The 144,179-nt window shown below is 41.4% G+C and overlaps 1 protein-coding gene and 1 long non-coding RNA gene across 7 annotated transcripts; one reads left to right on the top strand and one right to left on the bottom strand.

Moving 5' to 3' along the window:
• Window positions 1–30,914: 30,914 nt before the first annotated feature.
• LOC132368905 (uncharacterized) lies at window positions 30,915–31,599 on the bottom strand. Its single transcript, XR_009504181.1, has 2 exons — window positions 31,422–31,599; window positions 30,915–31,339 (listed from the first exon to the last, which is right to left on the bottom strand). It is a non-coding gene; the product is annotated as an uncharacterized LOC132368905 (long non-coding RNA).
• Window positions 31,600–31,769: 170 nt separating this feature from the next.
• Window positions 31,770–103,900, top strand: SAP130 (Sin3A associated protein 130). Of its 6 annotated transcripts, none has more exons than XM_059927715.1 (21): window positions 31,770–31,901; window positions 33,534–33,651; window positions 40,613–40,848; window positions 41,565–41,723; window positions 42,941–43,052; window positions 44,070–44,194; window positions 45,845–45,969; window positions 51,807–51,954; window positions 52,121–52,211; window positions 52,421–52,525; window positions 56,159–56,300; window positions 58,263–58,384; window positions 62,762–63,064; window positions 63,888–64,062; window positions 70,506–70,610; window positions 78,795–79,153; window positions 83,224–83,472; window positions 83,656–83,781; window positions 100,952–101,055; window positions 102,622–102,735; window positions 102,961–103,900. In XM_059927715.1, exons 2-21 carry the CDS (start codon window positions 33,540–33,542, stop codon window positions 103,117–103,119), a joined length of 3,171 nt encoding a protein of 1,056 aa, XP_059783698.1. In that variant the 5' UTR covers window positions 31,770–31,901; window positions 33,534–33,539; the 3' UTR covers window positions 103,120–103,900. The 6 variants fall into 6 exon arrangements, with proteins under 6 accessions (XP_059783698.1, XP_059783696.1, XP_059783700.1 ...); XM_059927713.1 differs by having other exon boundaries at window positions 63,885–64,062; XM_059927718.1 differs by lacking the exon at window positions 31,770–31,901 and adding an exon at window positions 32,561–32,580.
• The last annotated feature ends 40,279 nt before the right edge of the window (window positions 103,901–144,179 follow it).

Below are 144,179 nucleotides of genomic sequence, written 5' to 3'. Positions count from 1 at the left end.
CTCTATAAAAAATGGACAAGCTGTTTTTCAGAGTGACACAAGATTTTAAAAGCATTCACTTTCTATAATTAGGAAGATCCTGAAAGTAAGTACCTCTTTATGTTTGGCACACTCACTTTGCCTCACTTGCCTCACCTAGCCCCAGCCCTGTCTCTAATACATATAGGACTATTCAGGTTATCTGTTTCTTCTTGTGTGAACATTGGTAACTTGTGTCTTTCGAAGAATTTGTCTATTTCATCTAAGGAATTAGGAAACTTTTTCTATAAGTGACCAGATAGTAAGTATTCATAGGCTTTGTAGGTCACATATATTCTTCGTCACATCTTTTCTCCTCCTTCTCCTTCTCCTCCTCCTCCTTTTTTTTTTTTTTTGCCAGCTTTTAAAAGTATAAAAATCATTCTAGGCTCATGGGCTCATTTGACTCAAGAACCATAATCTGCTCCTGTCCTAAGTTATCAGATTTAGGGGCATAAAATTCATAATATCCTTGCTTCTCCTTTTTTTTTTTTTTTTGTCATGCCACATGGCTTGTGGGATCTTAATTCTCGAACCAGGGATTGAACCTGGGCCATGGCAGTGAAAACACCAAGTCGTAACCACTGGACCACCAGAGAACTCCCCATTAGTTTCTCCTTTTAATAACTGTAGAATCTGTAAATATATTTCCTTTCTTATTTCTGGTATTGGTAATTTGTGTAGTCTTTTTCTTAATCAGTCTAATTAGAGATTTATTTATTTTAATTGCTCTTTTCAAAGAACCAGTGTTGCTTTCTTTGGCTTTTTTTCATTTATTTTTCTCTTTTCACTTTCAATGAAATTTGCTCTTTATTTACAGAATAGAACAAGCAATCCTAAAATTTGTATGGAACCACAAAAGACCCCAAATAGCCAAAATGATCTTCAGAAAGGAGTTCAAAGCAGGAGGTATCACACTTCCTGCTTTCAAACTATACCACAAATCTAAAAAAATCAAAACAGTATGGTACTGGCACAAAAACAGACATATAAATCAATGGAACAGGATAGAAAGCCTGGAAATAAACTCACATATTTATGGTCAATTAATCTATGACAAAGGAGGCAAGAATATACAATAGGGAAAAGACAGTCTCTTCAGCAAGTGGCTCTGGGAAAGCTGGACAGCTACATGTAAAAAAATGAAATTAGAACATTTTCTAACACCATATACAAAAAAAATAAACTCAAAATAGTTTAAAGACCTAAATACAAGACCAAAAGCCATAAAATTCCTGAAAGAAAACATAAGTGTAACACTCTTTGAGATAAACGTAGCAGTATTTTTTTTGGCTCTGTCTCCTAAGACAAAGGAAACAAAAGCAAAAATAAATAAATGAGACATAATTAACCTTAAAAGATTTTGCACAGCAAAGGAAACCATGGACAAAACGAACAGACAACCTACCAAATAAGAGAAAATATTTGCAAATGAAATGACTGATATCAGGTTAATATCCAAAATATATAAACAGCGCATACAATTCAATATCAAAGAAACAAACAACCTGGTTAAAAAATGGGCAGAAGACCTGAATAGACATTTTTCCAAAGTAAACATATAGATGGCCAACAAGCACATGAAAAATGTGCTCAACATTGCTAATCATCAGAGAAATGCAAATCAAAACCACAACAAGATATCACCTCACATCTGTCAGAATAACTAACTATCATCAAAAAGACCACAAATAACAAATGTTGGTGGGGGTGTGGAGAAAAGGGAACCCTTGAATACTGTAGGTGGGAACCTAAATGGGTGCAGCCACACTGTGGAAAACCAGTATGGAGGTTCCTCAAAAAACTAAAAATAGAACTACAGTATGATCCAGCAATTTAACTCCTGGGTATACATCTGAAAAAAACCACAAAAACACTAATTTGAAAAGATGCATGCACCCCAATGTTCATGGCAGCATTATTTACAATTGCCAAGATATGGAAGCAACCTAAGTGACTATCAATAGCTGAATGGATAAAGAAGATATGGTGTGTACATACAATGAAACATTAGTCAGCCATAAAAAGAATGAAATTTTGCCATTTGAAACAATGTGGATAGACCTGCAGGGTATTACCCTTACTGAAATAAGTCAGACAGAGAAATACAAATACTGTATGTTATCACTTATATGTGGAATCTAAAAAATAAAACAACCTAATGAATATAACAAAACAGAAACAGACTCACAGATACAGAAAACAGACTAGTGGTTACAAGTAGGGAGGGGCAAGATAGGAGTAGGGGATGAAGAGGTACAAATTACTATGTATAAAATAAATAAGCTACAAGGATATAGTGTACAGCACACAAAATATAGTGAATATTTTATAATAACTATAAATGGAGTATAATCTTTAAAAACTGTGAATCATTATGTTGTATACCTGAAATTTACATAATGTTGTAAATCAATTATACCTCAACAAAAAAGCAAAAGGAAAGAAAGAAAGATAGAAAGAAAGATTTCAAAAAAGGCATTCTATGGAATGGGAGAAAATATTTGCAAACCATAAATCTGATAAGGGGTTAATGTCTAAAATATATAAAGAACTCATACAACGTAATAGCAAAAAAACAATCTGATTTACAGAGATGATTTAAAGAAATGGAAAGATTTACCACACTCTTGGATTGGAAGAATTAATATTTGTTAAAATGGCCATGCGGGAGACACAAAAGACCCCGAATAGCCAAAGCAGTCATGAGGGAAAAAAACCAGAGCTGGAGGAATCAGACTCCCTGAATTCAGACTATACTACAAAGCTACAGTAATCAAGACAATATGGTACTGGCACAAAAAAATACATAAATCAATGGAACAGGATAGAAAGCCCAGAGATAAACCCACACACCTATGGTCAACTAATCTATGACAAAAGAGGCAAGGATATACAATGGAGAAAACACAGCCTCTTCAATAAGTGGTGCTGGGAAAACTGGACAGCTACATGTAAAAGAATGATATTAGAACACTCCCTAACACCATACACAAAAATAAACTCAAAATGGATTCGAGACCTAAATGTAAGACTGGACACTATAAAACATTTAGAGGAAAACATAGGAAGAAGACTCTTTGACATAAATCACAGCAAGATCTTTTTTGATCCACCTCCTAGAGTAATGGAAATAAAAACAAAAATAAACAAATGGGACCTAATGAAACTTAAAAGCTTTTGTAATGCAAAGGAACCATAAACAAGACAAAAAGACGACCCTCAGAATGGGAGAAAATATTTGCAAATGAATCAATGGACAAAGGATTAATCTACAAAATATATAAACAGCTCATGCAGCTCAATATTAAAAAAACAAACAACCCAATCCAAAAATGAGCAGAAGACCTAAATAGACATTTCTCCAAAGAAGACATACAGATGGCCAAGAAGCACATGAAAAGCTGCTCAACATCACTAATTATTAGAGAAATGCAAATCAAAACTACAGTGAGGTATCACCTCACACGAGTTAGAATGGGCATCATCAGAAAATCTACAAACAACAAATGCTGGAGAGGGTGTGGAGAAAAGGGAACCCTCTGGCACTGTTGGTGGGAATGTAAATTGATACAGCCACTATGGAGAACAGTATGGAGGTTCCTTAAAAAACTAAAAATAGAATTACCATATGACCCAGCAATCCCACTACTGGGCATATACCCAGAGAAAACCATAATTCAAAAAGACACATGCACCCGAATGTTCATTGCAGCACTATTTACAATAGCCAGGTCATGGAAGCAACCTAAATGCCCATCAATAGACGAATGGATAAAGAAGTTGTGGTACATATATACAATGGAATATTACTCTGCCATAAAAAGGAACAAAATTGGGTCATTTGTAGTGACGTGGATGGATCTAGAAAGTGTCATACAGAGTGAAGTAAGTCAGAAAGAGAAAAACAAATATCGTATATTAAGGCATATATGTGGAACCTAGAAAAATAGAACAGATGAACCAGTTTGCAGGGCAGAAATAGAGACACAGATGTAGAGAACAAACATATGGACACCAAAGGGGGAAAGTGACGGGGGTGTGTGTGATGAATTGGGAGATTGGGATTGACATATATACACTAACATGTATTGAATGGATAACCAATAAGAACCTGCTGTATAAAATAATAAATAAAATTAAATTTAAAAAAAATAGCCATACTACCCAAAGAAATCTACAGATTTAATGTGATCCCTATCTAATTACCCATGACATTTTTCACAGAACTAGAACAAATAATGCTAAAATTTATGTGGAACCATAAAAGACCCAGCACTGCCAAAACAATCCTGAGGAAGAAAAACAAAGCTGGAGGCATAACCCTCCCAGACAATACTGCAAAGCTACAGTAAACAAAATAGTGTAGTATTGGCACAAAAGCAGACATATGGATCAATGCAGCAGAATAGAGAACCCAGAAATAAACCCACACACCTATGGTCAACTAACTTTTGACAAAGGAGGCAAGAATATACAACGGAGGGGCTTCCCTGGTGGCGCAGTTGTTGAGAATCTGCCTGCCAAAGCAGGGGACACGGGTTCGAGCCCTGGTCTGGGAAGATCCCACATGCCGTGGAGCAACTAGGCCCGTGAGCCACAACTACTGAGCCTGCGCGTCTGGAGCCTGTGCTCCGCAACAAGAGAGGCCGCGATAGTGAGAGGCCCGCGCACCGAGATGAAGAGTGGCCCCCACTTGCCGCAACTAGAGAAAGCCCTCGCACAGAAACGAAGACCCAACACAGCCAAAAATAAATTAATTAATTAATTAATAGAATGTTTTTAAAAAAAAATAGAATATACAATGGAGAAAAGACAGTCTCTTCAGCAAGTGGTGCTGGGAAATCTGGACAGCCACATGTAAATCAATGAAGTCAGAACATTCCTCACACCATACACAAAAATAAATTCAAAATGGCATAAAGACTTACATATAAGACACCATAAAACTCCTAGAAGAGAACATAGGCAAAACATTCTCTGACATAAATCGTGGCAATGTTTTCTTAGGTCAGTCTCCCAAGGCAATAGAAATAAAAGCAAAAATAAACAAATTGGACCTAATCAAAAGTATAAGCTTTTGCACAGCAAAAGAAAGCATTAAAAAAAATAAAAATAAAAAGACAACCTACAGAATGGGAGAAGATATTTGCAAGCAATGCAACCAACAAGGCCTTAACTTCCAAAATACACAAACAGTTCATATAATTCAATAACAAAAAAATGAACAACCCAATCAAAAAATGGGCAGAAGATCTAAATAGATATTTCTCCAAAGAAGACATACAGATGGCCAATAGGCACATGAAAAGATGCTCATCATCACTAATTTTTAGAAAAATGCAAATCAAAACTGCAGTGAGGTACCACCTCGAGCCGGTCAGAATGGCCATCATTAAAAAATCTACGTACAGTAAATTCTGGAGAGGGTGTGGAGAAAAGGGAAACCTCCTACACTGTTGGTGGGAATGTAAATTGGTGCAGCCACTATGGAAAACAGCATGGAGGTTCCTCAAAAAACTAAAGAACAGTGAAATAATGACATTTGCAGCAACATGGATGGACCTAGAGATTATCATACTAAGTGAAGTAAGTCAGACAGAGAAAGAGAAATATCATATGATATCACTTATATGTGTAATCTAAAATATGATACAAATGAACTTATTTACAAAACAGAAACAGACTCACAGACATAGAAAACAAATATATGCTTACCAAAGGGGAAAGGGTGGAGGAGGGATAAATTAGGAGTTTGGGATTAGCAGATACAAACTATACTATAGATAAAATAGATAAACAACAAGGTCCTACTGTATAGCACAGGGGACTATTCAATATCTTATAATAATCTATAATGGAAAAGAACATGAAAAAGAATACACATATGTGTGTGTATATATATGTATATGTATACATGTGTATATATATGTATATGAATCACTCTGCTGTACACCACAAACTAACACAACATTGTAAATCAACTATACTTCAATTAAAAAAAAAACAACAGGCAGAGGATCTGAATAGACATTTTTCCAAAGATGATATATAGATGGCCAACAGGTACATGAAAACATGCTCAGTATCACTATCAGGGAAATGCAAATCAACCCACAATGACATATGACCTCACACCTGTTAGAATGGATATTATGAAAAAGACAGGACATGGTAAAAGATGTAAAAAAATGATGTAGAATAAAGGGAATGGTTGGTGGGAATGTAAATTGGTGCAGCTTCTATAGCAGATGATATGGAGATTCCTCAAAAAACTAATAGAACTACCCTATGATCTAGCAATCCACTTCCAGGTATTTATCTGAAGGAAATGAAAACACTAACTCAGGTAGATATCTGCACCCTCATGTTCATTGCAGCATTATTTACAATAGCCAAGACATGGGAACAACCTAAGTGTCCATCAAGGGATGAATGGATAAAGAAAATGTGATAGAGATAGAGGTAGAGATATATTTCAAGGACTAGTATTCTGCCAAAAATAAAAGGAAAGAGTGAAAGCCTGACACATGCAACAACATGGATGGACCTTGAGGGCATTATGCTAAGTGAAATAAGTCAGACAAAGCAAAAAAAATACCATGTGATCTCACTTATATATGGCTATAAATTAGAAAAACAAAAAACTAACTGATAGGTACAAGAGAACAGATTGGTGGATGCCAGAGGCAGGGGTGAGGGATGGGCAAAATGAGGGAAGGTGGTCAAAAGGTACAAACTTCCAGTTATAAAATAAATAAGTCCTAGAGAACAAATGTATGTATACCAAGGGGGAAGGAGGGGTGGGGTGGGAGGAATTGGGAGACTGGGATTGACACATATACACTATTGATACTACGTATAAAATAGACAACTAATGAGAACATACCGTATAGCACAGGGAACTCTGCTTAATGCACTGTGGTGACCTAAATGGGAAGGAAATACAAAAAAGAGGGGATGGGACTTCCCTGGTGGTCCAGCAGGTAAGACTCCATGTCCCCAATGCAGGGGGCCTGGTTCAATCCCTGGTCGGGGAATTAGATCCCACATGCATGCCACAACTAAGAGTTTGCATGCCACAACTAAAAGATCCCGCATGCCACAACTAAGACCCGGTGCAGCCTAAATAAATAAATAAATAATTTTTTTAAAAAGAGAGGATATATGTACAGGTTTAGCTGATTCATTTTGCTATACAGTAGAAACCAACACAACACTGTAAAGCAACTGTACTCCAATAAAAATTAATTTAAATAAATAAATAAATAAAATAAATAAGTCCTGGAAATGTAATGTTATAAAGTAATTGGGTTTCCTCTAGACAGCATATATTTGTCTCCACCTGCTCTTGCTAAGAATTTAAATTCCCTGAGTGCAAGGATTTTGTTGTTTTGTTTATAGCTATATTCCCTGTGCCCAGAAAACTGTTTGGCCTGAAGTAGATATAAAATTTTTACTGAATGAACATCCAGCTTAAATATACTTTACTAGAAAGATTTCTTCATTTAAAGGCATGGTATGGTTCTTCTTATCATTCCTCTGGTATTTATGTTGAGAGTCCTCATTTTTCTTTCTCTCCGATTTGAAAAATGTAATGTCTTCATTTACTTAGTCTTTTTTTTTCCCCTCTGTTCTTTTCTTATGAGAGTAACTTGCCAATTGAATCTTTGTCTTTTTGCCTTTCAAAGTGATGATTGTTTAGTTCAAATGAATTTCCCTGACTTTTATTTCCCTCTCCTTGAGTGTTTTGTGGTCACAGTATATTTTATTGTACTTCAGTGTAAATAAGAACCCTTACCTATAAAAATCTATTTGAACATTAAAAAAAAAAAAAAAAGAATTATCAGGCCTGGTGAGGGTTTCCCTAGATTTGCCCAATAGAAGGCAAATACATGGTATTTTTAATATGAATAAATTTCATTAACATTAGACTCTATTAACTTTTTTTTTTGGACTTCCAAAGGCATTTATTGAGCACCTACTATTTGGAGGTTCTGGGCTAGACACTTGGGACACAGCAGTGAATGAAACAGGTAATGTATTTACCCTCCTGGAGCGTAAAAACGGATAATAAATCAGTGAAGATGTAAATAAATAGAATATAGGAGGGTGGTAAGTATTTTTTTAATTTTACTGGAGTATGGTTGATTTACAATGTTGTGTTAGTTTCAGGTGTACAGCAAAATGATTCAGATATATAAATACATATATTCATTCATTTTAAGATTTTACCCATGGAGGTTATTACAGTGTATTGAGTAGAGTTCCCTGTGCTATACAGTAGGTACTTGTTGGTTATCTATATTATATACAGTAAAGTGTGTAGGTTAATCCCAAACTCCTAATTTATCCCTCCCCCATGTTTCCCCTTTGGTAATAACTTTGTTTTCAAAATCTGTGAGTTTGTTTCTGTTTTGTAAATAAGTTCATTTGTATCATTTTTTAAAATTAGATTCCACATATGAGTGATATCATATGATATTTGTCTTTCTCTGTCTGATTTACTTCACTTAGGATGATAATCTCTAGGTCCATCCATGTTGTTGCAAATGGCATTATTGTGTTCTTTTTATGGTGAGTAATGTTCCATAGTATATATGTACCACATCTTCTTTATCCATTCTGCTGTCAATGGACATTTAGGTTGCTTCCATGTCCTTGCTACTGTAGATAATGCTGCAATGAATATTAAGGTGCATGTATCTTTTCGAAGTACGGTTTTCTCTGGATATATCCCCAGGAGTGGGATTGCTGGATCACAAGATAGCTCTATTTTTAGTTTTTTAAGGAACCTCCATACTGTTTTCTATAGTGGCTGCACCAATTTACATTCCCACCAACAGTGTAGGCGGAGTCCATTTTCTCCACATCCTCTCTAGCATTTATTGTTTGTAGGCTTTTTGATGATGGCCATTCTGACAGGTGTGAGGTGATACCTCATTGTAGTTTTGAACAGCATTTCTCTGATAATCAGTGATGTTGAGCATCTTTTCATGTGTTCTTTTGGCCATCTGTATTCTTTTGAGAAATGTCTGTTTAGATCTTCTGCCCATTTTTTGATTGGGTTGTTTGTGGTTTTTTTGTTGTTGTTGTTTTGTTTTTGTTTGTTTTTTACATAGAGCTGCATGAGCTGTAGACTCTTAACTTCTAATTCAGTGGTCATTGTATGCAGTTGTCAGACTCTGTCTCTGAGCAGCCCATCTCTCTACTGAACTTCTTCCAGAGCAAAAGCTGAAACTGTGGGAGTGCCCCCATAAAGGTACCAGCCAGACCTCAGCAGCTGGCCTGCACTTGTGCGCGTGTCCCGCAGGTCCTGGGGCACCCACAGGCATCTATGTAAATTGTTAACCAGATGTGTGCTGACATCTCATAGCTCTGCGACCCCAAGTTCCCATGCAAAACACTTGTAGGTTTCACCAGGAATAAAAATATCTTTGTTCCTTCCTTACAGACAGCCAAATGGCACATAAAAAGATGCTCAACATCTCTAATTATTAGAGAAATGCAAATCAAAACCACAATGAGCTACCACCTCACACCAGTCAGAATGGCCATCATTAAAAAGTCTACAAATAACAAATATTTACATATTACTCAGTCATAAAAAAGAATGAAATAATGCCATTTGCAGCAACATGGATGGACCAAGAGATTATCAACTCTCATACTAAGTGAAGTAGGTCAGAAAGAGAAAGACAAATACCATATGATATCATTTATATGTGGAATCTAAAATATGACACAAATGAACTTATCTACAAAACAGAAACAGACTCACAGACATAGGGAACAGCCTTGTGGCTGCCAAGGGGGAGGGGGTGGGGAAGAATGGATTGGGAGTTTGGGATTAGCAGATGCAAACTAGTATATAGAGAATGGATAAACAACAAAGTCCTACTGTATAGCACAGGGAACTATATTCAATATCCTGTGATAAACCATAATGGAAAAGAATATGAAAAAGAATGTGTATATATGTACAACTGAATCCCTTTGCTATATGGCAGAAATTAACAAAACATTGTAAATCAACTATACTTCAATAAAATAAATTTAAAAAAATCTTTGTCCCTTCCTTTGCAGTCACTACTTTTCCTTTCCAATTTTTTTATTGTGGTAAAATACACATAACATAAAATTTACCATGCTAACCATTTTCAAGCAATTAAGCATTTTTCACTATTTAGCCAGTCTCTCACAAATCCTTATACATGAAGATATAGCGGAAGAGCTCCTCTAACCTGCACTCTGCTCATAGTGTCTGGTGTTGAAACTGGCTTCAGCAAACGCCTGAGTCTAACCTTCTAGCACCACTTAGAGTTGAATAATATCAGAGTGGAGAGCATGTCCAAACAGCCCGTTCTGTTGGCGAAGATTATTTGGGTGCATAGAGATGGGAGCCACAAGATTTTACAGTCTCTGTGGTTTTGATTCGGCCAGAGAGCAGTCACCTAAGTCACAGAAGGAATACAGATGCAATCCCGAGAGGATGGCTGGGTCGATCATGATTTCATCACAAAAACAGAAGCCACTTGAGACAGTCCAGAAAAAATTAGAGGTTTACACAACTGTGCTGGGAAGACTCTAAGATGGCCACAGTGATTCCTCTCTCCTGCTGGCTGTGCACACCCTCATGTAATCCCATTCCCATAAGTGTGGATGACCTAGCAACTTGCTTCTAACCAGCAGAATGCAACAAAGACGTTGTACTCTAAGGACATCAGAGGAAGTCACCTTGGTGAGTAGGTTACAAGAGATTGTGACATCATCTTGCTAGTGGACTCTTTCTACTGCTTTTTCTATTTGTGTTGATGACATAAGCAGCCTTGTTGGAAAGGTTCACATGGCACAGAACTGAGGGTGGCCTTCAGGCAGCATCCAGTTGGGAACCTTCACAGCAACAGACCACAAGAAGCTGAATTCTGCCAACAATCACTTGAACCTGGAAATGGATCTTTTCCCACTCAAGCCTTCAGATGAAGCTCCTGCCCTGACCAACACCTTGATTTCAGCCTTGTGAGAAACTCTGAAGCAGAGGACCCAGCTAGGCCATGAGCAGACTCCTGGTTCAAAGAAACTAAATAATACATGTGATATGTTTTAAGCTGTGAGTTTGTGGTAATTTGTTTTGTAGTAATAGAGAGCTTATACAATAATTATTGGAAGGCTCAAGGAATGACTGTCCAGGAGGCTGTTACTGTCTCAGCTGTCCACAGCACATGGCAAAGAACTTAACTTCTACTCTGCATCTGAAATTGCCACCATAGATTCTCTTCTGCCTTCAAAATCTTGAGCAAGGGGACTAGCGGTTAAGTCCAGTGGTTAAGAATCCACCTTCCAACGCAGGGGACACGAGTTCGATTCCTGGTGGGGGAGCTAAGATCCCACATGACATGGGGCAACTAAGCCCACGCACCGCAACTACTGAGCCCACATGCACTAGAGCCCCTGTGCCACCACTAGAAAAAGGCCCATGAGCCACAACTAGAGAAACCTGAGCACCACAGCGAAGATCCCACAAGCCCCAACGAAAATCCCGGGTGCCACAACTAAGACCCGATGCAGCCAAATAAATAAAGAAAGAAATAGTTTTTAAAAACCTTGTGCAAAGGAAAATATGAGTCTGGAATATCTTGGATGCCATAAAATAAGGAAGTGCTTGAATAAATATGGGGGAATGCCGAAAGGACACAGAGCCAACCAGAAGTTCTCAATGGCCAAAACTCAAGCAATTTGGGAAATAAACTAAATAATAATAGTAATGGACAATAATTCATAGAATAAAATAAATATCCATGATTCCTTGTTGATATAAATTAATTAATTAATTGGAGAGAAGGGACAACCTTTCCTTATGGAAGAAAACCAGTTACAAAAGTATTTGGGGGACTTCCTGGTGGCGCAGTGATTAAGAATCCGCAGTCCCAATGCAGGGGTCCCCGGTTTGATCCCTGGTCAGGGAACTAGATCCCACATGCATGACGCAACTAAGAGTTCACATGCCACAACTAAGGAGCCCTCAAGCTGCAACTAAGGAGCCCACGAGCCACAACTAAGACCCGGCACAACTAAATTAAATAAATAAGTATTTGGGTTGGCCAAAAAGTTCGTTCATGTTTCCATAACATCTTACAGAAGGAATATGAGAAATGTAAAATAACCACCAGGCAAATAGCATAGCAACAATTGTTGGAGGCAAGTTTCACCAAGGGATGCTAAAATCAGTGGGCAAAATAGGATATTAGCATAATCTCAGAGTAAATGTAAGATAGTTATAAATTACAAAGGGGAAAAATTAGTCATTTTACATTGGAGAAACCCAGCAAATAACACCTTAGCCAAGTGATCAAGATTCACCTTCTGATATGATGCACAAAGTACACAACATCCCATGCATAGCTTCAGTCTAATCATGAGAAAATATCAAACTCACACTAAGAGATATTCCACAAAATACCTCACCGATACTCATCAAAAATGTCCGGGTCGGGCTTCCCTGGTGGCGCAGTGGTTGAGAATCTGCCTGCCGGTGCGGGGGACACGGGTTCGAGCCCTGGTCTGGGAAGATCCCACATGCCGCGGAGCGGCTGGGCCCGTGAGCCGCAACTACTGAGCCTGAGCGTCTGGAGCCTGTGCTCTGCGACAGGAGAGGCCGCGATAGTGAGAGGCCCGCGCACCGCGATGAGGAGTGGCCCATGCTCGCCGCGGCTGGAGAAAGCCCGCGCGCAGAGACGGGGACCCAACACAGTCAAAAATAAATAAAGTGTAAAAAAAAAAAAAAAAATGTCCGGGTCATGAAAGGCAAGGAAATGAACTGGAGTAGAATAAGGAAACACAAGTTGGAGGAGACAAGGCTGTACAAAAACTACATGCAATGTGTGATTCTGGATTGGTTCCTGGGACATTAAAAGGACATTAGAATAAAATAGATAACCAACAAGGACCTACTCTATAGCACATGGGACTATACTTAATATTATGTAATAACTTATGAGGGAAAAGAAACTGAGAAAGAATATATATATATATATATATATATATATATATATATATATATAACTGAATCACTGTGCTCTACGCCTGAAACTTACACAATATGGTAAATCAACTTTACTTCAATAAAAAACTTCTTTTTAAAAAAAAAAAAGGACATTAGGGACTTCCCTGGTGGCGCAGTGGTTAAGAATCCGCCTGCCAATGCAGGGGACACGGGTTCGATCCCTGGTCCGGGAAGATCCCACATGCGGCAGAGCAACTAAACCCGTGAGCCACAACTGCTGAGCCTGTGCTCTAGAGCCTGCGAGCCACAACTACTGAAGCCCGCATACCTAGAGCCTGTGCTCTCCAACAAGAGAAACCACCGCAATGAGAAGCCCGCGCACCGCAACGAAGAGTAGCCCCTGCTCTCCACAACTAGAGAAAGCCTGCACGCAGCAATGAAGACCCAACGCAGCCAAAAATAAATAAGTTAAAAAAAAAAAAAAAGGACATTAGAGAAAAATCGGTGAAATTTCAAGACAGTTTGTGGTTTAGTTAATAGTATTGTACCATTATTCTTTTCCTGATTTTGATAATCATACACTTATATGATCCTACAAGTTGTTAATATTAGGGGAAGTTGGGTGAGGAACATGTGTGAACTCTTTATACTATTTTCACAAATTTCTGAGTCTACGTTTTTTCAAAACAAAAGACTTGGCATGCGTACATAATCTCCTACTCATATGTAAAATGCCAACAAGCAACAATAATTCCATCATCCCAGTTCTGCCTAGCATCCTGATACTGGCCCTCACACCATCAGAGAGGCTCTTGTGCTCTCGCCAAGAAGGGGAGACCCTGAGCCCTAAAAGTCTCTCTCTAGTAGATGTTCATTCCTTTTCTAGATCAATTACAGTCCAGTTTTGATACATTGTAATCTGAAGTCTAAATTATAAGGTTAATATAAACAAATAAGGTCAGTACTAGCATATCATACAGAACCATCTACAAACCAAGCCTGAGGGAAAAACTAGTCTGTCTCAGTGGATTGGTCATAGGGAACTCCCCACGAGGCCACGGTGTGAGAGAACAGAGTCAGTGCAGCAGGAAGGGCTACCATGGGATCTAAGCCATTTGCTCACACAAATCACTTGTGTTTTCAGGACAAGTTCATGCACAATCTTATACATACTGTTTCCGCTTGATGTAGAATTACTGGTATGCATGACCAACTTTATAGCTTCATAGATCCAATGACAAACACCTAGATCATGATAACCAACAGAGGTCAAATAATAACTTAGTTTCCCTTTGGTCTCTACTAGCACTGAGGAGTAAACCAGGGGCTGTTTCTCAAAAAGGGAATATCTGTCTTCAGAAAATGGCATTTCTTTGCTCCAAAATCCTAGAAGTCTGAGCTGAGATTCTCTATTGGGGTTTCCCAGAAGTCCCATCATAGCCATCAAAATATTAGAGATGCTTTGGAACCATTGAATCTACTGCAGTGCCTTCTCTTGCTCAGGCTTTCACTCAAAACTGAAACGTTAGGTATTACTCAGTAAATGTGTCAAATGTATATGTTGCCTCCAGAATCCAAAGTGACCCACCAAAAAGCTATGCCTCTTTATTAGTGGTAGGGGCACAAGCAGCAGTAACTCATTTCATTCGGGAGGGGACATCTCAAAATACCCCAGGCCAAAGAACCTCTAGAAACATCAACTAAGTGACAAACTTTTGGATTTTTATGAGGTTTATCTCCCATTCTCAGTCATGCAAGTGTATGAAAAAGAAATCTAGGGTATTTGAAGCATCTTCATTATCAGATCCAAACAGTGTCAGTGTAATAGACCAAGGTGATGACCTGATGAAAGATTGTTTCCTGCAGACTGGATTATGACATAGAGCCAAAGATTCAACATCTTTGAGGAAAGATGATGAAGGTATACTACTGCTATTGTTGTCAGGGGAAAACAAAGTCTGGTAGGTTTTTTTTTAATTGGTATTTAGAAAAAAAAAATTTGCCAGATCAATTACCAATTGATCTGATTGCTGAAAACCAGCCAGAAAGGTCAATTTGCTCTAAAGAGACATGAAATCAGATGCAAGTGGAATTAAATTTATGATAATCCTTTGTTCTCTGAAATCAGTCTTTTGCACAAAACTAATAGGCAGGATAAATGGGGAATCATTATCCCTGCATCTTTGTTTTCTTTACTGGTGATGTTGATCTCTGAAATTTCCCAGGGGATGTTATATTTCTTTTGTGATGTGTCCGGTAATTCCTGGGCTTCCACTTGGCCCTTCCTACCATAATAGCAGCCTTCGTTCTATGAGTCGGAGAGCCACTGTGGGGTTTTACCAATTAGTGTGTGTAGAGAAAAATATACAGAGTGAGTTCACAGACCACTAGACCTACTGTGAGACAGACTTGGACAAAAACTCCATGTACCATATGACTCCGTAAGTCACCCATTTGACTAGTAAAATGAAAAGTATTACAGTTTTAAGGGTCAAAATTTAAGATGGGCCAGCAGGGCTGCATTCCTTCTGTGGGCTCTAAGGAAGAATCAGTTTCTTTGCCTTTCTCAACCCCTAGAGGCCTCCGACTTTGCTTGGATCATGTCTCAGCACACTCTGACCTCCACTTTTCTCATCACATCTCCTCTCTCTCTGACCCTCCTGACTCCCTCTTATAAGGACCCTTAAGATTCCATTGGTCCCATCTGGATAATTCAGGATAATTTCCCCATCTTAAGATCTTTAAGGACATCTGCGAAGTCACCTATTCACAGGTTCCATTCCGGGGCTTAGGAAGTGAACTACTTCAGGAGAGGAACTATTCAGCCCATCCAGGAATCCTTGAAAATTCTGGGTATTTTCCTCCCCACAATACACAATCACTCTGGTAAATGGCCACAGATCCCGTGTGGGAGGTGAGGAAGAAGAGTGGCCAAGTTGCAGGGTCTTTCCTCAGGGAGTTTCCCCTTCCCTTCAATTTAAGGGGCCCTAGGGCTGTAAACTGGCTCAGGTGTGAGAGTCAGGTGACGGGCAATGACCCTACAATGTATAGCTCAAATCAGGTCTGTGGACGTCACAACTAGAACACTTTTACTTCTTAACATCGAGTAAAACTTTCGTGGAGTTCTCACATATTTTATTCCTTATTACATGTTCCCTAAGCCATCAGCAAGGATATCTTTTTTTTTTTAATTATTTGCTTTATTTTTTTTTTCTTTTTAAAATTTTATTTATTTATTTATTTATTTTTGGCTGTGTTGGGTCTTCGTTTCTGTGCGAGGGCTTTCTCTAGTTGCGGCGAGCGGGGGCCACTCTTCATCGCGGTGCGCGGGCCTCTCACTATCGCGGCCTCTCCTGTTGCGGAGCACAGGCTCCAGATGTGCAGGCTCAGCAATTGTGGCTCACGGGCCCAGTTGCTCCGCGGCATGTGGGATCTTCCCAGACCAGGGCTCGAACCCGTGTCCCCTGCATTGGCAGGCAGACTCTCAACCACTGTGCCACCAGGGAAGCCCAGCAAGGATATCTTGAGTGAAACCGTTCTGATTGCTGCCCCATCCATGCTCGCTGCGCACCGTGTAATTATGATTCCATTTCTAATGGTCTTTGGCCTGTACTTGGCCTCTGCCCCTTGGAAACTAGCAGCAGGGAGAACCACCGTTGCCATTAAGAAAGGTAATTTGGGGGAATTACTTGGCGGTCCAGTGCTTGGGATTCCACGTTTCCAACGCGGCAAGCCGCACAGCCAAAAAAAGGAAAAAAAGGTAATTTGGGTTTGTGAGCACAGACAGTCGTGAGAAGAAGAGCAGTCACAAGCCATGTGTCCCCGTCATCTTTCTGCGTGAGGGGTGAGCATCGGAGCACTCCCGGTATCTCTTCTGTTCTTTCTGTTCAGCCCGGGATCCTGGGTGACACGTGGCTGAGCCCCAGCCAGTTTACAAAGGCTGACCCAGGCTTGGCCGAAGTTTTTCTCACTTGTGTTCTTCTCACTTCAACTGTAAAGCGGTGCAACCTAGACCCAGCAGTGTAAGCTGCACCCCTGCCCACGCCCACCTGATTCCTCTGAGGGTCGCCCCCCCCCCCCCACGTCAGCGGTCTCAGCAAACTGTGTGGGATGAAGGACACGTGAGGCTGGAGGAACCCAGAATTGCCCCCTCACTGCCTTTAGCCTGCTTACATAGCAGTAATCATTGGGCCACTTTATCACTGTAAAAGGAATTTCTGACATGCCTACTACGATGATAGACAGGCAGGCTTGGAGGAAATCACTAATTGACCAGGATATAAGCCAAGTGCCTGATGTGGCACTACATAGTTAGACAATCAATGGTGTTGCAAAATCTTGGAAATTAGACAGTCATAACTCTATGAATATGTCCTGATGTCTTAATGCCTTTCTGGGGAGGGGAGGGAGTGATGCCTAAGGTCTCCAAAAATGACAGAAGCACCACATCCCTCCACCTTTATCACCAGAGCACGAGAGCAGACCACCTGTGAGCTGCAGGGAAATCGGAAGAGTCAATTTCTTGTCATTTACAGAGGTGTCCATAAAGGCAGATGTGTATTATTCCAAAGACAGGAAACTAAAGCAGACTGTTCAGAAGGATTTATAACTAGAGTGAGATCTTAGAATATCCGTGTAACATTTTCCGCTGGCCATGCTGTAGTGAGGAAGGCCCATCAGTTTGTTCTGAGTGACAACAGCTTGGTATAAGTCCCACTTAACCCTGGGATGCCCCACCAATGTCCTCCCATCTGCATGTCCCCAACATCCTCACTCTTTCACTGACACCCCAGCACCTCACATGTATTGAGCTAACATGTTCCCTTTTTGGCAGCATCTGTGAAAGCTTCTTAGGATCCAAATCCAACCAATCAGATAACACCTCGTACAAAATTTAACCCACCCTTAATTAATGCATAAATACTTTTGCTTCTGTAATCTGGCCACTTCTCCCATTACCCTGTCATCACCTACCTCCAGCTGATGAAGCCCCATCTACTTTGAGAGTCCCCACTGGTGTGAGCATTAATAAAGTTTTATCTTTTATGCTTGTTGTTGGTTGTCATTAGCACAGCTATACAGGAAGCTCCTAGATGGTGGATCGCCCAGGGGAGCCCTTTGGGGAGGTCAACACACGGTGAAATAGGAGAGGTGTGTTGGGAGAGACAGTTCTCCATGGGTCTCTCATTTCTTGCTGGGTATACCAAGAATGCAAGTCCCTGACCACCCTTTCCCCTGGCCATTTCTCAGGATTGTGTTTGCAACAAGCAGCCTTGAGAGATGTGGTAATGTTTCATCCTGGGGCAAAGAGCAGGCTTGCATACTGCTTGCCATAAAACAGAAGGTTCCCCAAGCTCAGTGTTTCCCAGCTGTGACGCAAACTCACTGTGTGCACAAAAACTGTCAGGCCCGCGTTGCATCACCCCCATGGGGCTTGTGGAGGCAGTGGCGAGAAAAACACCATGCATGTATAATGTTGATGCTGCTTCCTGTGCTGTGGGTAATAAAGTCCACGCAGTGAAATCTGACCCAGGAGTCTGGTAACTTCCGCCAGCACCCATGAAACAGGAACAGGCCAACGTACTAGCTTGGAGAGAGAATGAAATAAAATCTCAGAGCCCGGAAGGTACAGGAAAAGGGCAACGCAGAGCCACAGAAGAAAGCCCAGAAGAACGTGGTCAAGGACAAAGCTGTTGGTGTTTAGGCATCTCTCTCTCTCAGCAGTACAGCCTTTTTATAGATAAATACCTGACAGAAAAGTCCTAGACTCTTTGAAAGGGACTTGAGACTCACTACTATATTTGCTTCGTAAAAAGAGTGAGCACCAACACCACACACTGAAGGCAAACCCTGAGAAATGAAAAACTAAATAAAGAAGAGGGGCAACCAAGATCAGAAATTTAAAGAGGTATATCAAGTTCCCTGGAAGAAGTCTGCAGCAAATGTAGAGAAATTCAAGGACATTCTACATTTTAAATTTTATTTATTTATCTGGCTGCATAGGGTCTTAGTTGCGGCATGCAGTGTCTTTTGTTGTGGCTCGCAGGCTCTTTGTTGTGGCAGGCGGGCTTCTCTAGTTGTGGCACACAGGCTCTAGAGAGCACGGGCTCAGTAGTTGCGGCACAGGCTTAGTTGCCCTGCAGCATGTGGGATCTTAGTTCCCCGACCAGGGATCGAACCCAAGTCCCCTGCACTGGAAGGCGGATTCTTAACCACTGGACCACCAGCGAAGTCCCTCAAGGACATTCTAATAGCCAATATTCCTGTCTTAGACTTTCCTTCTCCAGAGCTTCCTCCTCCTATATCTCTCAGAAGATGGTTTAAATTTAGCATAGAAGACTGTAATAGAGTAAGACAGTTAATACAGACAAAAATGGGAAAACACCAAGCCAGTGATGATCCAGGGGAAGCAAACACGCATAATATTCTAAGTGAAGAGGCCTGCCTGAGGCTTGGGAGATGGTACCTGTGCTTTTGTTGCCTCTGTGTTGTAATGATTCGCTCTGATGGATTTGGACTAGGTAGACTCTAAGCTCTATGGGGTTCAATTTCTCTGGAAAAAACTAAATGGCTACTGGAAATAACTTTTTTCAAGCAACTCTAATTTTTATTTTCTCAACTACAGGATAATAAAGTAAAACAGTATGGTACATGTAATAATCTATTATGTCATAAAATATAATGCAAAATAATATGGAAGCCTAAAGGCTACCTTGAATTTGAAACATTCCTTCCATCATGCGATGGAAATCGTGCACCTTGGTGTGAATACACCATTCATGCATCTAAGTTAAGTCAGTTACACACTTTTAAAATAGCTTTATTGTGGCACAATTCATATAACATACAATTCACTAAGTGTACAGTTCATTGTTTTTAGAATCACTGCAGAGTTGTGCAACCATCACCCACAATCAATTTTTGAACATTTTCATCATCCCCAAAACAACTCTGTACCCGTGAGCAGTCACTTCCTATTTCCCACCAAACGCCACCCCGCTCACACTATCCCTCAGCTGCCACTAATCTACTTTCTGTCCCTATGGATTTGCCTCTTTTTGCCATTTCATATAAATGGAATCATACAACATGTGGCCTTTTGTGACTGGCTTCTTTCACTCATGATAATGTCTTTAAGGTTCATCCATCTGTAGTATGTATCAATACCTCCTTCCTTTTTATGACTGAATAAATATTCCATTATATGGTTGTACCACATTGGATGTATCCATTTATCAGTTGATGGACATTTAAGTTGTTGCTATTTTTTTTGGCTATTATGAATAATGCTGCTGTGAACATTCATGTACAAGTTTTTGTGTGGACATATGTTTTCATCTCTCTTGGTATATCTGTAAGAGTGGAATTTCTGTCCATATGATAACTCTATGTTTCAGGAACTGACAGACTTTTCACAAAGTGACTGCACGGTTTTACATTCCCGCCAGCAGTGCATGAGGTTTCCAATTACACTAACTGCTCACTAACATTTATTATTGTCCCTTTTACTATAGCCATCCTACTGGGTGTGAATTGGTATCTCATTGTGCTTTTGATTTGTATTTCTCTAATGACAAATGAAACTGAGCATCTTTTCAAATGCTTATTGGTCATTTGTATATCTTCAGAGAAATATCTGTTCATATCCTTTGCCTATTTTTATTTTATTTTATTTTTTATACATCTTTATTGTAGTATAATTGCTTTACAATGTTGTGTTAGTTTCCGCTATACAACAAAGAGAATCAGCCATATGCATACATATATCCCCATATCCCCTCCCTCTTGAGCCTCCCTCCTACCCTCCCTATCCCACCCCTCTAGGTCGTCACAAAGCACCGAGCTGATCTCCCTGTGCTATGCAGCTGCTTCCCACCAGCTATCTATTTTACATCTGGTAGTGTATATATGTCCATGCCACTCTTTCACTTCGTCCCAGCTGCCGCTTCCCCCTCCCTGTATCCAGTTAATTAGTACCATTTTTCTAGATTCCATATATATGCGTTAGCATACGGTATTTGTTTTTCTCTCTCTGACTTACTTCACTCTGTATGACAGGCTCTAGTTCCATCCACCTCACTACAAATAACTCAGTTTCGTTCCTCTTTATGTTCTTTGCCTATTTTTAAATTGCTATTTGTCTTTTTGTCGTTGAGTTATAAGATGCTTTGTATATTTTGGATATAAGTTGCTTAAGAGCTACATGATTTGAAAATATCTTCTCCCTTTCTGTGGATTTGTCTTTTCACTTTTTTGATGGACACCTAAGAAGACTTTGCCTAATGCAATGTTATGAAGACCTACTCCTACGTTTCTTAGACTCCTTCTTCTAAAAGTTTTATAGTTTTAGCTCTCTTTTTAGGTATACAATCCATTTGGAGTTAATTTTTGTGTATGATGTAAGCAAAGGGTCCAACTTTATTCTTTAGCATGAGGATATCCAGTGTTGTAGCACCATTCATTGAAAAAATTATTCTTTCCCCCATTGAATTATCTTGGCACCCTTTCTGAAGATCAGTTGATCATAAATGTGAGGGTTTATTTTTAGATTCTCAATTCTTTTTCATTGATCAATATGTATATTTTTATGCCAGTACCACACTATTTGATTACTGTAGCTTTGTAGCAAGTTTTGAAATCAGGAAGTGCAAGTCCTCCTACTTCTTTCTTTTTAAGATAGCTTTGGCTATTCTGAGTCCCTTTCATTTCCGTATAAATTTTAGTTTGTCAGTTTTGGGGGGTGGGGGAGCCAGCTGGGATTTTTGATACAGATTATGTTGAATCTGTAAGTGACACACATTTCTGGATGGAAATAGATGCCATGCTCTGTACTGCTCTTTTTTTTTTTAATTAATTATTTTTGGCTGCTCTGGGTCTTTGTTGCTGCGTGCAGTCTTTCTCTAGTTGTGGCGAGCGGGGGCTACTCTTCCTTGCCGCGCGCGGGCTTCTCACTGCGGTGGCTTCCCTTGTAGTGGAGCATGGGCTGTAGGCGCGCAGGTTTCAGTAGTTGTGGCACACAGGCTCACTAGTTGTGGCACATGGGCTTAGTTGCCCTGCGGCATGTGGGATCTTCCCAGACCAGGGCTCGAACCCATGTCCCCTGCATTGGCAGGCGGATTCTTAACCACTGCGCCACCAGGGAAGTCCCTGTACTGCTCTTAAAAGAAGGAAAATCTGAAGACTGCTGGGGAAATAGTCAAATGTCCCTTTTACAGGTAAAGAAATCAAATGATTAGTTCTGCTTTTTCTCTTTTAAATGATCTCTTTACGTGATAAATCAGCATGTATTATAGTCATTGACTTTGAATCTCATTTTGCCATTTAGTCTTGGGAGGAATTTAACTTAATTTAATCTAGTACTGGACAGGCCATTGCAATTCTCCCTTGATTCACCTACACAGATATGCAACTTCTAGGTTTAACATTCATTTGAGATGTTACCATACCTTCCCTTAACTGTAAACTGCATAATTGTTTTCAGATGTAGGTTTAAATATTATTCAGGTATGGTGAGGCCAACAGATCAGGAAACAATTGCCATTGAAAAGACGGTTTCTCACAATTCCCAGAGGAGGGGGCATGCCTCACCATGCAGGGCCACATGGGAAGCAGGAGGGTTAGCCAGGAGGCAGAGAGAACAAGGGTATAATATGGGCAAGAGCTTTTATTGTGCTTCCCAGGGGAAGGAATGGGCGAGGCAGGGTCAGCAGGCTAAGCACGTTTAGGATTGCAAGTGTGAATAATTTCAGCAGGCTCTGGGGTATAGGGGCTGCCTATTACTTCTAATATTAGAAGGGGTACTTTTCAATATGATGCACATTGTGCTGGGTAGAGACAGTGTCAATACTGTATTGTTAGGAATATGTTTGGTACTAGAAAGGATTGTCGTTCATATTAGACAGAATTGATGGTACTTGTCAGGAGTCTCCATGGAAACCCCTTTGTAAGAACAGAGGCTCCCTGGGCTTCCCTGGTGGCGCAGTGGTTAAGAATCCGCCTGCCAATGCAGGGGACACGGGTTCGAGCCCTGGCCCAGGAAGATCCCACATGCTGCGGAGCAACTAAGCCTGTGTGCCACAACTACTGAGCCAGTGCTCTAGAGCCTGCGAGCCACAACTACTGAGCCTGTGTGCCGCAACTACTGAAGCCCGTACACCTAGAGCCTGTGCTCCACAACAAGAGAAGCCACCGTAATAAGAAGCCCACGCACTGCAACGAAGAGGAGCCCCCACTCGCCGCAACTAGAGAAAGCCCGCGTGCAGCAACGAAGACCCAACACACCCAAAAATAAAAATAAAATAAAATAAATAAATTTATAAAAAAAAAAAAAAGGGCTTCCCTGGTGGCGCAGTGGTTAAGAGTCTGCCTGCCAATGCAGGGGACACGGGTTCGAGCCCTGGTCTGGGAAGATCCCACATGCCACGGAGCAACTAAGCCCGTGAGCCACAACTACTGAGCCTGCGCGTCTGGAGTCTGTGCTCCGCAACAGGAGAGGCCGCAACGGGAGCGGCCGCGACAGTGAGAGGCCCATGCACCGCGATGAAGAGTGGCCCCCGCTCGCTGCAACTGGAGAAAGCCCTCGCACAGAAACGAAGACCCAACACAGCCAAAAATAAATATAAATAAATAAATTAATTAAATGGAATCATATAGTATTTGTCTTTAAAAAAAAAAAAAAAAGAACAGAGGCTCCCTCATTTGCAGAGACGTGGATGGACCTAGAGACTGTCATACAGAGTGAAGTAAGTCAGGAAGAGAAAAACGAATAACGTATATTAACGCTTATATGTGGAATCTAGAAAAATAGTACAGATGAACCTATTAGCAAAGCAGAAATAGCGACACAGACATAGAGAACGAACATACGGACACCAGGGGGGAAAGGGGGGTGTGAGAAGAATTGGGAGAATGCGATCGACATATACACACTACTATATGTAAAATATTTTTTCTCACTTGGGGTATTAAAATTTTGTAGGAGAAAGTTCTTATTCTTAGGAAATTCATACTGAAGCATTTTAAGGTGAAGCATCTTGATGCCTGAACTTATTTTCCAATGGTCTAGGAGGAAAAAAGTGGGTGTCGACAAACAGAATCACACATGAGAGAATGGGGGAGAGCATAAAGAAAGCAGATGTTAAAAATTGTGGTGCAAAATGTTGCAAATTGTTAAATCTAGGTGGGTGGCATCTAGCTGTTCATTATGCAATACTGTCAACTCTTCTATGTGTTTGAAATATTCCTAAATAAAAAAGTGAGAAAAGAAAAATAACATAGTGGTGAAGTGCTTCCAACAATCAGCTTAAAGGGAAAAACTAAAGCTAACCATGATGCAGAGCATTGTTTATTCCTAGACAGAAGCCTGGATGCGATTAGATATATACATTTGTCCCAGACTGGTTGCTTTCTAGATACACCCTCTGCACCCGTTTGCTAAAATCCAGAGTCTCCTTTAAGGGAGTGCTTGGGTCCTGATGGTGAGGCCAGGCTAGCCTGAGCAGTCAAGAATCTACCCAAACACCACTGCGAATGTACTTAATGCCACTGAATTGTATACTTTAAAACAGTTAAAATGGTAAATTTTGTTATATATATTTTACCACAACAAAAAAAAATTTTTAGAATCAGCTTGTTATAGTCACACACACACAGGGGGGAAAAAAACCTGCTGGGATTTTGACCAGGATGGTAGTGAGCCTCTAACACTTTGGAGAGAATAGAGGTTTTCAGGTTGAATCTTCCAGTGCATGGAGATGGCATGCACCTCCTTTAAGTCTTCCTTAATTCTCTCAACGTCATATTATAATATTTGGAGTATAAATCTTGCCATCTAATCACATTTGATTTTAAAATGTTGTTGTAAAACATGATACCTTCTTATTTTATTTTCTTCCTTTTTTATGATTTATTTATTTTACACTAGGTCCTTGTTGGTTATCTATCTTAAATATAGCAGTGTGTACATGTCAGTCCCAAACTCCCAATCTATACCTCCCCCCACCCCCAGTAACCATAAGTTCATTCTCTAAGTCTGTAAGTCTGTTTCTGTTTTGTAAATAAGCTCATCTGTATCATTTTTTAAAAGATTCCACATATAAGCAATACCATATGATATTTGTCTTTGTCTGACTTGTTTTACTTAGTATGATAATCTCCAGGTCCATCCATCTTGCTGCAAGTGGCGTTATTTCATTCTTTTTAATGGCTGAGTAATATTCCATTGTGTATATGTACCACATCTTCTTTATCCATTCCTCTGTCGATGGACATTTAGGTTGCTGATGTGTCTTAGCTATTGTAAATAGTGCTGCAATGAATATTGGGGTGCGTGTATCCTTTCAAACCATGTTTTTCTTGGAATATATGCCCAGGAGTGGGATTGCTGATTCATATGGTAGTTCTATTTTTAGTTTTTTAAGGAACCTCCATACTGTTCTCCATAGTGGCTGTATCAATTTACATTCCCACTGACAGTGTAGGAGGGTTCCCTTTTCTCCACACACTCTCCAGCATTTATTTTTGTAAACTTCCCACTTTAATTTCTAATTGTTTTCTGATTATAAATAAAAATGAAAATGATTTTAAAAAAAAAAGAATCATGACCCCCAAATAGATAAATGTTGGCAGTGGGCAGAGATTGGGTGGGGAGCCAGAACAGACAAAGTAAATTAAGTAGGGCATTCCTGCCCAAAGGACACTAAAGGTCATCAGTGAACTTAGGCTATGTGGCCCAGACATGAGCCCCATTCCCCAGGACAGCTGGGGATTCAAGGTTCCAGTCCCCCCAGTTCCCTGAAGTCTCAGAGCTGCTCCTCCTCCTCTTCGTCATTCACGGGGCTCCCTCTAGAGGCCAGAGTGTGCTACTGACACGATGGCCAAGTAGGGGCCCGCAGCACAAGGCGGATGATCTGTCCCATAAAGGGGCGGGAGGGAAGGAGATTTAGTATGGCCCTTGCCCACGCCTGGAAGGTATCATTCTTTTCTTTGCGGGAGTGTGGAATTCCCCCAGTGTTGGTCAGGTGGGTGAACCAAAATGGGAGTGCTGTGTGCTCATGGAAGACAAAGCGAGTGAAGATTCCAATTACTGTAAACTGGCACGCTCCACGCTGTGGGGAATGGACATGCTCCATATGGCCACTGACGGTGGGCAACGGAAATGTGGACCTCTTGGGTCTGGAGGGCCTTGTATGGGGCTACAAATTCAGGTCATGGGCTGGAAGTCTAAATAAGAAATGAAGCGGTGAGGGAAGTCACAAAAGTAAGCCAAACATCCTCAGGAGGTAGGAACAGGTCCACAGGGCCTGGGACTGAAGGTTTCCCATTCTGTGCTGCTGATGTTATTAGCTGGTTTTCTAATGGCCACAGGCTCCTCGGGTGGCCTTGGGTGGCCAAGACACCTTCTTCCCACTGGTCCTCAGCAGTCCAGAAGTTGTAACCCTGTGGGTCAGTTTCCTGGGCCGAGTGTCAGGGTAGGGCCACTGTCCTTGGGCTGCACTGCAAGAGCAGAGGTGTAAACACAGAGGCGGCCTTTGGGCAGGTGTCAGGTCAAAGTTAGAACCAAAGAAGTCCTCAGTGAAAAGAAACTGGTCAGAAGGAGAGTCTTGGTCATAACCAAAACAGTGGAAGTGGAAAGAAACAGATAAGAAAGGACTCAGATGAAATGTAGCAGAGGCAGGACCTGAGTCTAGAAAAATATACCTGTAGAGATTTTCTTAACCCGTTATCTGTCACAGACCCCCTTTGACAGTCTTGTGAAGCCTATGGACCCTTCTCAGAAAAATGTTCTTAAATGCATAAATACCTAGGGATCCTGGGGAAAGAAATTATATACAAACATGGTTATTATAAAAATATATTTAAAAAAACACATTTGTGCATCGTAATACATGTGCTCCTTTATTAATATATTAACTAACAAACTAATATACTTTCAATATAGGAATGGTTGCAATTTGTGTTTTGAGATAGAGTTTGTGTAATGTGATATGAAAATATACGTGATTTTAATTGGTGACAAAGTTACAAGTACTGCTAATATTACCAAAATCTGTTACTTCTATTTACAGTGGAAGGAAATGGTAATTTTCAGGTAGACATTAGTGAAAATAAACATGTACCTTCTTCCTATCCAAGTTCACACCCCTGTAAATTCTGTACACAGACTCCACTCCAGAACACTGTTCTAGAGTCATTTTCATAAGGAACCCATTTCTTTTCCTTAGCGCTCTACCCAGGAAAAGTGGAGCTATGGTTTCTCCAGGTTTGCCTAGTATAAGGTTTTAGTTCAATTGGCTTATATCAGAACTGGGAGGCAAAATCCTTCATTTCTTCCAGCTCAATGTTTTTCAAACATTTTGACCTACAACCCATAATAAGAAATGCATCTTGCTTTGAGACCCAGTGCACATACACACAAATGAAACTAAAATTTCACAAAACAATACTCTATTATATGTAGTATACGTATAGTACATAGTTTGCTAGGGCTGCCATAACAAAATATCACAGACTGTAGGGCTTAAGCAGTGGAAATTTATTTTCCCACAGTTCTGGAGAATGGAAGTCCAAGGTGAAAATGTCAGCAGGTTAGCTTACCCTTCCCCCTCCCCATATCCTCAAGTCCATTCTCTAGTAGGTCTGCGTCTTTATTCCCGTCTTGCCCCTAGGTTCTTCATGACCATTTTGTTGTTGTTGTTTTTATATTCCATATATATGTGTTAGCATACGGTATTTGTTTTTCTCTTTCTGACTTACTTCACTCTGTATGACAGACTCTAGGTCCATCCACCTCACTACAAATGACTCAATTTCGTTTCTTTTTATGGCTGAGTAATATTCCATTGTATATATGTGCCACATCTTCTTTATCCATTCATCTGTCGATGGACACTTAGGTTGCTTCCATGTCCTGGCTATTGTAAATAGAGCTGCAATGAACATTGTGGTACATGACTCTTTTTGAATTATGGTTTTCTCAGGGTATATGCCCAGTAGTGGGATTGCTGGGTCGTATGACAATCACTATTTTTTTTAACTTGCTGTAACAAGTTTAAAAAACTTGGCTCGTTAAATATCCTGAATGTGTCGAAATCATGTTTCTCTATTGTTTAAAATTTAGCTAAAAACTAAACATAACATAATACAGTCAAGGAAGTGACATCTCCTCACCTTTGCCATATTCTATTGATTAGAAGAATGTCACAGGTCCTGCCACATTCAAGGGAAAGAGATTACACAAGGTCATGAACACCAAGAGGGGGATCATGAGGGGTCATCCTAGAGTCTGTCCACCATACATACTCTGGAGGAGACAGAGTCTGAGTTTGGCCTAGGTAATAAACCAGATGAAGGTAATAAAAACAATGAATGTGAGTGAGCTCAAAAGCTTCACGTTCTTTACGCGTGTAGCTTTTAACCTATACAATAAGATTGAGATAAGTAATGGTGCTCTCATTTTACAGATGAGTTACCTGAAGGGGACTATATTTCCCTGGCTGGGGAGTTGGGCCAAGGGGAGTATCTGGACTTAGAGGAACCAAAGAGTCAGTATCATTAGACAACCCAGGCTCAGGCTGAGAACCATCCGGGTTCAGTGGCAGAGACCAAACAGAGCTTCACCCACACTTGCAGACCATCCACTGACGTTTGACTGACCACCACAGGACACTTGCATCGAGAACTTACTCTCTTTGTTGGCAGAGGGCAGTAGTTATTTGTTCTCTTGGTAACCACCCAGCAGATGTTGTGCCTGATGGTGTCTTTGTTCAATCCATCCAAACTCTCTTCTGTGCACACTATCTCCAAGAACCCAAGATACTAATAAGCCCCCGCAACTGGCAGAGGGGGCTTGAAGACCTGAGAAGTGTGGAAGGTTCACCCTGGTTGGGGTACAAGAAGGCTGTCTTCAACATGCCAAGCTCAGGGGATGGGAATCCTAAATCCTAGCAACACAACCATGGATGAAACATCTATTTTCCTTGAAGTATCCACTACATGAGGGACTAGAGACATAAGTGAATAAAGCAGAGACTGTCTCTAGTAACTAAGGAAAATTCAGATTTCATTCATGTACTACGGATGTGTTTGTGATTATACCCAGCAAACATTTATTGAATCCTTCCTGTTGATGGGAGATATAAAGATGAATAATTTTTCTCTCCGCCTAATCCAGGAAGAATACAGCGTAGATAGATTAGTGCTATAATAGAGGGACCGAAGAAGTATCCACAGAAGTATCCTGTAGGGCGGGGGGAAGGAGAGGAATTTCACGGAAGGCTTCTCGGAGAAGATAAATCATTTCCTTTGCAGTTAGGCGTTGGAGAATTGGCAGCACTCTGCTACATGTCTGCTGAAGAGTGAGGCCTATATAAGGCAAAGCTTGAGCAAAACCCTGGAAGCCAAGCTGTGTGGAGAATTGGTGGAAACTATGGTTGAGAGAGTACTCAACCATACTTGAGAGGTACGAGGGACTGAATTATTAAGGCCTTTGAACTGGGTTTAGGGGTTTGGAATAGATCTTGAAGTCATTGGAACATCATGGATGGAAAGAACAGATTCAGAGGAATGCTTTAGAAAAAGAACTCTGCGGAGGACAGGTTCAGGGTAGGAAGAGATTTGAGTGAGGCAGTGTTAGTATAATCCAGACAGGAATTAATGAAAGGTTGAGCCGAGGCTATGGAAGCAACTGGAAAGGAGGTGCAGAGGTCCATAGGGTGACTCTGGGGGATGGAAGAGTGGAAACCAACAAGAATTAAACCAAAGGCAGGGCTTCCCTGGTGGCGCAGTGGTTGAGAATCTGCCTGCCAATGCAGGGGACACGGGTTCGAGCCCTGGTCTGGGAAGATCCCACATGCCGCGGAGCAACTGGGCCCGTGAGCCACAACTACTGAGCCTGCGCGTTTGGAGCCTGTGCTCCGCAACAAGAGGCCGCGACAGTGAGAGGCCCGCGCACCGCGATGAAGAGTGGCCCCCGCTTGCCGCAACTAGAGAAAGCCCTCGCGCAGAAACGAAGACCCAACACAGCCAAAAATAAATAAATAAATGGATAAATTGAGAAAAGAAAAAAAAAAAGTTTTCTGTAAAAAAAAAAAAAAAAAAAACAAAGACAGAGAAGATGGTGATGCCATTAACCAAACCCAGAAACCAGGGGGAGGAGTACACAGGTGAGGCAAATCAATGAAGGTGTCCGATATGTTAAGTCTCAGGGGCTTGTAAGACATATTTGTGGGACTGTAGGTATACAATTCGAGAGAGAGTTATCTTGAGTTATCTTTATCACCACGCAGACAAAATACTGAGTCATTTTCGAGAACAGTATTTGAAACTGTGAGAGTGCATTAAACTAGTTAGGAAGATAGTAGAGCGCTGAGAGAGGGCTGGAGAGTGCTGTACACGTGAGAAAGAAGAAGTAGAAAGCAACTTAATAGGGACAGAAGTAGAATCAGGAGAGAGTGTGGTTCTGGTGACCAAGGGAAGAATTTTTTTTCTGAGGATAGCTGATTTACGATGTTGTGTTAGTTTCAGGTGTACAGCAAAGTGCTTCAGTTATAGACATACATATATCTATTCTTTTCCAGATTCTTTTCCCATAGGGAAGAACATTTTAAGGAGGAATTACTGTTGGTAAACTAGACAAGATGAGACCTAAGCAAGGACCACCGGGTGAGGTGAGTAGGTCACTGGCAACTTTGGGGAGCAGTTTGAGAAGAGTGGCAGAAGCAGAATGTTCTGCCTAAGGAGAAAGGAGGCTAAGGTATATCACATCAGTTACTTTTAGGGGAAATTTGAGAAGGGAAGAGTGTGAGAAAGGAAAGTGCCTGGAGGAAGGAGAGGGGGTATTTGAGACATTCTTGTAGCCACAAGCTACTCTTTTCCTAGCAAGAACACAGCACGATAGGAAGAAGGGATGCGAGCCCCATTTATTTCTTAACACAAAACTCCAGATCTAAATTACCATCAGGGAAGGGAGGAGGGGGACATCATCTCTATTGTCAGATTCAGATTTTGCTCCGGCAGCTTTGGCTAAGTCTACTGCAGCTGTACAAACTCCATCCCTCCACCCCAGACAAAACAACAAAACACCACCGCCTCCCTCCGCTTCTTCGTAATCTGGAAAAACCGAGCAGGTGCACCGTGCCGGAGTCCTGCGCCAAAGACCCCTCTCCGAGCCGGCTTTAACCCGAAGGTGCTCGGCTCCCGAGCGGGTCCGGCCTGGTGTGCAGCTCCCGACGCAGCGCGCCGGGCGCAAACCCGACAGGGTCGCTTCAGTTCCGCCCACCTGATCCTCCCACGATGCTCAGGCTTTGCGGGCCGTGGCCTCTGTGGGGACATCAAGAACAGTCAGGAAAACCCTCGGCCCAGCCTGCAGCCCCTTCGGCCCGCTGCAGTCGGCCTCCATTACCTTTTCCCGCGCCGCACCGCCCTCGGGAAAATGAAACCTTGTGCCGTCAGCTGAGGCAAAAGGGTATGAGCTTTTTACTAAGCAAAGAGAAAATGCAGAACCGACTCTACATAGCAAAGGGGTGTGTTGCCCCGGCCCGGTCGCCCGGACGCCCCGCCCAGGCCCGCCCTCTCGGCACCGGGGACTACATTTCCCAGAGGCCTCAGCGGCCCCGAGGGGCAGGCCCGTCCGCTCTCCGCTCACACTGAGCGGTGACTGGCTTCCCCGGAGGAGGGCGGGGCCTACCCCAGCCAATGGGTGAGAGGCTCGTTACGGCGGCGGAAGCAGTGGCGCTGGGCTGAGGGGTGGGGGGCAGAGTGCTAGCGCCTCGGCGGCGGCGGCGGCGGCGGGTCCGGGAGCCCGAGGACGCCGGCCCCACAGGCGGAGAGCGCACGAGAGCGAGCTCGAGGCGGCGCGGCGGCCACTCGGCGCAGCACTCAGGTAATGGCGGGACGGGCGCCTGGGAGCGGAGGGGAGGAGAGGGGAGGAGACGAGGGGGCGGGGCGGCCGAGCCGGGCTGCAGCGTCCTTCCCGCTGCGCGTCCCCGGGGAAGGGCAGCGGTCCCTCGTCTCCTGCTGCGCAAACCTGGGCTCTTTCCCGAGCTGAGCACGGAGGTTGGGCCGGCGGCAGAGGCCGGGTGTCCTGTGGCAAGGAAGGGAGAGGCGTCGGGAGGGCTGGGCTGATTCGGGCGTGGGGGCGTGGCGGGCGTGGGCCTTGGCGGGGAAGCTGAGAGGCCGGGGGAGCGCGGGCGGGCGGGCGGCCCAGGGAGTTTGGCTCCTGGAGCAGTTTAAAGTGACTCTCCACATCCGGGCCCTGCGCCCGCCGCTTTCAGACCCTGACCGAGGCGGGGCCTCCGAGCTCCCCGCCCCTTTCGCCTGCGGCGCTTGTCTGCCTCTGCCATTGGTTCAGCCTCGAGAGGTTTGGGCTGCCCCGGCGAGGCTCGCGCCTGATTGGCTGGCAGTCGGCGGGAGGGTGGGGCGGGATCTCAGCGCGCAGGCAGCGCTGGATTGGTGCGGGCCCCGCACTGACGCGCCCGGCGTGGGGCCAATGGGCGGGCGGGGGAGGTAGGGGCAGGTTCGGGGGAAGAGGACTGGAGCGCAGCGGCAGCCGGGCGGCGGGGGTGAGCGGGGCCGGCGGGGCTGGACAGCGGCGGGCCCGAGGCGCGCTGCGGCACGAGTCGTCCCCGCGACCTCGGAGCCCAGCGCTGCCACCGAGATGGGTCCTCCGCGGCACCCCCAGCCCGGCGAGGTGGAATCGGGAGGGGCGGGCGGCGGGCGGCGGCAGGTAAAGGGCACACTGGTCCCGGGGCTCCTCAGAACGCCTGCCCCCCTCCCCAGGGATGGAGTCTCAGAGACCCGGAGTGTCTGGAGACCTGTGTTCTCCGATCTCAGCGGGGGGCTTCAGGGTGGGGGCAGGATTGCGGGCGTATCGGGGATATCGGCTCCTGAGGGAAGAGTGGGGGTCGGTTTTAGGGAAAGTGGTGAAGATCTCGGTTCCCTTTGGCTCAGTGGGGCTCTGTGAAAGGGGCGGGGGAGAAATCCGTCAATGGAGGCCTGTGCAAAAAAGCGTTCGAGAATTCTTTTCGGATCAGGTCTTGATGGAAGGTTTCTGATCCCTTCTTAGGACAGGGCATCTGCCTCCGATTCCTCCTGTGACACACTGATGACAGTTCTGTTCACCTTGGTGTGAGGCTTAAGTCTTTCAAAGGCACATGCCATTTGTCATGAAACTTTACACAGAAGCATATATATTGTGTTAAGACCTGTCACGTGGATGTTATACACAATGTAGTGTCGACTTTTTCTTGTGGCAATCCACAGGTATTGGGGGGCGGTGTCATAATATCCCCCAGCACCACATAAACGATTTTACCATTAATTGAACCTGTGTACATCAAAAACTTAAACAGCTTACACCATTTCTGCACTGTATGTTGAATACAAGTATCATTTTAGATAGATGATGCTACATTTGCTTTTCTAAGGGAAGATGTAGGTACTAAAAATGCTTTACTTTCTCCTTATTGATTCTAATATCAGAATCCAGTAATGACCATATGCCTATGCACTGCAGGTGGAAATGAGTTCTCAACAGTTTCCTCGGTTAGGAACCCCCTCCACCGGGCTAAGCCAGGCTCCTTCACAGATAGCCAACAGTGGTTCTGCAGGATTGATAAACCCAGCTGCAACAGGTGAGATGTGTGATATTTTTCTATATTGCTTCCTGCTTTAAAAATATTGCCAGTTTTCTAATTTAAAAATAAGCAAATTCTTTGTGGGATTTTAGTAAATACTAGATTATCAAATTTGAAAAAAGGATATATTACAGTCCTAATTTAAATAGGGCTTTCTTTCTTCCTGTTTTAACCACTTGATTCACATGTTCAGAGTGTACATGAAACTTATAGTGAAGCACGCCTACAGGAACTATTTTTTTAAATGTATTAATGTGTTCTTATTTAATTAAGGCCCAGAGGTGTAATAATAATGCCATGAGGGAATGCAAAGGTGTGTAAGGCATAGGTCTTGCCTTTCAGGAGCTTACTGTATAGGAAAAGAGATTTTAAAAAGATGTGTATACGCACATATACGCAATTTGGTTTTTAGTTGTATACTTTTTGAATGCTGAAGATCAGTGGCCTCAGCTGGTGATGGTTTTGCCCCCCAGGGAATATTTAGCGATGTGTCCATACACTTTTAGGTGTCACAAGTAGGGGGTGCTCTTGGCATCGGATATTTAGAGGCCAGGGATGCTGCTACGTACGCACCGTTAAGCAGGACAGCCCCCAGCCCCACAGCAGAGTACCTAGTCCAGTCAGCAGTGCTGAAGTTGAGTTACTCCTTCAAGTAATTCTGTATTCTGTGTATCAAGTGGAAAGGTGGCGTTGCCAAGTGAAGTAAGGTACTCCTTTTTTTATTCCTTTCTTTACTGCCTGATTTCTATGTTCCTCATTATGGTAAATGGTACTACCATCTACTTATTGCTCAAACCAGAAACTCAGGCATGGTGTTTAATTGTTCTGTCTTTGTCTCTCACCTGTGAGCTGTGGCCTCCTTCCTATTGCTTCGCCTCCTTCCTGCCAACCTAGTTTTTGTTACAAATTTATTTTAGTTCTCTTTAGACTTGAAGTAACTTTAAGCTACTTTATTCCTCCTGCTTAATAGTAGCTGCTCATATTTTCTGAACAGATGATAAGTTCTCAATCTTCTTGACCTTGGGACTTTACACAGTCCTGTTTTGTTTTGTTTGCCACAGTCTTTCTTCTTCCTTTGCACACTTATTTATCTGGCTAACTCTTTGTTCTTCTTTGAGGTTTCCTCTCAGATGTCACTTTCTCTGGGAAGTCTTTACTGACTCCCATCATCCACTGCAACTCAAGGTCGGGCCTCCTCCTAGAATGAAGGCCAGGACTTTTCTGTCCATGCTCCTTTGTATGTGCTATCCTTGCTACAGGGTAGAGGTCAACAAATTCTTATAGAGCCACTTCAAGTTCCTGACCCCTTAACAAAGATTTTTGACAGTGTTTTATCTTTTGTATGAATTCACCGTGGAATTTTTTTTTTTTTTTTTTTTTTGGCCAAGCTGCATGGCTTGCGGGATCTTAGTTCCCCGACCAGGGATTGAATCCAGGACACAGCAGTGAAAGCGCCAAGTCCTAACCACTGGAGTGCCAGGGAATCCTCACAACAGAATAATTTAAAGGAGCATAGCTAAAGAGAATATTTTTGAACATCTATTTGCAAGAATTATACTGCTCATTAAACAGGGTATCAATTAGCAATAATTGCCCTCAGACTTTGTTGAGAAGGAAATCATTGACTTAGACCAAAATTGTCTATAATTTTACTTCTGAAATGTGTATGTTGTTTCCTTCAGTTGCTCTAAAAAGAAAATAAAAGTTTTCCTTAAGTAGTTAGATGTCTTTCTATATTTCCTGTTGCTCTTACCGGAAGAAGTAATTTGGGATTCTACGCATGTCAGGATTTCAAGTACATGTTCACCGTACAGAAGTATAGATTACAACCAGTTCTCTTAACTACTGCTTCAAGGTTCTTTACTGATAAAAATGAACAACTTCAAATACCTAGAAGGAAATGATACATAGTTGCAAAAAGAGCTTAGTGGAAAATGGTCAGTGCCTTATATCTTAAATGAAAATGTCAAAAATCAAAGTCTTCCTGGACAGATAGGTTTGGGGGAAAGTTATGAAATTGTCCAGTTCCTTTAAACTTTTAATTAGGGGAAAATCTGGGCAGTGGGGAAGGTTAACAATCAGTTGATAATGGAAAGACAGAAGTAAAACTCTTTATTCACAAGCATCACGTATACAGAAAATACTAAATGTTTTTTAAAAGCTGTTAGAACTAATAAGTGAAATTACTAAAGGTTGCAGGATAAAAGTTCAGTGTACAGAAATCAATTATATTTCTAAATACTAGTAATGAATAGTGAAATTTTAAAAATGTCATTTACAGTAGCATTAAAAAAAAAAAAACCCACAAAATACTTAGGAATAAGTTAACAAAATATGTGTATGACCTGGGATTAGAAAACTATGTAAAACATTGCCGAGAGAAGTTAAAGACCTAGATAAATGAAAAGATCTTTCACGTTCATGGATTGGAAAACTCAGTATTTTCCTTAACCCAAAGGGATCTGTAGATTCAAATGAATCTTAATCAAATTCACATCAGGTACTTTTCTAAAAATTGAATCTAAAATTGAATCTAAAATTTATGTGAAAACCAAAGGACCTAGAATAGCCAAAGCAATTTAGACAAAAAAGAAGAAGAAAGTTGGGGGACTCCACTGCCTTACTTCAAGACTTGGTATAAAGCTGCACTAATCAAGACAATGTGGTATTAGCATAAATCACTGGATCATTGGTACAAACTAGAGGATCCAGAAATAGACCCACACATAATGGTCAATTGATTTTTGATAGAAGTACATAGATAATTCAATAGGGGAATGATAGTCTTTTTAACAAAATAGTGCCAGAACACCAGAATATCCATATGAAAAAAATAAACCTTGACCTTTACTTCCACTATGCACATAAATTAACTCGAAATGTATAATTATGGACCTAAATATAAAACTTAAAATTTCTAAAAGAAAATATAGGAGAAACTGTTTGTTACCTTAGAGTAAGTAAAAATTGCTTAGGGCACAAAAAACACTGATTAAAAGGAAGCAACTAATACACTGTACTTCATCAACATTAAAAATGACTGCTCTGCAAAAGACACTGTTAGTAAAATAAAAAGGCAAGCCACCAAATGGGAGAAGACATTTGTGATAAATGTGTCAGCAAAGGACTTACATCTGGAATACATAAAAAACTTGTAACTCAATAGCAAAAAAGGCAAACAACTTGTTTTTTTGTTGTTAGTTTGTTTGTTTTTAAGGGACGAAATATGTGAATAGACACTTTACCAAAGATGCTATATAAAGGCCAGATAAACACAAAAGATATTCAACTGTATTACTCCTCAGGACAATGCAAATTAAAACCACAGTGAGGAACTACTATACACCCACTAGAATGACTAAAACAAAAAGACTGACAATACCGAGTTTTGACGTGTTTGTCGAGCAAGCAGAACCCATGCATTGGTGGGAATGCAAAGTAATCTAGCCACTTTGGTAAGCAGTTTGGCACAGTATGTTAAAACATTTAACGTAAGCTTACCGTACAACCCAGCTGTCTCGTTCCTAGGTATTTACCCAAGATAAATGAAAATGTGTGTCATACATACAGTGACTTCTCCTTCAGTGTTCATAGAAGCATTATTCATAATAGCCAAACCCTGGAAAGAACCCAGATTTTACCAACTGGTGACTGGATAAGCAAAGTTTGGTTTAATCCGTACAGTAGAATACTACTCAATGGTAAAAAGAAGCAAACTAGCATTATACACAGTAACGTGGATGAATGTCAAAAGCATTTTACTGAGAGAAAGAAGCCAGACCCAAAGGACCACATACTGTGTGGTTCTATTTCTATGAAATTCCAGAAAAGACAAAGCAGTGGTGGTAGAACCATCAATAGATCAGTGGTTTCTAAGGAGTAGGGGTGGGAGGGAGGGAAATGACTGCAAAGGGGCATTGAATGAACTTGTTAGAGTAAGGGAAATGTTCCATGTCATGATTGTGTTGTGATTACAGTACTGAATACATTTGTGAAAATTTAGTTTTATACAAAAAATTAGTAGACTTTATATGTAACTTTTACCTCAGTTAATAATAAAGCTGATTGATTAAAAAATGGATAAGATATGAACATATACTTCACAAAGGAAGATGTATATGAATGGCCTATGGTCACATAAAAAGAAGTTCAACATTACCAGTCAGCATGGAAATGTTAATTAAAACCACAATGAGATACCCAGTACACACCCACTAGAATATCTGTGTGTCAAGAATCCGTGAGGATGAGGAACAACTGGACCGCTAATGCACTGCCAGTGGGAACATGAGATAATACAACCACTTTGCAAAGTACTTTGGCAGTTTCATATAAAGTTTACCATTTGACCCAGCCATTCTGCTCCTAACTTGTTGGTGAGAATGTAAAAAAAAAAAAAATCATTGAACTCTCTTTAGAATAGCCATTTTATTGTACGCAAATTATACCTCGATAAAGTGGTTTTAAAAATCAAAATTTTTTAAAAATCTGAATGACCTAGGAGAAGGGTCAATGTATAGCAGAATATAAAATATATTAATCCTTTCTCCCAGCACTTTTTTCCTCCAAGAGAAAATTTCTGATTTTTTTTCCTGAGGAGATCATTGAACAAGGACTCAGAGTACATATGGATATTGATTCTAGAGTTGTAGACAATAGCAAAAATTTGGAAATAACCTAAAAGCTCATCAATGATATAATGGTTTAAAAAGGTATAGTACATCTATTCAATAGAATTTCATTTAGCACTTTTGAAATAATGCGGTGTATATTCTATATTACTTAGCAATTCCACTCTTAGGTGGAATCCAATAGAAATGGTAATGTTCACCAAAAGACATACACATGAATATTACTAGCATTCCTATTCATAATAGTAAAAAAAACTGAAAACTAACTGGGAGTAAAATGGATAATTTGTAATTTATTCACGCAATGGCATACTGTACTGAGAATGAAAGAGCTACGGCTACATGCAGTAACACGCACAGATCTCATACCTGTAAGTGAGAGAGACCAGAACCGGGTACATTTGTTACGAGTGTGTTTATATAAGTTCAAAAACAGACAACGGTAGCCTGTAGCTTTAGAGGTTAGCACAGTGAGTGTCACTGGGAGGGAGAGCGACTGGAATCAGGCTGAGCAGGGGCTTATGGGAACCAGTAGCGTTCTGCTTGTTGATCAGGGGCTGGTAACTCACGCGTTCTCCGTTTGTAAAAGCTCACTGAGCTATACACTTGTCTTTAGGAAGGTTATAGTTAAATAAAAAGTTAAGTAAATTAAAACCCACCTAAAATTACAGAGCTGAGAAGTGTCTGACATTTTACCAAAATAGTAACTTGGTGCCTTTAGGGGATAGACTTTGGGAGCAGCTTTACTTTCTTTATAGTTTTCCAAGTAATTAAAAATTTTCACGTAAGTATAATCTTTATGTTCAGAAAAATAATGTCAGTGTTGTTTTGGGAAAATGATAGTGCAAATTAATATTTTCACAGACTCTCCTCTTTCATTACATGAGTTCCTTGATTTTTAATAAATTTTTTTTATCAGTGTGTTCTGAATTCACAGCATTTTAAAATTTATTTTTTGTTTTATTTATTTTTGGCTGCGTTGGGTCTTCCTTGCTGCGCGTGGACTTTGTCTAGTTGCGGCGAGCGGGGGCTGCTCTTCGTTGCGGTGCGCAGTCTTCTCATTGCGGTGGCTTCTCTTGTGGCAGAGCATGGGCCCTAGGCGCACGGGCTCTAGAGCGCAGGCTCAGTAGTTGTGGCGCACGGGCTTAGTTGCTCCGTGGCATGTGGGGTCTTCCCGGACCAGGGATCAAACCCGTGTTCCCAGCATTGGCAGGCGGATTCTTAACCACTGTGCCACCAGGGAAGTCCCAGTTCCTTGATTTTTTTAACTTAATTTTTAAATACGTTACATGTTGTCATGGCCCAAAATTCCAAAAGAAAAAGAGTATACACTGAAAAATATCTCTGCTTCCTGTCCCCCACTCATCCACTTTCTTTCCTTTCAGGCAACCAAGATGCTTTGCAGATATGTTATCCATATACAAATACAAATGTATTTGTATTTGTGTGTATTTTATTTACTTTTTTTCTGTTCTGTACCTTGGTATTTTCATATATTTTTTTCATAATATATATATATTATACATTTTCCCATAAGAGTACCTAAAAAGCTTTCTTGTTTTATTTTTATAGTTGCATGGGTAGCCTATTGTGTGAGTATACCATAATTTATATAACCAGTCCCCTATTGATGGACATGTAGGTTTTTCGGTTCCTTTGCTAGTATAAAAATACTGAAACAAATAACTTGTACCTGAGTCATTTTATACACATGCTGTGTATCTATAGGGTACAGTCATGCAAGTGGAATTGTTAAGTCTCAAAGGGTGCATGCATTGTAATAATGATAGAGCTTTACTTGTTCACTCTGTAGGGATTTGGACTGAGAAATTGGTTACCTTTTTTTTTTTTGGGCCGCACCACACAGCATGCAGGACCTTAGTTCCCCGAACAGGGGTCAGACCCATGCCCCCTGCAGTGGAAGCATGGATTCTTAACCACTGGACCGCCTGGGAAGTCCCCAAGTCACCTTTTTAATATTAGGTTTTTATAACTTTTTAAATATTTTAAATGAAATTGTCTTATATCTTATATTACAATTTCAAGTATTTTAGGTCATTCTAGATAGTTTTCAGGCCCTTTGTTCATAGGAGTAGGAAATTGCAGTATTTAAAACAAGTCCCATGTTCCATAGGTGTGACTTTCCAGTTTGCTATCCATCAGGGGAATTTGGTGCCCAAATTTTCCTTGTTAAGAAAATCTCACAAGGAAATGGTCAGTTTATCAACCCTGAAACTTAACTGCAAGTGCCACTCTTATATGTGCTGTTCTATTATTTGATATTGGAAGGGCATGACACGCTGTTTCACCTTTCATGTCTTCACTAGTCAACGATGAATCTAGTCGAGATGCTGAAGTCACTGCCAGGGAGCACGTGGGTTCCAGCAGCTCCCTACAGCCCCGTGAAGAGAAGCAAGAGCCTGTCGTGGTAAGGCCCTATCCACAGGTGCAGATGTTGTCTACACACCATGCTGTTGCATCGGGCACACCTGTCACAGTGACAGCCCCACCAGCACATCTGACGCCAGCAGTGCCACTCTCATTTTCGGAGGGACTTATGAAGGTAATGGAGAGGTTTAAAATTTCACATTGAACGACAGCTAAAGACTGGCTAGTATTTCTGACAGTGCTCACAGAGTCTTAGGCTGTATCCTAGGATCATAGCTTTTTCTTTTTGACCTATCAGTTCAGCGCCTCTCTGTAACTCAGAGTGCCGCTGTTCTGCAGTGCCTAGTCTCGTGCCGCTGGGCAGTTGGCATCACAGGATCTTTTCTCGTACCCATTTTGACGTTGATTTTATTTCAAGTTATGGGCATGCTAGTGTAGCTTTTATCTTGGAGTGGCACTCTTCTCCAAGGTTTTGTTTTGATAGCTTGCTAATTTGGGTGTATCAGAATATCGCCTTGTGTATTAACCATATGGATATGTGTCAGTTACTGGGAGTTTTGTTTACTTCCACCCAAACTTGGGAGGCAGCACGGTATAGAAGAAAGAATGTGGGCTGTGAGCCATACAGATCTGGGCTTTATTCCCAGTTCTAGTTTTTACTGTCTGTGTGGCTTTAAGCAAGTGACTTAGCCTTGCTTTGTATGTTTCCACATCTGTAACATGGAAATGTTAGCACTTCAATGGAAAGGCTGTGATGCTAAGAGGTAAAATACATAAGGCTTCTGGCATCTTTCCTGGCACTCCCCAGGTTTGATTTGTGTACGTATATAGAATGAAATGCATCACTAGTAAAAAGCTGTTGATATGTTTCGTGTGGTTTTCTGTTTGCAGCCGCCCCCGAAGCCCACCATGCCTAGCCGTCCCATTGCTCCTGCTCCACCTTCTACCTTGTCACTTCCCCCCAAGGTTCCAGGGCAGGTTACCGTTACCATGGAGAGTAGCATCCCTCAAGCTTCAGCCATTCCTGTGGCAACAATCAGTGGACAACAGGTTTTTTTCCTCTTAATTTGCTGATTTTCAAACTGAGATGCCAAACTGTTGATCATTATTTATTGAATGCCAGCAGTACATTAGGCACTGGACTAAATAAAAAATTAACTGGTCACTGGTATCTGCAAGGGGACGAGAGTAGAGCGGACAGAGAAGGATGGCATCGGGAGTAGGACCAGTATGCACCGTGGTCTTGTCATTTAGCCCGTACGTAGTGAGTGTCTGCTGTGTACGAGGCACCACCTGCAGTGTGAGAAGCAGATCTAGATAAGGCAGCCCGTGACCTGGAGGAGCACAGGAGTCCGGTCGTGCTGGGTTACAGGTCCAGAACTCTCGTGGGCTGAGAGCAGCCTCGCAGCAGTAGTGCTTCTCTAAGCTTATTCTCTGAGGAGAGGGATGTGTACCTCTTGGGCGACTGGCAGGTTCCCTCAGCAGCCTGCCAGTTGTGAACATTTATTTTAAAGTCTCATGTTGTAACTTAATATTTTTTTTTTTGAAATTGCAGTCCTCCTCCATAATATGTATTTGATTTATTTAAATATTTTAAATTACTTACCAATGAAAACTGAATCTCACAACTCACTCCCTTCAAGGTTTTAGGAAAAAAATGGTATTCCAAAAAGATGCACTGTGGTTTTTTTCCTTTTGTAATACTGCTGAGTCCTCCCAGAAGTGCTGGAATGTCCACCTGAGAAGCACTGGCACCAGGGTTGGGCAGGTGTGAGGAAGGGACACTTAGGGGTGAGCTGAAGAACTGACGGGGGAGTGCCCGTTGGATGCTGACTGAATTTACTTAGAAATCCTGGCTAGCATAAAGAACGCATGAGTGCAGTGGCGTGTAAAGGAAGTAGTGAGAATAGGAAAAAATAAGCTATAGGCCAAGACAAAGAAAACAAGGGTAAAAGACTAATATTGAAGATGAGAGTGTCTGAAAGTGGACAGTCAAATGTGTCATCAGTGGCAGGAATCTTAACACCTAGCTAGACTCAAGGCAGTTGACGGGTCCTCCCTGTCCTGTACCACACGCCTGCTGGCACAGGGCATCGTGCAGTGCGCTGTGAAAAGAAAACTAAATGTCCTTTCCCTTGGGGTGCTCACTATCTAAGAGGAACAACGTGACCCACATTTGGAGGCAGCTGACTTCCTAGAAGCAATGGCTAAGCACCCGTGGCTAAGACCAGGCACTTGGAAATAACGTCGCATCCTGTTTCTTGCAGGGACATCCCAGTAACCTGCATCACATCATGACCACGAACGTACAGATGTCTATCATCCGCAGCAACGCACCTGGGCCCCCTCTTCACATTGGAGCTTCTCATTTACCTCGAGGTAAAGGCTGCATGTTTTCTTCAGACTATTGAAATGCAGTGACAGGTATACGTTTGGTAGAAGATACAGTAACACAAAGCATATCCAGAATGAGCTTTTTAAAGCTGCAGGACAGCAGAAATAAACTTAGATTAATGCACATTTTTAGTGTGGCCTAATGGGTGCTTATTATAGTTGTATTGCAACACATATGTGTATGTGTATAAACTCAGAGCAATTCAAATTTTCTGTATGGTCTAAAAATTGTCCTTTATACTAAGGAACTCCTGAAAGCTGTGGTAGTGTAAATATGGGCTTCATTTTTAATAAATAAGTCACAAATGTTAATACTGAGTATTTCTGAAGTTTAGTGAAAATGCTTAGTCAAATCTTTTTATTCACATGGCAATAAGATGAATTTATTCTTCCAATTAAGTTCTGATAGGTTGTAAGGTATTCAGTTTAATGAGTTTTTTCAATTACTTGATCAGAAATTGTTACCTTCTATTGGAGAGGATAAAATTATTGTCGGCAAAATCAGGCGAACGAATACTCTCTCTCAATGTAACTTAGTGGTTCTCAGAGTGAGGTTCACAGACTGCAGGGGGATCTGTGTGAGGATGAAACTAAGACATGTGCCCTTTTGTCAGTGCTGATATTGGCACTGATGGTGCAAAGGCAGTGGTGGTTCAAGTGAACTCTCACTGGTGGTTAAACTGCTGCAGCCTTGGCTTGAATGAGGGTAATAGCAGCACCGTGCTGTGCTTCACTGCTACATACTTGCAGTTTTTAAAAAGAAAAAAAAAAAAAGCCAGTTTCATTTAAGAACACCCTTGAAGAAGCAATACAGATTATCAGTCTTACGAAATCTCAGCCCTTGAGTGCACGTTCTCTTAATTTTCTATATGATGACATGGGAAGTATACATAAAGCACTTAAGCTGAATACTGACATACTGAGCTTATAGGGAATGTAATTGTAGCTATTTAAATCATGAGCCCGGAAGCCATACTAATAAAAAAAATACTGTTTTTCCAGGTGCAGCAGCTGCTGCTGTGATGTCCAGTTCTAAAGTAACGACGGTCCTGAGGCCGACCTCCCAGTTGCCAAATGCTGCTGCAGCTCAGCCGGCGGTGCAGCACATCATCCACCAACCCATCCAGGCACGCCAGGGTTGTGGGCAGCCAGCCGGCAAGCGTTAAGCGCCTACTCTGAGTTACTCACTGCTTGGCACTGTGCGAGTCCTTGAACCTCAAGCGACTTTGGATCTAGTTGCCAAGATGTAGAGAAGGCTGAATTATATACAGTGTCATGTGATCCGCTGTAGGAATTTAGGAGAGAGGTAGTAAGGGAAGGCTTTTGGTTGGGATGGGTGTGGCAGTGGGGATTCTGAGACGTGAAGGGCACGTGAAGGGGGGCAGCCCTCTGAACAAGGCAAGGAAGATAGTGGTGGTTGTACACAATGTGGAGTAAAGACTAGTTAGAACTAAGGGATTCTAGTTTGGATCGGGGTGTGTGAACCCCTAAACATTTTATGCACATATATATGCTTTTTGAGGAAGACGGTCCATGCCTTTCAACTTTTTTCAAAGAAATCTGTGGCCTCAGTACTACTGAAGTATATCGTGTTACTGCGTGATACCGTGTCTGTCTCTAAATTCGGGACTCTAAGATGAAGACTGTAAACTTGATTTTGTGCACAGCAGAGAGCTACTGCTTCTTTGGAATATACTGATATATGGTCAAAGAAATCTCTTTGAAAGATTAATCTAGCTGAATTGCGTACAGAAGGTAGAAGTTCAGTGCCTTTGGGGCCAGACTGGTAGCATGTATGAAATAGCTGGGTTTAAGGTACTACGGAAGAGTGCTGACTGGGACGCAGGGTAAGATATGTCTAGCCTGGAGCTTTCACATTAAACAAAATAGAAGACCTTGCTAGTAATAAAACACATGTGGAGAGTGATTAGGGCCCCAGGAGTATAATGGTAGGAAGGGTTGGAGAAGGAGGAGAACCAAGGTCAGGAGCTCAGTAGTGAGGAGGACAGCACAGCAGTCCTAGTGTGAGAGGACAGGCTGTGAGAGCAGCGCCAGGGGGACGAGGTCTGCAGGTGAGAAACAGATCAAGAATGGGCAGAGTTTGCTGAGTTAACCTGCATGTGGCAGGAGCAGGAAAGAAGGACTACTCAGGAGAGCTCAGATGACTGGAGAATCTGATAGTGGGCAAGCGGGTGAAGCCCAGTGTGGAACTCGTTTGTCAGGTGAAGATTTTAACACACAGATGTAGGGGTAAGGGAAGTGTATCCATATGGAAACATCTAGAAAGCATCTGGGCACCCTGCACCTTCCGCTCGTAAAGAATGCTGTTACCACGTGTTTGCCTTTTTTGCCCTCAGATGGCATGAGAGCCAGCATCCAGTTCTGAGTAGGCCCTCTGTGGGAAGCCCTAGGTTGTGTCGTCATGAAAAGTGTCTGCTCTAGGACCAGCGACAGCTCTGTGGGAACTAGAGCTGAAGGGCTAGATTCCAGTCTGTACTAATCGTAGGACAGAATTTTGAGTCCGGTCATATTCGAAAAGGAGGGGCTTGTGTGCTGTCCAACCAGAATTGGATTTTTGGGGATAATTCTGGCTCTTGGACTTCTAACAACCTATCTGGAAAGAGAACTCGGTAATGAGAATGGTGAGAATTTATTTTCATTTGGACATAAACGCCCTTATTTCTAGGCCCAGTTTTCAAATTATACTTGCAGTGTTTTTGGCATACTATATTTTGCTTTTGTTTTCAATGAAATATGTTTTTCTCTTCTCTTGGTAGTCTCGTCCACCTGTGACCACCTCTAATACCATCCCTCCTGCTGTGGTAGCAACTGTGTCGGCCACCAGAGCTCAGTCTCCAGTCATTACTACAACAGCAGCCCATGCCACTGATTCCGCACTTAGGTATATTCGGGGGTTTGAAGATCAGCCATCCTGCCATCCTCCCTTCTTCTCTCTCCTTTTCTTTTCCTTCCTTCATTCAACTCAATAAATATTTATTGAGTGCTTTTTTCTTTTTTTTAATGAGCTGTGTTGTGTTCTAGACACTGAGGGTAAAGCAGTGAACAAATAAAAAGAAATTCTTGCCCTCATAGAGTTTCTGTTTGTAGGAACTGTGGCTGGAGACATACAATAAAAAAATATATAGTTTTTTAGGTGGCAAAGAGTGCTTTGGGGAAAAATTAGGTAGGGCAAATGGGATTTGGAGTGACAGGGTAGGCAGTGCGGGGAGCTTACTGTGTCATATAAGGTGATCAGGAAGGGCTTCGTTGATAAGAATGCAGTTGAACAGAAAATGGAAAGATGTGAAATGAGCCATATGGCTGTCTGGGATAAGAGTGTTCTAGGCAGTGGGAACAGTAAGTGCAAAGGCCCTGAGACAGGAGTATGTTTACCACATAAAGGGGCAGCAAGAGGCTAATGGTAGGAGAGTGGCCAGAGATTATTTTAGGAGGTAGCAAGGTCCCCAGGTCATGCCGAGCCTTATGAACCACTCTGAGGATTTGGCCTGTGCTGGGGGGCAATGGGAAGCTTTAGCAGAGTTTGGAACAGAGCAGCGCCATGATCTGAAGTAGCTGCATCAGCCTGGTTGCTGGAGAGAGTAGGCTGTGGGGAGGCAAAGTTGGAAGCAGGTTGTTGGGAAGAGTATGGCAGGAATCCAGGAGAAATGGTCATTGGAGGTGGAAAGATGTGGTTAGATTCTGAATAGAACTTTGAAGATAGCGGAGGGGATTTCTGAGGAATCACGTACGGGGTTATTAGAGAATGAGAACAGTCAGGCTTATGCTAGGGCCGGTTGGCTGTGCAGCTGGGAGAGTGGAGTTGCCTAAACTTGGGATGGGGAAGAATGGGAGGAGTAGGTTTGGGGAGGAATTCCAGACTCTGGTTTGGGGCATGTTTAAGGTTGTGCTGACTTCTGAGCACCCAAGTGGAGATGTTGAGAAGGCTTAATATATGAGTCTGGAGTCCACAGAAGAGTTTGGGAGGAGGTGATTTAGGAAGGCAATGTAGATGGGGAGGAGGTTTATGAGAGAGAAGATGGCTCCCAGTTTAGAGGGCTGTCGAGGGAAGCAGCGTTCTCAGGGAGAACCAAGATTCATTAGGGCAGGAAGATAGTGGATATATTCACAGAAGAGGTTGAGGATACAGGAGATTTTGCTAAAGATGGATTGTGAGTCCAGAGGGTATAGTAGAAAGGTTGGGTGGTTGAGAAGTGAAGCCAGTACAGTTAAGAGATTTACAGAGCCATACAGGGAGAGAGTCTGGTCGATGAGGGATGGTCTCTGATGCTTCTTGCGAGTGACACAATCAGGGATGAAGACATCAAGGTATCTGTCCTCACGACCCCCAAGCGTATTGTGCTGGGGAAGCTGTGAAAGTTGGGGAAGGCAGTGGCGTGAGAGTCTTGCCGGGAGCATGCAGTGTTCCAGTGGTCTTTCTTGATGCTTGCCATCGATTATGTGGGTGCCGGGGAAAGAGCCTTCGGCAATATGAACAAGAAGTGATTCACTGGACAAAAGCAGGGGGATAGGGCATGGAGAACAGAGCTGTCGGGAACTAGAGACCCTCCGGAAGACTTGTCTACCAGTTGGAAGCAGTCTGAGATGCCTCCTTGGTTTCCTCCTTGCTTGACCAAGTAAATGAAAAAGAAACAAGGGAAAGAAAGCAGATTTATTTATTTATTTTTGGCTGCATTGGGTCGTTGCTGCACGCGGGCTTTCTCTAGTTGCAATGAGTCGGGGCTACTCTTCGTTGCGGTGTGCGGGCTTCTCGTTGCGGTGGCTTCTCGTTGCAGAGCACAGGCTCTAGGCATGTGGGTTTAGTAGTTGTGGCACACGGGCTCTAGAGCTCAGGCTCAGTAGTTGTGGATCATGGGCATAGTTGCTCCATGGCATGTGGAATCTTCCCGGACCAAGGATCGAACCCGTGTCCCCTGCATTGGCAGGCGGATTCTTAACCACTGCGCCACCAGGGAAGCCCCGAAAGCAGATTTTAAAGAGAAGGTTAAGTTTTGTGATACTGAGTGTGTCTGTGGCAACAGGTAGTTGAAGAGATGCCTGTGCTTGAGAAGTCATTAACGCAGGCTACAGTTAACGCTCTAGGTATCTGAGTCTACCCATCGGGAATAAATACAATGAGAAGAGGGCCCAGAACAGAGCTCTGAAGAAAATAACACTTAAGTGCAGAGTAGTGCCTAGGACTTAACTTTAACCACTAGCTCTGTCACTTACTAGCTGTGTGCCATTAGGCAAGTGTTTTTAACTTCCCTGATCCTTAGTTCCCTCTTCAATAAAATGAAGACACTTTACTTCTCGGTAATTGAAAGTATTGCCGGAGGTACAAAGAGACACAACAGCCCAACATAAAATAGACTGTGTTATTCATGTTAACTTTTATAGTACCTTCAAAAAATTAATATATTCAGATGGTATGATGAAATTCAAAAGGTATAAATGTGTTTACAGTGAAAACGAGGGTTATTTTTTTTTTTAAACCATGTTGTTGAATTATCTTTTCCAGTTTATTGTTTTTACTAAAAAATGGATATTGGATTTTGTCAGATATATTTTTAGCATATAACTGTATTTTCACTCCTGTGACAAATATTATTGTGTGCCTCGTCTGTGCCAGTCACTGCTCTAGGCACTGGAAATACACTAGGGAATTAAACAGGCAAAACCCTAATGATCAGATGATTTTCCTACTTAAATTATCTATAACTGTGACAAATTCCTAATGTCTGACTTCCTAGCTAATGGATGTACTGACGGGCATTTTGGCATATGTTGCATGTTTGTGATGGTGTGCCTTCAAGGTGTATTCCTGGAAGTGGGAGTGCTAGGTGAAAGAGTAAAGAGTAAATGTCTCAATTTCCTCACCTAGAAAATGGCAGTAATGTTACCTCCCTTGATATAGAAGTTAATATATAAATATTAATATGTAAATATGTATACATTAATATTAATATATAAAGTACTTACTACATGCCTGACATGTAATGGTCATTAACACTTGTTATGTATTAACACTTGTTATTTTTCATTAGAGTAAATGAAAATCAAAGACTAGTATAGTCTATGTTTTCAGAAACACTTAACATATCTAAATACTTAATAGAAATGCTCTTTTGGGGGTATATTTTTGTATGAGCTGGACCTCTTAAAATATGAGCACGTTTAAGTTTGAATTTAGGAGATCCTTTCTGGGTGATTCTGTTGGCATTCTTCTTTGTTACAGGTATCTTCAGAATTGTTCCCATAATTAGATTCCTCCATCCTAAAATTTGTGATTATTTTAATTATGTATTCACGTATCTCTCTGAATGCATTTCATTGTAAATGCTGGGAGTGAGCAGCTTTCACTGTACTCTGGTGACCTAAGTCATCAACTATTAAAAATCCAGTCTTCAATAGTAGGCTTTCTCCTCAATAAGTTCCACCAAGTGTCATAGTTGCACCTAGGATCAGGTCTGATCTTAAAGCATTTTGAGAGAGGATCCCTGTGATGAAACCATTGGTTAGTTTGGATACGTGAGGTCCCAATCACATTTCACCCTTACGGCTCAACTTTTCATGTTTTCTTCTTCCTGATTTATAATCACATGGTTCCAAAATACAAAAACATAAAAAGGTATTCAGTAGGGAGTATCACTCCCCTGTCGCACGTCTACCAAGTTCCTATGTTCCTTTCCCTTTGCCTTTGTAAAGTAACATGTTTATAGCTTTTGGGGTATCCTTCCAATGTTTTTTAAATACAGTCGAATTCACTGTAATTCATCTTAATTCACTGTTAAGATGCAATTCTTAACTTTTATCCTTTTTACCCCCAAAATTGTTTAATTCATAGATTCCTAAGCTGCCCTCTTATTGCAGCCAGCAGTGTGTCAGTCTCATGATTCGTATGTTCCTCTTTGGGTTTTTTTCATATAACAACATATGTTGAAAGCTTTCCATTTCAGTACGTGGAGTTTCGTTGTTCTTTTAGCAGTAGTATGATGACCCATCGTGTAAATGGATTTGAGGTTGTTTTCTATACTTTACTATCATAAATAATATTGCAGTGAATAACTTTGTACTCTTGTCATTATGCATGTGTGCAAGAATATCTGTAGGATAAATTCCCAAAAGTGATCAGAGGGTATATGTGATTGTAATTTTGATACCTATGTCTTATTGCCTTCCATGGGGTTTGTACCAATTTATACTCCCTCCAGAATATTTAGAAGTGCCTGTTCCCTTACAGCTTGAACAACAGAGTACCCTGTCAGTTTTTTGGATTTTTGCCAATGTGATAGGTGAACGATGATGTATCAGTGTCTTTTAAATTACATTTCTCTTCCTCTGATTAAGACTTAGTCTTTTCCCTTTGTTAAGGGGTCATCTGTGTTTTCTTTTTCGCAAACTGACTATTCATATCCTTGGGCTGTTTTTTTTTTTTTTTTTTTTTTGGCCTGTTTTTTTTTATTGGGCTGTTATTTTTCTCATGGATTTCTAGGAGCTCTTCGTATATTAAGATTACACTTTCACCTATGAGTCTTTTTTTTTTTTTTTTTTTTTTTATTTTATTTTTGGCTGTGTTGGGTCTTCATTTCTGTGCGAGGGCTTTCTCTAGTTGCGGCAAGTGGGGTCCACTCTTCATTGCGGTGCGCGGGCCTCTCTTGTTGCGGAGCACAAGCTCCAGATGCACAGGCTCAGTAATTGTGGCTCACGGGCCTAGTCGCTCCGCGGCATGTGGGATCTTCCCAGACCAGGGCTCGAACCCATGTCCCCTGCATTGGCAGGCAGATTCTCAACCGCTGCGCCACCAGGGAAGCCCCCTATGAGTCTTTTTACTTTGCTTGTAGTGTGTTTTACTGTGTTAGGAGGTTTGCTTATTGGTTTACAGAGTCAAATTTCTTGATTTTTTTATAGCTTTTGGATTTTGAGAGCTTTTAATTGTTAGGAAGCTCTCCCCCACTCCAAGGCTATTAAAGAATTCTATCTTTTCTTCATGTACTTCTTTATTTTCCATTAAACCTTTCATCATTTTCATATTTATCCTGGTGTACTGTGTGAAGTATGGGTCTAATTTTATTTTTTCCAAATGGCTATGTCATCTTCCTAGCATCATTTATTAAATAGCCCATTCTCTCCCCTCTGTTTGAGATGTCAACTTTGATACACTGTCAAGTTTTCTTACCATTTTTGCAATTTCAGTAGCATGCTTCCCGGTTAATTTGACATGCCATCTATGTTGATATCCCTTTCAATTATGAGGCAGTCATAACTGTAACTTTATCTTCTGGTAAAGGATGATATAAAATTGGGGGAAGGAAGTCAGTGCTTCAAGGTCACAGGTTAAGCTTCCGTTAATCAAGGTTTTCTGTAATATTACCTCATAACAGTTAGAACCTTAGTTCGTATCTTCAGCTTTGTTCACAGAGTGAAACGTGTTCGTTATAGTAATGTTTACTCGAGATGGTCAGAGAGTGTTGATTAATTATATCGAGGATACTCAGTATGACTAAGGGTTAATTTATTTGGTTCATGGTACATGTTGATACCTTTTAAAATGAGGCTTACGGCAGTTTCAGGAGAGAAACTCGATGGGCAGTTAACTTCATTGGTTCACCTGTGGACTTCACAGACCTGTGAAAAATAAAACTCTGACTGTGACCCAGCACCAGACAGTAAGTGGCCTTGACTGCCTGCATTGCGTCTGGAGACAAGTCCTAGATCGTAATGTCTTTTCTGTCTTCCCAGTCGGCCAGCTCTGTCTCTCCAGCATCCACCGTCTGCAGCGATTAGTATTCAACGTCCTGCCCAGTCGCGGGATGTGACGACAAGAATCACACTGCCATCTCACCCTGCGCTAGGGACGCCAAAACAGCAGCTCCATACCATGGCTCAGGTAAAACCAGAGATGAAGAGCCATCTGTTTACTCTGTGGGTTAAAACCAGAACTGTGCAAAACTCGCTAAAAGCCTGGCAATATCGAAGGCAGTGATTGCGTTTAAGCGGGATTGGGTGGGAGATGTTCTTGTTTCTAACTGTGTTGTGGGGTGTCCCCCCCACAGAAAACGATCTTCAGCACTGGCACACCGGTGGCTGCAGCAACGGTAGCACCTATTTTGGCAACCAACACCATTCCTTCCGCAACCACGGCTGGTAAGTCGGCAGCCCTGCTCTTCCTGCCGGGGAAGAAGGAGGCATAAGGCGTGGGTTCATTTTTTATTTCTCAGCTTCAGGCAGAGAACAAGAGTTAGGTTAGAAAAATTCTCTTACTTTTTCCCAAGAGCTTTTCTTGGGTTTTTGAGAATCTGTAATGTGTGCAGAGAGGCCATTGTTGAAGAATTTCCCTTCTTCTCCTGTTCCAGGATCGGTGTCACACACACAAGCTCCCACGAGTACAATTGTTACCATGACAATGCCCTCACATTCATCCCATGCTACAGCAGTGACCACCTCAAACATCCCGGTTGGTAAGTGGCGTGCAGCCTGCAGACGGAAGCTTACAAGGAATTTTTCAGCCCCGCTGACCAGGTCTTCATATAGCTGGCTAGTGTTGATTTTTTTTTTAATTGTTAATTTTCAAAGCAACACTGACTTTAACTTTGAGTATTATTTCATATACAGATTTGGCATTTTGATGGTAGGGGGAGAAAAAAGAAGATAACCGTCTCTGAGAGCTCAAAGTAAACTACTTAAACTCCACTTTTGACTTATTCATCAACCTTTACCTTTTCTATGTTTACCTTTTAAAAAAGTAAGTTAACTTTACTGATAAAAGTTTGACAAGAACAACAGGAAAAGCAAGAAAGAAGCAAAGGTCTGGAGTGAAGAGACCTTGTACACTGACAGATTGTTCAGGAAAAATCTCTGGGTGATGCAACAGTGGGAAGAATGCTAACCCTCAAGTCACTTCCCCGAGGTTCTTATCTGGGTGCCACCCAAGGTACTTCATGACCATCCTAAAATTCCTTCCAGGCTTTGTTTATTCCCCTTTTAAATATGTGTATATTTCAGTATTAAAACATCTTTGAAAAGTTTCTGGCAGCCAGACTTTAGTGATCAAGAGCAGGGATTGGCAAGCTTTTTCCGTAGAGCCGGATCGTAAGTGCTTTAGGTTCTGCAGGCCTCGTGGGTGTGTGCAACTACCTAGCTATGGACAATATGTAAACAAATGGGTGTGGCTGTGTTTCAGTTAGATTTTTTTATGGACACAGAAATTTGAATTTCATGTCATTTTCAGGTGTCACAAAATAGTCTTCTTTTGATTTCCCCGCCCCACCCCCACCCCCACCCCCCCACCCCCCCCCCGCCATTTAAAAGTGTGAACCCATTGTTAGCTCATGGGCCAAAACAGGCATCAGCAAGGTTTGGCCGGCAAGTTGTCAACGCCTATCGTCAGAGCTGATAGCTCACTGTCACAGCTTCCAAAGCAGAGGCTGTGGCCTATGAGACAGAACACTTCCTTCTTTAACCCACAAGTCACAGGTTTTAGTTTCTAGTGTTACCTATGCCTTGGTTCTGTAACAGTGAGTGTGTCATCTTACTCTCCTTCACTTCCAGAGATGTGGGACAGCTGCCATATTTTTAATCTGCTGTACTTTTAGAAGTAAGACTGCCTTTTGTGAGAGGATGCACTGACATACTCGATGGTCAGAAATTTGGTGACCAGACACAGAAGTGTCCCCCCTACCTGCTGTGTCCCAGCACTGGGGTGGTCCCTCCCTCCCTGCTTCCTTCCTTTGCATGTGTGACAGGCTGCAGCTTCCACAGCCCTCCTAGCAAACTTTGAGGGCACTTTTCCAAAATAACGGTAGGACCCAGGAAACCCTTGCTCCTCTTTTAAATAACTGGGCCATTCCAGCCCTTAAATTGGTACTCAGCCCCACAGATGGCTTTTAGCAGAGAAGATAACTGCGGTCTTTCTCACGTTACTGCTCACTCCAGCTTGGCATTGGAGAAACCAAACTTCTGTCACACCCTCTGAATTTAATCTCACTTCTGTGAAGTCTGGCGGTGGGGGTAGGGGTTCGGCTTTACAGCACTTTCGTTGAAAAAGATCGTTGATTGTTCCATGTTGTCATTTCAGGCTGTTTTCTGGCTATACCTAACAGTGTCATCAGTTATCCGCAGCGCTGTCAAGTCAGAGCCAAGCCCCTTCTTTTCATCTTTATAGTCGAGAGTCTCACTAGGGAATGTGTAGCTATGAAGAAAATCAGACCAGTAAAGAGGGGCAGCGTACCCTAGGGGGCTGTCTGGTTGCGTCTTGAACCCTCTCTGTGGAGAATTATTTAGAGATCAGTTCTTGTTAATGTCGCTGTGTCTTCCTAAGAGTAACACTGTGGAAGTAAACTCACTGAAAGTAGCAGGAGACAAATAATGTTCATTCATTTGGCTAAAACTACCAACTTCTTACCTGTCCTAAGTTACTGTATTGCTGTGTTCTCTAACTCCGCAGCTCATTTATCTTTGAATTTTTACCATTTACTAAATTCTAGATATGAAAATCATTTGACAGAAGTGTCCATACAGATTTAAACATCTACTTAGTGTGATTGCTTTTGTCGAAGTTCCATCAGGTTTATGCTCTAGTTTTGTTTTCCTCTTGTGTAGTAACCCAGATATTTGTTACATCATAATGGGATCCCTGTACAGAAAGGCCTCAGTTGAGAAGGGAAACCTGATATTAACCCTAGAGCATTGATTTTCAAGTTGAGGGCATAAGAGCTATATTAAAATCACCTAAGTGGCTTTTTCTAAGTGTCACTTGCTTTCTCCAGGTGAGATTAGATATTGAATTCACCCATTGTTATTAATAGGAATGTGTTGGATCAGGGGAAAAGCCTGATAACCCCAAGCATAGGGTTTTCACCTGCAATGAATGCCCGTTTCCAATAGAATGCCACCCTTATTTTCTCCACACATAACAGTGGTCTCAGAATTATAAAAAGCAGAATCAGATGATCGCAGCCTACAGAAAACAGGGATTATCTTTGAAAATAGCCCCAACTTATGATTTCTGCATTATGTTTTTCCTGAAGTTTTTTTTTTCTAAATAATTGAGGATGTATGGCCCTTTTAATTAGGAAAAAGTGAAGGTATGATTCATGTGTGTGTGTGGTTACCATCTGATGCTTAGCTACTCTGCCAAACACAGCTGCTTTTTTATTGGAAGCATAATTTTCTCCTACCTTTTATGGGCACAGTGAAAACACAGGCTTAGTCACTTTTCCCTCAGCACCCTCTCGACTGACTACTGATGGAAAATACATCATGCCAGCTTCTCTCTGCGTTAGCCAGCAGAGGCCATCCTCGCTGGTCAGACTGGGCATCTCACCCATCATCCTGCAGAAACTTCTCCAGCTGCCTCCCTCAGAAAATATCTGGGCCCGGGGGGGTTGCTGCTTACCTTTGGCGTTCAGTGTGCTGCACCTTGGGTAACGTGGTGGCGTCCTCCCAGTCTCTAGTGTTTGCGTGCCTGCCATTCGTATGACTTGGGTCTTTACAGATAGAATTAAATTTGAAAACTGTATGATCATTTTGATTTTGCCATAAAATATTATGCAAAGTCACAGGACACTCAGAAGACTTTAGAAATTAAGTGATTTTTTAGAGAAGGCCTCCTCATAGATGAGGAAACTAAGACTTGGAAATTAAAATGACCTTCTCATTACTTACTAGCTATATAATTACTAATTAGTTATGGGCCCCTGAGAAGAATCTAAGGTATTTGCCATTTTTGTATTCAAATTTTTGTTGATTTTTTTTTTTTTTTTTTTTTTTTTTTAAGTTTTCTCCTTTAAAAAAAAAGGTCTCCAAGAAGCCAGGTCAGGGGAAAAGGGCCTAGTTGCTGATGTTTTTGATGAAGTATTAATGTTGAACCCTGCTTTAACAGATAGCAGTGTAAATATATCAGTGGATTATTGGATTGAAATAATTCAGTTGAACCATAGGTACTCATCTTTTCATTTTTTATTTTGATGAAAACTAAAAATCCAGGCTTCTTATTACTATTTGCATTCTTAAGATTGTTGCTGGCCAAGAATGTTTTGGCATGCCAATGAAAGCATATGAGCAGTAATGTAATTGGATTATACTTTTTGTAGCTAAGGTGGTGCCTCAGCAAATCACACATACTTCTCCTCGGATCCAACCCGATTACCCTGCAGAGAGGAGTAGCCTGATTCCCATTTCCGGACATCGAGCCTCTCCAAATCCTGTGGCTATGGAAACCCGAAGTGACAATAGGTAGGAGGGAATGTGCCCCATCGTGGCACGAATTGTTTTGATTTTTCAGTGAAACCAATTGTCCCACAAATATGGCATGTATTTCCTTATTTTCAGTTTTTCCCCCTGAAAATCTAATACATTGTGTAATTTCTTTTATTTTATGAAACTGTGCTGTATTTATTCATTCTCCTTTTGATGAGTGTTCTAGTATCTTTTTTTTGACTTGTGTACTTCTCTTTTTAATTTATTTTGAGCCATTTTGAGTGTGAGGGTGGCAGCATCGTGACCCCTTATCCCTAAGTATTTCCATTTTCATCTCTAGAGAACAAAGCTGTTCTTACTTAACCACAGTACAGGTATCTGAAACGATCCTTTAGCTTTCCATTCTCTTTCATACTTTGAAATTTTTGAAGAGTATAGACAGGCCATTGTTTTTGCAGAATATTCTTCAATTTGGGCTTGTCGGATTGTTCCTCGTAGTTAGATTGAGGCTGTGCATTTTTGAAGTGAATACCAGTAGGTGATATGTTCTTCTCACTGTTATTACATCAGAGAGCTCATGCTCTCCCTTTGTCCCATTAATAGTTATCTCAACATTAATTACTTAATGAAGGTTATGGCAGATTTTTCTGCTGTAAAGGTGTACTTTTCTTTTTTGTAAATAACTAATTTGTGTGGAAATACCTTGAGACTGTAAGTGTCCTTATAAGCTTTCACTCAGTAGTTTTGCTTCTGTTGACGATTCTTGGCTGAATCAGTTGATGGTTGCAATGTGATGGTTGCAAGATAGTGACTTGTTCGATCATTTCGTTGATATTTATCAGTTGACATTCTGATGTAAAGAAAGTTCATCTATCCTCATTTATTTATTTTGCTGTGTATTTTATTTTTGAACATCTGCATGGGCTCATGGATTTGGTTTTATTTATTCATAATTATAATCTATTACTGTCATCTATTTCGATGCTCAAATTGTCTCCAGGTTCGTCCTTGGGAGCCCCTTCAGACTAGTTCCTGGGTTTTGCTATGTCCTGGTCATTCTAGCCCTTCCTTACTTCTCACCACATTAAGATACTTGAAACTCTTCCTGAACTTGGTCCCTCTGAGCCCTGGAATCTGCCATTTCTCCAAGGAGCCCTGGTTCCTTTGCATCATTTAGAAACTAAGATCTAGCCGTTAGTTCTGTTTGTTGTTACTGGATTGTCACTTCTAGGCCCTTTCAGCAGGCAGAGGTAGGAAGTATATAACATTTTAAAGACTAAGTACATTCTGGTATCTCTGGTCCAGCCCCATTACCTCCCCCATTCTGTATTTGTATCTCCCTTCTCCCACCCCACAGTGAGAACCTGGTGGAGTGCACATGAAGTAATTTCAGAATTGGATCATTTTTAAATATTCTTGTTTGATTATTGTGGTGTATAAAAATACTTATTAGTTTTTTTCTTTTCTTTTTTTTTTTTTACCAAAGTACAGTTGATTTACAATGTTGTTAGTTTCTGGTATACATCAAAGTGATTCAGTTTTATATATATATATATATATATGCTATACAGTAGGATCTTCTTGTTATCTATTTTATATATAGTAGTTTGTGTCTGCTAATCCCAGACTCCTAACTTATCCCTTCCTGCCTCTTTCCCCTTTGGTAACCACAAGTTTGTTTTCTATGTCTGTGAGTCTGTTTCTGTATTGTAAATAAGTTCATTTGTGTCATATTTTCAATTCCACCTGTAGGTGATATCATATAGTATTTGTCTTTCTCTCTCTGACTTACTTCACTTAGTATGATCATCTCTAGGTCCATCCATGTTAAAATATTACTCTCTCTAGGTCTGTATCCTTTGATATAATTGTTTGGGATGCAATTTGGGAAACGTTAGTATGGCAATTAAAAGTAAAAAGAGTTTGTAGGGGATGGGATCATTTGAAGGGAAAGAAGAAAAACCATTGTGGTTCATATTATCTGTGTTCCATCTATAGACCATCTGTTCCTGTTCAGTTCCAGTACTTTCTGCCAACGTACCCACCTTCTGCATACCCACTGGCTGCTCACACCTACACCCCGATCACCAGCTCTGTGTCCACCATTCGACAATATCCAGGTATGAGCCCCACTGTTAAGATGACTTTTAACATTTTAATTTTTGCATGCAATGAGATAGAAATTGATCAGTGAATATTTCTAGTATAGATTTAATTACTCTAGCTTCTATTTTCAGATTCAGATAAGGCTGAAATCTGAAGCTTTAAGGTTGTAAATCACCATCCCTGACATCTAAAAAAGTTGTTACTTATTAGTGATAGTAGCATGATTTTATCCCACCCAGAGGATAATTATGTTAACAGTTTTTGTTATCCTTTAAAATGGAAGTGCAGTTAAAAACAAATAAAGCTGTACTCTTATGGGGCTTCTGTTGTTTTGTGGGTTATTTGTTGTGTTTTAATGTTAGTCCAGTTATGCTCAAAATTCACTATCCAGTTTGGTGAATAGTGTTCTTTTTGCCAATCCAGAATAAACAATACTACTTAAACCTCAGGATTTGTATAGTCTTTTCCTGTGAGACCCTCAGCTCACTTCAGGCATAAGAAAGCCAGGTTGTCAGATTGTGGCCATTGCCTGTCTGCTGTGCCGTCCAGGACTGCAGCTGCGCCCACATGTGGCCGTTGAGCATTGAAGGGGATCCAGCACAAAGGAAGAACTGAATTTTTTGTTTTACTTAATTAAAATGAGAGAAATTTCAAATATGTTTGGAGCAACTTAGTGATATGCAACTATTTCCAAAATTGTAGATTTTATGGAATCAAGATACAAATCGAATATTTCTGAAATTTAGTCTCTGAATTGAGACGTGTTTTAAGAGTAAAATGTACCCTGAATTTTGAAAACATAATATGGAAAAGAGAATGTAAAGTATGTTATTAATAACTTTTATAGTGATTATATTTTGAAATGATAATTTTTGGATATATTGAGTTAAACAAGATATGTCATTAAAATTAATTTGGCCTGCGTTTTACTTTATTAATGTGGCTACTGGAAAATCTGAAATTGCATGTATGACTTATATTTTCGTTGGGACAGTGCTAGTCTAAAACTTTCAAACACTGAGGTTTTTTTAAAATATATATATAAATTTATTTATTTTATTTATTTATTTTTGGCTGCATTGGGTCTTCGTTGCTGTGTGCGGGCTTTCTCTAGTTGTGGTGAGCGGGGGCTACTCTTCATTGAGCTGCACGGGCTTCTTGCAGCGGCTTCTCATTGTGGAGCACGGGCTCTAGGTGCGCGGGCTTCAGTAGTTGTGGCTCTTGGGCCCTAGAGCACAGGCTCAGTAGTTGTGGCGCATGGGCTTAGTTGCCCCGCGGCATGTGGTATCTTCCCGGAACAGGGCTCGAACCCATGTCCCCTCCATTGGCGGATTCTTAACCACTGTGCCACCAGGCAAGTCCCAATACTGAGGTTTAAATAGCTTTGAAAATAGGTTCCTCCATCTCTACATTGTTCTATGTGTGTGTTTTGATTTTTTTTTTTTTTTTTGCCGGGGGTGGGGGGTGTTTGTTTTTCAAAACTTTCTTTTTAAAGGAACTTCATAATGGTGTTTTATTTATTTATTTATTTATTTATTTTTGGGCTGTGTTGTTGGGTCTTTGTTTCTGTGCGAGGGCTTTCTCTAGTTGCGGCAAGCGGGGGCCACTCTTCATGGCGGTGCGCGGGCCTCTCACTGTCGCGGCCTCTCGTTGCGGAGCACAGGCTCCAGACGTGCAGGCTCAGTAGTTGTGGCTCATGGGCCTAGTTGCTCCGCGGCATGTGGGATCTTCCCAGACCAGGGCTCGAACCTGTGTCCCCTGCATTGGCAGGCAGATTCTCAACCACTGCGCCACCAGGGAAGCCCATAACAGTGGTTTTTTATTAACAGTCTTATAAAGTAGAATAATGTTTAATTGATTGTTGCCAAAAGTAAGATGCAAAAAGTATCATAGAAGCATGTTGACAATTAGGAAGTAAATTTCATGCGTGTGTGTGTTACACTAATTGCTGAAAATTCTTAAGTCTCTGTATCAGTAACAGCACTTGCCTTCAGGTTCTCTCCTTCATCTACTACCTTGGCCAATTGATAACTTGTATAACAGTGCAGTCATTTTGCTTTTCTGGAGAAGGTCATTCATGACCACTGTGTATTTCTCTGAATGCTAGCCAGCTGAAAAGGGCATGCAGAGTCTCTCTTGACCTAGAATCAACTATGCAGACACTGTCATTCTATATAAACCTTTATTGTAAAAATCCATTCATAAGAGCACTGTCTCAAGTGTTGGGGATCCTGCCTGTCATCTGTTTCTCTACATTATTCTCCTTTCATCACTGCCGTAGCCCTGAGAGATACACAGAAAAATGAATAGTACGTTCAATACTTTATTTCTTCCAGGATCAAACTGTCATTGTTGGTGCAGATGAGAGGTAATATATTATCTCTCAGACATGTGAATCTAAACATGGATGGACACAAATGAAAAAATGATTTAGTAACCAGCTTACAGTATCCTATTGAATATTTATTGAAACCCTACTTTATGTAGGGTCCTATGCTAGGCTCTATTTCTAAAGTTGACTTTTAAACAGCTTTCAACAAGCTTAGAGTCTAGTTGGAAGATTAGACATGAAGAGATACTATAATATGCTAAATCTCAAAAGAGGGGCTTGAGCAAAGCCATGCTGCTTCTGAGGTAAGAGGTTATTTCTACTTGAGGAGGTAGGGTTGGAGGTCAGGAGTGATTTCCTGAAGGAAGTGACATTTGGAAAGCATCTTTCAGGAAGTATAGGGCAGAGCCGTAGTGGGTTTGGAGAAAAGCACTTTTCTGTCTGTGAATAAAGTATTAGCTAGACTATGTGGTCAGAGCAGAGTGGTTTGGTTTGGGCAGGAGCATAGTGTGAGTGAGAACACAAAGTGTGAAATAAGATTGGATCTTAACAAGGCTTGGAGTGGTGACTAGACTGCAGGTTCAACAGCAGGCAAATGACCAAAAACTGTTATTTAACAGAAATAGCACAGATACACTTCTCAGGAAGAAGCTATAACGCTCTGGAAATTGTGTATGTATGTATTTTACAAAGGAAGAATTATAAACCGTGACTATAAATTTACATGTACTAACTTTTCACTATACTTTTCTTATGCATAATAATAATTTAAACCTTTATCTCTATGATTTATAGAACGTTTTCAGTCAGATTATTTTTTAAAAATTGAGGTATAATTGACATATATTAGTTTCACATGTACAGCATAATGATTCAATATTTATATATATTGCAAAATAATCACCACAAGTCTAGTTAACATCTGTCACCGTACAGGTAAAGATTGTTTTTCTTGTGATGAGAACTTTTAAGGGCTCCTCTCTTAGCAACTTCCAAATATACAATACAGTATTGCTAACTATAGTCGTCATGCTGTACGTTACATCCCCATGACTTATTTATCTTATAACTAGAAGTTTGTACCTTTTGGCCACCTTTACCCATTTCGCCCACTCTCCACCCCTGCCTGTCACACCCACCAGTCTGTTCTCTGTATCCAAGAGCTTGGTTTATTTTTGTTTTCTGCATTTTTGATTCCATATATAAGTGAGATCATACGGTATTTGTCATTCTCTTTGTGACTTATTTCACTAAGCATAATACCCTTTAGGTCCATCCATGTTGTCACAAATGGCAGTATTTCGGGTTTTTCTTCTTTGATGGCTGAGTAATATTCCATTATGTGTGTATGGATATATATACCATATCTTTATCCATTCATCCACTAATGGACACAGATTGTTTCCATATCTTGGCTATTCTAAATAATGCTGCAGTGAACATGGGGATACGTTATATCTTTTTCCAGATTGTTTTGATGACTGAGAAGAAAAGTCTTTTGTTTGTTTTCTTTCCACAAACAGTGAGAAATCCCTTCTTTTTTTGTCGCTTCCTGGGAATGTTTTTGTTTTCAGTTTTGTTGTTTGTTCGTTTTTAATATACACGATGATATGTTTGCCTGATAGATAAAAGGACAAGTTAATTCTCTCTTCAGTGCATATTTTGGAATTTAAAATTCGCAACTACTGTATTTCAGAAGTGCCTGTGATAGTGGTTCTATCAATTAAAGCAAAGACTCTTGACCTGGAGGCATGGATGTATCTCAGAAGTTTTATATTAATTACTTACATAGTTGCCTGGCTCACATTTGGCTTTTAATAAATGATCGCTTTTTTCTCATTTTAATGCTATTTCTAGCAATCTGCAGAGAGATCGTATCAAATTGGTGGAAGTAGGGGGAAAAAAACCTCAACGTATAGAGTTTATGTAGCACTTTTTTTTTTTAAACTGGGAGTTTAGATCTTGAACAGTGGAAAAATTGTTTTGATTTGAGTGTTTTTCTCCTTATGTGGACTGTGCTAATCAAAGCTAACATTTTTGTCACTTTTTGCATCATTTTTAGTTTCAGCTCAGGCTCCAAACTCTGCCATCACAGCTCAGACTGGAGTTGGGGTGGCGTCCACCGTCCACCTGAACCCCATGCAGTTGATGACAGTGGATGCATCCCACGCTCGACATATCCAAGGGATCCAGCCAGCGCCCATCAGTACACAGGGGATCCAGCCAGCTCCCATTGGGACCCCAGGGATCCAGCCAGCCCCCATAGGCACACAGGGAATTCACTCAGCAACCCCAATCAGCACCCAAGGACTTCAGCCTGCACCAATAGGGACCCAACAGCCTCAGCCTGAAGGAAAGACTTCAGGTAATTTTAATTTTTTACATGGAAGTTGGTGTGGAGGGAAAAGGTACACAGGGTTTGAATCATGATTCTGCTACTTGCTGGCCTTGTGGTTTCAAGTAAGCTCGCTAGGCCTTAATTTTCTCTTTGTAACATGAGTTGCTTAGAACTTACCTGTCAGGGTCTTTGTAAGCATTAGAAACTACGTACATAAACAGTCTAACATGCATTTGCACATGGGGAGAAGTGGTCTAAAAGAGCTCTTAGCTGAGAGAGTACATTCACCTTATAAGACTAGTGTTCTCATTCCATTTCAAGATTTTCTTTTTCTTTTTTCTTTTTTGGTCGTGCTGCGCGGCTTGCGGGATCTTAGTTCCCTGACCGGGGATTGAACCTGGGCCCTGGCAGTGGAAGTGCGGAGTCCTAAGCACTGGACCACCAGGGAATTCCCTAAGATTTTTTTTGGAGTTGTTTGTAAAGCTGTAAAGATAGACTGGAATGTTGGTACCATTATTAGGAATTGAGAGGTGGTGGTATTTCACCAAAAAACTGTAGCAGAACATTTCTTGCAGTATACTATATATTTTATGTATCTTATCTCACTTATTAGTAATTATGACTGTAGAGCAGAGAAAAGAGGTTCTTAATGGTGCATCAGTAGACTTTGTAACCTCTCCCACTTTGCCATCTGCTTTTGTCCTTATCCCTCATCTTCTTGACATTGGACAGTCCTAACATGGATACTCTTGATTGTGGTGGTCTGATCGTTGTTCTTTGTCTTATGTGACATTTTAGTAACGTTACTTCCGTTTCCTTCTCCTCATTGCTCTTTCCTGTCCTCCAGCAGTGGTGTTGGCAGATGGAGCCACAATTGTAGCCAACCCTATTAGCAACCCATTCAGTGCTGCTCCGGCAGCAACAACTGTGGTGCAGACTCACAGCCAGAGTGCGAGCACCAACGCTCCAGCCCAGGGCTCGTCCCCACGGCCAAGTATACTCCGGAAGAAACCTGCCACAGATGGGTGAGTAGACCCAGAAGTGCCAAATGACACCTCTACTTCTGGATATAATTGGTGTAAGCAGTAGGCAGTAATCCAGTGCTGATAGCAAACTCAATTTCCTCCAAGATAACTTGACCGCCGGGTTATTCAGTAGAGCCTTGCCAAGCTCAGACTGCAGGATGGTAAGAATCCAGGAGTCAGTTGGGTGTCAGTTTGTAAGCATGTGTTGCGTATTACGTACTTTTAGGAGTTCTCTCTGGTTCTGAGAGTTTAATCCTAGAACCCCTAAAGTAGCTTGAACGGAACTCTTCAGGCTTGTGTAGCTAGGCACAGTAATGTGTGCTGTGTGTTTTTTCCTCATTGTCCTAAATGAATTGTTGCTCGGGGCAAACAGTTTCCCAAGTGTATTAAGGGTCATATTTAGTAGCAAATAGTGTTCTGTGTTGTCATATAAGCTTCTGAGTTGGTGGGTCATAGGTGGGAAGGTATGTGCTCTGCCATAACAGAGACCAGAGTCTCTGTCTTAATAGTAAGTCCATGACACAGTAACCATATCAATGAAAACACAAGGCAGAGCTTGTAGTTAAGATGGCAGATGGAATATGCACTTCTAAATTTCTCTTCCTCTCAAAACCCTACAGAACTTTTAGTAAAGAGGCTTTTTAAAAAGATTGTAGGGAATTTCCTGGTGGCCCAGTGATTAGGACGCCACGCTTTCACTGCCAAGGGCGCACGTTCCATCTCTGGTTGGGGAACTAAGATCCCACAAGCCACACGGTACGGCCAAAAATAAGTAAGTGGATAAGTAAATAAATAAATATTTTTTTAAAAAAAGATTATAAACCCACAGGGATGGGGAGAATAGGAGAAGACACAACAGCAACACGACTTTGAAGCTGGAAAGCAAATAGGCAAGTGCTCACTCGCTCCCTTAGCTGTGAAAAAGGTGAACATTAAGTCTGCAGAGAAGAACGCTGAGAACCATCCTTGTTTAAATTGTGAATCTCCAAAAGGACCAGGAGCAGGAAGAACTGGGGGTAAAAGGCTGGGCTGAAATCTGTCTGAAAAGCGGTTAGAGCTCTGCCTTTCCTTCTCTACCCACACTGTTGGGTGCACTGCCCCTCCTCTCTAACCCCAGTGAACTCTGTAGATGGTCCACTGGGATTAGCCAGCACATTGAAGGGCATGGTGCTGGCTAAAACGGATTAGGTGACCAAGCCTGTGTGGAGTGCTGAGACTTCTCCCTCGTGGCTGACACGACCCTGGCAGTTGAATTTAACTCTGTTGGCAGAAAGTGAGAAGATGGCTGTACTCTCCTTCTAGGGCCCATTCCAGCCCGAGGGGAAAGAGCTAAGGATACCGACAGTAGGGGTATAAGGACACTCAGGACAGGGCTCTGATTGCCCTTAAAGTAAACAAGCCCTGCCACAAGCTCAGAGCTTCCAACCAGCTTTTTAGTCCCCCCACTCCTCATCATGAGCGTGCAGCCAAGCATATCAGGTATCTGAGGGTTCTTCTAACAATGCAAGATAGAAGCCACAGTGAACACACTGAAAAAAGCAGCTTGGAAGATGCAGAGGCTAGGCAAGGAGAATAAAACTAAAAACAAAACATAAGAACACATGAACAGAGACAGACACTGTCAGTACCATCTCCCAAGGACAAAAGAAAACCGCATCCATGAAACAGGAAGGCCGTGCTCCAGGGAAGGAACACTCCGAGAACAAGAATGTGTCCAGAAATCAAAAAGTCAGTAGGGAGCTTGAGAAGTAAAACTGAGGAGACCTCTCAAAAGTAGAGCAAAGAGAGAGAGAGAGAAGGAGAGAAAAGACCAAAAACTTAAAGAACCAGTTCAGGAGATCCTGCCTCCAAGTGATGGGGTTCCAGCAAGACAGATGAGACAAGAGGAGAGGGATGACTTAAAAATAATTCATAGGAAATCACCGGAACCGAAGGGTAGGAGTTTCCTGATTTAACGAACCATGAAATGCTCGGTACAGTAGATGGCAATGGATGCAAACTGGCACCAAGATAAAATGTTTTGAAATTTCACAGCACTGGACAAAATGAGATCTGCCCCTTCTCCCATGCTTCGTCACCTCCAAAGTCCCTTCTGCTGTGCCCTCTGAGATCGTCTGTCATCATCTGAGTCCCCTGTGGCCTGACCTCTTCTCTGAGCATGGCTTCTTGCTTTAATTGGAACCTGGCTCTTCTTTGGGGTCTCGACTTCCTCGACTCTCCCCAGGGTGGTGGCTGTCTGTCCCTCCCCATTCCTTCCTGTCACTGGGCCTGGGGGTGGGGTAGCTGTCCTCTTTGGGCCTCACTGCCACTTTCAGGCCCGTCCTTCTCAACAGCAGACATGCTTCCTGGTCTGTATTTAGATTTCATAAAATTCGCAATTGAAAAAGTAGTTTCACATAGCCAGGTTAATCCAGACACACTGAAAAGTTTTCCAGTAACTGAATCAAATACCGTTTTTAAATTCAAATTAGTTTAAATGAAATATTGTTAAAAATCTTGCTCATCAGTTGCACTTGTCACCTTTCAAGTGCTTAGTAGCCCCATGTGGCTGGTGGCTACCTTGTGGGACAGATTCAGGTTTGATTTGGGGTCTGTGTTTGTCCTTCAGAAGGTACATAGTGTCTGGCTGTGTCATACCGTCTTCAACTTTAATGTAAACAGAAATGATTTCCCAGCTCTCTGGCCTCTCAGTTGCTTGAACGCATCCTCTGCACCCGCCCTCCCTCAGCAGGGCACACCCATGAGTGCTAGCACTCCACGGCACAAAAGCCCAGCAGCTTTTTCTGTACCCTAGGGCCCCACAGCCCGCCTCTCTTTCCATGTCCCTGGCAGCGACTCCCAGCCAGACCCAGCTGGGAGCCTTCAGTCTGTTGGTCCTTACCACCCTTTCACTTTTCCTCACTGCCTTTCCTGGCCTCGTTGTCTGCTCTCCCTGGTTCAGAGTCTGTGGTCCGTTGGAGTCATTTCCTTGCCTACAGCCTCAGCTTCCCTGTCCTCCTCTTCACTTTGTCAAAATCAGAGTTAAAATCCAACGTTCTGCCTAAGTTGTGTTGTGCCGCTTGCCTGCGTGCAGCAGAGTGTCGCCTCGTCCTGCTTAACCTCACACACCTCCCCTGGGACCTCACAGCGGGCCAGCACAGTCTGCCGGCCTTGACCATTCCTCCAGACACCCGTGTACCTCTGCTGCTTTCCAGACTTCCACGCCTCCTCTCCCACATTCACTTGTAGCTAATGAATGTGCCGCCTGCTTTTTTCTTTCTGCTATTTTCTTGGGAAAATGGAAACAAGCAAAAGAGAAGTTCACAAACTAGCTATCACATACTTACCTGGCTGCCTGTCTCCTGCTCCGCCTCCATCACTCAGTGGCGGGCTCAGCACTCAGAGGTGAGCTCTGGGGGCATCTCTCCAAAGCACCTGATTGCAGCCTGTCTCACCTCCGTGAGAACAGTGCCCCAGCTCTTCTGCCTCTCTCCTCCATCGGTTTTTTCTTGTTAGTGGATCCTTCACATGAAAAAGTATAAACTTGTTGTCATTTCTTCCACTTTGCTCCGCTCTCTAACCCATTTTTTTGCTCCTGTTTGCAATGAAAATGAAGGCGTTGTCTCTATTTGCTAGCTCCACTTCTTCCAGTCTCTCTTTCTTTCAGCACTTTCACTGAAGTGTAGAAAACTGCACAGATAATGTATGTACAGTGTAATGAGTTAGCACAAACGTATAACTGCTGTATCAGTCAAGAAACAGAACATTACCAGCACTTTCTCCCAAAGATTACTAACCAGTTTTTCTTTTTACCCTGTGGATTTGTTTTGCCTCTTTTTGAGCTCCCATAGAATCATATACATTTTTTGTGTGAGTCCGTCTTCTTTCACTTGGTTTTGGGAGATTCATCCATGTTACTGCATATAATTGTAACTTTTCTTATGGTTCTATAAAATGCCCTTGTCTGAGAATACCATCGTTTAACCATGGTTATTTGGGTTATTTCCAGTTTAGGGCCATAATGTTACCCCAAACATCTTTGTGCATCACCTTTGATGCATCCATAAATGCAGTGCTGTTATGCACCTCGGAGGGGATTTGCTGGGATGTGGGCTGTGCTCGTTTTCAGCTCCAGCAGGTAACGCCAGCAGTTTGTCCAGGTGTCTGTACCCATTTACACTCTCACCAGCAGTGGGGTCCTCGCCTTCATCATCATCGACGCTTGTTATTTGGCACTCTTTTTTAAGTTTGGTCATTCTGTGGGTTTATAGTAGTGTATCTCTTTAGGGGTTTGGAGGGCTTGTTTGTACTGAGGGATGGGGGGTTGAGTGGTCTTGCTTTTTTGTTTATTTCTTACTTTTTATTGTGGAAGGTTTAAACATACAAATTTGAACATCTGAATTTATACCCATCATTCAACTTCAGTTATTAACTTATCAGTTCGTGTTTTATCTGTATGCCTATCCACCACCTCCCACCATATTATTTTGAAGCAAATCATAGGGAACACGTCATTTTGTTTGTATATATTTGTATATATTTCAGCATGTGTTTATTGAAATACGTACTATAAAAAATGTAACAACCCCATAATGTTATCAAATATTTAGTCATTGTTCAAACTTCCAGTGATCTCAAATGTCACAAATTTTGTTTTGTTTTATATTATTTATTTGAGTCTGTATTCTGATAAGGTACACACATTACGATTGGTCGATATGTCTATTAAGACTCTTCTAATATATGTTACCTCCATTTCTTTTTTCCTTACAGTTTGTGTGTTGAAGAAACTTGGTCTTTTGTCCTGTAGAGTTTTCCTCTCCCCTCCCAACTCTCTCCCTGACTTTGTCGATTGCATCCCCATTCTGTTAGTTCCCTAGGGCTGCTATAACAAATTACCACAAGTTTGGTGGCTTAAAACAACAAAAGTTTATTCACACAGTTCTGATGACTAGAAGTCTGAAATCAACACGTCAGCAGGGTTGGTTCCTTCTGAACACTCTTGGAGGATCCACTCCATGCCTTTCTTCCAGCTTCTGGTGGCTGTTGGCAGTCCTTTGTGTTGCTTGGCCTGTGGATGCGTCACTCCAGTCTCTGCTTCCATATCCACATGGCCTTCCCTCTGTGTCTGTGTGTCTCAAATCTCCCTCTCCTTTCTGTTAAAAGGATACCCATCATTGAATTTAGGACCTACCCTAAGTCTAGAATGATCTTATCTACTTAATTACATTTGCAAAGACCCTATTTTTTTTACATTCACAAGTACCAGGGATTAGGACTCGGATGGATCATGTTAGGGAACACAATTCAACCCACTACCCCCATTGCCTAGTTTCACTTGTTATTTTCTCCTCCACATTTTCTCTAAGTTGTTGCTTGAATCTAAAGGCTTGGTTAAATTCACTTTTTCTCCCCTTTTGGCAAGACTCCTTCATAAGTTGGTGGTTTAGTCTTTTTATCAGGAGAAGTATGCTGTGTGGAAGTCAACCTTTTTGAGATGTTAGCAGTCTTATGATCAGTGTCTGCATCCATTCATGATTTGGCATTGCAAAGTGGAATGTTCTAGCCATTTTGTCTCAGACCGACTCTTCTAGCATTTGCTTGCACCACTCTGCCAAAACTAAGCGTGTCAAGATCACTTATGACTTCCACATTGCTAAGCTCCAGTAGTTAGTTGTCAGTCGGAGCCACGCGTGGCCTCTCTACTGTGTGACACAGTTGATCACAGGCTACCTTGATCAACTGTTTTCACTCAGTTCCTCAGGTCAATATAAATACATAGGTACAATAATGATTATAACTGCTAAACAGATTTAAATTTTATTTTATTTTTTAAATTTTTTATTATTTATGTTTTCTATATTTATATATTTATTTTTGGCTGCGTTGGGTCTTCATTGCTGTAGGTGTGGGCTTTCTCTAGTTGTGGTGAGGGGGGCTACTCTTAGTTGCAGTGCACGGCCCTCTCATTGCGGTGGCTTCTCTTGTTGCAGAGCACGGGCTCTAGGTGCAAGGGCATCAGTAGTTGTGGCGTGTGGGCTCAGTAGTTGTGGCGCATGGGCTTAGCTGCTCCGCGGCATGGGGGATCTTCCCTGACCAGGGATTGAACCCATGTCCCCTGCATTGGCAGGCGGATTCTTAACCACTGCGCCACCAGGGAAGTCCCTAAATTTTAATATTAAGTACAAAGGAGATGTGTAGGTAGAAGGTAGAAGAAACAGGTAAAAGAGTCGCAATGGTTGCTTCCTGAAGAGAGACGGGCAGGAAGCGGGGAGGCAGGGGGAAGGGATCTGCTGTATGTTATTAAAAGCATTTTAGTACTATTTGGTTTTTTAAATAATCTGCCTTCATTACTTTGATAAAATTTGAAAATCCATTAAAAAATTCCTAGCCATAGGTACACTTAGCAAATGTGTAGCTCTTGTCCTTTAATGCCATCTGGGTTTGTCTCTTCACTCTTTCAGAATGGCAGTTCGGAAAACCCTCATTCCTCCTCAGCCTCCTGAAGTGGCTAGCCCTCGAGTGGAGAGCTCTATGCGGAGTACGTCTGGGTCGCCTAGGCCTGCAGGGTGAGCACATCATTGAGGACAGAAAAGTCTAATACATGTCGCGGACTTCACGTCATTTGCCTCTAAAAAGAACCACTAGTGTGTGCATCTGAAAGAACCACTTTCTAGCTATGAGATCTGGACACGTTTCTCAACCTCTCTGATCCTTATTTACCTCATTTATGAAATGGGCATACTTATAACACCTGCCTCATAGGCTCCTTGTGTATTTAAACCACTGTGAACAGAGCCTGCCTCATAGTGAACACCCAGTTATTGTTGCTATCGAAAATGGCATCATGACAATAGTTAATACATTCTGTTTTCTTTACTCTTTATCTCCTTAATTCTAAAAGTAATATTTTGGAAAAGAAAATGAGACAATATAAAAATATTTAAGGTATAAAGAGAAAATCGTCCTATTCTCCACCCCCCTCTCCAGTCCCACTCCCCACAGTAATATTGATTGGTTAAAGTTTTGTTAAGCATCTTTCCACGTCTTTTTCTACATACACGTGTAGATAGGTTGATAGATTCTTAAAAACAGGATTTTGTTGATTGTTTTATATACTGCATTTTATACTTATATCCGTAATAGCTTACCATGTTAATATATTTAGATCTACTTCTTCATAAAGCTTCAAAAAAAAATTTATGAATGCCATGTGTGTGCCAAGTATCATTTTAGAATCTGGGGATATAAGAGTGACTGAAATAAAGTGTCCATTCTCCTTAAGCTTGCTATCTAGTGAGTGTAGAGAAATAATAAATATGTGAAGAAAAAGAAAACAGTGTAAACAGAATATAAGGGATGGGAGGAAGGGGTGGTGACTTATAGAAAGACCTCTCTGAGCAGAGGCTTTAAGAGCATGGAGGAATAAGCCACATGCTCCCTGATGTCAGACTGTGTCAGGCAGAGGAAAGAGCAGGGACTAAGACTTTGAGGCAGGAGTATTTGCAGTCACCACTTTGTGCATTAGTGCAGGAATGTGCAAATAACCACGTAAACGGAAACTGTGCATGGTTATTTATAATTGTTCTGTGACCTTAAAAACATTTGTGAAAGTATCAAAAATTCTCTTAACTGTCAGTTAAAATACATAGGGAAATGAAAAACATAGTAAAACTAAAATTTACTTAGTACACTGGAATTTGAACATCAGAAGCGCTAAGAATTAAAGTATTTTATTTCTTTCTAAAAGCTAATGAAGTGTGAATTCCCTGGCGGTCCAGGGGTTAGGGCTCCACGCTTTCACTGCTGAGGGCCCAGGTTCAAACCCTGGTCGGGAACTAAGATCCCACAAGCTGTGAAGCATAGCCAAAAGAAAAAGAAAAAATAAATAAAAAAATAAAAGCTAATCAAGAGTACAGTTGGCCCTCTGTATCTAAGGGTTCCACATCTCAAGCATCCACAGGTATCCATGGATTTTGGTATCCGCGGGGGTGGATATTAAGGGACGACTGTAGTTGGAACGGTGCTTCCCTTATTCACATTGAATAACTTATGATACAGAGAGCAAGAGTCCTTCTATGCTTTGGTGAATTGTCATACTCCTTTCTAAGTTTGGGTCTGCCCTGACATTTTATCCTGTCTTTTTTTTCTTTTGGCTGCATTGGGTCTTCGTTACTGTGAGCGCGGGCTTCAGTAGTTGTGGCATGTGGGCTCAGTAGTTGTGGCGCACAGGCTTAGTTGCTCCACGACGTGTGGGATCTTCCCGGACCAGGGATCGAACCCGTGTCCCCTGCATTGGCAGGCGGATTTTTTTTTTAAAGAATTTATGCATTTATTTATTTATTTATTATTTTTTGGCTGTGTTGGGTCTTTGTTGCTGTGCGCAGGCTTTCTGTAGTTGCAGCGAGTGGGGGCTACTCTTCGTTGTGGTGTACGGGTTTCTCATTGCAGTGGCTTCTCTTGTTGCGGAGCACGGGCTCTAGGTGCGCGGGCTTCAGTAGTTGTGGCACACGGGACTCAGTAGTTGTGGTGCATGGGCTTAGTTGCTCCGCGGCCTGTGGGGTCTTCCCGGACCAGGGCTCAAACCCTTGTCCCCTGCATTGGCAGGTGGATTCTTAACCCCTATGCCACCAGGGAAGTCCGGCAGGCGGATTCTTAACCACTGCGCCACCAGGGAAGTCCCTATCCTTTGTCTTTTCAGTGTTGTAAATTATTTCCAGAAGTTCCTTAATGTGAGGTTGTTGCCAGCATCACTCCCAGGGACATCTTTATCCTTTTATCAAACCATCTGCCTTAACTAATCCTTGGAATCTGGGTGCACGTTCCACAGCAGCATCTTTATCTGTGCTCGCAGCTTCACCAGATAGCTTACATTAATCAAATTAATGCTGACTGCTGAAAAAATGAATCCAGCCTTTATTGGCTGTAAAAGGTTTTGGTTTTTTTGGTTTTTTTAATCCTCCTTGTAATTTCCATCTTCTTTCAATGTGGCAGTTAATTCAACACTTTGGTCTGAGTGATTGGGTTGTTGTGGGGTTTTTTTTACAGTCTTCAATCCAAAATGGAAGTAAATACTCCGTTTCACTATAGTGGCTTACTGATCCTACTGCAGTTTCAACTAAAAGATGGTATGAAGTGACTTTACCACCTTTTTTATATTCATTGGACTTTCTCAGTGTGGTCCATGCCATAGCTTCGTACAAGCCTAGGTCTCATCCTAAATTATCTTTGCTGTTGCCATTTTCAGATCTTCTAATCACATCCCATTTTACTTCTAGATTTGTCACATTTTTTTCCTGCGTTTTCATCACTGTTGGCCAGTTCTCTTTCAGTCTTTCATTTTTGTAAAATTTCACCTGGGTTTATCACTAGGAAACTAGACAGCACAACTACACACTTTGCTGTCTGCATGAACTGAGCAGTAGATGTGCAGTCATCATCCAGTCAGCAACATCCTGCAGAAGAAGTGATGTGCGATGTGCATGTCTGTGAGTTACAGAGTGATTTGTGGACTGAAGAGCTAGTAGCAAAGGTTGCACTTTGTGAAGTTACTCACAATTAATAAATATACTCTAGTAACTGGAATTCGAACAGTGTTGGCGGGGGACTTGGGGAATACAGTTACACGTATGTATGTGAAAGTCACACATATCAGTGTTGTGCGAAGTAAGCACTGTCTGTGTATTAGGAATGAACAAGGAGCAGCAAGGGAGAGCAGCCTAGAACGAGGGGCAGGGTTGTACAAAATGGTTCAGAGATAACAATGAGACCCAGATTATGTATACAGGGCTTTGTGGGCCATTCAAAATCTTTTGGATTTTGTTTTGAGTGAGACAGGAGTGCCATCAGAGGGCTAAGGCATAGGAGTGACATGATTTGACTTATTTCTAAAAGGATTGCTCTGGCTGCTGTGCTGAGAATCAACTGCAAGAAGACAAGAGTGGAAGCAGTGAGACCAAGTAAGAGATGATAAAACCTTAGACTCTCTTAATGGCTTGGACCAGCATGGAGGTAGTAAATGTCTTCAGAAGAGTTCAGGTTCGCAATATGTATTGAAGGTACAGCTGTCGGAATTTTCTAACTGAGTGGAGAGAAAGGGAAGGAGGCAATGATAGCTACCAATTTTTGCCTGAGCAACTACAGATAAGGAATTACCCTTTCTGAAGTGAGAAATAGCAAGGGGGAAATCAGGAGTTTACTTTTAGATATTTTAGTTTGAGATATCCAAGTGGTTAAACACACCCAAGTGGAGATGTCACGTGCATAGCTGGATATATATTTCTGAAGTATGTACAATTCTGGAATTGAAGATGGAGGTCCATGCTGATGATTAAGATTTGGGAATTAAAGCAGGTACCGGCATACCTTGTTTTGTGGCGCTTCACAGATACTGCATTTTTTACAAATTGCAGGTTTATGGCAACCCTACATCAAGCAACTCTATCAGTACCTTTTTTTTTTTTTTTTTTTTTTCAGCATTTGCTTACTTTGTGTCTCTATGTCACATTTTGGTAATTCTCACCGTATTTCAAACTTTTTTGTTATTGTTATATCCGCTATAGTGATCTGTAATCAGTGATTTCTGATGTCACTGCTGTGAGTCCCTGAAGGCTCAGATGACGGTTAGCTTTTTATAGCAAAAAAATATTTTTTACAATTAAGGCATGTATATTGTGTTTTTTTAGGCATAATGCTGTTGCACACTTAATAGACTACAGTATAGTGTAAACATAACTTTTACATACACTGAGCGACCAAAAAATTTGTGTGACTCGCTTTATTACGATATTCATTTTATTGCAGTGGTCTGGAGCCAAGCCTGCATTATCTCTGAGGTATGTTGTATGTATGCTTTAACACCATGAGAGTGGAAAAGCTCCCATTGACAGTGAGTATAAATAGAGAAGTGGTACAAGGACCACACCTTAGGACATAACCATCTTTAGAGGTCAGGAAAGTGCAAAGCCAGAAAAGGAGACTGTATTCCTGTACTGTGTGATGTTCCCAGATAGGCTGGTGCCATAATTAAGTCCTCAGTTAATGAACATTTAAGTTATTTCCATTTATCACTGTAATAAACATTACTACAGTGAATCTCATTATCTATCATTGAGCCTCGTTGCAAACATTTCTCAGGGATAGATTTCTGGAAGTAGCATTGATGGGTCAAAGTAAACGTGCAGTTTAAATTCTGATTTCCAATCACTCTACCTTTTTACGTCCCATTTCCTGCACACCAGATATTAAATTTTGCAAACGTAATACACTTATTTTCAGTTGTTTAAGATTTTTTTTTTAAAACAAAGCAGCATATGGAGTTACTTTTAAAGTGGTAGAAAAAAAGTAGTTCATGAAGGTGAAGAGCACACTGTGATGTATCAATACAAAAGTTTATCCCTTGTGAGCAAAATGTGCAGAAACTTGGGTGAGGAGGGGCTGTTGCAGACTCTTTCCTGGGCTTAGTATGGTTCAGAGAAGTTGTGGGGTGGGCCCCACACAGGCACCCAGGCTGGCCTTTATTTGCAGTTGGCAGTCTGTTTCTGTGGCACCTGAAAGAAGAGAGTATTTGGATTGTGAAAAACAACCAGCTGAAAGAGCAGTTTTCCTACCCTCCCACGCCCAAGGAGTCTCACGTAAATGGCTGTTTCTTGGAATAGCCCAACTCATTTACCGACGAGTAATAACAGAAGGATTGATGGGAAAATAAGTTTAAAAAGTAGGAAAAAAGCAACAAAATATACTAGTTGGTTCACTGAGAACACGCACCAGAAAAACATTTACAGGGGACAGATGAAATTTATAACAGAATACTTGACTGTGAATAGAAATTACTTAACAAAATAGCCACCACTTTTATGAAACATAACACAAGGATGAAATAACAAAGACTCCCAAGAATAAACGAGAAAACATAAAGAGATGACACATGAGTGGACAGAATTCAGTAAAGATCTAGAAGAAACCATCACAGAATGAAGTACAGTTAAAACAGAAAACAGTGTAGGCATAGAGGATGGAAATGAAAAAAGTAAACAAAAATTTTAAAAGAAACAAAACGAAAACCATACAGAACACGCTGTGATACAAGTAAGATCAAACATATACATGTCAACGTCTCTGAAATCAATATATAACTTTAAATTGACTGCATGTTAATATCCTATCATTAAATAATGTATTTTTAAGTTGTTCACAAAATATTGGTGTATTGTATGGTGTTGGCAACTTAGATTCAATGAAATACTGAAATAGAGTGGTGTTGTGTAGAGATGGTAGTGGGTAGAGTGCAGTTGCTGAGTTGCATTGTACATGTATATTTTTAGTTTTATAAGAAACCTCCAGGGCTTCCCTGGTGGCGCAGTGGTTGGGAGTCTGCCTGCGAATGCAGGGGACACGGGTTCGTGCCCCGGTCTGGGAGGATCCCACATGCCGCGGAGCAACTAAGCCCGTGCGCTGCAGCTGCTGAGCCTGCGCTCTGGAGCCCGCGAGCCACAACTACTGAAGCCCCCGCGCCTAGAGCCGGTGCTCTGCAGCAAGAGAAGCCACCGCAATGGGAAGCCTGCACACTGCAGCGAAGAGTGGCCCCCACTCGCCACAGCTAGAGAGGGCCCGTGTGCAGCAACAAACACCCAACACAACCAAAAATAAAAATAAATAAATACATAAATGAATAAAAATAAATTTATAAAAAAAAAAAAAAAAGAAACCTCCAAACTGTTTTCCAGGGTAACTGGACCATTTAAAATTCATACCTGCAACATAGGAGATCCTTTTATTATACAACCCTGCTAAACTCATTTATTAGTGTTAGAAGGTTTTTTGTAGAAATAGCTACTCCACATTCTTTCCTGCACTTGGTATCATAGGGTATTATATTTTCACCATTCTGATATGTGTGTGGTCGTATATCATCAAAGCTTTCTTTGCATGTCTCTAATGGCTAATAGTGTTGAACATTTTCTTGTGTGCTTATTAGCCATCTGAATATTTTCTTTAGCAAATTGTTCATTATTCATGTGTTGTGCCCATTTTTAATGGGATTATTTGTTTTCTTAGTGTTGAGTTTACAGACTTCTTTATATTTTCTAAATATAACTCCTTTATTAGATACGTGTTTTGTTTTCATTTTTTTAACCATCTTAAGTGTATATTTCAGTGGTATTAAGCATATTCCCAGTGCTGTGCAACCAATCTCCAGATATTTTTCATCTTGCAAAACTGCAGCGGTATACCTGTTTTACAGCAACTCCCCATTGTCTCTCATTTCAGCCCCTGGAAACCACCATTCTGCTTTCTTTTTCAGTGAATTTGACTACTCTGGGTAGCGCATATAAATGGAGTCCTACAGTACGGTCACCCCTCGGTACCCTCTCGGGGCATTGGTTCCATGACCTGCGCCCCTGCATATATCAAAATCCGTGGAAGTTCAAGTCCCTTATATAAAATGGCATAGTATTTTCATGTAACCTACGCATCTCCAGATTACTTACAATACCTAATACAATGTAAATGCTGTGTAAATAGTAGCTAGCATGCACCAAGTTCAAGTTTTGCTTTTTGGAACTTTCTGGAATTTTTTGTCTCTAGATATTTTCCATTCACTGCTGGTTGAATCTGCAGATGTGGAGCCTGCGGGTATAGAGGGCCGACTGTATTTTTGTGATTGGCTTATTTTACTTAGCATAATATTCTCAGATATATGCAGTATGTGCTTTGCAGATATATTTTTCAGTCTCTGCCTTGTCTTTTCAGTCTCTCAAAATGGTCTTTAGCAAAGCAAAAGTTTTTAATTTTGATGAAGCCCGATTTATCAGTTTTTTGTGCTTTTGGTATCATACCTAAGAACTCCAGTCATAAAAGTTTTATAGTTTTACATTTTTACATTTAGATTTATGATCCTTGTTTAGTTCATTTTTGTATATGGTGTGAGGTTTTGGTCAATATTGAATTTTTTGCCTATATAAGTCCTGTTGCTTGGGGCCTTGAACTTGAGGGGTATTATCTTGTGTTGCTTTTGATATTCTAAATTTTCAGCAGTAGTATATAAATTTTCAGCAGCAGCAATATAAATCAGTAAAGCTTTACAGCTGTCAAATGAAATATTTTACTTAAAAAAAATGTTTGAGAAGAATTTGTAATGACATCGATGACTTCTTATAAAACTGAAAAAAGTAGAATATACATTTTTGAAGACTGTATTTGTAGCTACTTTAGATGTCTGGAGTATTTCTGGTAAAACATACTGGAATGTTGTGGTGACCCTGGGTAGAGGGCTGGGTGTTGGAAGTGGAGGGGAGTTATTCTCAATTTGTATTCTTTTCGATCTTTTCCATGTGCATGAGTTTCCTGTTTTATAAGAAGTAGGTTTACAAATGACATATGAAGTGTGAGTATAGTTGTTACTAAAAAAAAAAAAAAAACCTCCTAAGGCAACATACGCAGTAATGGAGGGAAAAATACACTAATGTAATGAAAATTGGTTGTCTTTCAGTGATGTGACTTTGATTTCTTTAAAATGTTCTTTTTTTTCCTAAGTTAATTTTATTACTGCCTATAAAAACGATGGGGATGGTTCTGAAACTTGAATTCCCTTTAAAAGTTACCTTAAAGTTCAACTTTTAAAATCAAGGAATAGAGTTTTAGTTGTGCTGTGTGTTGTACAAAAAGAATTGGACAAATATTCACCTTCTGAGATGATGCAGGTTAAGGCAATTTTTTGTGTTTGCTACCTCATCTTTGCTTTCGTGTTTCAGTGCCAAACCCAAGTCAGAGATCCACGTATCGATGGCCACTCCAGTCACTGTGTCTATGGAGACCATGTCCAATCAAAATAACGATCAGCCCACTGTTGCAGTCCCACCCACCGCTCAGCAGCCTCCACCAGCCATTCCGACTATGATTGCAGCAGCTAGCCCCCCGTCACAACCAGCGGTTGCCCTTCCAACCATTCCTGGAGCAGTTCCCGTCACTCCACCCATCACCACCATTGCCACTGCCCCTCCACCGCCAGTGGCTGTGGGCAGCAGTCTCTCCTCTGTTTTGGGCCCTCCTGTACCTGAGATAAAAGTTAAAGAAGAAGTGGAACCAGTGGACATCATGAGGCCAGTTTCTGGTAAGTTCATTCACAGTATACTCTTTGCTGGCAGTTGCTTCTTCCCCTTTTCCTAACTCTCCTCAGAGTCCAAACTCTTGTGTGACCCTCAGCCAGGAAGCCTGACACCTTGATGCCCATTTGAAATTTGTATTTCATTAGTTTTTAATAGATAGAAGAAAGCATTACGCTCCTTTTGAAAACTAAAACCATATTGCTGCCCTTTTGTAGTTAATTTTCTAACCAAAATCATGAAAAAGATTATTATTTCCCCAAGAATATCTTTAAACATAGCTTCTTGTATTCATTAAGAAAATATTGCCATGTAAAAGGGGTTCACAATACAATCATAGCTAAGTGCTGATTAGTTTACAGTGTATTCCCTGCCAGTTTTTGTTGCCTTGTGTATGCAATAAAGTAAGATTTGTGTTGTAGAAAGTAGTCTCTTAATAAATTTATTTGTGATTAGTAAAATCTCAAAACTACCATTACCCCCTCCCTCTTCTCAACTCTAAACTTCTAGTTTGTAGAAGGCAGGTCACTATAAAAGTTTTCTTTTTGTTTGTTTGGTTTTCTGTTATTTTAATAACTTATGTGGAATCTTATTTTTCCTGACTACAAAAGTAACATTCAGTGTATGAAATTTATAAAATACAGACAAAGCCAAAGTGGAAAACAAGTCAGTTTGTCCCATAGTTACCCAGTATTACTCTCTTACCATTTCGGCATGAAGGCCCCCATCTCCCATGCCATCTGTTCAGTTATGAGGTGTGGTCATGCTGTGTCTACAGTTTTTAAACCTCCTGTGTATTTATTTGCTTATTTATTTTCATTTTATTATGCCAGGAAATATCCTTCTATGGCACCCATATTTAGCCTCAGCACTTCAGTTGAAAGGTACTGTGGATAACCCTGGAAGGGAAAGGAAATGGTCTCACTTTTGCTGTTCATCTGCTCTTTCAACGTTCTGGATACTTCCTCTTAACCTCTCGGTACTAGGAAGTTGGCAGTAGTCCTTCCTCAAACTGTAAGGCTCTGCACCGGCCTTTGTCCTGTAGGGCTCGTCACCAGGCACTGATGATACAACCTTGTACAAAACAAGCACAACTCCATCCTGTTGGAGCTTACCTTCTAGCAAGGGCGACAGATGATAAAATGAAGTAGAGACAAAATATAAGGGAAAGTTAGGGCTGGAGCTGTGATTTTTAAGAACGTTTTAAAGGGAAGGCCTTACTGAGGAAATGATATTTGCGCAGAGACATTAAAGAGATGAAATGCTGGCCATGAGGATATCTGGAAAAAGATCATTTCAGACCAAGAGAGCAGTAAATGTAAAAGCCTGGTGTGCTCAAAGAATAGCAGAGGCAACAGTAGATGGAGCTCAGTAAGTGAGGGGAGCAGGATAGACAAATTCAGAGAAACAGGGTCAAGACTGTGAGAGCCTGTGGGCCACTGTAAGGCCTTCGGCTTTGCTGAGGGAGGTGGGAGCTATTAGAGGGTTCCGAGCAGAAGAGAGACTTGAGCTCACTTCCATTTTTAACAGACCACTCTGGCTGCTCTGTGGGAAAAAGACTGGGAACAAGGGTGGAATTAAGGAAGTGTGTTTAGAGGCTGCTGCGTTAATTGCAGGGACCAGTGAAGGTTTCAGCCAGGGTAGTAGCAGTACCAGTAGTATGAAGTGGTGAGAGTCTAGATATATTATTGAAGTAGAACTGAGAGGATTTCTTTATTAAGATGGAATGTTGTGTGTGAGGAAGGGCATCAGAGGCAGCTATAAAGTTTTTGGTCTTAGTGTATGGAAGCATAGCGTTGCTGGCAGCTGAGGTAGGGGAGGGTGCAGGGGGACTCCATTGTGTAGGGAGAGATGAGGAGTTAGTTTTTAATCTTATCCATTAAGTTAGATCTTAATGGATAAGATCATCTGAGGAATGAGCGCCGATAAAAAAACGGAAGCAGTTGTGAACTGAGCCGTGGGGCACTGCAGCATCTTGAGGAGGGAGAGGAGGCCGAAGCTAGCAAAGGGGAGACTAAGTGGAGGGGCCAGAGTGATCGGGACAAAGCATGGAGCATGAGGTCCTAGAAAGCCAGGACAAGGGTCACGACTGATGAGAGATCAAGTAAGGTAAGCACTGGGCAGGACCGTTGGATTTAGCAATACGAAGGTCATGCAGATCTTGAGAAGAGCAGTTTCCACGTCATGATATTGGCCACAGCATGATGGGGAGTGGGTTCAAGAGAAAGCTGGGAAATAACTATTAGAGACAGTGAGTATAAACAGCACTTGAAGAGTTTGTTATAAAGCGCTAGAAAAAAGAAGGGCAATATCTGAAGGGAAATGATGCCAGGGAGAAGTTACTTTTAAGACAGGACAAATGAGTTTTGTATGTTAATGGGAGTGATCCAATAGAGGGGAAAGAAGTGATGATGCAGGAAAAAGAGATGACTTCCTGGAGCGATGTCTGAGGAGGTGAGAGTGGGTGGGACCTATTGTGTATGTGAAGGAATCTGTGTCTGCTGAAATCACAGAGAGAAAGGAAGTGCCTGGTCACAATGCATGTAAGTGGGTATAGCTGGTGGGAATTTATGGACATTTCCTTCTGATTATTTCTGTGTTTTCCAGTAAGATAGAAAGCAGGGTCATAGCTGAGGGTCAGGGTGGTATAGGAGGTGTTGAGGGTGAATGGACTTGGCAGATGCGGGAGGATCGTCCAGCAGCAAGGGCCTGCTCGAGGCCAGCGAGCATGCTAACAGGACACCTGTGCCCGTTGCTGTGTGTTTTTCTCTGGCTACACTCAGCTGCACAGGTGCAAACTGGTTGGAGAGTTGGATTTAGCCTGTTGTGCTTTTTGCTCAGTGAGTACAATGAAGCAAAAGAAAGGACAATAAATGAATAAAGTGAATAAAATTGATGGGAGAATTAAAACCCAGTGATATGAGAGAGTGGACATTTGAGGGATGAGTGACAGCAAATAAGTGGTATGATTAATGGATAATAGTTCCTAATGGGGTCTAGGAATTGTTGGAGGTAAGTTACTAAGAGAAGTGACCTAGAAAGATAGTTGGGCTATCTTTGGGCTGGAAAGTCAGGTGCTAGAAATTGAGATGTGATGACAGAGTGAAGGGTATGACTGTTGAGAGTGGGTGGCTGAGGAAGGGTGGAGGGGAAGGATAGGCCAAGGATATATGGTATAGAAGAGTTGAGGAGAACTTTCTCATGCTTTGCGAGTCCCCAGGTACATGATCCATACAAGCCCAAACAAATGATGTTAACTTTGTACTAAGCATGCTGCTTATCTGGGGGCAGTGGACTGTGGTAGTCAAGTAGTCCAGGCTCCGAAGCCAGACTGCCTCTGTCAGCTCCCAGCTGTCCCACTTCCTACTAGTGTGATTTGTGCCACGTTTTCTCATCTTTAAATTGGGGCATAATATAATGCCTACTTACTCAGATTACTTTTAAGATTATATGAGTTAATGGGTTATCTCCTAGAAATCAATGCTCAAAGGCTTGAAAAACAGTGGCTTGAACATGTAAGGTTTTATTGTCTCCCTTGAAGCGAATCCTGAGGCAGACAGCCCAGGCATGGTATGTGGACTCCATAAAATCATTAGGGATCCAGGCTCCTATCACCCCTAGCATTTGACCCTCATGCTCTTGATTCAAGATAGCTGCCGGAACTCCAGCTATCCCATCTGAGTTCCAGGGTCACAGGAAGAAGACGAGTGGGTCATGCCTTCTTTCTTTTAAGGAAACTTCTTAGAAGTGCTACAGAGCACTTGTATTTTCATTTCAAAAGGCCACAATGAACTGTAAGGGAGACTAGTAAATATGGTCTTCCAGCCAAGTGACAGTGTGCCCATTTCAAAGTGAGGGGTGCTCGTGCTAAGGGAGGTGAAGATGTGCGGTATTAGAAAGCAGTTGGCAGCCTCTGCCACAGTTGGAGTGCTTAGCGTGGTGCTGGGCATGTCAGAGGACTCCATAAATGTTAGCTCTCTTTCCTGTCTTCCTCATCTTTCTCACTGATGGAAATCAAGTGACACTTTCCACTGTGTTTGGGCTCTCATGCATGTGTGCACCCTTTTTCCTATGACAGCAGTTCCCCCCCTGGCTACCAACAGTGTGTCTCCGTCTCTTGCATTGCTGGCTAACAACCTGTCCATGCCTACAAGTGACCTACCACCCGGTGCTTCGCCAAGGAAAAAGCCTCGGAAGCAGCAGCACGTGATTTCAACAGAAGAAGGGGATATGATGGAGACAAACAGCACTGATGATGAGAAGTCCACTGCCAAGAGTCTTCTGGTGAAGGCAGAGAAGCGCAAGTCTCCTCCCAAGGAGTATATCGGTAATGCTCACTTGAGCTAAATTTTGTCACGAGAAGCTTCCCACTTAAGTCAGGGGTCCATCCCTGAGGCTGTTTACATAGCCAGATTTCACTTACGGCTCACCTGCAGGAATTGTACCAGGAAGATTTTTGCAAATAGATAGTAAGCTATTTAATGTCTTCTTTTTCTTCTCTTTTGAATAGATGAAGAAGGTGTGAGGTATGTCCCAGTGCGTCCAAGACCTCCCATTACTTTGCTCCGTCACTATCGGAACCCCTGGAAAGCTGCATACCACCACTTTCAGCGGTACAGTGACGTCCGGGTCAAAGGTCAGTTTCCCCAGAAATGTTCGGTGTTAACACTTGCAATGGGTCTTTCACTCAGCTATATTGAAATCACAGTAGAATAGAAAAACAGAATCACAGTTTCCCAGTTTCAAAAAGAACCATAAGTTTTTGTTATAAAATCTCAAGACTTTATTGTTTAACTTAGACAGACTATACAGTTGAGCATAAAATTTGGAAAATTATCCTTTGCTTCAGAAAGCTATGTGTACTTTACTGGAAACACAGTCTAATGAATAAATGACAACATGTGTTGCCACTCCCCAGGTGGTCACAGATGACCTCTTCAGCCCTCAAAGTAGTTGAGGAAGAGCTATACTAGACTGTTATTGGACATGGTCCACAGTAGTTCCAGGATGCTCAGATATACATGTGTGATAAGCCCCAGGAAGTGTATTTTCCAAAAGACCTTTTGTTCTACATATGTGAAGCTCTTGGAATGGTCCAGTGCAAGCACTCAGTGAATGTTTTTGTGGTTTTGAACTTGAGAATAACATTCTCATAAACCCACTTATAATAAAAATGTCTGATAGTACTTTGCAAATATCTGCAAATATTTCTATGGATAGACTTCGTGTCATTAATCTCAAGTATAATCATTGCACAGAGAAGTGTAAGTTTTCAGGGAATTGGTCATATTTCCCATTCCCTCAAATAAACTTTACTTGGAAGCTTCCTTGAAGCCTCAAGATGAGTCTGAGTTGGATGGTACTGACTAATGCCTATCAGCAGGAGTGAAGGTCCTGACAGTTCACTATCTGAATGGAAGTACAGAGGTGGCTGCACTGCCCAGTTTTTCTTCCTCACAAGTACACCCTGAGGATTGAAAAGAGGGTGAGATTTCGAAAGAGAAATCAGAGAATGTTGGCCTTTGGTGGAAGCAGGATATGAGCCACCAAACATTTCTTCACACCACAGGAATTCCATATTGTAGCGGGAAAATATTTACAGTTTTCCCTGGTAACATTTTAAGCCATAAAAGATTTTTATTGCTTATTGGAACTCACTCTTCAAAAGCTATCTATCTCAAGAAAGATTATTTGACAGCTGAAAATGCTGATGATTCCTAAATCTTCTGTTTGGATATGTACATATTAATCACCTTGTGCCAAGTCTCTTGACTATTAAACTTTAATTGAACTGTTTTGCCTAAGCTTTAAAGTCATATTCATACAAAGAAATAAAGATGGAGTACTAAAAACAGGTAATTCACAGGGAGGAAAGAAAAGAGAAATAGGAGAATAAGAAGCACAGAAAACAAATAATAACATGGCAGGCTTAGCCTTACATATCAGTAATTACCTTAAATGTAAATAGTCTGAAAGTACCAATTAAAACACAGATGGGCAGAGAGGATTAAAAAAAAAGATCCAACTATATTATGTCTGTAAGAAACTTCAGATACAGTGAGTCAGTAGAGTGACAGTAAAAGGGTGGAAAAATATGTACAATGCAAAAACTAATCAAAAAACAAGAGTAGTTATAGTAATATCAAATAAAAGTAAACTTCAGAGGAAAGGAAATTACTAGAAATGAAAAAAGGCATTACATACTGATTAAAAATATATAGGCAACAAAAATCGAGAGCTTCAGAATATATGAAGCAAAAACAGCTGAAAGGAGTAGTAGGCAAATGTGCAGTCATAGTTAGAACTTCAACACCCTCTTCTCAGTAGTTGATAGAAGTACTTGATAGAAAATCAGCAAGGATATACAAGAAGTGAACACCACGAACCAACATCTAGTAGACATTGTAGGACACTCGAACTGCGGCAGAATACATATTCTCTCAAGTGTACACAGAACATATAAAGACAGACCATATTTAGGTTCATAAACCTCAACGAATTAGGGAGAATTGAAGTCATACAGAAAAATACAAAGTATCTTCATTGACCATAATGGAATCAAACTAGAAACCAGTGACAGATAAAACCTCCAAGCCATGGATTAAGCAAAACACTTCTAAATAATGGGTCAAAGAGGAAGTCTAAAGGGAAGTTTCTAAAAATACTTAAAACTGAATGAAAATAAAAACAACATACCAAAATATGTGGAAGGCAACTAAAGCAGTGCCAACAGGAAAATCTATAGCACTAAATGTTTATATCAAAACAGAGGAGGAAATATCTCAATCTCAGTTTCTACATCAAAAAACGAGAAAAAGAAGAACAACATAAACTCAAAGCAGGTACAAGGAAGAAAATAGTGAAGATAGCAGAAATCAGTGAAATTGAAAACAGAAAATAAAATGAAAAAGCTAATTCTTTAAAAGAAAAATCAATAAAATAAATCTCTAGCAAGACTGAAGAAGGTAGAAGAGAGAGAACGTAAATCATGAATATGAAGAAGGAAACAGGAGAGACAGCACTGCAAACATCTGCAGACAACAACCGTACACTTACTGCATATGCAAGCATGGCAACAAACAGTGCTTGACACATGATATTCTGTGTCAGAGATTAGCTCAAGATGGCAGAGTAGAAGGATGTGAGCTCAACCCTTCTTAAAAAAACACCAAAACCACAACTAACTGCTGAACAACCATCAACAACAAAAAAAAGCACTAGAACCTACCGAAAAAGGTAGCCTACATCCAAAGACGAAGAAGCCACAGTGAGATGGTAGGAGGGGCGCAATCGCTATAAAACCAAATCCCATACCCGCCAGGTGGGCAAGTCACAAACTGGAAAACAGTTATACCACAGATGTTCTCCCACAGGAGTGAAAGTTCTGAGCCCCACATCAGGCTTCCCAGCCTGGCAGTCTGACAACAGAAGGAGGAGCCCCCAGAGAATCTGGCTTTGAAAGCCAGCAGGGTTTGATTGCAGAAATTCCACAGGACTGGGAGAAACAGAAACTCCAATCTTGGAGGGTGCACACAAGGTCCCATGCACACCAGGACCCAGGGGTAAAAAGCAGTGACCCCATAAGAGACGGGCAGACCTACCTGCTAGTATTGGAGGGTCTCCTGCAGAGGTGGGGGATGGCCATGGCTCACTACAGGGACAATGACACCAGCAGCAGCAGTTCTGGGGAGTACTCATTGGCGTGAGCCCTCCCAGAGGCCACCATTAGCCCTACCCAACAGCCTGTAGGCTCCATGCTGGAACACCTCAGGCCAAATGACCAACAGGGCAGAACACAGCCCCACCCCTCAGCAGACACGCAGCTTAAAGTCTTCCTGAGCATGGCCCTACCCACCAGAGGAACAAGACCCAGCTCCACCCACCACTGGGCAGGAACCAGTCCCTCACATCAGGAAGCCTGCACAAGCCTAATCTAGCCTCATCCACCAGAGGGCAGACAGCAGAAGCAAGAACTACAATCCTGCAGCCTGCGGAATTGAAACCACAATTACAGAAAGTTAGACAAAATGAAACAGCAGAGGAATATGTCACAGATGAAAGAACAAGGTAAAAACCCCAGAAGAACAACTAAGTGAAGTAGAGATAGGCAACCTACCAGAAAAAGAATTCAAAATAATGATAACGAAGGTGAGCCAAGACCTCGGAGAAAGAATGGAGGCAGAGATCGAGAAGATGCAAGAAATGTTTAACAAAGACCCAGGAGAACTAAAGAACAAACAGAGATGAACAACACAATAACTAAAATGAAAATTACACTAGAAGGAATCGATAGCACAATAACTGAGGCAGAAAAATGGATAAGTGACCTAGAAGACAAAATGGTATAAATCACTGCCATGGAACAGAATAAAGAAAAAAGAATGAGAAGAAATGAAGACAGTCTGAGAGACCTCTAGGACAACATTAAATGCACCAACATTTGCATTATAGGGGTCCCAGAAGGAGGAGAGAGAAAGAACCTGAGAAAATATGTGAAGAGATAATAGCTGAAAACTTCTCTAACATGGGAAAGGAAACAGTCAACCAAGTCCAGGAAGCGCAGAGTGTCCCAGGCAGAATAAACCCAAAGAGGAACACGCTGAGACATAGTAATCACATTGACAAAAATTAAAGGCAAAGAAAAATATTAAAAGCAACAACAGAAAAGCAATAAATAACATACACAGGAACTCCCATGAAGTTATCAGCTGATTTCTTAGCAGAAACTTTGCAGGCCAGAAGGGAGTGGTGAGATATATTTATAGTGAGGAAAGGGAAGAACCTACAACCAAGATTACTCTACCCAGCAAGGCTGTCATTCAAATTCGACAGAGAAATCAAAAGCTTTACAGACAAGCAGAAGCTAAGAAAATTCAGCACCACCAGACCAGCTTTGCAACAAGTTCTAAAGGAACTTCTCTAAGTGAAAAAGAAGAGACCAAAACTACTATAGAAACAAGAAAATTGCAATTGGAAAAGCTCACCAGTAAAGGCAAACATGCAGTAAAGGTAGGAAATCATCTGCACACAATATGATATCAAAACCAGCAAAATTGTGAGAAGAGGAGAGCACAAATGCAGGATGTTGGAAATGCATTTGAAATTAAAAGACCAGCAACTTAAAACAATCTTATTTATATATAGACTGCTATATCAAAACTTCATGGTAACCGCAAACTGCAAATCTACAATAGATACACAAAAAAGGAATCCAAACACAACATCAAATCACAAGGGAAGAGAACAAAGAGGAAGGGAAGAAAAACCACCTGCAATAACAAATCCAAAACAGTTAACAAAATGGCAGTAAGAACACACATATCGATAATTACCTTAAATGTAAACAGATTAAATACTCTAACCAAAAGACATAGACTGGCTGAATGGATACAAAAACAAGACCTGTATATATGCTGTCTACAAGAGACCCACTTCAGATCTAGAGACACATACAGAATTAAAGTGAAGAGATGGGAAAAGGTATTCCATGCAAATGGAGATCAGAAGAAAGCTGGAGTAGCAATACTCATGACAGACAAAATAGACTTTAAAATAAAGACTATTACAAGAGACAAAGAAGGACACTACATAATGATCAAGGGATCAATCTAAGAAGATATAATAGTTGTAAATAGATATTCACTCAACATAGGAGCACCTCAATATATAAGGCGAATATTAACAGCTGTAAACGGAGAAATTGACAGTAACATAGGACTTTAACACCCTGATTTCAAAAATGAACAGATCATCCAGACAGAAAATCAGTAAGAAAATACAGGCCTTAAATGACACATTAGACCAGATGGACTTAATTGATATTTTTAGAGCATTCCATACAAAAGCAGCAGAATACATATTCTTCTCAAGTGCACATGGAACATTCTCCAGGATAGATTACATCTTGGGTCACAAATCAATCCTCAGTAAATTTAAGAAACTGAAATCATATCAAGCATCTTTTCCAACTACAACGCTATGAGATTAGAAATCAACTACAATAAAAAACTGCAAAAACCACAAGCACGTGGCGGCTAAACAATATGCTACTAAACAACCAATGGGTCACTGGAGAAATCAAAGAGGCAATCAGAAAATACCTAGAGACAAATGAAAACGAAAACACAATGATCCAAAACCTATGGGATGCAGCAAAAAAAGTTGTAAGAGGGAAGTTTATAGCAATACAATCTTAGCTCAGGAAACAAGAAAAATCTCAAATAAACAATCTAACCTTATACCTAAAGCAACTAGAGAAAGAAGAACAAACAAAACCCAAAGTTAGAAGAATTCATAAAGATCAGAGCAGAAATAAATGAAATAGAGATGAAGAAAACAATAGCGAAGATGAGTGAAACTAAAAGCTGGTTCTTTGAAAAGATAAACAAAATTGATAAACCTTTAGCCAGACTCATCAAGAAAAAAAAGGAGAGAGCTCAAATCAGTAAGATTAGAAATGATAAAGGAGAAGTTACAACTGACACCACAGAAATACAAAGGATCATAAGAGACTACTACATGCAACTATATGCCAATAAAGTGGACAACCTGGAAGAAAGACAAATCCTTAGAAAGGTACAATCTTCCAAGACTGAACCAGGAAAAAATAGAAAATATGAACAGACCAATCACAAGTAATGAAATTGAAACTGTGATTTAAAAACTCCCAACAACAAAAGTCCAGGACCAGATGGCTTCACAGTTGAATTCTATCAAACATTTAGAGAAGAACTAACACCTATCCTTCTGAAACTGTTTCAAAAGATTGCAGAGGAAGGAATACTCCCAAACTCATTCTATGAGGCCACCATCACCCTGATACCAAAACTAGACAAAGATACCACAAAAAAAGAAAGTTACAGGCCTATATCACTGATGAACATAGACGCAAAAATCCTCAACAAAATACTAGCAAACCGAATCCAGTAACACATTAAAAAGGGTCATACACCATGATCAAGTGGGATTTATCCCCGGGATGCAAGGATTTTTCAGTATCTGCAAATCAATCCATGTGATACACCATATTAACAAATAATTGAAGAATAAAACTTATATGATCATCTCAATAGGTGCAGAAAAGGATTTTGACAAAATTCAACACCCATTTATGATAAAAACTCTCCAGAAAGTGGACGTAGAGGGAACATACCTCAACATACTAAAGACCATATATGACAAACCTACAGCTAACATCATACTGAATGGTGAAAAGCTGAAAGCATTTCCTGTAAGGTCAGGAGCAAGACAAGGATGTCCACTCTTGCTACTTTTATTCAACATAGTTTTGGAAGTCCTAACCACAGCAATCAGAGAAGGAAAAAAAAAAAGTCATCCAAACTGGAAAAGAAGTAAAACTCACTTTTTGCAGATGACATGTTATTATACATAGAAAATCCTAAAGATGCTACCAGAAAACTACTAGAGCTCATCAGTGAATTGAGTAAAGTTACAGCATACAAAATTAATACACAGAAATTTGTTGCATTTCTATACACTAACAACAAAAGATCAGAAAGAGAAATTAAAGAAACAATCCCATTTACCATCACATCATAAAGAATAAAATACCTAGGAATAAACCTACCTAAGGATGCAAAAGACCTGTACTCCAAAAACTCTTAAGATGCTGATGAAAGAAATCAAAGATGACCCAACACATGGAAAGATATACTGTGTTCTTAGATTGGAAGAATCAGTATTCTCAAAATGACTATACCACCCAAGGCAATCTACAGTCTTAAAATTTGTATGGAGACACAAAAGACCCCGAATTGGCCAAAGCAATTTTGAGAAAGAAAAATGGAGCTGGAGGGATCAGGCTCCCTGACTTCAGACTATACTACAAAGCTATAGTCATTACTACAGTATGTTACTGGCACAAAAACAGAAATACACATCAATGGAACAGGATAGAAAGCCCAGAAATAAACCCATGCACCTGTGGTCAATTAATCTATGACAAAGGAGGCAATGGAGGAGAGACAGTACAATACAGTGGAAGAGAGACAGTCTCTTCAATAAATGGTGCTGGAAAACTGGACAACTACATGTCAGAAAATGAAGTTAGAACATTCTTTAACACCATACACAAAAATAAACTCAAAATGGATTAAAGACCTAAATGTAAGAACAGACATTATAAAACTCTTAGAGGAAAACATAGGCAGAACACTCTTTGACATAAATTGCAGCAGTATCTTTTTTGATCCGTCTCCCAGAGTAATGGAAATAAAAACAAAAATAAACAAATGGGACCTGATTAAACTCAAAAGCTTTGCACAGCAAAGGAAACCATAAACAAAACAAGAAGACAACCCACAGAATGGGAGAAAATATTTGCAAATGATGCAGCTCACAAGGAATTAGTCTCCAAAATTTACCAACAGCTCATGCAGCTCAGTGTCATCAAACAACCCAATCAAAAAATGGGCAGAAGACCTAAATAGACATTTCTCCAAAGAAGACATACAGATGGTCAAGAGGCACATGAAAAGATGTTGAACCTCACTAATTATTAGAGAAATGAAAATCAAAACTACAATGAGATACCACCTCACACCAGTCAGAATGGCCATTGTCAAAAAATATACAAACAATAAATGCTGGAAAGGGTGTGGAGAAAAGGGAATCCTCCTACACTATTAGTGGGAATGTAAATTAGTACAGCCACTATGGAGAACAGCATGGAGGTTCCTTAAAAAACTGAAAATAGAGGTACCATATGATCCAGCAGTCCCACTCCTGGGCATATATTGGAGAAAAACATGGTTCGAAAGGATACATGCACCCCAATGTTCATTGTAGCAGTATTTACAATAGCCAAGACATGGAAGTAACCATAGTGCCCATCAACAGAGGAATGGATTAAGAAGGTGTGGTACATATATACAATAGAACATTACCCAGCCATTACAAAGAATGAAATAATGCCATTTGCAGCAACATGGATGGAGATTATCATACTAAGCAAAGTACATCATACAGAAAAAGACAAATATCATATGATATCGCTTATATGTGGGGGGAAAAAAACATACAAATGAACTTCTTTACAAAACAGAAACAGACTCACAGACTTAGAGAACGAACTTATTGTTACCAGGAGGGAAGAGTGGGGGGAAGGGATAGATTGGGAGTTTGGAATTGATATGTACACACTGCTGTATTTAGAATAGATAACCAACAAGTACCTACTGTATAGCACGGGCAAGTCTGCTCAGTATTCTGTAATAACCTAAATGGGAAAAGAGTTTGAAAAAGAATAGATACATGTATATGTATAACTGAATCACTTTCCTGTGCTCCTGAAACCAACACAACATTGTTAGTCAACTGTACTCCAATATGAAATAAAAATTTTTTAAAAAGAAGGAAACAGGATATTACTAAGACTGTGCAGCCATTAAAAGCATAAGGAAATACTACAAACAACTTTATGCTCATAAAGTCAACTGCTTAGATGAAGTAGACCAATTCCTTAAAAGCTACATACTACCAAAACTCAATCAGAAACAGGCAATCTGAATAGTCTTATAACCATTAAATAAGTTGAATCCATAATTTAAAAGCTTCCAAACAGGAATCTGTAGGCTCAGATACTTTTACTGGGAAATTCTACCAAATGTTTAAAGAAGAATCAACACCAGTTTCCCACAATCTCTTTCAAATATAGGAGGGAACACTTCATTTTATGAAGCCAATATTTTCCTGATACAAAAACAAGACAGAGAGAGTACAACTATAGAAAACTACATATCAATATTCCTTAATGAATGTAGATATAAAAATCCTTAACAAAATGTTAGCAAATTGAATCCAGCAATATCTAAGTAGAATTTTACACCTTGATCAAGTAGGATTTGTTACAGCTATGCAAGGTTAGTTCAGCATTTGAAAATCAGTGTAGTTCACTGTTTTGTAATTCACTGTTTTTAACAGGCTATATTAATTTCCTAGGGCTGCCATAACAAAGTACTACAAGGTGGATGGCCTAAAATAACAAATATATTCTCTCATAGTTCTGGAGGCCAGAAGTTCAAAATCAAGGTATATGCCAGATCATGCCCTCTCTGAAGGCTGTAGAAGAGAATCCTTCCTTGCCTCTTTTTACCTTCTGGTGGTTGCCAGAAACCCTAGTTATTCTTCGGCCTGCTACTGCATTACTCTGATTTCTGCCCCCATCTCCAGCAGAGCACTCCTCCCTGTGTTTCTTGACTCTTTGGATTTAGGGCCCACCCTAATTCAGTATGACTTCTTAACTTGATTACATCTGCAAAGACCCTCTTCCAAATAAGATCACGTTCACAAGTACCAAGGGTTAGAACTTAAACATCTTTTGGAGGGACAATTCAACCCACAACAGAAGCTAAAGAAAAATTACATGATCATATCAATTGATGCAGAAAATTTGACAAAATTCAAAACGTTTTCATGATAAAAACTCAAAAACAGAGAAGGAGGAAGACTTCCTCAACTTGATAAAAAGTCTACAAAAAAACTAGAGCTAACATTATACTTAATGGTAAAGACTGAACGCTTTCTACCTGAGATTAGCAAAAGGATAAGACTGTCTTGTCTCACCACTCTTACTTAGGATAGAACTGGAAGTTCTAGCCACATTGTAAAGTAAGAAAAAGAGATAGAAGGCTATACCGGTTGGAAGGGAATAAATAAAACTCTCTATTTGCAAATGACATCATTGTCTACATAGAAAATCTCAAGGATTCTACCAAAAACCCCTGAAACTAGTAAATAAGTTCAGCAAGGTCACAGGCTACAATATCAACATGAAAAAAATCAATTATAATTTTAGATACCTGGAATGTTGTGGAAACATTAAAAGCATAATGCCATTTACAATTATTCCCCCCAAAGTGATATACTCGGGTACAAATCTAGCAAAACATGTACAGGACGTGTTTGCTGAAAACTGAAAAATGCTGATGAAAGAAATGAAAGAAGATCTAAATAAATGAAGAGACATACAGCATTCATGATTAGAAAAACTCAGAGATGTCAGTTCTCCCTAGATTGACCGATACATTTACTACAATTTCTACCAAAATCACAGAGGTTTTTGTAAACTTAGTAACTTGTTCTAAACATTATGTGGAAAGGCACAGGGACTGGAATAGGTAAAATAATCTTGAAAAACAAGAGAAATCTTACAAATCTTCTTTAGCTTCAGTACTCAAAACAGCATGGTGTTTGCAGAAGGATAGACGTGTTGATGACGGAATGGAATAAAAAATGCAGAAATAGACTCACACAGATATGCTCAACTGATTTTTGACCAAAATGCAAAAGGAATTCAATGGAGGAAGGAGAGTCTCTTTAACAATGCTGGACATCCGTATGTTAGGTTGGGGTGGGGGGGCCTCAACCTAATCCTCACACTTCCTGCAAAAACTAACTCAAAACGGATAATAGATTTAAATGTAAAACTGTAAAACTTTTAGAAAAAAAACCTAGGAGAAGGTCTTCAAAACCTAGGGCATGGTGAACAATTCTTAGACATAACACCAAAAACACCATCTCTAAAAGAAAAACAATCAATAAATTGGACTTCATAAAACCTTTTTTTATCTGTGAAAGACCCTATTAGGAGGATGAAAAGACACGCTATAGACTGGGAGGGAATATTAGCAAACTACATCTCTAATAAAGGACTCATGTCTAGGATACATATTAGGAACTCTCAGTACTTAACAGTAAATAAAAACAGTAATCCAGTTAGGAAATGGACAAAGGCATGAAGAGACATTTCACCAAAGAGGATACATGGATGGCAAGCACCTGAGAAGATGTCCAAGGGAATATAAATCCTAGTCCTTAAGTGTGGGCTATGTAGAGTCTTTGTTCCAAAGTGTGCAGTGTGGTGGAAGGGGGTGTCTCTCTCTCTTTACAGTGGAGACATGTGACAAACATCACCTCAGCCAGGTGATCAAAGTCAGTTTCAATAGTGATGAATCAGTGATGACAATGGTACTTCTCTATGTCTCCTCTCAAAAATCTATAACCTCTGTCTAATCCTAACAAAAGCATCAGACAAATCTAACTAGAAGGTCATCCTACAAAATAGTTAACCAGTACTCTTGAAAACTGTCAAGGTCATCAGAAACAAGGGAAGTCTGAGAAGCCATCAAGCCAAAAGGAGTCTCAGGAGACATGACAAGTAAATGTACTGTGGTATCTTGACTGGATTCTGGAACAGAAAGCAGTAAAATTTTATTTTTAAAAAGCGTTTATCCCTAGCCATTAGAGGAACTTAAATTGAGTTGCCTATCAAAATAACTGAAATTAGGGAATTCCCTGGCAGTCCAGTGGTTAGGGCTTGGTGCTTTCACTGCCGGGGACCAGGGTTCAATCCCTGGTCAGGGAACTAAGATCCCACAAGCCACGCAGCACAGCCAAAATAACTGAAATTAAAAATACTGATAATGCCAAATGGGGATGTAGAGGAACTAGATCTCGCATATGTTCCTTTGAGCATTTTGAATGTTATCCCACTACTTTCTAGCCTCCATTGTTTCTCTAGAGAAGTCAGCTACTGATTTTATTGGGGTTATCTTGTAAATGATGCATCATGTTTTGTCTTGCTCCTTTGAAGATTTTCTCAACTTTGACTTTCAACATTTTTATAACACTATAATATGTCTTTTTGTATCTTTGCATTTATCATACTTGGGGTTCCTTGAGCTTCCTGTATATATAGGTTATTGGTTTTCAGTAAATGTGAGAAGTCTTCAGCCATTTTTTCTTTGAATATTTCTCCTCCTTTCTCTCTTTTCTTTTTGGTACTCCCTTATACATATTTTGGTGCTCTTAATGGTGTTTCATGTTTCTTTGAGGCCCTGTTCATTTTTCTTCATTTCTTTCTCGCTTCAGTTCTTCAGTGCTGTTGGTCTGTCTTCAACTTTACTAATTCTCTTTTGTACCAATTCAGATCTACTGTTGAGCCCCTCTAGTAGATTTTTAACATTTTGTTTACTGTACTTTTTAACTCCAGAATTTCCATTTGGTTCTTTTCTTAAAAAATTATTTCTATCTCTCTACAGATATTCTCTATTTAATGTGACATGATCATCATACCTTCTTTTACTTCTTTACTCATGCTTTCTTTTCATTCTGTGAATTTATTCATAACGGCTACTTAGAAATCTTCTTCTGATAAATCTGACATCTGGTCACTCTCTCAAGCAGTTTCTGGTGCCTGTTTCTTTTTCCCTGTGTATGGGTCATATTTTCCTGTTTCTTTGCATGCCTCATAATTTTTGTTAGAAACTGGACATTTTAGATACTATATTGTAGCAACTCTTGGTACTGATCTCCCCATCTCCTCCAAGACCCACTATAGTTATTTGCTATTTGCTTGTTTATCTGTTTAGTGACTGGCTGGATTCTTTTCGTGAAGTCTAATCACCTGCACCCCACCAACACCACCAAGTGTTAAGCCTCTTACGTTACTCCTTGGGGAGGCACAGCTTTGGGTGCCCAAGTCACCTGGGAAGACAGTGGCATTAGTAGGGTTCTCCCCCACTGTTTCCCTGACCACATCCAACTGATAAACCCCACTACTTGCTTGCCACTTGATCTACTAGAACACAGTACTGGAATTTGACCTTAAACACAAATTCCTCTGCAAACTAATCCAGCCGTATTGTAGCTCCTTGCCAGAACGGCTTCTGAGGTCAGTGTTTGGTGTTTGTGCTTCCCCCAGGAGAGCTCCTGCCAGCTGTCTTACTCTTTGTTCTCTCCTGAAAACTGGTCAGCCCACAGTCTAGGCTGCGTCGTTCACTGGGTCTGCACGTTTCCTCCTACTCACCTTCACTACACTCTCCACTGCTTGTGGCAGCATTTGAACTTGCGCACTCTGTTGAAAATGGAGCCACCTCCTTTGGGAAGAGATTAGAAGCTTCCTGTGCTATGGCCTGTTTCTCCCTCCAGGCAGAAGCTCTGAGCCTAGGGCTCTGGAGGTGGGGGTGGGACAATGACAGCCTTTTCTCCGAGTAACGCCTTGCTCTAGGAGGTGAGCACTCAGTGTAGGGGAAGAGGAGTGAGTAGCCTGGGGTCTGTCCACTTGGTTTGCCTCTCCTAATGTGACGCCACCATTTAACAAGCCAGGAGAAGGGCTCCTGGGGCCCCAGTGTTCTCAGCACGCCTTGCCTAAGGTGCAGTCTCCATCCTACAAGTGGGGTTGAGCAAAAGGGAGCCCCCATGTCAGTTAGACTCGCCTGGGACTTGGCCTCAGCAGCAGGGAGCAGGATGAGAACTGTCTTGCCCCTGCTGGGAGGAGAGCCGTCTTCCTGGGAGCTGGAGGAGAGGGAGCTCCGTGTTGTGGGCTGCAGCCGTCTGGAAGGGAGTCGCCGCCTCTCTGAGCTGGAGAGAGGAGAGAGGGAGCAGTCTTGGGTTAAATACCACAGACTTCCTGTTCTTTGCACATTTTAGTAGATTTGCTTGAGTAGATGTTTCTGCATTGCTCTTTGCCCTTAGGACCTTTCCCAGAGGTTTAAAGCGTTTTTTAAAATTTTTCCCCAGTTTCACTGGGGAAGCAGCTTAGAAGAACACTGTCATATCACAAGTCAGTTGTCTCTTCTACATTGCTGAGCTACTCTGGAAAAAAAAAAGTTTAGCAGTTTTATAAAAACCAAACATACACTTACCATATGACCCAACAGTTGCACTCCTGGGCATTTATCCCAGAAAAATGAAAACCTGTGTTCACACAAAAATCTCTACACAGGTGTTCATAGCAACTTTTTGGGAAGAGCCAAAATCTGGAAACAACACAAATGACATTAAACGGTTAAACAAACTATAGTGCCTTTGAATACTACTCAGGAATGGAAAGGAAAGAACTATTGATCATGTAATAGCTTAGATGGATCTCAAGGGCATTGTGCTTATGCTTAGTGGAAAAAGCTAATTTTAGGAGGACACATACCAAAAAGAAAAAAAAGAAGACATATCATGTGATTCTATCTATATAACAATCTCTAAGTGACAAAATTATAGAGATAGAGAACAAATTAGTGGATTTTGGGGTTAATCATGGGGCAGGGGTGGTGTGACCATAAAGGTGTGCCACAGGAGAGATCTCTGTGGTGATGCAATAGTTCTGAATCTCGATTGCGGTGGCAGTCACATAAATCTAAAATGGCATATACTCACTTTACATCAGTGGCAGTTTCCTGGGTGCGATACTGTACTACAGTTATTAAGATATAGACAGTGGTGAAGGAGAAATACCTGACCTCTCTTTACTATCTTTTTTTCCCCAGTAATAGCTTTATTGAACTATAATTCATGTAGCATACAATTCATCTATTAAAATGTACAATTCAGTGATTTTTAGTATGTTCACAGTTGCACGTCCATCACTACGGTTAGTTTTAAAACATTTTCATTACCCCAATAAGAGACTCGACAACCCTTAGCCATCATCCCCAATCCTGCCATCTTCACTCCTCCCTACCCCCAACCCTAGGCAACCTCTGATCTGCTTTCCATTTCTATAGATTTCCCAGTGCTGGACATTTCCTATGAACGGAATCATATATTATACAGTCTTCTGTGACAGGCTTATTCCACTTAGTGTAATGTTTTCAAGGTTCATCCATGTAGCATGTATCAGTACTTCATTCCATTTTCCTGCTGAATAATATTCTATTTTATGGATATATACCACATTTTATTTATCCATTCATCACTTGATGGGCATTTGGGTTGTTTCCACTTTTTGATTATTATGAATAATGGTGCTGTGATCATTTGTGTCTACATTGTTTTTATAAATTTATTTTATTTATTTATTTTTGGCTGCGTGGGGTCTTCATTGCCACACGCAGGCTTTCTCTAGTTGTGGCCAGCGAGGGCTACTCTTCGTTGCGATGCGCGGGCTTCTCATTGTGGTGGCTTCTCTTGTTGTGGAGCACGGGCTCGAGGCGTGCAGGCTCCGTAGTTGTGGCTCACTGGCTCTAGAGTGCAGGCTCAGTAGTTGTGGCTCACGGGCTTAGTTGCTCCGCAGCATGTGGGATCTTCCCGGACCAGGACTCGAACCCATGTCCCCTGCATTGGCAGGTGGATTCTTAACCACTGCAGCACCAGGGAAGCCCCATGTGTCTACATTTTTGTGCGAACATCTGTTTTCATTTCTCTTGGACATATACCTAGGAATAGAACTTCTGGGTTATTTGATAACTATAGTTAACATTCTAGCAACTCCCAGGCCATTTTCCAAAGCAAATACATTTTTCCCACCGGCAGTGCATGATGATACTTCTGATTTCTCCATATCCTCACCAGCACTTACTCTTTTTTTTTATTACAGCATCCTAATGGGTGGGAAGTGGTACTTCACTGTGGTTTTGATTTACATTTCCCTAATGCCTAATGATGTTGAATATCTTCATGTGATGTTGGCCATTTGTATATGCTTTTTGGAAGAAATGTCTTTTTGGATCCTTTGCCCTTTTTAATTGGTTTGTCTTTTTATTATTGAGTGGTAAGAATTCTTCCTATGTTTTATATACAGGTGCCTTACCAGATATATCTCTAGACTATCTTTGCAACTTCTGTGAAACTAAAAAGTTTTTTTTAATGTTCATAATGAAATATACACATCCATCTAAAACTGGTGAAATCTGAATAGGGTCAGTGGACTCTGTCAGTGTCACGGTTGTGATATTGACTGTAGTTTTGCAAGATCTTACCACTGAGGGAAAGTGGATAAAGAGTACACAGGATTCACAACATTGTAAAGCAATTATAATCCAATAAAGATGAAAAAAAAAAAAGTACACGGGATCTCCCTGTATTATTTCTTACAATTGTATGTGAACCTACAGTTCTCTCAAAAAGGTTAAAATTCTTTCATCCCATTCATGCTAATACTTGCCTAGTAGACAGGTTTTTTTTAATTGCTCTGAGAAGTAAAGCTCGTCAGTTTTAGGTTCACAACCATATCGAAAGAGATCTTCCATGTCCCCCCCACCGCCCCTCCTGAACATGCACAGCCTCCCCTACCGTCAACACCACCACGAAGTGGTGCATTTGTTGCATCTGCTGAACCTACACTGACATACAAGTATCACCCAAAGTTCATCATTTACGGTACGGTTTGGTCTTGGCACTGTACACTGTATTGGTTTTGACAAACATATAGGTAGGGTTTTTTTCAAGATTAATTTTTAAAATAATAAAGTAAGTTTTTTAATTAAAAAATGTATTTTTAATTATCCATGTACTATGTAATTACATTTTAAGTCCTAGTTAAACAGTGATATTAAAACTTCACAGATACAGCTAAACTCACCTTTGACAGGTGCCCCTCAATCCTAGTTTTTTTCCCCAGTCCAAATGATACAATTCATATTTATTTTACTACAGTGCTGGTTACTGGACTTTTCTACCTACATTTAAATGTGACTCAAGTTGGAGCCCTGTGATTTCTCCAAGATCTAGATGACACCACGGAGCTTCTAAGCTTCATGCCCGAACTCTCCACATGCTGGCCAGCATCACACATGAGCAAGGCTCCAACCCACTAAAGACCATTTCCTTCATTTAAGAGTTTAGAGTACTAACTTACTCTCTTTTGAACTCACTAGATTAGCAGAGTAAGTCTTTAAAGAATTCTTCTGGTGTGGACAAACAGAGCTTTTATTCATGTTGTGACTTGTATTTTCAATGACTTAAAGATATTTAAGTAAAATTCTTAATAAAGTAGCGGCTTGAACACAAATGACTTTAGCTCTATAAAAATTGAAATATACTTTTTTTTTCTTTTTTTTTTATGGTTCCAGAGGAGAAGAAAGCTATGCTGCAGGAAATAGCTAATCAGAAAGGAGTATCGTGTCGTGCCCAAGGCTGGAAGGTTCACCTCTGTGCTGCCCAGTTGCTGCAGCTGGTAGGTGGCGCTCTAGCAGTTGCTACGTCCTGCTGAAAAGAAGGATGGATGGTGGAGACATCTGAGTTCATAGAACATTTTCTTTAGAGTGATTCCAAAGCGTTCCCAGTTAACGTGGGTCATGGTAGAATTTTTATGTGTGCTGTGTGATATTATAATTACTGTTATCTATTCTGTGGATGTAATTGTAATCTAAATATATCTTAGTTTTGGTCCCCATAAGTGAAATGTACTGAACAACTTAAGTTTGTGAGATGTACAATTAAGGTTCAGTATTACGTGTGGCCGTGACATCTGAAAAAGAGGGGGCACCAGATGACCTAACTGTGTAAGCTCCTCCTCCTCACTGCTCCTTATCGCGGGGACCAGGCACAGTTCCCACTTCTTCCTGAAGAGGGCTTCAGTTCTCTGCCAGCTGGCGATACTCACATAAGCCAGTGACCTCCTCCCGGGAGCACCAGGGGGGCACCACTCCCTCGTGATACTACAGTGCCTGCCTCCTACTGCCCCTGCTCCTTCACTCCGTTCCCTGCTTGTCATGGAGTGCAGCCCCCACGTGGGCGTGCGTGGTGTGCGGTGTCCTCTTCCCCTGGGCTGTGAGTATACTGACTAGTAAACTGCTGTTGATCTCATCTGTCCCACGTGTTAGGTGTCCAGCCCTTTCCATAACCCTAGGCGGGAATCCTTCCTTCAACAAGGTAAAGAGGAAGTGATCAAAATAATAACCTCACAGAGTTTTTCCGTCTTTGGAGTAGCAGTGATCTGAAGAACATTGTCTTTTATGAGTATTGTTTTTAAAGTAGTGCCATGGCTAGTTTTTTTATGTAGCATAAAAGCATATTTCTCTGAAACTTATAGACTTGTTTTTCAGAGGAATTGTGAATTCCTGGCAGAATTTAAAAGTTATCCTTGGACTTCCCTGGCAGTCCAGTGGTTAAGACTCTGCACTTCCACTGCAGGGGGCACGGGATCGAACCCTGGTCGAGGACCTAAGATCCTACGTGCTGTGCGGTGCGGCCAAACAAACAAATAAATAAATAAAGTTATCCTGGGGGCTTCCCTGGTGGCACAGTGGTTGGGAATCCACCTGCCAATGCAGGGGACACGGGTTCGAGCCCTGGTCCAGGAAGATCCCACATGCCGCGGAGCAGCTAAGCCCGTGCGCCACAACTACTGAGCCTGCACTCTAGAGCCAGTGAGCCACAACTACTGAAGCCTGCGCGCCTAGAGCCCGCACACCCAACAAAGAGTAGCCCCCGCTCGCTGCAACTAGAGAAAGCCCATGTGCAGCAACGAAGACCCAACGCAGCCAAAAATAAATAAATAAAATTAATAAATTTAAAAAAAAAAAGTTATCCTGGAAGATGGACTCTGAATTATGGCAAATTGTAATGTAAATTGTTGTTGATCAGTTTTCTTTACTGCATCTGAGTCATTGGGAGAGATGATTTTATCACCCAAACAGATCTGATACCAGTTTACACAGGTGATTCAGGGTGGGTTGTTTGCCTGAGTTTGACAGAAGTATCTCTGAGGTCATGACGCCCTCCCTCTTGTTTGTTGCAGACAAATCTAGAACACGATGTTTATGAAAGACTCACCAACCTACAGGAAGGGATCATCCCAAAGAAAAAAGCAGCAACTGATGATGATTTACACCGAATAAATGAACTAATACAGGTTTGAAGGAGCCCTTTCCCTCTCCTTATTCTCCCTTTCCCTCTCTCGTCCACTAATGTCTTTAGTAGAAACCTATTACTTACTTCAGCTTGCATTATCAAGAAACACTAAAACATTTTTTCTGTGTGAAAGCCTCAAAATGGCTCAATCCAAAGGTGAGAAGTTCTTTAAAAGCCACATTGTCTCAAAAATTACTGACTGACGATGTCATGTCTTTTGTTTCAGGGGAATATGCAGAGGTGTAAACTTGTGATGGATCAAATCAGTGAGGCCAGAGACTCCATGCTTAAGGTTTTAGATCACAAAGATCGTGTCCTGAAGCTTCTAAATAAGAATGGGACTGTCAAGAAGGTGTCAAAATTGAAGCGAAAGGAAAAAGTCTAGACCCCGAATCAGGACTTTGGAAACAGAATTTATGAAGAATGGTGTTGGGGGTGGGGGAGGGCTTTGGTTATTTTCAAAGCAGAACATTGAAATTAAGAAAGCGTTCCTTAACTCAACGCTCGAAAGCAGAGGGGCCCATAGCATCCAGTGACACGGAAGGATCAGAGCTGATCTGACACAGTGGACTCCAGGCTTTCTTTCAGGCGTCTCCCTCTTAACACTTACTGTGTCATACATGATTCCTGATGCATCAGTGTCTCCCAGTTGGAATCAGTGACACAAGTGACTGGCTGGCGTTTTTCGGCCTTCCAGTTGATAAACTGTATTTATCTGCTGGATTCCTGCAGGACCCATACTGAGTCTGGACTGAAAGTACCCACTCAGACCATCTGTTCTCTCTCTACGCTGAAAACCGAACCTCTTCCCCTCACCCCAGTCGGTCCTTACTCTGACCTTCAGATGCCCACGCTGGCCTTCTAAAGCAGTGCCATGGCACCGAGAGACCTGCCACGTCTCACTTTAAAGGGTTTGAACTATCAATTCTTGTGATTTTTTTAAAGAACCATTTCAAAGTGAAATTGTTATATTGTCTGTCCTGCGTGTGTCAGAGCTGGGTTTTGTGGAGGTTCGGAGCAGGCAACACCGTAAGTTGCTCGAAGATCTTTGTTCCGAAGTACATCCTTGATTATCTGTACTTCTGTAGCTGGTGTGATGCTGTTAATTGTATGTACCACACATCTCCAAACGTTAATAAAGGACTCAAAGAGGTTTTTGTACAGAAGCAGTTTACATCTTTTTATAAAGTTAATCAGTGCTGTACTGCACATCGCTCGAGTGTTCACCCTACTGTAGTTTCTCTCACGTTGTTGAGTCTACTGTGTTAAAGTTTTGTTGTTCCACATAGAGTTCCACTTAACCCTCATGTCTTGAAGATGTCACAGATGGTGAAGCCTGTTGGCTTTTGGTTATCTTAAATACAAGACTACATTGTATCCCACTGCAGATAGAAATTGGTCATGTTATAGGACAATTAGGCTGCAGTAATAGGGGTAGAGCTTCCAGGAGAGTGGAGTTTCTTTACAAGGTTGCTTCCTGTGAACTAGCTCAAGTGGGAAGGTAGCCCAGCCTTGCTTTTTGCCTTGACCTGCACAGATCTGAGACAGGAGTCTATGCCGAGTCTGATCCAGTCTTTGGGACCAGAGACGGCCCTCCTGGGACGGCCTTCCTGGGATGGCCTTGGCTCTCCTGGGACAGCCTTCCTCGAACTGGAATGGTAAACTCTCATCTGTTGTAGGATTGGGGAAGAGAGAAGCAAAGCAGGCTTTCAGCCTTCCCCCGGTTAGGCCACATGGCCTGCATAGCATAAGCTAAAGAGGTCCTCGGAACAGTCAAGGCTGCTTCACTAGAGTGTTTCGACCTGAAGATATTACTGACTGTGTACTAGACGATGCCGGTTTAGTGTTGTGTGCAGTATAGTGCCTGTGCTAGCACAGGGCTCCTTGCCTCCATTTCTCATCTGTGCACATTGCCCAGGTATACGTGATGTGCTGGCTCTGAAGGACAGGACCCAGGTACTTTGGATCCTGCTTTGCAGACCTGTTCTCTCTAAAAGTATTGTTACCTCTGTTTAAACAAAACTTCGATAACCCTGGTCAAAGGAAGATTGTCAGTACAAGCTTTGCCGTCAGTGCAGGTTAGAATGGTGGTGTTTTCTGTTTTCCCTCGCCTTATGAGGACAATATGATCAGAAGATAGGAGAGGGTGGAGGGGGAGATGAATTATCTGTGTGTACAGCATTATTTAAAAGCAAAGCACCTTAAAGTATATAGTCTGATAAGATCTTACATACATATATGCCCATGAAACCATCACCACGATCAAGAGAGTGAAGATATCAGTCCCAAAATTTTCCTTGTGCCTCTTTGTGATTTCCTGCCTCTCACCCCTCCCTGCCTCACCACCCCCCATCTCCAGGCAAAGATTAATCTGCTTTCTGTCACTCTAGATTGCATTTTCTGGGATTTCATTTGAACGAAATCACACAGTATGTTCTTTTTTGAGGGAGGGAGTCTGGCTTCTTTTACTCAGCATAATGGAAATTTATGCTGAGATTTGCTCATGTGGCTTATTTCAATAGTTGATTGCTTTTTATTGCTGAGTAGCAAGCACTCCATTGTATGGATATGGCTATTCCTTCCACAAGTTGTTTCTGCATTCACCTGTAGAAAGACATTCAGGTTGTTAGGTTCTGGTTATTACAGACACAGCTACTTTGTACATTTCTGTTCTTTGTATGGACAAATGTCAGTACACACCTTAATTGGTGATTTTATGTTGGTTGTACTTTCCAGGGACTTATGACCAGGAGATAGTGCTGAGAAGTCCAGACACCCAGTGGCTCTTGGTCCAGAAAACTATCATTCACATACTTAAAGATGAGAAAGAATTAGAAATATATTTGAGGTAGGACGTCGATGTGGTTTCTGTTCTTTACAGTAGAAAATTAAATCTGGGGGGAAAAAAAAAATTTTTTTTTAATATTTATTTATTTATTTGGCTGAGTCATGTCTTAGTTGTGGCACGCGGGATGTTTTAGTTGCGGCATGCAAACTCTTAGTTGTGGCGTGTGGGATCTAGTTCCCTGACCAGGGATTGAACCCAGGCCCCCTGCATTGGGAGTGGGGAGTCTTAGCCACTGGACCACCAGGGAAGTCTCTGGGGAAAAAGTTTTAATCCATCTGCTTGGTCTAGAAAATCTTTCATATTATTTTCTTAAATATTTAGGTATTTCAAAAGATCATTAAATAGAAAATGCTCTAGAATATTTTCATTGATTTTTATCATAGTAATAGTATAGAATCACACAGTTTTAGAGTTTAGAAGTTATTTAGAGGTTATATAGTCCAGCCCAACCTGTGATGAAATGGACACCTTTGAAAGGATGTTAAGTTTTTGTACTTTTTTATAGTAAAATACAGCACAGGTAAAGAAAAGTACATGAAACAAATGTATAGCTTTATAAGTTCTTAAAAGAAGAACAACTTTGAAATGGTCCCCCAGAGTAAGAAATAGAACTTTGCTAGCCACAAAACGCTCTATCCCAATCACAGCGCTCTACCTCTCCCTAAAATAACCACTATCTTGACTTTTCCCTCCCAAATAATCAGTTTTATTGTGATGTAATTACAGAGAGTAAAATACCCAAATCTTAAATTTACAGTTTTGTGCATTTTGACACACATACACAACCATGGCTAACATCCAGATAAAGATACATGACATTACTGTAACCTCAGAAGGAGCTCCTTTGTAGTCAAGTACACCTGTGTCCTCCCACCCACACCCATTAGTTTTGTCTGTTCTTGAATTTCGTGTGAATGGAATCACACACTATGTACTTATTTGTGTCTGGCTCTTTTGCTCAACATAATGTGAGATTCTTCCATCTGTTAAATGTATCCTAAGTTGTTTCTTTTTACTGCTGTGTGACTATGCCACAATCTGTTTACCCATTTCCCCACTGAAGGGCATCTTGGTGCTTCCATCTCTTGACTATTACGAGTAAAGCTGCTGTGAACATTTGAATGCAGCTTCTCGTGTGGAATCTCAGGTTTAAATCAGTTGAGTAAAAACCTAGGAGTGTGATTGCTGAGTCATAAGGTAAAACTATGTTTAGTTTTGTAAGAAACTTCCAAACTATATTCCAAAGCAGCTGTACCATTTTACAGTCCCACCAGCAATGAGTGAGAGTTCCTGTTGCTTCACATCCTCGTCAACATTTAGTGTTGTCAGTGTTTAGATTTTAGCCATTCGAACAGGTGTGTAGTGGTTTCTCATTATTTTCATTTGCAGTTCCCTAACGATATGGTGTTGAGCATTTTTTCAAATGCTCATTTGCCATCTTTATATCATTTTTGATGAAGTATTCAGATCTTTGCCCATATTTTAATTAGCTTGTTTGTTTTCTGATTGAGTTTTAAGAGTTCTTTATATATTTTTGATACCAGTCCTCTTTCAGATGTGTGTTTTGCAAATATTTTCTCCCTGTCTGTAGCTTATGTTGCCATTTACTTAATAAATGATACCTTTTGAAGAGCAGTTTTTAATTTTAATAAGGTACATCAGTTTTTTCTTTCATGAATTGTGCTTTTGGATAATAGCTAAAGACTCATCACCAAACCCAAGGTCACCTAGGTTTTCTCCTATGTTTTGTCATAGTGGTTTTATAGTTTTGTGTTTTACATTTAGGCTATAATTATCAATTTTGAGATAATTATTTTGAAAGTTGTAAGGTCTGTGTAAAGTTTTTTGGGTTTTGGTTTTCAGGGTTTTTTTGAACATGGATGTCCAATTGTTCCATAATCATTTGTTGAAAAGACTATTCTTAATTAAATTGCCTTTGCTCCTTTGCCAGAGATCAGTTGACTGTATTTGTGGAAGTCTATTTCTGGCCTCTGTATTCTGTCCCATTGATCTACTTGTCTATTCTTTTGCCAGTACCACTCTGTTTTGATTACTGTAGCTTTACAGTAAGTTTTGAAGTTGAGAGTATGAGTTCTCCAACTTTGTTCTTCAGTATTGTGTTGGCTATTCTAGGTCTTTTGTCTTTTCATATAAATCTTAGAATCTGTTAATATCTATAAAACAGCTTGCTGGAATTTTGACTAGGATTACATAAATCTAAGATCAAGTTGGGAAGGAATTGACATCTTAATAATGTTGAGTGTTCTAGTCTGTGAACATGGACTGTCTCCTCATTTATTTAGATCTTTGATTTCTTTCATCAGTCTTGTAGTTTTCCTCATGTAGAGCCTGTACATATTTCATTAGATTTATACCTAATTATTTCGTTTGTGTGTGTGTGCTATTGTAAATGGTACTTTTTTTTTTTTTTTTTTTTTGCCACACCGCATTGCTTGTGGCACGTTAGTTCCCCAACCCCAGGGATTGAACCTGGGCCCTCAGCAGTAAAAGCACGGAGTCCTAACCACTGGACTGCCAGGGAATTCCCTATTTCAAATTCTGATTGTTTTCTGGTGTTATGGGAAAGCAGTCCACATTTATATACTGTTAACCTTGTGTGCTGTGATGTTGTTGTATTCACAGAAGTTTTTTGTTGATTCTTCAGGACTTTCCATGTAAACAGTAATTCCATCTGTGAACAAATACAGTTTTATTTCTTCTTTCTCAATCTGTTTAGGTTTTATTTCCTTTTCCTATCTATTGCACTAGGTAGGCCTTCCAGTAAGGTGTTGAGTAGGAGTGGTAAGAGGGAATATCCTTGCCTTGTTCCCAGTCATAAGGGTAAAGTGTCCAGTTTCTCATCATTAAGTATGACATTAGCGGCAGGGTTTTTTTGTAGATGTTCTTTATCAAGTTGAAGTTCTCCCCTCTTCCTAGTTTGCTGAGAGTTTTCAGTCATAGAATGAATGGTGGATTTTGTCATATGCTCTTCTGCATCACTAATATGATCATATGAGTTTTCTTCTTTAGCATGTTGGTATGTTAGATTACATTAATTAATTTTTTACTATTGAACCAGCCAGTCAAACCAGCACACTTGAAATAAATCCCACTTGGGTATGGTGTATAATTCTTTTTACACATAGTTAGATTCAGTTTGCCAACACTTAGTTGCATCTGTGTTCATGAGAGATACTGGTCTGTGCTTTCTTTTTCTTACATGCCTTAAGTATGGTTTCAGTGTCTTGGTAATAGAATGAGTTAGGGAATGTTCTCTCTGTTCTCTTTTTGGGAGGGGATTGTAGAGAATTGGTACAATTTCTTCCTCAAATGTTTGGTCAAATTCAGCAGTAAAAACATCTGGACCTGGTACTTTCTTTTTTGGGAAATGATTAATTGATCCAATTCTTTAAATAGACATAGGCCTACTCAGATTGTCTCTCTCCTTGTGTGAGTGTTGGTAGTTTCTGTCTTTCAAGGAATTGGAGCATTTCGTCTAAGTTATTTGTGGGCATGGAGTTGTTCCTAGTATTCCTTTATTATTCTTTCCATGTCTGTAGGTACAGTAGTGATAATCTTTCATTTCATTTTTTTAAATATTTGAGATATAACTCACATAACGTACAATTCACCTACTTGAAGTGTGAAATTCAGTGACTTTTACTATATTCACAGAGTTGTGCATCCATCACCACAGTCAATTTTAGAGTATTTTCATTGTCCCCAAAACAAGCCCTGCGCCCTATAACCATTACTCCTGTTTAGGAGTTTAATCTGTTTTGAGTTAATTTTTGCATCTGATGTGACGTAGGGAGTCCAACTTCATTCTTTTTTTTTTTATTGAAGTATAGTTGATTTACAATGTTATGTTAGTTTCTACTGTAGAGCAAAGAGATTCAATTATACATACATATATTCTTTTTCAGATTTTTTTCCGTTATGGTTTACCATAGGATATTGAATATCGTTCCCTGTGCTATACAGTAGGACCTTGTTGTTTATCCATTCTATGTATAATAGTTTGCATCTGCTAATCCCAAACTCCCAATCCATCCCTCCCCCTTCACAACCACAAGTTTGTTCTCTTTGTCTGTGAGTCTGTTTCTCTTTTGTAGATAAGTTCATTTGTGTCATATTTTAGATTCCACATAAAAGTGATACCATATGGTATTTGTCTTTCTTTGCCTGACTTACTTCACTTAGTATGAAAATCTCTAGGTCCATCCATGTTGCTGCAAATGGCATTATTTCATTCTTTTTTAATGACTGAGTAATATTCCATTGTGGAATTGTGGTATATACCACATTTTCTTTATCCATTCATCTGCTGATGGACATTTAGGTTGTTTCCATGTCTTGGCTATTGTAAATAGTGCTGCTGTAAACATTGGGATGCATGTATCTTTTTGAATTATAGTTTTCTCCAGGTATATACCCAGCAGTGGGATTGCAGGATCATATGGCAACTCTATTTTTAGTTTTTTGAGGAACCTCCATACAGTTTTCCATAGTGGCTGCACTAATTTACATTCCCACCGACAGTGTACACACCCACACCCTCCACACCCTGTCCAGCATTTGTTATTTGTAGACTTTTTAATGATGGCCATTCCTACCAGTGTGAGTTGGTACCTCATTATAGTTTTGATATGCATTTATCTAATAATTAGCAATGTTGAGCATCTTCTCATGTGCCTGTTGGCCATCTGTATGTCTTCTTTGGAGAAATGCCTATTTAGGTCTTCTGCCCATTTTTTGATGGAGTTATTTGTTTTTTTGTTATTGAATTGTATTAGCTGTTTGTATGTTTTGGAAATTAAGCCCTTGTCGGTCACATTGTTTGCAAATATTTTCTCCTAGACCATAGGTTGTCTTTTTGTTTTGTTTATGGTTTCCTTTGCTCTACAAAGGCTTGTAAGTTTGATTTGTAAGATCTCATTTGTTTATTTTTACTTTTATTTCTATTGCCTTGGGAGACTGAGCTAAGAAAACATTGCTATGATTTATGTCAGAGAATGTTTTGCCTATGTCCTCTTCTAGGACTTTCATCCAACTTCATTCTTTTGCACATGCCTAGCCAGTTTTCCCACCACCATTTGTTGAAATTTCTTTCACCATTGAATTGTCCTGGCAATCTGTCAAAGATAAGTGAGTTGTATTTGTGAAGGCTTATTTCTGGATTCTCAATTCTATTCCTTGGTCTAGCCTTAGGCCACTACCACACTGTCTTGTTTAATAAAACTTTGCCATAAGTTTTGAAATTGTGAGTTCTACACTTTGGAACTCTTTTTCCATATTGTTCTGGCTGTCCTGGGCCCCTTGCATTTCCAGGTGAGTTTATGAACAGCCTGTCAATTTCTGCAAAGAAGTCATTTGAGATTTTTGTAGGTATTGTGTTGAATCTATAGGTAAATTTGGAAAAATTTGCCCCCCTTAATATGAAGTCTTCTGATCTGTGTACCTGGACTGATTTTAGAATTTATTTAGTTCTAATTTAAATTCTTTCAATTGTTCTATAATATTCAGAGTAAAAGTTTTTCATTTGTCAAACTCCTAACTTTTATTATTTTCATGCTACTGTAAATGGAATAGCTTTATTTTTTTAATATTAACTATTGTTAATTTATTATACAACTCACTTAACACATTCAAGCAGAAATACAGTCAGGCCCAGAGGAAGACAGTTTCTTTTCTGCCCCTGTGCCCCTTGGTTATTACAAATTTTAATAAGACATAATCCTTACTGTAGTAGATTCTTCATGTCATCACAGCTTCCTGCCATTGACACATAATTGCTGGCATTAGTAAGTGTAAGAAAAATGTTGTGGGCTGGTCTGTGTAGCAAAAATACTTGTGGCAGGCCCCTTTGATTAGCTTTATTTTTTTATTTTATAATTTTTTATTGAGGTATAATTGATTTACAGTATTCAGGTGTACAGCATAATGGTTTACAATTTTTAAAGGTTATTCTTCATACACTTATAAAATATTGGCTATATTCCCTGTGTTGTACAATATATCCTTGTAGCCTATTTATTTTATACATAATAGTTTCTATCTCTTAACCCCCTACTCCTATCTTGCCCCCCTCTTCCCTCTTCCCTCTCCCCACTGGTAACCATTAGTTTGTTCTCTATGTCTGTGAGTCTGTTTTTGTTTTTTGCTATATTCACTAGTTCGTTTTATTTTTTAGATTTCACATGTAAGTGATATCATACAGTATTTGTCTTTGTCTGGCTTATTTCACTAAGCATAATACTTTCCAAGTCCATCCATGTTGTTGCAAATGGCAAAATTTTATTCTTTTTTATGGCTGAGTAGTTGGAACAGCTTTCTTGGTTTCATTTTTTGTTTGCTTATTGCTACTGTATAGATACAATTGATTTTTTAAATATTGTACTTATTATTTATTTTGAAACAGCTTGACAAATATAATTCACATACCATACAGCTCACGCATTTAAAGTGTATAATTCATTGGTTTTTGATATATTACATTATTAATTTTTTAATTGTAGTAAGAAATACATAACGTAAAATTTGCCATTTTAACTATACAGTTCAGTGGCATTAATTACATTCACAATATTATGAAAACTTTACCACGACTATTTCCAAAATGTTTTCATTACCTCTTTGTAACCATTAAGGAGTAACTCCTCATTCCCCCTTCCCCAACCACTGGTAATCTCGAAACTATTTTCTGTCTCTGTGGATTTGCCTATTTTTAGGTACCTCATGTAAATGGAATCATACAATATTTGTCCTTTTGTGTCTGCATTATTTTGCTCAACATGAGCTTTTCAAGGTTCATCCAGGTTGTAGCAGGCATCAGAACTTCTTTCCTTTTTATGTCAGAATAATATTCTGTTATATGTACATAGCACATTTTATTCTATCCATTTATCTACTGGTGAACACTTGGATTGTTTATAAATTTTGCCTATTATAAATAATGCTATAACGAAAATTGGCATATAAGTCTCTGTTCAAGTGCCTGGTTTCAGTTCCTCTGGATATGTATCTAGGAATGGAATTTCTGAATCATATGATAATTCTGTGTTTAGCTTTCTGAGGAACCACCAAACTACTTTCCATAGTGGCTGCATCATTTTACATTGCAAAGTACGTTATTCTTTTTGATGCTATTGTAAATTGAATTGCTTTTACAATTTGCTTTTGTCTTGTTCATTGCAGGTATATAGAAATACAACTGATTTTTGTGTGTTGATTTTGTATGTATCCTTCAGGTTTGCTGAAATTATTAGCTCTAACAGTTTTTTGTGGAATCATTAGGTTTTTTTACATGTCAAATCATAACATATGCATACAGAGAGAACTTTACTTCTTCCTTTCCAATTTGGATGCCTTTTATTTGTTTTTCTTGCCTAATTGCTCTGGTTTGAAATTCCAGAACCATGTTGAATGGAAGTGGTGAAAGGTGGCGCTGTTGCCTTGTTCCTGATCTTAGAGGAAAAGCTCTCAGTCTTTCACAATTAAGTATGATGTTAGTTGTGGGTTTTCCACATATGACTTTTATCGTGTTCAGGAATTTCCCTGCTATTCCTGGTTTATTGAGTGTTTTTATATTGAGTTTTATTAAATGCTTTTCCTGCAACAATTGGAATGATCATGTGGTTTTATTCCTTCTTTCTAATAATGTGATTTACTACATTGGTTAATTTTAATATGTCAAACCATACTTGCGTTCCAGGAATAAATCCCACTTGGTCATGGGATGGTCTTTTTCATATGCTGCTGAATTTGGCTTGCTAGTATTCTGTTGGGTGTTTGCATCTATATTCATAAAGATTTTCATCTGTTGTTTCTTTTCTTGTAGTGCCTTTGTATAGTTTTGGTATCAAAGTAATTCTGGCTTCATAGAGTGAGTTAGAAAGTGTTTTCCTCTTCTTCAGTTTGTTGGAAGAATTTGTGAATAATTGGTATTGATTCTTTTTTAAACGTTTGGTATAATTCACCAGTGAAGCCATCTGGTTCTGGGATTTTCTTTGTTGTGAGGTTTTTCATTACTAATTCAATCTCTTTACCACTTACATGTTATCTTAATTCAGGCTGCTGTAACAGAATACCATAGACTGGGTGGCTTAAACAACAAACTTATTTCTCACAGTTTTGGAGGCTGGGAAGTCCAAGATCAGGGTGCCGGCATGCCTGATGACTGGTGAGACCACTCTTACTGATTTGCAGTGACTGTCTTCTTGTTGTATCCTCACATGGGGGAGAGCAGAGAGGAAGCAATCTCTCTCGTGTCTCATCTTATAAGGACACTAATCCCATTCATGAGGATTCCACCTCATGACCTAATTACCTCCCAAAAGCCCCACCTCCTAATACATTAGAGGTTAGGATTTCAACAGATGAACTTTGGGAGGACACAAATGTCCAGTCCAAAGCACTTACATTTAATGTGATTACTGATAAAGAAGGGTTTACTTCTGTCATTTAGCTATTTTCTGTGTATCTTCCATGTTTTTTATTCCTCATTTCCTCCATTACTGCCATTTTTGCAGTAAGTTAGTTTTTTGCAGTGTACCATTTTGATTCCCTTCTTTCTTTTTCTGTATATTTTAAAAGTTATTTTCTTGGGAGTTACCATGGGGATTACAACTAACATCATAAAATTATGATAATATGCTTTGAATAATAGTTCTCATAGTATACAAATGCTTTGCTCCTGTATATCTCCTCCTGTCCCTCTTTATGTTATTATTGTCACAGATTACATCTTTATACATTATATACCCGTTATCATAGATTTATAATTACTTTATGCATGTTTCTTTTAAATCATATATGAAAAGGGAGACATTGGGACTTCCCTGGTGGCGCAGTGGTTAAGAATCTGCCTGCCAGTTCAGGGGACACGGGTTTGATCCCTGGTCCAGGAAGAACCCACATGCCGAGGAGCAACTGAGCCTGCAAACCCCAACTACTGAGCCTGCGCTCTAGAGCCTGCAAGCCACAACTACTGAGCCCGCTTGCCACAACTACTGAAGCCTGCGTGCCGCAATAAGAGGAGCCACCTCAGGGAGAAGCCCACACACCACAATGAAGAGTAGCCCCTGCTCGCCGCAACTAGAGAAAGTCTGCACACAGCAACGAAGACCCAACACAGCCACAAAAAAAAAATACACAAACACACACACACACATATATATATATATACACACACATATATATATATGTATGTATGTAAAAGAAAAGGGAGATATTATAAATATAAACTAAACCCAAAGTACAGTACTACTGGCTTTTTATTTACCTTCATGAAGTTATCTTCACTACTGTTTTTTAATATTTTCTTATGTCTTTGAGTTACTGTCTAGTGTTCTTTCATTTCAGTCTGAATAACTCATTTTAGGATTTCTTTTTTTTTTTTAATATTTATTTATTTATTTGGCTGCACCAGGTCTTTTCATTGCAGCATGCGGGATCTAGTTCCCTCACCAAGGATCAAACCCGGGCCCCCTGCATTGGGAGAGTGGAGTCTTAACCACTGGGCCACCAGGGAAGTCCCCATTTTAGGATTTCTTGTAAGGGAAATATACTGGTAATGAGCTTCCTCAGCTTTTGTTTATCTGGAAATGTCTTAATTTCTTCTTCATTCTTGAAAGATAGTTTTGCCAGATATAGAATTCTTAGGTGACAGTTTTTTTATTTCAGTATGTTAAGAATGTCATCCCATTGCCTTTTGATCTTCATGCCTTCAGATGAGAAATCTGCTGTTAACCTTACTGAAGATCATTTGTACATGAGGAGTCACTTCTGTCTTGCTGCTTTCAAGATTCTCTCTTTGTCTTTGAGTTTTAGCAATTTGACTATAATGTATTCCTTAAAAAGATGTGGATCTCTTTAAGTTTACCCTGTTTTGGGTTTGTTGAGCTTCTTGGAGGTGTGTATTCATATCTTTCATCAGATTTGGGAAGTTTTGGCCATTATTTCTTCAAGTATTTCTTCTGCCCCTTTCTGTCTTCTCTTTCTGGGATTCCTATAATGTATATGTTGTTCTGCTTGATGGTATCCCACAGGTCCCTTAGACTCTGTTCACTTTTCTTCATTGTTTTTTCCTCATTATTTTTATCCTCAGATTGGTTAATTTCTTATTATCTAATCTTCAAATTCATTGATTCTTCTACTTGTTCTGATCTACTTTTGAATCCCTCTGTTTTTCATTTCAGTTATTGTACTTTTCAGATCCAGAATTTCTTTTTCATTGCCCTTTATAGTTTCCATCTCTTTATTGATATTCTCATTTTGTTCAGATGTCACCTTACTAATTTCCTTTAGTTCTTTGTTCATGGTTTCCTTTAGCTGATTAACATTTAAAATAGTCGCTGTTACACCTTTGATTAATAATTCTAATATCTGGGCTTCCCCAGGGATAGTTTCTACAGACTCTTTACTTCCTGTGACTGGACCATACTTCTCTATTTCTTTGTATGTTTTGTGTTTTTTGTTGAGAAGTGGATACTCTGAGCATCATGTTGTGGTAACTCTCTGGAAATCTAATACTCCCACTCATCAGGGATTGCTGAGTTTTCTTTGTTGATGGCTGGAACCATCCTTCTGTAGCTTTTCCGTACTATTTTTTGCAAAGTATATATTCTTTGTTGTGTATGTTCACTGAAGTTTCCCTTCTGTTGTCTCTACAGTCAGCCAGTGTACTGACAAAGATTTCCTTAAATGGCTCTCAAAAGAGAGAAAAAAACCTATCTCTTTAAACTCTCTCTTGTCTGGGAGGCCCATCAGCCCATGGGTTGAAACGATGGCCCACCTCCGTGGCTGCTGCTCATTTATCAAATCAGAACCCACAACCCCATCTTTTGGAGGGCAAAGTCCTTATGACCCACTCTGGGTCCAGCAAGCCACACCAAGAGTGTGTGTAGGCTGCTGTTTCCGTAGCTGCCTGCTCCAGGGCTTAAGGCTGAGGAATAGCAGCCACCATCTCACTGAAGCTGAAACAGACAAAAGTTTACCAGCCTCTTCATCCAACTGTCTCTTGGATGGTGCAAGTGTTCTACTCTACTGGCTGTACCATGTAGTTGCTTCAGACAGTTCCTGGCAATCTGATGGGTCAGTGGAGGGATAGATTCCTGGAGCTTTCTACTCTGCCATCTTTCCTGATGTCACTACAATACAATTTGAAGTTGTCTATATACAGTTTGGATTTTGTGTGTTCCCACAAACTTGCTAAACTTGTTTATCTCTTCTGACAGTTTTTTACTGTATTCCTTAGAATTTTATATATACAAGATCAAGATTCTGTCATATGCAAAGAGAGATAGTTTTCCTTCTTTCTTTCCAGTCTGGACATCTTTTATTCCTTCCTTCCACACCTTTTATTCATTCCTCCCTCCCTCCCTTCTTTCCTTCCTTCCTTCCTTCCTTCCTTCCTTCCTTCCTTCCTTTCTTCCTTCCTCCCTCCCTCCCTCCCTTCCTTCCCTCTTTCAGTAAATATTGAACATATGTGGTGAGAGAAAACATCCTTGTCTTGTTCCTGATCTTAGGGGAAAAGCATTTAGTCTTTCACCGTTAAGTATGGTGTTGAATATGAGTTTTTCATAGATGCCCTGTATGAGATTAAGTTCCCTTCTATTCCTACTTTGTTGAGTGTTTTTTAATCATGAAACCGTGTTGCATTTTGTCAAATTCTTTTTCCACATCTATTGAGATGATCATGTGGTTTTTGTCCTTTATCCTATTGATGTGTAGTGTATTACATTAATTGATTTTCAGATATTAAATCAACTTTGTGTTTCTTTGGATATATCCCATTTGGTCATGATGTATAATCCTTTTTAGTAATGTACTTGATTTGCTCAGTTTTTAAAGTTTTTTTAGTATATATTCATTAAAGATATTGTTCTGTGCATTTCTTTTTGTGTGTGATGTCTTTGTCTATTTTTGTATTAGAGTTATATAGGCCTCAGAATGAGGTGGGAAGTGTTCCCTGCTGTCCTTTCTTTTGGAAGAATTTGTGAAGGGTTTGTATTAATTCTTCCTTAACGTTTTTTAGAATTCACCAGTGAAGTCACTTGGTCCTAGGATTTTCTTTGTGGGAAGTTTTTTGATTACTAATTCAATTTGTTTATTTCTTATAGATCTATTTGGATTTTGTGTTTCATCATGAGTCAGTTTTGGTAGTTTGTGTCTTTCTAAGAATTTGTTCATTTCATCTAAGTTATCTAATTTGTTGGCATACAGTTGTTTCTAGTATTCCTCTATGCTTTTTATTCCTGTAATGTCAGTAGTAAAGTCCTCTCTTCAATGTCTGATAGTAGTAACTTGTGACTTCTGTTTTTCCTTGGTTGGTCTAGCTAGAGTTTTGTCAATATTTTTAAAGAACCAACTTTTGGTTTTTGTTGATTTTGTCTGTTGATTTCCTGTTTTCAATTTCATTGATTTCTGTTGTGATTTTTATAATTTCTATGCTTGTTTTAGGTTTAAATAGCCATTCTTTCTCTGGTTCCCTAAAGTGGGAGCTTAGATTATTGATCTTCAATCTTTCTTCGTTTTTTACTTTATGTATTTAGGGCCATAAAGTTACTTCTAAACACTGTTTTCTTAGTTGCAGCATGCACACTCCCAGTTGCAGCATGTGGGATCTAGTTCCCCAACCAATGAAGATCCTGTGTGCTGCAGCTAAGACCCAGCGCAGCCAAAAAATAAATAAATATTATATATATATTTTTTAATGGTCCACATCAAAACAAACAAACAAAAAAAAACACTGCTTTCACTTCATCTTACAAATTTTGAAAATTTGTATTTTCAATTTCATTTAGTTCAAAAAATATTTAATTTCTCTTGAAACTCCTTTGACCCATGTGTTATTTAGAAGTATGTTGTTTAATTCCCAAATATTTTGGAATTTTCCAGTTATCTTCCTGTTATTGGTTTCTAGTTTAATTTCACTGTGGTCTGAAAACATTCATTGTATGATTTCTGTTCTATAAATTTGCTAACACGTGTTTTATGGCCCAAAATGTGATTTATCTTAGTAAATCAACTCTGGTATTAATGGACTCCTCTATCTTGACATTTATTGTAATCATAATTTTACATTTCTCTATGATTTTAATAACCAATCATGTCTATCTAAACATTACAGTTCATCTTGCCTGTTTTCTTATTGTCTTTGATATGCCTTTTATTTTTAACACCTTTATTGGAGTATAATTGCTTTACAATGTTGTGTTAGTCTCTGCTGTATAGCAAAGTGAATCAGCTATATGTATACATATATCCCCATATCCCCTCCCTCTTGTTTTTCCTCCCACCCTCCCTATCCCACCCCTCTAGGTGGTCACAGAGTACCAAGCTGATCTCCCCATGCGATACAGCTGCTTCCCACTAGCTATCTACTTTACATTTGGTAGTGTATATATGTCTGTGCTACTCTCTTACTTCGTCCCATCTTACCCTTCCCCCTCCCCCTGTCCTCAAGTCCATTATCTACATCTGCGTCTTTATTCCTGTCCTGCCCCTAGGTTCATCGGAACCTTTTTTTTTTTTTTTAGATTCCTTATATATGTGTTAGCATATGGTATTTGTTTTCTCTTTCTGACTTACTTCACTCTATGACAGATTCTAGGTCCATCCACCTCACTACAAATAACTCAATTTCATTTCTTTTTATGGCTAATATTCCATTGTTGATATGCCTTTTAAATCTTTAGTCAAAGGTGGCCTTCCTGTTGTTTTTTTCTTAGAATTTGTTTGTTAAGGAACTCAATCCTTTCCCCACAGTCTGATTTTTGCCAATTGTACTTAATAGTATAGTTAAACGTGATTCTCTGTCCTCTGGATCCAGAGTCTTGATCTGTTCATTTTTGATTTTTTATTTTGGTAGGACTATGTGTGATGTTGTATTCTTTCAACAGGAGTTACTTACTGCCTAATTATCTCTTTTTATAATGTTAGCAGCCAGTAGGAGCATCTTCAGGTTGACTCCTGATTCTTTTTGTTATGATCTTGCTCTCTGGTGTGGCAAGATGTTCTAAACGCATCTTGTATATTTCCTGCTTCTCAAATTGGTCATTTCTCTAAGAATCTCTAGTTTCAATTACTAGGAAGTGGTGTTTAAACATCACAATCTAGGCAGTGGGGCATGATTATTGCTATTGGGTATGTAATTGTTTCTAGGACTTTTCAATAGACAGATATACAAATGCGTATTTAAGTGTAGTGGTTAATTACACTTTCCCACCTCCTTTCCATAAACTACACTTTGGAAGCAAGTCACTAAGTATAGCCCACGTTCAAGCGATGCAAAATTAAGCTCCAACTCCTGGAAGGCTCTCCCCTCATTATTTTATTTTATTTTATATATTTATTTATTTATTTATTTTTGGCTGCATTGAGTCTTCATTGCTGAGCGCAGGTTTCTCTAGTTGCAGCGAGCAGGGGCTACTCTTCATTGCAATATGCAGGCTTCTCACTGCGGTGGCTTCTCTTGTTGTGGAGCACGGGTTCTAGGCACGCAGGCTTCAGTAGTTGTGGCATGCGGGCTTCAGTCGTTGTGGCTCACTGGCTCTAGAGCACAGGCTCAAGAGCTGTGGCACGCGGGCTTAGTTGCTCCACGGCATGTGGGATCTTCCTGGGCCAGGGCTCGAACCCGTGTCCCGTGCATTGGCAGGTGGATTCTTAACCACTCTGCCACCAGGGAAGCCCTCCCCTTATTTTTTATTGTTAAAAAAAATTTTTTTTAATTAAAAAAATAAAAATTTTTGGCCATGCGGCATGTGAGATCTTAGTTCCCCAACCAGGGATCGAACCCACACCCCCTGCGTTGGAAGCATGGAGTCTTAACCACTGGACCACCAGGGAAGTCCCTCCCTCATTTTTTAAATAGTTGTACTATACCTACAATATCAGAGCATGTCGACAGTAGGGAGCATACTACTCTCCCCTGTAATCTTCAATTGGTATTAGTTCTAGAAATAACTATATATTTAGTGTTTACCACCAGTCCTTATGTCAATGTCTCCATTTTGTTGTTTGAAACTTGTTCTCCGGTGAGTTCCTCAAGAAGGCCTCAGAGGTACAATATTCCTTCAGTTCTGGTGTATCAGTAATTGTTTGTCCACGCCTTTTATAATTGAATGTCAGTTTGACTGACCTTAATAAAATTCTCTTAATAAAATTCTTTTTTTTTTTAAATATACATTTTAGATAAGCAACGCATACTCTTTTTTTAAATTTTATTTATTTATTTATTTAATGGCTGTGTTGGGTCTTCGTTTCTGTGCAAGGGCTTTCTCTAGTTGTGGCAAGTGGGGGCCACTCTTCATCGCGGTGCGCGGGCCTCTTACTATCGCGGCCTCTCTTGTTGCGGAGCACAGGCTCCAGACACCCAGGCTCAGTAATTGTGGCTCACGGGCCTAGTTGCTCCGTGGCATGTGGGATCTTCCCAGACCAGGGCTCGAACCTGTGTCCCCTGCATTGGCAGGCAGATTCTCAACCACTGTGCCACCAGGGAAGCCCTCTCTTAATAAAATTCTTGATTCACATATAGTTTACCTTTTTGTTTTACAAAGAGGAAGTGGAAACTTTACAAAGAAAGTGTATATAATCTTTTCATTCAAACTAGCATACCAGTGTTTTAAAAGGCTCACTTATAAGTTAACTTCTACCATTTTAATAGCATGTGATTGGTATTTTTATTTTATTTTATTTTACTTTATTTACCTTTTTTTTTTGGCCGTGTAGCTTGCGGGATCTTAGTTCCCCGACCAGGGTCTGAACCTGCACGCTCGACAGTGAAAGTGCAGAGTCCTAACCACTGCACCGCCAGAGAATTCCCATGATTGGTATTTTTAAAGCACTCTCAGGGATTTGTGGCTATCAGGTTGCTACAATTATTGCATTCAGGGTGTGAATCATCCCTGCTTTTTCTTCTCATTACATTTATCCATATTCTCATAGTTTTCCATGCTGTGTAATAAGTTACCACAAATACAAAACAACAATGTTTATTATTTCAGTGTCCATGCTTCAGGAACCCAGCAAAGCATAGCTGCAACCCTGGGCAGGGTTTCACGAGGATGCAATCATGGTATCCACCAGGGCTGGATATCATCTGAGTCCTCTTCCAGTCTCACATGTTTTTTCAGCATAATTAATTTCCTATTGAACACATGATGGCTTGCCTCTTCAAGGCCCAAAGGAGTGCTTTTCTGGCTTCATAACACCAGAGGCCAGGCAGGCATAGTTACCGCAGTGGACAGCAGAGTCAAAGCAGCAATCTGAATATTTTGACTCGCCATAGGACTCAGACCTATGGTGTTGGCTAGTTAATCATGGGGTTACTAGACATGAAATAGATAGGAAGCCTACTAGATTCTTAATCTGTATAAGCAGAAAAGTTCTAGGTCAAGTGAACAGAAGTCTAGCTCAAATTATAAAACTAGAGAGTCACACCCCCTCAATCAATTCCCAAACTTGAGCCAGTTGACAGATCCAGAACCTTTTGAATGAAGGGGAGTCTGGGTCCCCTTGAGGAAGGACCCCAGTACACTACCAAAAATGTATACTGTTAATCTTTCTCCCAGCCTTCCCCAAAGGGACCTACAGCCTTTTACCACTTTTACCAGAATATCTATGCACTGGGGAACAGGGAATAACCAGACCTTTCAGGGACACTGGCTGTGACTAGGCATTGATTTCAAGAGACCCAAAAATGTCATGTGCCCTACAGTCAGAGTAGGAGCTAATGGGGTTCTGGTCATCAATGGAGTTTTAGCTCAGGTCCATCTCACAGTGGGCCCAGTAGGTCCCCAAGCTCATCCTGTGGTTATTTCCCCAGTTCCAGAATGCAGAATTGGAATAGACATACTTAGCAGCTGGCAGAATCCCCACATTGGATCCCTGACCTTCAGAGTGAGGGCTATTGTAGTGGGAAAGGCCAAATGGAAGTCATTAAAACTGCCTCTTCCTAAGAAAATAAGTCAAAGCAATACCCCATTCCTGCAGGGATTGCAGAGGTTAGCACCACTATAAAGGACTTGAAAGTTGAAGGGGTTGTGATTCCCATCACATCCCCATTCAACTCTCCTATGTGGCCTGTGCAGAAGACTGATGGATCTTGGAGAATGAGAGTGGATTATCATGAACAACTAAGTGGTGACTCCAACTGAAGCTGCTGTAGTGGATATGGTTGCATGGCTTGAGCAAATTTACACATCTCCTGGTCCCTGGTATGCAGCTATTGACCTGGCCTTTTCCTCCTCACCTGTCCATAAAGTTCCCCAGAGCAGCTTGCTTTCAGCCTTCACTGTCCTACCGGAGGGGTATATCAACTCTCCATGCTATGTTACAGTTTAGTCCACAGGGATCTTGATCACCTTTCCCTTTCACAGGATGTCACATTGGTCCATTACGTTGGTGACACTATGCTGATTAGACCTTGTAAGCAGGAAGTAGGCACTACTTTAGACTTATTGGTAAGACACGTGTCGGAGGATGAGAAGGAAAGCCAAGTAAAATTCAGGGACCTCCTACCTCAGTGACATTGCACACAGTTGTGTGCAACATGTCAAGATATGCCTTCTATGTTGAAGGATAGGCCTCTCCTATAACCAAGAAAGAGGCAATGCCTGGTGAGCCTCTGTATATTGGAGGCAACATAGTCCTCATTTGAGTGTGTTACTTCAGCCCATTTGCTGAGTGACCCCAAAGCTGCTGGTTTCGACTGGGGCCCAGAACAAGAGAAGGTTCCACAACTGGTCCAGCTGCTGTGCAAGCTACTCTGCCACTTGGGCCCTATGACCCATCACATCCAGTGGCGCTCGAGTGTCAGTGGTGGACAAGGATGCTGTCCGGAGCCTTTGGCAGGCTCCTGTATGTGAATCGTGTCACAGGCCTTTAGGATTTTGGAGCGAGACCCTGCCATCCTCCATGGATAACTACTCTCCTTTTGAGAAATAGCTCTTGGCCTGCTACTGGGCCTTAGTAGAGACTGCATGCTTGACCATGGGCCACCAAATTACCGTATGACCTGAGCTACGCATCGTGAACTGAGTGTTATCTGACCCACCGAGCCATAAAGTTGGGTGTGCACGGCAATGCTCCATCATCACATGATGGTGGTATATATATGTGATTGGGTCTGGGCAGGCCCTGAGGGCACAGGTAAGTTACATGAAGAAGTGGCCCAAATGCCAATGGTCCCCATTCCTCTTACATTGCCTTCTCTCTCCCAGCCTGTACTCTTGGCCTCATGAGGAGTTCCCTACAATCAGTTGACAGAGGAAAAAAGACTCAGGTCTGGTTTACAAATGGTTCTACATGATATGCAGGCACCACCCAAAAGTGGACAGCTGCACAATAGTCCCTTTCTGGGACATCCCTGAAGGACAGTGGTGATGGTAAATCTTCCCAGCGGGCAGAACTTCAGACAGTGCACCTGGCTGTTCACTTTCTTGGCAGGAGAAATGGCCAGATGTGGGATTATATACCCATTCATGGCTGTGGCCAATGATTTGGTTGGATGGTCAGGGACTTGGAAGGAATATGAATTTCTTTGGTGACAAAGAAACTTGGGGAAGATGTATGTGAATAGACCTCTCTGGATAAGACTATATTTGTGTCCTATGTGAATGTTCACCAAAAGATGACCTCAGCAGAGGAGGATTTTAATAATCAAGGGGATAGGATAACCTGTCCTTTGGATACCAGTCAGCCTCTCTCCCCAGCCACCTCTGTCATCTCCCAACGAGCTCATGAACAAAGTGGCCATGGTGGCAGGGATGGAGCTTATGAATGGGCTTCCACTCATCAAGGCCAGCCTTGCTCTGCTACCAGCAGCAGGGATCAACACTGAGCCCCCATGTGACACCATCCCCTGGGGTGATCTGCCAGCCACCTGGTGGCAGGTTGATTACATTGGACTGCTTCCATCATGGGAGGGGCAACATTTTGTTTTTACTGTAATAGACACTCTGGCTATGGATTTGCCTTCCCTACATGCAATGCTTCTGCCAAAACTACCATCCGCGGACTTACAGAATGCCTTATCCACTGTTATCGTATTCTACACAGCATTGCTTCAGATCGAGGAATGCACTTCACGGCAAAATAAGTGTGGCAATGGGCCCATGCTCACAGAAGTCACTGGTCTTACCATATCTTCCACTAGCCTGAAGCAGCTGACTTGATAGAATGGTGGAATGGCCTTTTTTTCTTTTCTTTTATTATTATTATTATTTTTAATTGAAGCGTAGTTGATTTACAATGTTGTGTTAATTACTGCTGTACAGCAAAATGATTCAGTTATACATATATATACATCTTTTTTAAAAATATTCCTTTCCATTATGGTTTATCATAGGATACTGAATATAGTTCCCTGTGCTATACAATAGGACCCTGTTTTTTATCCATTCTATATACAGAAGCTTACACCTGCTAACCCCAACCTCCCACTTTATTCCTCCCCCAAACCCCTCCACCTTGTCAACCACAAGTCTGTTCTCTATGTCTGTGATTCTGTTTCTGTTTCATAGATAGGTTCATTTGTGTCATATTTTAGATTCCACATATAAGTGATATCATGTGGTATTTGTCTTTCTCTTTCTGACATTTCGCTTAGTATGATAATCTCTACTTGTATCTGGAATGGCCTTTTGAAGACTCAGTTACAGCACCAGCTAGGTGGCAATACCTTTCAGGGCTGGGTCAAGGTTCTCCAGAAGACTATATATTCTCTGAATCAGTGTCCAATATATGGTGCTGTTTCTCTGATAGCCAGGACTCACAGGTCTAGGAATCAAGGGGTAGAAATGGTAGTGGTACCACTCACTGTTACCCTTAGTGACCCCCTAACAAAATTTTTGCTTCCAATTCCTGTGACTTTGTTCTGCTGGCTTAGAGGTCTTGCTTCCAACAGGAGGAATGCTTCCACCAGGAGACACAACAATGATTCCACTGAACTGAAAGTGAAGACTGCCACCAGGACACTTTGCATTCCTCATGCCTCTGAATCAACAGGCAAGGTAGGGAGTTTCTCTGGTGATTGATCTTGATGACCATGGAGAAATTCGACTACTACTCCACAATGGAGGTAAAGAAGAGTATATCTGGAATACAGAAGATACCTTAGGGCATCTCTTAGTATTTCCATGCCCCGTGATTAAGGTCAATGGAAAACCACAATAACTCAATCCAGGCAGGACTACTTATGGCCCCAGACCCTTCAAGAATGAAGGTTTGAGTCACCCTACCAGGTAAAGAACCATGACCAGCTGAGGTGCTTGCTGAAGGCAAAGTGAATACAGAATGGATAGTAGAAGAAGGCAGGTATAAGTACCATCTACAACCACACAACCCATTACAGAAATGAGGACTCTGATTATCATGAGTATGTCCTCCTTATTATACCAACCTGAATTATACCACCAGCTTTCTTGTTTCTCCAGTTTGCACACAGGAGATTGTGGGAAACTTAGCCTCCATAACCACGTGAGCAAATTGCTATAATAAATTTCCTCTTATGTATATCTCTATACATCCTATTGGTTCTGTTTCTCTGGAGAACCTTGATACATACGGTTTCCATGATTCAGGAGCTCAGGACACATAATCAGGAGCCTGATCAGGGTCTCAAAGGCAACAATTATGGTATCATCCGGGGCTGGGATCTCATCTGAGTCCTCTTCCAGGCTCACATGCTTTTTGGCAGAATTCATTCCTGTGGAACTCCTGGTGGCTTGCTTCTTCAAGGCCCAAAGGAGTGTCTTAAGCCTCTCTTAAAGGGCTCCCTGATTAGGTCAGGACACCCAGGATGATCTCCCTTTTAATTAACCTAAAGTTGATTGATTAGGGACCTTAATCACATCAGCAAAATCCCTTCAGTTTTGCCATATGATGAAATCAAATTATGAACGTAAAATCCCATCATATACACAAGTCCCACTCACACTCAAGGCAAGAAGAAGGTCGTGCACACCAAGGGGAAGGAAACTTGGGGGCCATCCTAGACTTCTACCTAACACAAGTTGATTTTTAAAAAAAAATTTTTAAGTGTGTAACAATTGCATTTTGGAAAACATGCTGCTCTCTTTTGTCTTGAGTTTCTAATGTGAACAAGGTCTAGGGTTAAGTTTGAGGACAGATAGAGCAAAGCATGTTTGTACTTTCTGGCTGTTTTTTTGCAGACTGTTTACATCAAAAAGAAAGGCAGCAATAGACAGCAGCATGTGCTAAGTGGTAAATCAGGTACATAAAACAAAAGTGCTTTCAGTGTTTAGAGAAGGAAATCGTCACAGGATAGGAGTGACAGAATGAGGTTAGCAATTGAACTAGATCTTGAAATTGAATTGAACAAATATTTATTAAGCCCTGAGTGACTCTATCGAGGCAGAAAGATGAATCAGACAGTCTCTGCCTTCCAGGAACGTATAGTCTGGAGGGAGGGACAACATTGAACCAAATGAATGTGGGCAGGTTAAAAAGTTTGTAGATTAGAGATAGAATACATAGGGAAGAAATCCCATAAATCATAAAGGATAAATAGTCTGCAGGAAAAGGAAAAAGCAACAAATGGCAAAGCAGAAGGGCAGGGTGCAAGGGGAAGTAATAACGAGAGAGAAAACCACAAATGTGCCAGAGCCCAAGGCTCGGGGTCTTGTACGCCCAGCTACATAATTTTCACTTATCCGTAAGAGTCATGGGAATTCTGGATTTCCCTGGTGGCGCAGTGGTTAAGAATCCGCCTGCCAATGCAGGGGACACGGGTTTGATCCCTGGTCCGGGAAGATCCCACGTGCCGCAGAGCAACTAAGCCCGTGTGCCACAACTACTGAGCCTGCGCTCTAGAGCCCGCGAGCCACAACTACTGAGCCCATGAGCCACAGCTACTGAAGCCCGTGCACCAAGAGCCTGTGCTCCGCAACAAGAGAAGCCACCGCAAGGAGAAGCCCGTGTACCACAATGAAGAGCAGCCCCCGCTCGCCACAACTAGAGAGAGCCCGCACACAGCAACAAAGACCCAACACAGTCAAAAATAAATAAATTAATTCATTCATTCATTTTTTAAAAAAAGAGTCATGGGAATTCTTCAAGGGGCTTGGAGAGGGAAGTGGAGGGCAATAAAGGCACCAAGTAGGATTTTGTTTCCTACATTTCTTCAATTACCCCTGGGAAAGCTAATTAACATCTCTAAGCCTCAATTGTCACATCAGTTAAACTGGGATAATAATAATTTCTATTTCCGAGGTGTTGATGAGATGATGAAATAGAATATTCTGTGCAAAGCCTTTAAGATAGTTCCGAAGGGCCAATATTCAGACAGTGATGAATATTTAGCTACTTTGGTCAGAGATGAAGAATCTCTAGGTAAGAAATTACCCTGCTGCTCTCTGCCAAAGTCTCTTGCTTTGTCTGAGAAGCAAACAGCACAGTTGTTAGGGGAACCACTAACCGAAACTGCCCATCCTGGCCAGGCCGGATAGTAGCCACCTGCAAGAGTTCTCTTACAACAGGAGGTCCTGGTAAAGAACGTGGAACTAACAAGCTACCACCAACTGGAAGAATTCGGGAAAGGTCAAAAGAGAGAGGAGATGCCAGTCCATATGTCCTACCAACCTCCCAGAATCCTCTCACTGGAATCCACCTTGGCTGAGGGGTGTGCGCGCCACCAGGAAGGACCCTGAGTCAGACCAAATATGGACCAAGCAAGATGCTCAGCCAGAGACAACCCGGAAACTAACCCCATCACCATAAAACCTGAGACTGCGAGCCATGTGGCAGAGCAGCTCTCCTGGGTTCCCTTAGCCTCCTGCTCTCCACCTGGGCACCCCTTCCCAATAATGTCTCTTGCTTTGTCAGCACGTGTGTCTCCTCAGACAATTCATTTCCGAGTATTAGACAAGAGCCCACTCTCAGGCCCTGGAGAGGTCCCCCTTCCTGCAACACATTGAGTTAGGCAATAACTTCTTAGAAACAAGACCAAATGCACAAGTGATAAATGAAAAAAAAATTATTTGAACTTTATCAAAATTTAAAACTTTTGTGCTTCAAATAACACCATCAAGAAAGTGAAAAGGAAATCCTCAGAATGGGAGAATATGTTTGTAAATCTTGTCTCTGCTAAGGGACTTGTATCTAGAGTATTTAAAGAACTCTTACAACTCAATAATAAGATAAATAAAGCAAATTTTTAAATGGGCAAAGGATTTAAATAAACATTTATTCAAAGAAGATACATAAATGGCCAGTAAGCACATGAAAAAATACCTAACATCATTAGTTTTGCAAATCAACACCAGATTAAGATACAAATGCACACCCTTTAGGATTACTATAATAAATACGATGACAATAACAAGTTTTGTCCACAATGTGGAGAAATTGGAACCCTCATATATTGCAGGTTGGAATGTAAAATGGTGCAGCCACTATGGAAAATGTTCTGGCAATTTATCAAAATGTTAAACATAGTATTATCATGTGATACAGCAATTCCACTTCTAGGTACACACTCAAAAGAACTGAAACATATGTCCACACAAAAACTTGTATATGAATGTTCATAACACCATTATTCATAATAGCCTAAAAGTAGAAACAACCCACATATCCATCAACTGATGAATGGATAAACAAAATGTGATATGTCCATCCATCATCCATACGGTGGAATATTATTTGACCGAAAACATTATGCTAAGTGAAAGAAGCCAGACACAAAAGACCAAATATTGCATGAGTCCATATACATATGAAATGTCCAGATTAGGCAAATCCATCACAGAGCAATGGTTGCCAGGGGCCGGAGAGAGGAGGGAATGGGTGACTGTGACGGGAGAGGAGGTTTCTCTTTGAGCAACGAGAATTTTCCAAAATTAGACTAGGGTGATTGTTGCAAAACTGTACATATACTGAAATCCATCAAATTGTACACTTTAAACAGATGAATTTTATGGTATGTATTTATATCTCAATAAAGCTGTTTTTTTTTAAAAACGCAAGTTTCTTCAAGGGGTCAAACATTAGACTTCTCCATGCCAAATGCAATAACAGAAAACTACAGGGCAATGCCTACAAAATTCTAAGGGAAAGATTGACCTAAGAATTTTATACACCGTGAAGATATCTCTTTAAATACAAGAGGAACAGACGGACTGCTGATAAAGCTACCCAAAATGAAATCTAGCTAAATAAGAAAGATTCAAATGAAAGAATTCAACAACAGAGGAGTCAAGGTAAAAGGACTGAAGGTGAAAATGGAATCAAGTTAAAATTAGAACCATGATTAAACAGTGGGGGAAATATGATTTGAAATAAAATGTAAACGTTACTGACCAGGGTTCTTGGCCTCCTTAATTAATCAGTAGAAATTGATCAGAGGCCAGACAAGAAATTCAGGCAAGGCCTTGGGAGCGAGAACACACAACAGGTTCCCTTGCTTGCTCACTCACTCAGCAGGGGCGAGCTGGTTCCTTATGTGGGGTGAGGGTAGGGGTGTGTCCAGGGGTCGGCGGGAGGGGTGGCAGAGGTGGTTTGCCCACCCCTTTGGTAGTGTTGTGTGCAGCGGGCATGCGCGGTACCCTGCCTTTGCTCCTGACCCCCTGCTTTTGCTCCCGGATCCTCAGAAGTGGCAGTTGGGATTTCTGGTCTGTTTGAATCTTGTCCAGAACTTGCCCCAACTGCACATGAATGCACACAGTTACTTTTAGTCCCTTATAGTTTCTTTGTATTTTGTTGCTCCAGGGGACCTTCTGTTCAGGTGCAAGCAAAGGGTCCCAGGTCCAAGCCTGTCTCATAAATATTATAAACAAAGGAGGATCATTGACTCCTGTCTTTTAGAGATGAGGAGAAAAATGTTAAACTTCCTTCCTGTTCCCCTCCTTCTGCCTTTTGACTTTGTTGTTTGTATGTATTTTTCAGGTGGTGAGCAGAGGTTAGACTGCTTTTTGTCCCACAGGAACAAACAACTGTGTCATCTCAGTGGCTCAACGGTGCAGGTGTTCTGTGCCAACGTTCCACACCCAACACTGGTTGTCCGGGGCTCCACTCCACACTGTCACCTGGAGACCCGGATCAACAGAGGGTCACTGTCCTGTAGCTGCAAGGCTGGGAACACCTGGCCCTCACTGTCAACACCCCAGGGAATAGCCTGCTGAGTGGGGTTCACACAGGCAATAAAATGCGTTAGCCCAGAAGTTGGGAATTCCCTGGCGGTCCAGTGATTAGGCTGCTTCGCTTCCACTGCACGGGGTGCGGGTTCAATCCCTGGTCAGGGAACTAAGGTCCCCCATGCCACGCTGCACGGCCAAAGAAGAGAAAAGAAAAACACAAACAAACAAAAACAGAAGTGACACCTGTCACTTTGAATCCCAGCCCATTGCCCTGTCTTAACTGCAAGGGAACAGGAGAGCGTGACTTCAGCTGTCCCTGGCAGAGAGGGAAAGACTGGATACGGGCAAGCTCTAGAAGTGCCTGGAATACATCACTAAGATACATCACTAAGGGTCAGGAGTAGCAGGGACTCCTCACCTCTAATGGTTTTGAAAGGCTTCCCCTTTCCTGGGGCGCCAGTGCCCACAGCCCTGTCCCTGGGGGAGCTTTGGGATCTCATACCGGTCAGCGGCAGCCTTACTGTCCTCGCAGGTCCTGTGGGAAGATAGTCTTGACTGTGGTTCTCCTTGCACGGCCTTGGAACCCAGTTGATTCTTTCCAAAGATGTCCATGTCTTTCCACACATTCTTCACCTTCTCAAAGCAGCCTGGGTGGATTTTTGTCATTTGAGATAGAGAACCCTTACTGGCAGGGTACTGTTACGCATACGGCAGTTAGGTGGCTGGGAAAATGCCCATTTCTCATTAACTTGTTCTGTGCCGAGTGAATAAGTCTCATGATAGAAAAGCCAAATTTGTGGGCTGGGCGTAAAAGATTTTACCCCCAGTCCCCAAACGGGGCTCCTACCAGAATTACCCTTGATAGTTTCGCTTTTCCGAGACCTATATTTCCTTTAAGGACAAGAAGAAAAGAAATAATGCATTCTTTCAAATATGCAAGGGCGCTTCCACACATGCCCCATTTCTTTCTCAAAACTGAGGACTTTAGGCGTTTCTTCCATCAGTAATTGAACACTACCTGTAGCTCTGCCAGCACTTCAGGCTGAGAGGAATAATTTCTCAAGTGCTAAACTGCAGCTAACTGCCAAATGATTTTGTGAAGGAAAGTGAGGTGCCATGCCGTTTCCAGCTACAAAAAGAGCATCCACGACCCACAGACTGGGAGAGAATATTTGCAAATCACTTATCTGACTTGTATCCAGAGTATATAAAGAATACTTACAACTCAATAAAAAGACAACCCAATTAAAACATGGGCAAAGGATTTGTACAGATATTTCTCCAAAAAAAGACCTGCAAATCAAAGCTATATACATTAAAAGATATTAAGGGAATGCAAATCAAAACCACAATGAGATACCACTTCATGCCCAGTAGGATGGCTCTCATTTAAAAAGACGGACAATAGGGACTTCACTGGTGGTACAGTGGTTAAGAATCCGCCTGCCAGTGCAGGGAACACGGGTTCGAGCCCTGGTCTGGGAAGATCCCACAGGCCGTGGAGCAACTAAGCCCGTGCGCCACAACTACTGAATCCGCTCACTGCAACTACTAAAGCCCATGCGCCTAGAGCCCGTGCTCCGCAACGAGAAGCCACCGCAGTGGGAAGCCCGCGCACCGCAACGAAGAGTAGCCCCCGCTCGCCGCAACTACAGAAAGCCTGCGCGCAGCAACAAAGACCCAACACAGCCAAAAATTTTTAAAAATTAAAAAACTAAAATATAAAAAAATCTGTTTAAAAAATAAATAAAAAGACGGACAGTAACAAGTACTGCTGAGGATATGGAGTAATTGAGGGCTCATACATTGTGGGTGAGAATGTAAAATGATGCAGCCATTCTGGAAAACAGTCTGGCAGTTCCTCAAAATGCTAAACCTAGAGTTACCATATGAAACAGCAATTCCACTCTACGTGAAGTGGGATGAAAGCACATGCCCACAAAGATACATGTACACAAATGTTTACAGCAGCATTATTTATAATAGCCCAAAAGGGGAAATTAGGGCTTCCCTGGTGGTGCAGTGGTTAAGAATCTGCCTGCCAATGCAGGGGACACGGGTTCGAGCCCTGGTCCAGGAAGATGCCACATGCCGCGGAGCAACTAAGCCCTTGCGCCACAACTACTGAGCCTGCGCTCTAGAGCCCAAGAGCCACAACTACTGAGCCCATGAGCCACAACTACTGAAGCCCGTGCACCTAGAGCCCGTGCTCCGCAACAAGAGAAGCCACCGCAATGAGAAGCCTGTGCTCCGCAACAAGAGAAGCCACCGCAGTGAGAAGCCTGTGAACCGCAACGAAGAGTAGCCCCGCCTCGCCGCAACTAGAGAAAGCACCCGCGCAGCAACGAAGACCCAATGCAGTCCAAAATAATTATAATTAATTAATTAATTTAAAAAAAAATCTCTACCTTTAAAAAAAAAGGGGGGGGGGTGTGGAAATTATTCAAATGTCCATCATCTCATGAGTGGATAAACAGAATGCAGTATATCCATATAATGGATTATTATTCAACCATAGAAGGAATGAAGTACTGACACATGGAGAGACCTTGAAAACATTAGGTGAAGTGAAAGAAGCTGATCACAAAGACCACAGATTGTATAATTCCATTCATTTGAATGGCCCTGTCCAGAAGAGGCAAATCCATAGAGAAAGAAAGGCACTCATTGGTTACCAGGGCCCGGGGAGAGGAAGGATGGGAAGTGGCTGTAAAGGGTGTGGGGTTTCATTCGGGTGATGAAAATATCCTAAAGCGAATTGTGATGGTTGTACAATTCTGAATATACTAATAAGCACGGAATTGTACCCTGTAAAAAAGTCAGTTTTGTGGTCTATGAATTAGATCTCTTTAAAAACTGTCATTTTTAGGGGGCTTCCCTGGTGGCGCAGCGGTTGAGAGTCTGCCTGCCAATGCAGGGGACACGGGTTCGCGCCCTGGTCTGGGAAGATCCCACATGCCGCGGAGCAACTAGGCCCGTGAGCCACAACTACTGAGCCTGCGCGTCTGGAGCCTGTGCTCCGCAACAAGAGAGGCCGCGATAGTGAGAGGCCCGCGCACCGCGATGAAGAGTGGCCCCCGCTTGCCACAACTAGAGAAAGCCCTCGCACAGAAACGAAGACCCAACACAGCCAAAAATAAAATAAATAAATTAAAAAAAAAAAACTGTCATTTTTAAAAAGTACACATAAAACAGCTATTTTGCTCAGATGTTTTTTAAGGTTCAAACAAGTTTGTTATTCTCATTTTCAGCTTTTGAAAGTGATTGTGTAGGAAGAAAATAGATCAGACTCTTGCCAGTAAGAGGTGGTTAAATTTTGCCTTGGGGAATAACAGATTAGGGCCTAAATCCTATTAAATTTATTCAGTGCTTCACTCCCTTCCCCCTAGGTCTCTCCTCCTCAAAGAAGCATTTTCCAAAGGCCTAAGCATGTTGACCTATGGTCGTGTCCAGGGTTTGGGGACAGGAATGACCTCAAACGCCCTGTCCACTGGCGCCAGGGACCTAAAGGTTCCGGACACGGTGGGAAGGGCGCACGCCCTCCAGGGCTCCTTCCTCCCCACCCTCGGGGCCTCTTGCTGGAGGGTCTAATCTCAACATGCAGCAAGGCCCCTGCAATGTAACAAATCACAGAAAGACAGCTTCTCATACCTTGGAATAGCGCTGGCCTGGTGGTTTGGAGACTTTGATGGTGCTCTGATGGGGCTGGCAACTCAGTTGTGGCAGGAGCATGTCACTCTACCCTTTGGGGCCTCAGTTTCCTTATCTGTAAAATGAAATATTTGGATTGGATAATTTCTCACCCTTGGGTTACATTTCCTTTCTATAACAGATACAGATATGTGTGGCTACAGCTAACAAGACCGATATTCAAACTTTGCATTTCCTTCTCTCCTTTTAGAAATATTTCTATTTCCTTATTTTAATAAAAATTAACATCAATTCCAGACATTTTATTAAACTTTGACGTGTTGATTTATAGTAGTAATACTTTATCCTTGTTAAGGGGGTAAAAACTTTCAATGCAGCATTGGCTAGCAGGTCCGGTGAGAGTGGGCCCCCCCCCCCCCCACTGATGTGAGAAATCCACGTTGGTTCGTTTGTCCCCTCTGCTTTCGGGCAGAGTCACAGAAAGGAAAGAAAACAAGAGCCCGTTCACTTCTCCCCCTGCCCTTCCACATCTTCCTTTCCTCTCCAGGGGAACCACTGTTAACAGTTGTGTCTATGCCTCCTGTCTTTTTTTCCATAGAGTCACATGCAGATAGATAAACACGTACAGAGACACATCACAACGATTTGACAGTGATGAAATGGGACCAAGTAGGTCGCTGGCTTTTTCCCTTCACAGTTTCTTAGAGAGTAATCTTTGCTGGTGTGAAGTTCCACCAGGCTCTTTTTCCCAACCACGTGGTTTTCCTTATATGAATGTACCATAGTGCACTCTGGACTCAGTTTCTCTAGTGATGAAATTAGGCGGTAAAAAATTCTTTTTTGCGTCGTAAACAATGCTGCACCACCTTGTATTCACGTTTTTGTGCACATGTGCGTGATACCTAGAAATGGAGTGGTGACAAAACGTAGTTCTCCAGAGGAAACTGCTAACAGTTGCCATACATCCTTCTATATTTTTTTCCCAATCTGTGGCATGCAAATATATATGCATACAGAGAAATACATGTATGTATAGAAATATATCACAGTGTCTGTAGGTTAATGAAAACAGGACTAAGGTTGGATTTTGGTAGGTGCTGCTGAGGTAGGAGATCGATGGGCCCCAGGCTGAGCGACAGCAACCCGTCTCCTGCTGACGCTTCAAGATAAGATACTAGCAGGAGCATTGGGCCCTGACTGAGTGGAAGACAAAGCGACCACATTTTCCTCATTTTCGGGGTCAAGGGGATTTCCCAGCCCGACACATGCACAGAGAATGTCCTCAGTCTCCGGAGGGACCAAAGGAGGGAGGAGCCACCAGCCCATAATATGTCCTGCCAACCCCTAGAAACCTTCGTGCTGGAATCCATCGTGGCTGAGAGATGCGTGCACCTGCCAGGAAGGACCCTCAGTCAGGCCAAATATGGGCCAAGCAAGATGATTGGCCAGAGACAACCAGGAAAACTGCCCCCGTGTAAGAGATCTAAGCACCCCTACTGGGTGCAACTCACTCCTGAGTTCCCTGGTGTGCTTTTCCACACGTACTCAGATTATGATCTGTTTCACAATCTCTGTCTCTCTGCTGAATTCTTTCCTCAAAGAAGACAAAGACCAAGGCCCTTCTTCCCGCCACCTCCTCCCACCCACCCCCCCCCCGCCCCGCCAAGATCACCGCCAAGTCACTTTCCCACAGGGCTGCATCCCCACTCCCCACTTGTCCACACTCCCTGACACTGGCAAGTGTCAGTAGTATTACATTGTACCAGTCGATGGTGGGAAAATATTCTAATTTACATTTTCCTGACGGCCAGGAGGATCAATCATTTTTACTTATGTTTATTAGCCATTTGCATTGTTTATGTTATTCATTGCCTATTCATGTTATGGCCAATTTTTCTTTTGGGTTTTGTGTGTGTGTGTGTGTGTGTGTCTTTTTCTTATTGATTTGTGATTAGTCTATAATTGTGCCTTGATGTTACCATCTCATTTCAAGAAAAAACAAAACAAACAAAAGCTAAGCTCCTCATTTGCCCTCTTTTTATACACTAAGTTCTCTTATGCCTGGGTATGAAACATTCATGCAAGTTAACATGGGCCTTGAAGTTAACCAAACAAGTCTTTTCCCAGAACATTCAGGAACATTTTTCCTGAATTTCCCATTTGCACAGCAGCAAGATGACACGCCTTCTGAGCACCTTTCTTTCCCCCTTTTTGCCCAGGTCACCAGTCCACAGGCCCCACTCCTTTGAAAGAGCAGGTCTGCAAAGACAGGATGCAGGCGCCCATGGGCAGCACTCAAATGACACTCCCTCCGCAGCACAATTGTCTGCCTCTTAACCTTAGACACACCTACTCATTCTTTTTTTTTTAAATAGATTTTTTTTTAATTTTTGGCTACGTTGAGTCTTCGTTGCTGCGCGCGAGCCTTCTCTAGTTGTGGTGACTGGGGCCTACTCACTGCGGTGGCTTCTCTTGTTGCAAGCATGGGCTCTAGACACGCGGGCTTCAGTAGTTACAGTACACGGGACCTAGAGTGCACGGGCTTCTGTAGCTGTGGTTCTCAGGCTCTAGAGTACAGGCTCAGTAGTTGTGGTGCACGGGCTTAGTTGCTCCTTGGCTTGTGGGATCTTCCTGGGCCAGGGATCAAACCCGTGTCCCCTGCATTGGTAGGCCGATTCTTAAGCACTGCGCCACCAGGGAAGTCCCATCTACTCATTCTTTTATATATATATATATATATATATATATATATATATATATATATAGGGTCTTCGTTGCTGTGCGTGGGCTTTCTCTAGTTGCAGCGAGCCGGGGCTACTCTTCGTTGTGGTGTGCAGGCTTCTCATTTCAGTGGCTTCTCTTGTTGTAGAGCATGGGCTCTAGGCGCATGGGCTTCAGTAGTTGCGGCACATGGGCTCAGTAATAGTGGCTCGTGGGCTCTAGAGCGCAGGCTCAGTAGTTGTGGCTCACGGGCTTAGTTGCTCCGCGACATGTGGGATCTTCCCGGACCAGGGCTCGAACCCGTGTCCCCTGCATTGGCAGGTGGATTCCCAACCACTGCACCACCAGAGAAGCCAATCCCATCTACTCATTTTTGATCTTTGATGTACAGATACTATGAGAGTATAATGTGGACCTCGTATACCTAGAACACGATGATGTATGGCCTTTTAGTCATTGCAGGGCCAAAGTGACATGGGAGAGCATAGGGGCTGTAGGAAATGAGACTCCTCCTCACCTTGGTGGTTAAGTAAATCCTGGAATTTGCTGTTACGGGAGTGATGTGTGGACATGTCTACCATCATGTGTCGCATAGCGGGGCCTGAGTAAGTGGTGGCAATTAACACTGTGCGTGTTTTTCTTTTTTCCAAATGTTTATTTAGTTTTTGGCCGCAGCATGTGGCATGTGGGATCTTAGCTCCCCGACCAGGGATTGAACCTGTGCCCCCTGCAGTGGAAGCACAGAGTCCTAACCACTGGACCGCCAGGGAAGTCCTTGTGCGTGTTAATATACGTATCATATTTCCACAGGCTTTAGTTGGATGACTTTACCTCCTAAGATTCACAGGATACCCAAGAGCCATTTTAATCTGCCCTGATGTAATTTCCTGCTGAGTTTCCTAAAATGTCCAGGCTGAGATGCAGGCCAGAGAGGCCAGAATTGGCTCTTGTTGGCAGTGAATAGACAGGAAAAGCTTCCATAAAACATAAAACTGCCATTAGCTTACATTTTCTAAGGTCACTGTGTTTGGCACGATGGTCTTGTCACAGCCATTACCAGCAATGAGCTTAATGCGTGGACGAAGCAGCTGCACCTGCAGATGATTTCCTTGAAGGTAGATTGTGAACAGCGTTTCTTGGAAAGCTTCACTTTCTAGAGCAACGTTGAAAGCTTCAACCAATAAAAGCTTAGGGGTTCACGGCCATTGGAGAATCTGTATCTCAAGCTGCCTGCACGTCCATGGTGCAGACTGCAGTGGTGTGAGGGCTTTGCATGCAAGGTTTCCCAGTCATCACGTAACAGGGAAGAATCAGGGGCTTCCCTGGTGGCACAGTGGTTAAGAATACGCCTGCCCAGGCAGGGGACATGAGTTCAAGCCCTGGTCCAGGAAGATCCCACATGCCGCGGAGCAACTAAGCCCGTGCACCACAACAACTACTGAACCTGCGCTCTAGAGCCCGCGAGCCACAACTACTGAGCCCGCGTGCCACAACAACTACTGAAGCCCACGTGCCACAACAACTACTGAAGCCCACGTGCCACAACAACTACTGAGCCTGCGCTCTAGAGCCCATGAGCCGCAACTACTGAGCCTACGTGCCACAACTACTGAAGCCCGTGTGTCTAGAGCCTGTGTTCCGCAACAAGAGAAGCCACTGTAAGGAGAAGCCTGTGCACCACAACAAAGAGTAGCCCCCACTTGCCGCAACTAGAGAAAGCCTGTGCACAGCAGCGAAGACCCAACACAGCCAGATAAAATAAATAAATAAATAAATTTATTTTTTTAAAAAGAACATTGTATTCTATCACAAGTTAATCACTAAAGGGGTGTGGCCTAAAAGCTTAAATTATACATAATGGCCCATCTCTGGGAACCTTGCCTCCCAGGTAATGAGCGTTAATCCAAAATATCTTTATTTAGATATTAAATAAAGGAAACATCCCAACCAGGTCCACCTGTGAATGACTGCAGGAAAGAAGAAACACATCCCCTCTGGAGACTGACCAGAACCAGGAAATGTTTGACTTTACTCCCTCCCCTTTTAGTATAAAACAAGCCTGAATTCTAACTTAGTCAAGGTGGTTCTTTGGGACACGAGTCCATCATCTTCTTGGTCTGCTGGCTTTCCAAGTAAAGTCACCATTCCTTGCCCCAATGACTTGAATCTCGATTTATTTTCCTGTTGTACAGCAAGCAGCATGAGCTTGGACTTGATAACAATCACCATCATGCTTACTGCTTACTGAGCGCAACTGTGTGTGCACAGGTAGAGTGCCAGGACAGGGCCTTTACGTATGTCATTTAACCGTGGCAGCTCACCTGTTGGGCAGTTATCAATCAGAGGAGAAAGCTAAGGCTCAGAGAGGTCAAGTGACCTGCTTGGTAGGTGGAGGAGCTAAATGCAAACCACAAATCTGTGCACTTTGCTCTGTGAACATCCTACTCTTTGTCACGGACCGGTGATCCATTCCTCACCCACTTTGGTCATTTGCATATTCACCTGGCCTTTCATCTAAGGAGCAGAGCTGGCACATAAACTCTAAAGAGTATGTCCTGTGTGCTAAAAACTGTCAGGTGTCTTACATATGTGATCTCTTAATCTTCACAGTTCTAAGAGGATTTGAACTTCTTATTTGAATAGTGTCAATTTTTAAAATTTATTTATTTATTTATTTTGGCTGCACCAGGTCTTAGTTGTGGCACATGGGACGTTTGTTGCAGCATGGGGGATCTTTAGTTGGGGCATGCGGACTTCTTAGTTGTGGCACGCATGCAGGGTTTAGTTCCCCAACCAGGGCTCGAACCTGGGCCCCCTGCATTGGGAGTGCAGAGTCTTACCCACTGGACCACCAGAGAAGTCCCTGTCATTTGTTTTTAAACTGTATTTTTAAAATAAATTTATTTATTTTATTTATTTATCTTTGGCTGCGTTGGGTCTTCATTGCTGCGTGTGGGCTTTCTCTAGTTGCAGCGAGAGGGGGCTACTCTTCGTTGCGGTGCTTGTGCTTCTCATTGTGGTGGCTTCCCTTGTTGTGGAGCTTGGGCTCTAGGCGCGCGGGCTTCAGTAGTTGTGGCCCATGGGCTCAGTAGTTGCGGCATGCGGGCTCTAGAGCGCAGGCTCAGTAGTTGTGGCGCACGGGCTTAGTTGCTCTGCGGCATGTGGGATCTTCCCGGACCAGGGGTTGAACCCATGTCCCCTGCCTTGGCAGGTGGATTCTTAACCACTGTGCCACCAGGGAAGTCCCTCATTTATTTTTTAAGTAGCAAGTCCATACAGAAAAGTACATAAATCCTAAGTAAACAGCCCAGTGGACTTTCACAAAATGAACACACCTGTGTGATCACAGCTGCTCTAGAAACAAAACAGTGTGTCTTCCCTCCCTCCCTCCTGCCCATCCACCCTCTCTCTGGTTAACACATGTATCTCTATGCAGCTCACATGAGGATTTTTTTAAAATAAATTTATTTATTTATTCATTTTTCACTGCATTGGGTCTTCGTTGCTGCACGTGGGTTTCCTCTAGTTGTGGCAAGCGGGGGCTGCTCCTCGTTGTGCTGCATGGGCTTCTCATTGTGGTGGTTTCTCTTGTTGCGGAACACGGGCTCTAGGCATGCGGGCTTCAGCAGTTGTGGCACGTGGGCTCAGTAGTTGTGGCGCACAGGCTTAGTTGCTCCGCGGCATGTGGGATCTTCCCAGACCAGGGCTCGAACCCGTGTCCCCTGCACTGGCAGGTGGATTCTTAACCACTGCGCCACCAGGGAAGCCCGATGACTTTTTGTTTTCTTTGGCCATGCTGTGCGGCTTACGGGATCTTAGTTCCCAACCAGGGACTGAACCCGGGTGCCCAGCAGCGGAAGCTCAGAGCCCTAACCCCTGGACCTCCAGGGAATTCCCTCACGTGAAGATCTTCGTGTCTGATTTGGAGAAGGTTGCAAATAATGAAACAGCATTTTTTTAAAATACAGGTTTTATATTCTATAAACTCAGAATGAAATTGATAAGCCAGGCCTCGCCTGTCACATGGGACTAAGTTCAAAGTGAAAGGCACAGATCATAATTTCAAATCGGAACCTTTGGTAAATGTCCTACAACTTTTTTTTTAATAAATTAATTAATGTATTTGGCTGCGTGGGGTCTTAGTTGAGGCACACAGGATCTTTCGTTGTGACACGTGGGCTCCCTAGTTGTGGCGCACGGGCTCTAGATTGCTCAGTAGTCGCGGCGCTCGGGCCTAGTTGTCCTGCGGCACGTGGGATCCCAGTTCCCCGACCAGGGATCAAACCCTCATCTCCCGCATTGGCAGGCAGATTCTCAACCACTGGACCACCAGAGAAGTCCCCTACAACTTTTACTAGAATACGCTGAATGTTCCACATTGTAAGGCATTTCAGCAATACTTATTTTAAATCAACATTTCTTCTACAGGTACCAAGCATCTGATATGTACTAGATACACGAGTAGGCCTGCCCACCCAGGCTCCTTCCCCACAGATGTCTCCTTTTGGAGCCAGAGAAAAGGCCACCTGTACCTGTGGTTCTGAAACCAACCCTCAGACACTCTCTGACACCAACTAGATGTCCAACAATTCAAGTCAATCCAGTTCTGACCCTAACTACCCAGGTTAGCGGCAGACCCCGCTGGTGTAAGAGGTCAGTTCCACAAGACCTAACCCAGCCCCCGTTTCAGATGCCAATTGCAGGTCCTGGGGGGCCACCCCTACTTCTGACAGACCAGCTGCAGATCAGGGGTTCCCCCAGCCCCTCCTCAGTTTCAATACTCACTAGAATGACTCACAGAACTCAGGAAAACACTTTACTCATGTTTACTGGCTTATTATAAAGGATACATCTCAGGAACAGCCAAATGGAAGAGTTGCAGAGGGCAAGGCGTGGGAGACGGGATGCGGAGCTTCCACGAACAGATTTTGGAGGGACACAAACATTCAGTCCATGGCACCTCTTCTATTGTAATTTATTTTTAAACATCACTTCCTTCACAATTATTTGAAAAGGTGTTTAGTTCAGACATCTTGAGGCAGTTCCTGCTTCCTGCCAAGGTTCCTGAAATATCTCACAAAAAGTGTCACTTTGTGATGAGAATTTGGGAGTAATTTTCTGCCAAAATTGTTGAAGTCTCTGGGTCCTAATGATAAAGTTGGCTAATACAGCTTGTTATAATACTGTAGTGTGAAATCTGGGACCAGTACAAAGTTTCCTGTAGGGGAGGTGGATTGATTTTGAGCTCAGAGGATTGGTGGGTTACTTGTACCTTACCTGGGCCCCATCTCCTCAATGTCTCACTCTTCTTGCTAAAAATCAGGATCAGCTCAGGAATTCCCTGGCGGTCCAGAGGTTAGGACTCTGCGTTTTCACTGCCGAGGGCGCGGGTTCGATCCCTGGTCTGGGAATTAACATCCCGCAAGCCTCGCAGCGCATCCAAAAAATAAACAAATAAAATTGAAAATTAAAAAAAAAAAAATCAGGGGGCCGTTGCACCCTCCCGTGGACCTGTCCCAGGGAGGGTGCAATGGCCAGCCCCTCAGATAAACACGAGCAATAACCAGGCCTCTGGAGCCTGCCGTTTCCTCGGCACCAGCTGAGAGAAGTGAAGGCTAACAAAGAAGGACCAGTTTCCTTGCAGCTGCTAAAACCACGTTCGTGTCGCTTCTCCGGTGAAGTCTGGAGTGTGAGAAACTGTGGCCTCTCCTGGGTCAGCATCACCCCACATACACACCCCAGTCCTGGCTCTCGGGGACAGAAGAAGCATTACACCTTGCCTGTTTGTTACCCGTCTTTTGAGTCTTTACTCTTTAGAGCCAATCCTGGCTCCACGGATGGAACTGGAAATTTATTCCTTAATGAGACTGATACAAAACAGGGTCAGAAAACGGGGTGACAGCTCCTGCAAAAATCTTCTGATTTCTTTAGAATCTTCCGTTTCTGTGAGGATGGAAGATGGAGCTCGGGGGACGCACAATAATTCTTCCCTAACGTACTCTTCTTTCCTGCGGACTTGAGGATTTCAGCTACCCTCGCATTCAGGCAGAGGCATTTTTGTTGTCTCGTGCCATGTGACCTGTTCCAGGGACACTTTATATTTTGCCTACTCTTTTAATAGAAGACATCATTTATTGGCACACATAAGTGATGAGTCTGGGGGCAGCTTTACCTCCAGGCATGGACTGTGTCAGAGGCTCAGATGATACAATCAGCCTGGTTTCTTCCCAGCTCCTCCAGGTCATGAGCTACAAGGTGGCAAGACCCCAGCTGGCAGTGCCAGGAGAAAGGCAAGCCGCCACTCTTCCTCGGCAACTGTCTTTGGCCTGAATTAGATCATGGGGTCAGGCCTGACCACTCACTGGGACGAGGAGGATGAGATGCCAGGCCTAGTTCCATCCTGACCTTGCAGTGAAGCTGGAAGCTGAGCCGACCTGAAGGCTGGGCTGAAGTATGGTAAAGGTGTGCTCCTTGGGGTCTCAGAGCCCACAGCCCCCAGGTCCTGAGCCTCAAGCTCCCTCTGGGCAGGGCTGGTCAGCCAGAGTTTGTTCATTTTTATGACTGAGCAGTATTCTAGATTTAGGCTAGTACATATAAAGCTGCTATGACAATAGTAGAAGGGTTTTTGTGAGGACATAACTTTTTACATCTCTAGAATAAATGTCTACTGCTGCAGTTGTCAGATCATATGGTAAGTATATGTTTAGCTTTTAAGAAACTGCCGAACTATTTCCAAAGTGGTTGTACCATTTTACATTGCCATCCTCACCGGCATTTTGTATAAGCACTACTTTTTATTTCAGCTCTTCTGATAGGTGTGTAAGCACATCCCAGGGTGGGGACTTTGCTGGCGGTCCAGTGGTTAAGATGCTTCCACCGCAGGGGGCAAGGGTTAGATCCCCCTTCTGGGGACTGAGATCCCACATGCCGTGGCTAGTGTGGTCTTAATTCGCCCAGTGGCCAGTGATACTGAACATCTTTTCATGTGCTTATTTTCCTTCCGTATATCCTCTTCAGTGAAAAGTTTATTCATACATTTTGCCCATTTCCTAATTGGAGTGTATGTTTTTTACAGTGAAGTTTTGAGAGTTCTTTATATATTCTAGGTATGAGTCCTTTATTGGA

This window comes from Balaenoptera ricei, chromosome 7 (genome assembly GCF_028023285.1).
Source record: "Balaenoptera ricei isolate mBalRic1 chromosome 7, mBalRic1.hap2, whole genome shotgun sequence".
Taxonomy (NCBI): Eukaryota; Metazoa; Chordata; class Mammalia; order Artiodactyla; family Balaenopteridae; genus Balaenoptera; species Balaenoptera ricei.
The sequence above is the reverse complement of the archived record's forward strand: the minus strand, read 5'-3'. Positions and strand labels throughout refer to the sequence as shown.

Coding starts and splice junctions, on each gene's coding strand:
- SAP130 (XM_059927713.1), top strand. CDS start 33,540: ATGAGTTCTCAACAGTTTCCTCGGTTAGGAACCCCCTCCACCGGGCTA. Junction 43,053..44,069: donor AGCTTCTCATTTACCTCGAG/GTAAAGGCTGCA, acceptor CTGTTTTTCCAG/GTGCAGCAGCTGCTGCTGTG. Junction 52,526..56,158: donor CACCTCAAACATCCCGGTTG/GTAAGTGGCGTG, acceptor TACTTTTTGTAG/CTAAGGTGGTGCCTCAGCAA.